Source organism: Phyllobates terribilis, unplaced genomic scaffold (genome assembly GCF_046119375.1).
Source record: "Phyllobates terribilis strain yellow unplaced genomic scaffold, ASM4611937v1 Scaffold_4__5_contigs__length_816908805, whole genome shotgun sequence".
NCBI classification, from domain to species: Eukaryota; Metazoa; Chordata; class Amphibia; order Anura; family Dendrobatidae; genus Phyllobates; species Phyllobates terribilis.
In genome coordinates this window covers 558,781,954-558,914,819 of record NW_027362764.1, presented here as the reverse complement: position 1 = coordinate 558,914,819, position 132,866 = coordinate 558,781,954, and the positions used below count along the sequence as shown (strand labels likewise).

The 132,866-nt window shown below is 43.7% G+C and overlaps 3 protein-coding genes across 4 annotated transcripts; 1 reads left to right on the top strand and 2 right to left on the bottom strand.

The window, feature by feature from the left end:
• Window positions 1-518: 518 nt before the first annotated feature.
• On the bottom strand, window positions 519-24,518 carry CEP76 (centrosomal protein 76). Of its 2 annotated transcripts, none has more exons than XM_073678992.1 (12): window positions 24,386-24,518; window positions 22,844-22,999; window positions 21,862-21,943; window positions 19,733-19,957; window positions 17,941-18,126; window positions 15,241-15,338; window positions 14,045-14,173; window positions 13,058-13,246; window positions 8,961-9,127; window positions 8,461-8,794; window positions 5,886-6,103; window positions 519-818 (listed from the first exon to the last, which is right to left on the bottom strand). In XM_073678992.1, exons 2-12 carry the CDS (start codon window positions 22,997-22,999, stop codon window positions 680-682), a joined length of 1,923 nt encoding a protein of 640 aa, XP_073535093.1. In that variant the 5' UTR covers window positions 24,386-24,518; the 3' UTR covers window positions 519-679. The 2 variants fall into 2 exon arrangements, with proteins under 2 accessions (XP_073535093.1, XP_073535092.1); XM_073678991.1 differs by lacking the exon at window positions 24,386-24,518 and adding an exon at window positions 24,083-24,368.
• Window positions 24,012-34,612, top strand: PSMG2 (proteasome assembly chaperone 2). Its single transcript, XM_073678995.1, has 7 exons — window positions 24,012-24,617; window positions 26,434-26,605; window positions 32,197-32,255; window positions 32,335-32,453; window positions 32,521-32,694; window positions 33,621-33,741; window positions 34,400-34,612. The coding sequence occupies exons 1-7, from the start codon at window positions 24,558-24,560 to the stop codon at window positions 34,481-34,483; spliced, it is 789 nt and encodes a 262-aa protein (XP_073535096.1). The 5' UTR covers window positions 24,012-24,557; the 3' UTR covers window positions 34,484-34,612.
• Window positions 34,613-45,820: 11,208 nt separating this feature from the next.
• On the bottom strand, window positions 45,821-107,811 carry PTPN2 (protein tyrosine phosphatase non-receptor type 2). Its single transcript, XM_073678990.1, has 10 exons — window positions 107,535-107,811; window positions 79,828-79,918; window positions 67,826-67,926; window positions 65,157-65,255; window positions 63,064-63,201; window positions 62,737-62,946; window positions 61,619-61,762; window positions 60,508-60,674; window positions 59,678-59,779; window positions 45,821-46,189 (listed from the first exon to the last, which is right to left on the bottom strand). The coding sequence occupies exons 1-10, from the start codon at window positions 107,589-107,591 to the stop codon at window positions 46,168-46,170; spliced, it is 1,131 nt and encodes a 376-aa protein (XP_073535091.1). The 5' UTR covers window positions 107,592-107,811; the 3' UTR covers window positions 45,821-46,167.
• Between the last annotated feature and the right edge of the window lie 25,055 nt (window positions 107,812-132,866).

The window sequence follows — 132,866 nt, the reverse complement described above, 5'->3', positions numbered from 1 at the left end:
CACCCTGCTCAGAGAACGGCCGAATCCCGGTCCGGGGGGCGGCAAAACGCAGCCGCCAGGGGAGATGTGCAGCATCTGAAACAACGGATACTGGAAGCCTGTGCTAGCATTTCTTCTGCGGTGTTGCTATCAGTGTGTCAAGAGTGGGAGAAGAGGGTTGCATTGACAATCCAACACAATGGGCAGCACTTTGAACACATTTTATAAGTGGTCATAAACTTGTAAAAACTCATGAAAGAATAAAATTATGTTAAAACCAAGCACACCATTGCTTTTCTTATGAAATTCTCAATAAGTTTTATGTGTCACATGACCCTCTTCCCATTGAAAAAAATAAAGTTGGATCCAAAATGTCCGACTTCAAAATGGCCACCATGGTCACCACCCATCTGGAAAAATTTCCCCCCTCCCATATACTAACGTGCCACAAACAGGAAGTTGATATCACCAACCATTCCCATTTAATTTAGGTGTATCCATATAAATGGCCCACCCTGTAGTGATAAATATTAAGAGACTTGTAGTGGCAAAATAGTTTATTATATAAAAGATTTTTTTCCATAAGAAAATATACATAATTCAAATTACATATATATTAAAAACATACAGGTTACAATTTTTGGACACACAGTTTGTGCAAGGAATTTAGCAGTACATCAGACAGGTGAAAAGGTATGTGTCACAAAACGGAGCGGTATTTACAGGCAAACATTATCCACACAGCACATGCCGATTCAGGGTATGTAAAGACACGCACTCTGACTGCAAGACGCATCTGATCGCCACGACAGCCAACAATCTCATCACAGAAAGGGGATCTGTGCAAAAAAAATAGGAGGAAATCAATAAATAAGGTAAAGCTGGTATGGAGTTTAAATAAAGTTTTGTGAACAATGCTCATGTGAAGTTTATGTGAGATTTTATATTTGGTTAACCCCTGATGAAGCAGTGTGTGAAACGTGCGTAGGATTGGGAGGGTGAGACTTTACCTGAAAATCCTTTGATTTTCTTTTTGACTTATGGATTAATACGTTGGGGTTACTTCACCTCTCTCTCATACAATTACTATTGTCTACTAGTACTTAACCATGTTATATATTAAAGAAGTCTTCCAGTTTTGGAAAATCCCTGTCCCTCAGCAGCAGTTTGTGTTAAAAAAAAACAAACAATCTTTACTTTACACACCCCTTGGGTTTTGAAAGCATTTTCTATATTGCTGACGTCACAAAGAGAGCTAATAATTGAGCCCAAGTACAAAATGGGAACAGGGCTTTTCCAGGAATGGTAAACCACCTTAAAGGGGTTATCCCACAACAAAAGTATATCAATAGATCTTGGAATAATAATAATTTCCACAATTGGATGTGAAAAAAATGTTCCTGTGCTGAGATAATCTTATACATGTGCCCCTGCTGTGTACTGTGTAATGGCTGTGTCTGACCGTGCAGGGACATGGTCTGAATGAACCACAGCTTCTGGGCAGGGGAGGAAATAAAAGAGTATACAGACATTACAGCAGGGGATCACAGCTGATTCATTCTGTGGGGTAAAATATTTCCCTGCCTGCTTTTAACCGCTTCCTGACCGCCCACTGTATATAAACGTCGACGCTGCCTGGGCTCTGTGCAGCGCCAACGTTTAGAAAAGATCGGTGGTCCCGTAGTGTTCAGGACCCCCCGGGTCCTGCAAGCGCTGCGGGTGCGGTGCAGAGCGACAGCTCTGACAGGGGACATCATCAGGACCTGATTGGATCAGGGCCCAATGATGTTAACCCTTTGCTATCTTCTAGATTCCGAGATCCATAGCGATCGCGGCATTTAGAAGATCGAGAGAGGAGGTCATCCACTTACCTTTCCGACGGCCCCCGTGATGCCTGAGAGGACCTGGCGTTGTCATGACAGCCGGAGGTCACATGACCACCTCCGGGTCTGCCATGCACGGTGTCCCTGCTAGGCTCAGCCAGCAGCTCAAGTCTAGAAGGAGATAGTGACAGTATAAAACGGTCAGCTCTCATGCAATGCAATACATGTCTATTGCATTGCATGAGAACAGTGATTAGAAAAATAAAAATTGAAGTCCCATGCAGGGACTAAATAAAAATGTAAAAAAAAAATTCTAAAAATGTTTTCAAACTGTTAAAAAATAAATAAATAAATAAAATCACAAAATAAAAAAAATATTAAACCAATAAATTTGTATATTTATGCAAAAACAAAAAAAGTACACATTTGGTATCGCCGCGTCTGGAACAACCCGATCTATAAAATGACACACTAATTAACCCCTTCTGTGCTCACCGTAAAAAAAAACGGAGCAAAAAACTATGCTTTTTCATCATATCGCCAAAAAAAAGTGGAATAAAATGCGATCAAAAAGCCAAATGGAAATAAAAATGGCAGCGCTGAAAACGTCATCTTGTCCTGCAAAAAAAAAGCCGTCATACAGCTCCATCAGCCGAAAAAAAAAAAAAAAAAAAAAAAAAAGTTATAGCACTCAGAATAAAGCGATGCAAAAAAAACCATTTTTTCTATAAAAGTTGTGTAAAAGCGCCAAAACATAAAAAAACTATATAAGTGTAGTATCGGCTGTAAACATGCTGACCCGAAAAATAAAGCTACCTTATCACTTTTACCAAACCCAGAACGGAATAAAAAAAAAAAAAAAACCTCAAAACAAATCCTGAATTTCTGTTTTTTGTTCATTTTACCTCCCAAAAAACAGCATAGAAGGTGATCAAAAAATGTTACGCACCCAAAAATGGTACCAATAAAAACGTCAATTCGTCCCACAAAAAACAAGCCCTTACATGACTCTGTTGGCCGAAATATGGAAAAATTATAGCTCTCAAAATATGGCGATGCAAAAACTAGATTTTGCAAAAAAAAATGTCTTTTAGTGTGTGACAGCAGCCAAACATAAAAACCCGATATGAATCTGGTATCGCTGTAATTGCACTGACCCGAAGAATAAAGTCGTCTAATCACTTATACCGCACGAGGATAGGCGTAAAAAATAAATAAAACCAATTCTTCAACTGCTGCTGATTTGTTTATTCTGCCTCCCAAAGATCGCAGTAAGGCTCGGCTCACATTTTTCCTGCCCTCTGAGCAGAGCGCTTACACCGGGGTTTCCGTGTAAATCTCTGAAATACGTGATTCAGACAGAACCCCTGGCGGAAGATTCCCTGTAATGAGGCAGATGGAGACACTGTGGGCGCCGTCTGGCCTGTGATCCCACGGTGTCCTTTTTTTTAGGCGGACATAAAAGTGCGGTTGGCCACAGTTTTGTGCACTTCTGAAAAAAAGAACACCGCTAAACAGAGGCCAGATGGAGTCCAGAGTAACTCTGCTGCCTCATTATAGTGAATGGATCCCGCGGGGTGTCATTTGAATTACATCATTTGGAGATTTAGATGGAAGCCCCGATGTAAGTGCTCAGCCTAGAGCGCTGGATAAACGTTATGGAAAATGTTCTCAATAAAAGCTTCAACTCAGTCCTCAAAAAAAGCAAATCCCCACTCAGGTCCGTCATCTGTTAAAAATAGAAGGGACTTCCAAGTTACTGGTAGCACAAAGGCTCTGGAAAAGCGAAATGGCCCTTGCCCCCAAAAGAAATTCAGAAAATTTTGTGCTCCCAAATCCAAATGTCTCCCTCCCTTCTGAGCCCCATAATGTGCCTAAACTGCATTTAGGGTCCACATGTTTGGCATTCCTGTAGCGATGAGAGCTTGCCTAATTTACAGATGCATGTCTCCTGAAGCATGAGCTGGGCACAGCGTACTGGTCACTACAGCGTACTGGTCACTTCAACAGCAGTTTGAAATTTTCACTCAGCAACATCCACTGCTGCTTGTTTCTGGAAAAGACCCATGGAGTCAAAATAGTCACTACACCTGTAGGTAAATTCCCAAAGGGGTATAATTTCCAAAATGGGGTCACTTGAGGAGGGATTCTGCTCTTCTAGCACTTAGGCGCTGTGTATATGGAGTCCGCAAACTATTCTACAATAATTTGTTCTCCTAGAGTCAAACAGCGCTCCGTCCCTCCCAGGTCTCGCCATATGGCTAAACGGTACTGTACAGCCACATATAGGGTATTGCCAAGTTTAGAAGAAATTGTGTGACACATTTCGGCACCATTTTTACCCATAGCCCTGTGTGAAAATGTAAAATCTGAGGCTAAAACAATTTTTTTGTGGTAAAAATTATGTTTTCTTCACTGCCCAATGGTATAAATTTAAAAATTAAAAAATGCTCACTACTTCCCTAGATGAATTCCTTGAGATGTGTAGTTTACAAAATGGGGTCACTTGTGAGGGTTTCTGCTGTCAGCGACTCTTCAAATGTGACATGGTGTCAGCAACCTATTCCAGCCAACATAGCGCTCCTTTTCTTCCAAGCCCTGCCGTGTGCCAAAGCCGTGGTTTTCCACCACATATGGGGTATCGGCGTACTCAGGAGGAATTGCACAACAAATTTCATGGTGCAATTTCTCCTGTTAACCTTATGATAATGCAAAATTAGGGGATGAAAAACATTTTTTGTGGGAAAAATGTGAAAATTTTAATTTTTACGGCTCAATATTATAAACTTCTGTGAAGCACGTGTGGGTTCAAGGTGCTCACCACACATCTAGATAAGTTCCCTAAGGGGTCTAGTTTCTAAAATGGTGTCACTTGTGGGGGGTTTCCACTGTTTAGGCACATCAGGGGCTCCCCAAATGCGACATAGCGTCCGCTAATTATTCAAACAAATTTTACATTCAAAAAGTCTAATGGCGCTCCTTCCCTTCCGAACCCTGGCGTGTGCCCAAACCGTTCTTTTCCCTTACATATGGGGTATCAGCGTGCTCAAGAGAAATTGCACTACAAATTGTGTAGTCCATTTTTTCCTGTTACCCTTGTGAAAATAAAAAAATTGGGGTCTAAAGTAACATTTTTGTGAAAAATAGTATGTTGTTTTCTTCCACATTCCAAAAATTTCCGTGAAGCACCTAAAGGGTTAATAAACTTCTTGAATGTGGTTTTGAGCACCTTGAGGGGTGAAGTTTTTAGAATGGTGTCATTTTGGGGTATTTTCTGTCATAAAGACCCCTCAAAGTGACTTCAAATGTGATGTGGTCTCTAAAAAAAATGGTTTTGTAAATTTTGTTGGAAAAATGAGAAATCAATGGTCAACTTTTAACCCCTATAACTTCCTAACAAAAAAAAAAATTTGGTTCCAAAATTGTGCTGTTGTAAAGTAGACATGTGGGAAATGTTATTTATTAACTATTTTGTGTGAAATATCTCTCTGATTTAAGGGCATGAAAATTCAAAGTTTGAAAATTGCAAAATTTCCAACATTTTAGCCGAATTTCCATTTTTTTCACAAATAAACACAAGAGGAAGTTTTACCACTATCATGAAGTACAATATGTCAGGAAAAAACAAATCTCAGAATCAGGGGGATCCGTTGAAGCGTTCCAGAGTAATTACTTCATAAAGTGACAGTGGTCAGAATTGAAAAAATTGGCCCGGTCATGAAGGCAAAAACAGGCTCTGGCACGAAAGGGTTAAACAATGTTTAACCTCAAAGAAAGAATCATCTGTGATCCCCTGCTGTAATGTCTGTATACTCTTTTACTTCCTCCTCTGCCCAGGAGCTGTGGTATGATCAGACCATGTTCCTGCACGGTCAGACACAGCCATTACACAGTACACAGCAGGGGCACATGTATAAGATTATCTCAGCACAGGAACATTTTTAAACACATCCAATTGTGGAACTTAATTTTATTCCAAGATCTGCTGATTAAAATATATTTTTGTTTGTGGGCAAACCCCTTTAAGTACCTTCAAATAACATTTTAATTACTTATGAGTAACACTAAAACTATCATTATTACCGCAGACATGTGGCAAATGCCCTTCTTGCATTTCGATGAACAAAGTGAATGGGAAATCCTTTGAAAGTATGACCATCTGGCACTGCCCTCCTGATGGCATCCTGAAACTCCTCATTTCCTGCCGAGATTCCTGTGGTTCTCTCTATTTCATATGCAGCCAAGGCAGGAGACAGTAAGTAAGACAGCTGATCATCCCAAACAGTGGTGAGACCTAGATCCTGCAGGGTAGAAATGAGACCAGAACACTTAAGGGGCAAGTTTAGACCTGCGAGAAGAACAGGACATGCACAGAATTCAGCATTTTAGAGCATCGCTAATAAGGTCTGATACATAATATCTGAGTAATCGACTGCATTTATGGATTTCTTCCATAGCCAGTGGAAATGATCCAGTTATTGAGAAAAAGAAAGAGGTACAATTTAAGGGTAAGACAACCTATTCTCCTCACATACATTTTAATAGAAACTTGAGCATTTTTTTTGAGAGCTTTGTTGTTAATTTCTCTGGAAATATATGGACTTGTAGACAAGTTGTCGATAAGGATTCCCTACATTGTGAGAAACTGTTTTTTCTACACCGACCGTGTCCGTATGTAAGAATATGCCCCAATGACAGGAAGAATGGTAACAGTCAGTTGTCAATTCATACATTTCCAGAAGAGAGGAAATGCATAATAGGAAGTGCAAGAATAAATGATCTGGAATTGTATAATTAGACGATGGGGGATGAGGAGCGGTGGGCCACTTATAGATGGGCTTCTTGCAAAGAGGATAAATTCAAGAGAACAGAGGGTTGGTGGCAATATAATAAGGGGTTGTCTTCCTGAGACTACTTTAAAGGGAATCTGTCAGGATGATTAATGGCCATTAAACTCTTTACAGCACGGCAGTAGGTTATCTATGATGCCTATATGTTAGATAGCTGATGTGGCATAGTGTAGAGAAATACATCTGAAAATAGTAAGCGCTAGGTTACCATATTTTTCAGACTGTAAGACGCACTTTTTTCCTCCAAAATTTTGGAGGAAAGTGGGAGGTGTGTCTTATAGTCCGAATACTATACACATGGCTGTGCGTGGTGGTGGGTGTAGGGGAGCGGCAGCGGGGGATCAGCGGGGCACAGGAGGTAGAAGCCTCCTGCTGTAGCCTAGGCTGTGCCCGCTACTAAAGAAAATGAATATTCCCTGCTCCCCACGCCCACGGGCATGGAGAGCAATGAATATTCATTTTTCTTAACAGCCGGCACATTGGAGCCGCAGCGCAGCTCCTGCTGCCGCTCTGCGGTCTGTGTGCCCGCTATTAAGGCTCATGAATATTCCCTACAACCCACTCCCATGGGTTGTAGTGAATATCCATGGTCTTTAATAGCAGGCACACTGACCGCAGAGCGGCAGGCAGCAGGAGCCATGCTACGGTACAGTGCGCGTGCTATTGAACAGACTGAATGGTCACTGCTCCCCACACACAGAGTCCCAGCGTGGGGAGCAGTGACTATTCCAGCACAGCGTCTCACACTGTGTGAGGGCGCGTGGCAGGGACGCCATGCGCGACCTGCAATGCGCGGCTCACACAGTGAGAGTGTCGGCAGCAGAGCGGGACAGCACTGGAGGAGAGAGGAGGTGAGTATGATTGTTTATTTTTTATTTTTTGTAGGCAGCGTGATGGGGGCTCAAGGGGTGCAATGCATACCAGGATGGGGGCTCAAGGGGAGCCATGCATACCAGGATGGGGGATATTAACAGAATTGGGGGACATTATCCCAATACCAGTGTCAGCAGCAGACCCCTCCCCCATAACAGGGCATCATGACCACATTTTTTTCCTTAATTTTTTTTCCCCTATTCTCCTCCTTTAAAACCTAGGTGCGTCTTATGGTCCGGTGCGTTTTAAAGTCCAAAAAATACGGTAATTACCCTGATAGAGTATTTTGGGCATTGCTGTTAGTCTAAAAAGAGTCAGGCACCATGGGGTACAAATACTCATCTCCAAGCTCGACAGACATCGGAGACAACGTTCCTGTACCTCCATCCTAGACGTCTGGACTCCTGCGCTGCTCTTTTCAAATTCCCAGCCACTCGCAGAGACATGAGGTGTACCCCACAACTTTACTTGTGCACTTTGCATGGGCAGATTTAATGGGGGGGGGGGTCTGTCAGCAGTCTATGCTGTAAAAACCAGCACCTAACGTTGCATACCCAGAAAGGAGTAAAGAGCAGTACAGGATTTCAGAGGGTTAGGAACAATGTAGAGTCTTCTGAATTGTCAGTCAAGTTTGGAAAGACAAATTTAGGTCGAAGTGCCTGAGTCTTCAGAATAACAGAAGGCTCTTATAAGGTAAATTTACATAGATTATGCAACATTTGAAAGATTACAGATGGGCATCATTATAATATTAACCAATTACCATTCCCGAAAGACTGTTGGGACAATTATTTTTGTTCTGGTTTGTGCCAGTATGACTGACAGATGTAGAGAGCTACATTCCCATCTTACAGTAATCCACCCAATAAGCTTAAACAAGCGACTTGAGGAGATAAGGCAAAGAAATATATGTGGCCTTCTGCAGTGAACCTTACCTTTCTGTGCTCGGTGACAAGAACTCGCAGTTGCAATTCAATCTCATTACTTTCTTTAGCGCCGTCAAGCAGTGAGCTGCAGAGTGGAGGGAATGGAAGAAGGGACGTACTAGATCCAGGGGAACATATGGATTTAATGGCTTCTTCACTCATTGGTTTCCATCTGGATTCATCATTCAGATCAAACACACAGAAGTCTACTGAATCTGATGGCTGGCAGTTGGCCAGGAACCGCTGGTGGTTAAAAATGCATCCAATGGATTTATATGGGTAGAGGGGCTTTGGCTGTTCCACCATAGGAGGGTCATCCGGGTTGATAGGCTTATGGACATATCTGCAGATTGAGGAACAACACAAGAACTGCATACTATAACATAATGTAGAAGAATCATATAAATGACCTGTCAGCACATATCTTATCTGCCCAAGTAGCAAAATCACAACACAACACCCACAATTCACCCACATACTTAGAACTACTTCAGGACAAAACCACCAACCTTTGCCCAGTCAAACTCTCCCAGAAGGTGACTGCTCCATCGGTGCCATACGTCATCACCCATGTGTGGGCTATTCCTTTTCCTTTTGTACCAACACATACATAAGCATCTAATCCAAAACCAAGAAGAAGGCTGCAAAGGAGGGTGCAATGATCTTCACAGTCACCCTAAAATAGATATTACAGGTTAAAATATTAGGAATTGTGGTCATATCGTAGAAGAGTAACATATGACCAATGTAAGTAAAGACACTATTTGATTGATTTCCAGAGAGGTGCGAAGTGACGGACAGGAAGCTGGGAGCTATGACACACCAATCTCTCCATTTATGCGACAGAGGTAACTTAAAGTACATTACAACATTCCCATAAAAAGTTCAACTGAAGGGTATTATGCGCCACGCACCCAGATGAAAAACACTGGTTTTAATTTTTTTTATTTATTTGTTTTAAATAATTTTGGCCAGAATTAAAGGCTAAGAAACACTTGCAAATCACTTTATCATAGGATGTTTCTCTACTAATGTAAAAAATAACAAGAAAGTGTCTTCCAAACCTCTGCTTTTTCAACAGTCTATTTTCCTGCCATTGGCTGCACTGATATCACCACATGCACATATGGAGTACAGATGATGGTAGTGATGGGCCAGCACCTATCTCTTCCTCTTAGTGTTGTGTCTATCAGAACAATCTCCTGCAGAAAGTTATCCCCAGTGTTAGTCACACAGGCACTGACCCCTCACTGCCGTGGGGGAGCAGGATGGGGGCACACAACAGGATGGGGGTGCAGGATGAGAGCGCACAAAACAGGATGGGGGAGCAGAAAACAGGATGCGGGCGCAGGATGGGGGAGCATGGATCAAGATAGGGGACCACATACCAATAAAAATGCTCGCCACCCAAGCGTAGAGCAGGTTCAATAGCTAGTATATGTATATAAAAGTTCAGTTGCTCCAAGTTTCATAAACTGTAGAGTAACTGACGGACGAGCCCCCTCCTCCAAAATGTCTTTTATAGCTGGATGGCCCCAAACTCTGGCCATCAAATCTTTTTGGGCTTTTTAAGGTGTCTCTGCCTCATGACAATAGCACCTCAAAGACCAAGAACTAAATATGAATAATGGAATAAAATATGATCATGACAATTTAACAGGTTAGTTTTTGTCTTGGATTTATTTGTATGTGATATAATAATACAACATGTCCCCATCTGCTGTCGGGGGGCGACCATATACATTACTAAAAAAAAAATAAAAAAACAAAGTTCATCTCACCCTTTTCCCCCTCATTAAAAAAAAAAAAAAAAAAGATATATATATATATATATATATATATATATATATATATATATATATATATATATATATACATACATACATACACACACACACAGTACAGACCAAAAGTTTGGACACACCTTCTCATTTAAAGATTTTTCTATATTTTCAGGACTATGAAAATTGTACATTCACACATTCAAGAGGTAGTCACCGGAAATGATCTTCCAACAATCTTGAAGGAGTTCCCAGAGATGCTTAGCACTTGTTGGCCCTTTTGCCTTCACTCTGCGGTCCAGCTCACCCCAAACCATCTCGATTGGGTTCAGGTCTGGTGACTGTGGAGGCCAGGTCATCTGGCGTAGAACCCCATCACTCTCCTTCTAGGTCAAATAGCCCTTACACAGCCTGGAGGTGTGTTTGGGGTCATTGTCCTGTTGAAAAATAAATGATGGTCCAACTAAAAGCAAACCGGATGGAATAGCATGCCGCTGCAAGATGCTGTGGTAGCCATGTTGGTTCAGTATGCCTTCAATTTTGAATAAATCCCCAACAGTGTCACCAGCAAAGCACCCCCACACCATCACACCTCCTCCTCCATGCTTCACGGTGGGAACCAGGCATGTAGAGTCCATCCGTTCACCTTTTCTGCGTCGCACAATGACACGGTGGTTGGAACCAAAGATCTCAAATTTGGACTCATCAGACCAAAGCACATATTTCCACTGGTCTAATGTCCATTCCTTGTGTTCTTTAGCCCAAACAAGTCTCTTCTGCTTGTTGCCTGTCCTTAGCAGTGGTTTCCTAGCAGCTATTTTACCATGAAGACCTGCTGCACAAAGTCTCATCTTAAACAGTTGTTGAAGAGATGTGTCTGCTGCTAGAACTCTGTGTGGCATTGACCTGGTCTCTAATCTGAGCTGCTGTTAACCTGCGATTTCTGAGGCTGGTGACTCTGATAAACTTATCCTCAGAAGCAGAGGTGACTCTTGGTCTTCCTTTCCTGGGGCTGTCATCACGTGAGCCAGTTTCTTTGTAGCGCTTGATGGTTTTTGCAACTGCACTTGGGGACACTTTCAAAGTTTGCCCAATTTTTCGCACTGACTGACCTTCATTTCTTTAAGTACTGATGGCTACTCGTTTTTCTTTACTTAGCTGCTTTTTTCTTTCCATAATACAAATTCTAACAGTCTATTCAGTAGGACCATCAGCTGTGTATCCACCAGACTTCTGCACAACACAACTGATGGTCCCAACCCCATTTATAAGACAAGAAATCCCACTTATTAAACCTGACAGGGCACACCTGTGAAGTGAAAACCATTTCCGGTGACTACCTCTTGAAGCTCATCAAGAGAATGCCAAGAGTGTGCAAAGCAGTCATCAAAGCAAAAGGTGGCTACTTTGAAGAACCTAGAATATAAGACATATTTTCAGTTGTTTCACACTTTTTTGTTAAGTATATAATTCCACATGTGTTAATTCATAGTTTTGATGCCTTCAGTGTGAATGTACAATTTTCATAGTCATGAAAATACAGAAAAATCTTTAAATGAGAAGGTGTGTCCAAACTTTTGGTCTGTACTGTATATATATACACATACACACACACATGTGGTATCGCCGCGTTCAGAAAAGTTCGATCAAAATATAAAAATTATTAACCCGATCGATAAACATTGTAAATGGAAAAAAATCAAGAATGACAAAATTATTATTTTTTTTATTCCTGCAATTCCACAAAAAATGCTCTAACAAGTGATCAACAAGTCACATCTATCCCAAAATTGTATCAATAAGTCTTTTCACCCCAGAAAAAATAAGGCGTCACACATCTTCATCGGCATAAAATAAAAACGGTATGGGTCTTAGAATATGGCGACACAACCCAAAAATGTTTTTTTTTTTCACCATTAAAATAACAAAACAACGTGACATGTTGGGCATCAATGAGCAAAATCAAATTGCAAGGTCATTTTTACCTCAAAATGTATACCGTAAAAAGAATTCCCAAAAAACAATGTCAGAATTGTGTTGTTTTTTTTCACAATTTTTCCCCACTTTCAAGGACACAATGTGGTGAAATGAATGGTCTCATTAAAAATTACAACTCGTCCTGCAAAAAACAAGCCCTCATATGTCTATGTGGACAGAAAAATAAAAGAGTTATTTCTCTGGGAAGAAGGGGAGGAAAAAAAACAAAAAAAGGCCTCATTGTGAAGGAGTTTATGGGGTGGGGAGATTCGAACTTTTATATTTTTTCCATTTTTTTTTATTTTTTTTTTACTTTATTATTGTATTTGTTAGCTCACTTAATGGACTTGGACCTGGGACTGTCTGATCGCTTGTACTATATATTGCAGTACCACAGTAATGCTGTACATAGCAAAAATCACGGTCTCCTATGAACTCCAGCCACGGGCTGGCTCACAGGAGTACCGTCAAGACAGGTACATGAGCCTTCAGCAGACCCCCTGCCTTTCATGGCAACCCATCAGCGTCCCATGATGACAGAATGGTTATAATAATAATAATTCTTACTGCATTTACAGCTTGCTGTTATTATATTATGTGCGGCTGTTAGAGGCAGAGGATGGCTGAATATTACAGCCATCATCTGCCGGCTCAGTCCCTGAGCCGGCGTCAAAGTCAGGAAGCTGGCACATGATGTAATTGTACGTAATTTGTCAGTTAGGGTTTAAAAGAGAGGATAACCCTTTTACATAGACATGTGATCCTGCTGAAATAGTCAGGTTCAGATGATTTTTATTTATGAATACAATTCAATATTATAAAAATGTGAAGACAGAAATAAAGAATACCTTATTTCTACAGAGAAATGCCAGCATAGTGCACCACTGTTCTTGTTTACCACCTCCACCAACAACTGGGACCTTTTCGTAGCCAAGGACATTTACAAAACGTGCCGCTTGTCGGGGTGTGTCCAGCAGACGCCCTGCTCTCAGAGGGCATACATAACAGCACACGGGACGGTTCAGTCCATTTTCATCCTGAGAGATAAAAATAATAAAAGCAATAGTCATATTTAACAAACAACCTAAAAGGGGTTTTCCACTTTCAGGAAAGTGACACCCAACGCTGTGAAATACCTAAACAACAAAACCTAGCATGTACTCACCCTCATCGGGTCCAGGGCCAACCCTCTACCAGTGTTTGGGTCACATCGACCGTGCGCATCACCACGGAGCTCAGCGGAGGCGCTGCGGTAGATGGCACGAGCTGCTGAATGCAGTGATTGACTACATCATTGAGGCGCACTGTCAATGTGACATCATCGCCAAAAAACACTGACTCCAAAGCAGCGGCTGGGAGCCATTGCTGGACCCAAGGAGGGCGAGTTTGTTATTTTTGGCATTTTACAGCGTTTGGAGCCCACTTTCCTTAAGGTGGATAACCCCATTTATGCTCACATTTTGCACAAGAATAGTCTTGATTATCTGGAATACTTTAACTGTGAATTTGAGTTGTATAAAGAGCTATAAATCCCAGATCTAGAGAATTGGGAACACTTCTGTACCGAGATTTCACAATGACCGTGCATCTTTGGAGCTGCTACACCCAAAGGGTAAATCCCTACAGAAAAGAACATTTCAATGAAGAGCACAATTAAGAGCTGCGATATGTAAAAAGTCAGCCAAAGGGTAATATTACTGTGTGATAGGACAAGACGGCAGATAATTTAAGTGTATGGCTACCTAATGAATGCTCCCTGATTTCAGCAATTGATAACCGAAAAAGGAGATTCACAAAACGCCAATTACAACTGAAATAATAAGCGGCTGCTAAACCTGGGCAAAGATCTTCACAAGTCTGGAATTGTGGGATGGACGAATTTGCAGATATTCTCTCCACCACTGTTTTGCATAAACCAAAAACAATCGTTCCTTCTCTGCTGTCTTCTGTCGCTCCAGTGTCAGCTGAAATAAATATAACTAGATAAGGAGCAGATTCCTCCATATTTACAGAAGTTCTGCAAGAACCAACAAGAATTTTAAGAAGGAACCGGCTATTAGAAGCCAATGAATGCAGTCATTATTTAGGAACATAAATGATGACCTGTATTACTGCATGAGGGCAAAGCCAAATGTAGTGATCACGTTGTGGCCGAGATCCACGTCGCCCAGGTGCAGCTGAGGTGTCCGAATCACCGATTAATCAATTATTTGATTCTCCAGGGTAAACAGCCATTTCACTTGCTCCTGCAAAACCGTGCAGCTAAAACAAATCGGTCGTGTGATTATGCGGATGAAAAAGCTGCTCCCCTGCAAAATCAAATCATTGTTTATTGGCAAATTGAAAACTGAAGTGGCACCTGCCCAATAGATTTCTCGCCTATGTCGCACCATGATGGAAATGCCATGTCTGAATTTACTCTTATGTGCCCAAGTAGGTAGACTACCTACCAGGATCACGAGGGGCGCTACGTGCCCCTGTAGCTAGGTCACTGCAGTGGCGCTACGTGCCCCTGTAGCTAGGTCACCGCAGTGGCGCTCCGTGCCCCTGTAGCTAGGTCACCGCAGTGGCGCTACATGCCCCTGTAGCTAGGTCACCGCAGTGGCGCTACGTGCCCCTGTAGCTAGGTCACCGCAGTGGCGCTCCGTGCCCCTGTAGCTAGGTCACCGCAGTGGCGCTACATGCCCCTGTAGCTAGGTCACCGCAGTGGCGCTACGTGCCCCTGTAGCTAGGTCACCGCAGTGGCGCTAAATGCCCCTGGAGGTAAGTCACCACAGTGGCGCTACGTGCCCCTGGAGGTAAGTCACCACAGTGGCGCTACGTGCCACTGTAGGTAGGTCACTGCAGTGGCGCTACGTGTCCCTGTAGGTAGGTCACCGCAGTGGCGCTACGTGCCCCTGTAGGTAGGTCACCGCAGAGGCGCTACGTGCCCCTGTAGGTAGGTCACCGCAGTGGCGCTACGTGCCCCTGTAGGTAGGTCACCGCAGTGGCGCTATGTGCCCCAACAAGTAACCTTAGCAGCGCTATATACCTGAGTGTTGACAATCTCTGGAGATAATGTTCGAGACAGAGGTGGATAAAGTTCAAGTTTAACATTTAAAACTCCAACAGGAATTTTACACTCCGCCCCTGAAAAATATATAGCACAATAAGTCACAGATGGAAAACTTCACAATGCAGTTTAAACAATTAAGATTAAAAATAAAATTACTCTAAGTTCAATGCACTGTATTAAAGGGGTTGTCCACTAGTGAACAACACCACCTTAATCAATACAGAATCCCATATAAAATAAAAAGTGTGTACTCCCCTCCAGCAGTGGCATGGTTCCAGCGATGTCGGAGCCGCTGTTCCCGGTGGTGACATGACTGTTGTGTCAGGTGTTGGCTGCAGCTCAGCAATATTCTGGCAGATTGGTTGCTCACTGGCAGCAGCCCTGGCATTACTGAAACAGCGCGGCTGCAGGAGGTGAGTATACACAATTCTTTATTAAGTTTAGGCGCAGACGACCATTTAATATGCTGGTCTCTCAGTTACACTTGTAAGTGCACTTTGTTTTTTCTTGGGTTTGGTCAGTGAAATGGCCACGTGCTCCTGCACACTGCACCTACACCAACTTATGCTCCAGCTCATATCTTTGATTTTGCTGTAGCTTCTTGTACTTTGTACAAACAGGGGCACAGCTCCCTCTTTCTGAGCTGGGCATTTCATCTATATAGCGTCCCATGGGCAGGTGTCTTAACAGTCGGGTCTGGGTCCTGCTCTGCCCTCATCTATATTGTGGTAGGCTGGCACATGGTAAGGTTTTAGTATTAGAGATAGGATCGTCCCGATTGGGTACACCTTTGGTGGGATGGCTTTTATACTTTTTTGATCAAAATAGTGTTAACCAAGTACCCTATGTTATTTACATGTACTATTAACTTATTTAATTACTACAGGGTATATGCTCATTTTGTTTTTTTCCTGGGTTTTGACTGTGAAATAGCCAGAGATTGAAAGTGCTCCTACACACTGCATGTATACCAACTTATGCTCTGACTCATTTCTTTGGATTTACTTGAAAGTGCATGTATTATTTTAAGCTAAAAAGGGAAAATAAAGGGTTCAAAAACATTACCTGATGGGAAACATGGGGCTTTGGGAACAGACAAGAACTGAAAAAGTTGAATTGAAAGTAAATACAACTAGGGGCAAAGCTGCGTCTACCCTCCTCCCTGCAGACCCAAAACGTTGCGCACTATGTAGAGGTGTCAATAACACGCTTTTGGATTTACACGTGAAGACCCTGGTGCTGCTGTCCTTCTGGTTTTGCCTCTTGCCTGGATATATCCCCTCAAATGCACAACTGATAATATGACCTAACAGGATTGTTACTTGTTTTAATCCTTGTATCTTTTATCAATTTTCTTTTGAACCTCATTAATAATAATAATAATCTTTTTATTTTTATAGCGCCAACATATTCCACAGCGCTTTACAATTCAGACAATTTACAGACATTATGAGCACCGTCCCCATTGGGGCTCACAATCTACATTCCCTATCAGTATGTCTTTGGAGTCTGGGAGGAAACCGGAGAAAACCCATGCAAACACAGGGAGAACATACAAACTCCTATCAGATGTTGTCCTTGGTGGGATTTGAACCCAGGACCCCAGCGCTGCAAAGCAACAGTGCTAACCACTGAGTCACCGTGCTGCCCTGAACTTGTATGGTCTTTGGCCCATTAGCTGTGATGGTATTTCTTTGTGCGCACCATTAATAGATGGTTTGCTCTGTTTATTAGTTTCCATTCTGCTACTGCACGCAATATTATACTGGCTGGCGGCTCTCCTGACAAAAGCGTGACACCGTGATGTATCTCTATGCAGCTGTCACACTTGGGTCTGGAGAGCTGCCAGCAAGTCCGAGCATTGCAATACGATTCTCATCCGTGTTATACGGCCATCTAACTACACCCTTATATTTGTAGGTTTTTAGCCCATGAGAAGCATAATTGATAACTATTAGATTTAGCGTTTCGTCAGAGAAAGTTACACCTTGTTGTGACTGATGGGCACACAGGAATTGAACAATTTATGCGCTAAGAGGTTTCATTCTTATAAGTATATTCTATATAACAGTAATGCAAATCAAATTTCATATACTCAATATTTGCATACATCCTGGCACTTCCAGAGAGCAGCTATATTTCTTTTTGTTTGTCTTATGCAGTCATAGAAGCTTGCACCTGTTCATACTAGCTTTATTCTGTTCGGAGGTGCTGGTCTGCTTTTTGTAGAGTATGATCGGAATCTCATGGACCAGAAACACAAATCCATTTTTAAAACTGATGTGTTTATGACTCTATGGGTCAGAGTGCTGTCCGAGAAAATAACGGGCAACACTAGGATGGGTCGCACGAATGTGTGACTGTAGCAGAGAGCCAGGAGCAGCTCCGACAGGTTTGTAAGGTTTCTGCAAGGTACTCCGCTAGATAAAAGATTTACAGAAAATCGGCAAAACACTTTTTCAATGAAGACTATTTAGAAAGTTATTTAGCTTTGCATTTAAGAATGAAATAAAGCTTTTCACCTCTGAATGCTCTTTTCAGATTTCTGGAGTTTTAATCACTACAGTAGTCCAACATATAAAACCATTCACAACGTCCTCCAATGTCACATACGGACATGCAAGGCTAATTAGCATGGTTGGTTAAGAGATTTACAGAAAACAACAATGGCCTCACCTACACCTTGGAGCTCCACGGCAAGACTTGTCACTCCTCTATCCACCCCCAACACAGAGCGCCACTCAAGAAAGTGGGATGCCACCAACGTGGTCTCTCCAGACGTGTCTGTCTTGATCAGCACCAGCTGTATAGGATCACAGACTGACAGAAGGGTGGTGGCATCTGCCATTCTGCTGCCATCACCTAGATAAAGGCATGTGCTTAGTAGAGCTACATATAACGAGGAGCATGTTCCATAATACAGCTGATTAAAATATACTAATGAATTAACACAGCAAATATGTGACTGATAATAATGCTACCTTACAAATAATGGTAGATAATGGTAGACCTGACACCTCTCCTGGTAGATCAGCAAATGAAGGACATCCCTTCGGCTTCAACTGATTTTATTTCTGGATACAAAATTGTAGGAACACGCTGAATGAGTCAAAAAGGCTTAAAGTTGGAGGTGGTCTACCCAAGAAGATGAAAACCTCGGACCAGAAGTCTTCTAGACTCAATCAGCGTGTCTTATCACCTATAGTCACCTGTCTGATGAAGGTTATATCAACCAAAACATTGATGGAACCTATTACCATTTACTGTGTGCTGGGTCATTTTGCATCTGGAAATCCAGAGATTAATCACTAGAAGGCTCAGGTGACACCACCGTATGTTCTCCATCTGAGTAAAAAGGTCCAATTATGCTAATCAGACTCTGATCAAAGTGGGATCCATTTTTCTTGGATGTAGAAAATAAAAAAAAAATCTTCATCTTCTCCATTCTGTCAGTTCGTGAAAATCAAACCACACTCAGATGTTATCAGAGTGCGGTCTGATTTTTTTCATGGACCCATAGACTTAAATTTTTCCTTGGAGAAACTCAGTCCAAGAAAAAAAAATCGGATATGTACACGGCCCCATAAAATAACATAGGTCCGAGTGCGATCTGATGTTTTGACAGATCGCACTTGGACCAAAACTACAGTCATGTGCACGAGCCCGAAGCAAATTTAATGTCCTCTGGGATGCAGTCGTTCATTTGTTCATGTGTCTTCTGACTGGAGGCGTCAGATGGTCGGTGGCGCAGCGCTGTGAGAGTTGTGCTGCCTAAACCTTGTCTTCTGTCGTGCACCTCGTCTGACAGATCTGCTTTTCTTTTACTAGTATTCCCTTTGAAATAACAATTCAGCAGTGTCCATCTTATAACTCTACATTATATTCTTCCTCTGTTACTCCTAACAGAAATGTATGAATGAACTGAAGAGTGAATGTCACCAATTGAGAGTCCCTGCCACTTATAATGTCCCATCAGTGATGACCGTATCAGATCGTGCAGGGACATACAGTACCACTCGAATAAGAGACAGAGGAATGGTAACACTAAGAGGTCAATTTATGTTTATTCCTCCTGGAAATAAAAGAGAAACAGCACAATGAAAAGTTTTATAAGAAAAGATAATTTAGGATATAGTCACATGAGTTTATCAAGCAGAACCCACTGCAGGAAGCGCTGCTTTTTAGGAGTTATTTGAAAAGCATTTAGAACTCCTCAATAAATGAACATAGCCTTAGAATTCAATCAAATGGTTCATCTAATTAATGGGAAATGAAGAATTTGCCACAACAGACCTGCCAGGAGAGGTGACAGCTCCTCACATACAGTGCTCTGTTATTGGGGGACAAGTGAGGAGCAACAGACAGAACTTTAAACTGAAGTTCCAAGAATCCATGAAACTGTATGTATTATACACGTATATGTAGTACTGCGTGATTAGATACATGTAACACTGAACTAACAACTAACCTAAGCTGTCCTTATGGAGCTCCAGCAAGAAGCCATCCTGGAAGTCTGGTTCACAGGCACAAGGGACAGGGTGGGAACGAAAACGTTGCTTCCTAAAGTGCAGACTGAGGGTAAATGTTGAGCACACCTGGCCTGGGAGGGGGTCCGACTCCTGAAGATGCTCCAGAAACGCTTTTCCGCCCAAGATATGAAGATGAAGATATCTCCGTGATGGGTCTATACTGACTATGGACAAATACAATTTATTAGGGGAGAGATCCACTGGGATAAAAGTCGGCAACAAAACATCTTATTAATGTAACAAAAACAACATACCATGTAAGACGAGGGCACTAGATTTCCTATGCCATGCCAACTACTGATAGAGTTTGTGAGTTAACTGTACAATGCCTGAAAAATCTTGTGTATCGGACGTCATTCACTGAAAAACTCCCCCATGATTGCTACTCTTTGGGCATTGCACATATTACACTGTTCTGTCTGGAGGTCACCAGCATGACTTTTTGCTTTATGCTAGATCAGGAGGGAGAATAGAATTGGAAAGCCTCTATAATCCTGCCTGTATTTTACAAGTAACCCCTTAATAACCGGAGCATTTTCCGTTTTTGTTTCTTTGCTCCCCTTCTTTCCAGAGCCAGAACTTTTTTATTTTTTGTTCAATATGGCCATGTGAGGGCTAATTTTCAAAAAAAAATTCAAAAAAATTCTAAAGTTTGCTAAAAAATAATAATAATAAAAAAAAAATGGCGCCATTTTCCGAGACCCGTAGCGTCTTCATTTTTCAGGATCTGGGGCCGGGTGAGGGCTTATTTTTTGCGCGCTGGGCTGACGTTTTTATTGATACCATTTTGGGGTAGATCCGATGTTTTGATCGCCCGTTATTGCAATGTTGCTGCGACCTAAAAAAACGTAATCCTGGCGTTTGGAATTTTTTCTCGTTACGCCGTTCACCGTTTGGATTAATTCTTTTTTTATATTGATAGATCAGGTGATTCTGAACGTGGCGATACCAAATATGTGTATGTGGGGTTTATTTTTAACCCATTCAAAATAAAAGGGGGGTGATTTACACTTTTATTTTTTTTAAATTTTGTTAATATTTTTAAAATCATTTTTTTTTTTTTTTTACACTTTTTGCTTGCTTCAATAGTCTTCATAGGAGACTAGAAGCAGCAGCTGTCCGATCGCCTCTGTGTAGCAGAAATGCTCACTTGCTATGAGCGCCGACCACTGGGTGGCACTCATAGCAAGCGAGACATGACAACCACAGGGGTCTGCTGCAGACCCCGGGTTGTCATGCCCACGCATCGGTGACCCGCGATCACGTGATGGGGTCACCGATGGGCGGGGCTAATGCAGCACTCCCGGTTCTGTTAAATGCCGCTGTCAGAGATTGACAGCGGCATTTAACTGGTTAACAGCCGCAGGTGGATCGCGATTCCACCGGCAACTGTTGCGGGCACATGTCAGCTGTAAGAATCAGCTGACATGTGCCCGGTTCAGTGCGGGCGCACTGCCGGAGCCCCCGCTGAACTGGCCTTTCCAACGTGGTGCGTACTATTACTGACAACGTCGGAAAGGGGTTTTCTGGTTTCGGCCAAGTCTTCATCATCGCTTTCGGTGTTTGTTATCGTATGCAGTGCTGATGTCATGTTGAGAGCACGACACAGCAATAAGTGAGCTCAGCAGCTCGGAGTGACTTGTGCTGTCTGCTCAGGCATAGCCAGCGAGCTCAGTTATTGGAAGCCTCCTGACATGATGTCAATGCTGCAGACAATAACAGCAGCGCTTGAGACCCAGCTCTGGACCCGAGTAAGTGAGTAAAGTACAGTTGTTGTTTTTTTCAAACAAACAGCAGCCGGTAACAGAGATTGACAGCGGCATTTAACAACAGGTTGTGTGAGCCCGCTCCATACACCCGCTTCCGACTTGCATCGTACATGTACGGTGGATGTCGTGAAGGGGTTAAGTTACATTATTCCCAGTCTCATTTTGTCAGGGCTCATATAAATACAAAAACTAGAGTGCAAGGAGCAAAACTTTTAACGCTGTAGCCATAAACTATAAAACAGCATTAATACTATTAATATTAATAGTAGTATAATCCGTAGTCAAAAATGTACACCTACCCTTCTTTAGTGTTCTCGATTCTTTGTCAACAAAACGAGTCGGTGGTTTGGGTGTAGAGGTAAGCTCTCGTGAGAAGCCATCCTACAATAATAATTACATTTTTTTTTTTTTATAAAAAAGTTCCTAAAAATATCTCCATAAAAGTGACTGCTATGATGTGGCACGTACTGGGCATGTTAACCGTTATCGCCCATTACACACCAATTCTAATCACTCGGTCCCTCTCCCCGTGGGGCTCATCATGCAGCCGGTGCCATGGATCTTGCCCTCATTACATTACAATGCTGATCACAGGTTGTTGGACAAGTCCAAGTCCCAGTGTTATTTCCATCGATGGATGTATTCAGCACAGAGTATCAGACTGTAATGCCCTGGGGTCCGCACCTTCACACGTGCCGTTAGAGAACTTATGTAAGCAATAGCATCAGATTATGGCATAGTGCCGGTTATACAGCACTCACTATAGTGCCCATTATGTGTCCCGCTCTGAAGCTGCTGGCCATTATATACATAGGGCTGCCCCCTACACAATGATATTTGGCCAACCAGGTTTTCAAAACATAATTAAAGAGGAGAAAGTATTAATTTTGATAACAGGAGCTTGTTGTTCTAATGATCAGAACAAAGCAAACCTGATATATGAATATTCTATTCAGAGGCTCGAAGTTTACTGTCTGAATGGAGTGGTAATGCCCATGCACTTAACTCTCTTACATGGGACTGACGGAGTGGCTACTACAGACTTTGGGACACCCATCCTTTTCATTGATCAGACACCAGTAAACGAATATATTTTATTTAGTGAGAAAACCCCTTTAAATGCTTCTACTCTAGACATAAATATTGCCGGCACATCATAAAGATGATCAAATACTAATGCCAACCCCAAGCCTGGGCCAATAATACTAATGCCCTAGAAAACCCCATTTACTAATGGGAGCAAAAGTTGTATGTATATAAAGAAGCAGGACACCGCTTTACCTCTGGTAATTGCATGTCATTCATTACATCATCGATAACTCCTCTCCTCCGTAAGGCTTTCATCAGATCTTCTTCTGACAAGTGATGGCTTTCGTCCCTTAAGTCGTCCTTTAACGTCTCTGTAAGCACCTCACGGATTTTGCTATTAACGTTCATCTAAAACATGGTGGATGCAAACAGTAAATGTTCTGTGCCGTGCCTGACATAGGAGCTGTACACATTACTGCAGCTATAACAAGAGCAGAACGGTGGATATGAGCGCTGATTTGCCCCCAGTGTTTCCAGTAGCTGTCCGGCACAGCGGGGACCCTCAGGAGCAGACAGCAGCGGTTTATTACCACTTCTGTCTTATGCTGCCGTCAGCTTAATGCTCAATAAGCTTCATGCAGGGTACAGAAGCACTGACAACTGCCGGCGATTCTTTAGGACCGGGTGATTACATGGTGGTCAGATTCATACTAGGATAGCAGAGCAGCTAAATCCTAGAAGACACAGATTACCACTGACAGTGACGCCTGGCCCAGCAGGGAGCCATTTTCATCTGTAACTGGGGCCCCTATGGATGCCTTCATTACAATGAGAGAAAAAAAGAATAAAATTAAAAACAAATATTCCTTAGAGATCTTTACTGATATATTGGGGAATAAATTCTGTAAAAAAAATGTACACATAAAACACTGGAAAAAAATTAAAATACAAAAAATTAATAAAAAAAATAAAAAGTCCCCACCACAAAAAATATATATATTTTATTTAAATCACATTTATTGAACCCTGTAGCAAATAACCTGTACACGTCAGGTATCCGAACGACCATAAAGATGTGGAGAATTCATTAAGCCGGTTATTTAATGGGAAACGTAAACAGTAACAAATAGAAACCCAAAAAAGAACAAAAACAAATTGCTTTTTGCTGTTTACTTTACAAAATACATTAGATAAGTTATACATTAATATGTTCCTGAAACATCACTAATAGTAACACATGGCGTCCTGTATAAAACAAAACCAGTGATGAAAAGAGGGGAACCAATACTGAGCCATCCTCACAGCCCCGTGTTGTGTCCGCACCGTGTGTGATATGATCCGGATATAACGGCAGGAGGCGATGAGGAGAGGCACCGTATATAGGCTGTAACCATGGAAACACATGGGCCGGAGAGGAGCTGCGGACACACGTGACATTCCAGAGCCAGAGATCGCTGCCCCCGGTGAGGGCCGTGTCCTGACAGCACTTACCCCGCTCAGCTGCTCCCGGATGATCTGCCTCAGCTCCGCGGCGCCCTCCGGCGGCAGAGACATCAGTGCAGACACCGAGTCCCGTCTATACACAGGAACGGGAGTCAAATGTGACAGCAGAGCCCACCCTGTGCCCACATACAGAGCCCCCGCACTGACTTGACTTCTCTTAGCACCGGACACCCCCGGCTCTGCGAGTCCGAGCAGCACAGCCCGGGAGAAGCGGGCAGCAGGGCGGGAGGCTGCCCCGCGCATTGCCTGACTGCATCTTTCTGCAGGACTCTGTTCAAACAGCTGTGTTACCTGGTTACCAGACAGCTGCTTCTATACAGGCATCAAGGTAACATCTATAACGACCAGAACGGGGCCTCGGTATACAAGCATGTAGGTGGACAGCTGTAAACCATGACAGCGGGGTCCTAGTAGACGCCGCTCGGGTGACGTGTATCGTGTGCGCCGTGTGCAGAGCGCAGTCATGTTCGTGCCGGCAGCTGGAGAATGGCGTCCCCCGGCGGCGGCCTGCACCCTCATACTGGTGAGTGCCGGCTGCTGAGAACCTTCTGCCCCTGTTCCCACAGATTAGGGCTGTGGAGTCTGTATAAAATGGACCGACTCCAACTCCTAAAATATATAATAAATTGGGTACAGTAGTTCAAAGCAGTTTGTGGGGAATATTTTTTCATAAGAATTTGGGAAAGTTATGAAATGTTCTATAAATGTGTGTCCTATTCCTGATCTAAGGGTCTAGACTTTTATCTGAGATGAATCTGTGCTACAGTAAATTTATCCCTTAAACATGAGCCATGGATGAGGGAGCCGGAGGTTTGGCTTACCGACTCCACAACCCTGTATACACACACTCGTTGGTGACCGGTTCATGCAGCATTATGTGAACACAAGCAATTGTCACCATCCCCCTTTCGTGTCTCCCCTATTTCCTCATAGATTATAAGCTTGCCAGCAGGACCCTCTCTCCTCCTGGTATCTGTTGATTTATTTGACTATTGTTATTCTGTAATGTCTTTTATTGTCTGAACAATTCCCCTTTGTAATGTAAAGTGCTGCGGAATATGTTGGCTCTATAGAAATAAAATTATTGTTATTATTAACTACATCATTGACTTGCGTTGGTCAGTGCACTGTCTGCCATGATTTTTACATACAGACATATAATGTGTTCAACTTTTTTTTTTTAAATCCATCATGATCTGAATGATGTTTTTATGGTGGCGTGTACCATGTACAATGATAAAGTGTAAACGGGTATCAGCATATTTTATTATATTGTGCCTAATGTGAATATACTTGTTAGGGCTCGCTCACGCTGGTATGTATATTCTCATGCGAGAGAATCGGGCCGATTATGCTAACGATACTCGGCTCAAGCTCTGTCACTAGGCCATGTTAGACGCTAGTGTAAGCGAGCCCTAAATGTGTGTGTGTTTGTGGGTTGGGATTGTCACCGGCCTCCCGAAGCAGCGGTACTGCCTCCTGTGACACCAAATGAACATCCATCCCAGTCAGCCTTACAGTGTTGGTGCATCTGTCTCATGCTTCACACGGCCCGTCCTACTGTGTGTCTTTTGAAATCTACCATGGGTGCACACTGATTTATGGCAGTTGCCATCTATGAAATTCTGACAGTGCACTAAATAAATCTATTTAGAAAAATGTTCAATATTTAAATGTGCAATATTTTTATTTTATTATATTTCTCGGAGAACCCCTTTAAGGACAAAGGTTACAATGTGTTACCAAACAGAAGTTGAAAATATACGTGTAAAACAATTATCCCTTTAATGTGATAAAGTCTGCAAAAGGTGATTTAATATAAAATAACATTTGTTACGTAAACACAAGAAACCTATTCAGTACTTGTCCATATGACCATAATGTACTAAAAATTAATATAACATTATTCCGTTTGAAATGTGAAGAGCATAAAAAAAAAATGAAGTTTTTTTTTTCCCCCCATATTTGTGGCATAATAAACTCATTTTTGGATCAGTCAGTAATTTTATATATGCCTAATCGTGTTGGGGGAAAAAAATACAATTTCTCTGAAGTACAACAAGGCCTCATCAATGGGAAAAAAAAAAGTTTTATATCTGTTGAAATGCAGAGAACCAACCCTCCCCCAAAAATTAGCTTGTCGTTAAACCCCAACATGCTGTGGATATGTGGGGTATTGATGGGTTAATAAAGTGTCTGTTTAGTTTGATAATGATGGGAATGATTTCATTCATGCTGGTTGTCACCGTGCACATCCGTACAGTGAACTGTTTATTCATGGAAACCTTTCCAGTAAATGATTATTGATGATCTCATCTGATCTCTCGCTTTTCTTTCAGCCTGCAGTGTCTGTAGGAAATGTTGGACAACTTGCTGTGGACCTGATAATTTCCTCTCTGGATCTGCTAAAGGTTGGGTATTTTTATACGGACTGTCTTGTACCTATGGTTGGTAGTAATCCATACGCTACCAATGAAGAACATGCAAAGGAGCTGTGTACAAATGCAGAAGGTGAGAGCACTTTATAGAAAAATACCGAAATGGCTGCACAACTGTGCTCGTGTATAATATTTCTGTGCAGGAGTTGGTGCTTTAATCCTGCTTCCCCTAAGGGTATGTGCACGCGGCACCATTCAGACACCGGCGCACCCGCCAAGTTTTCCCAGGAAAACTCAGCCTTCGGTCATTTTCCTGAGGCTGCTTTGCCATCATTCTTGCGATGGTCTTCACTTTATTCTGTTAAGAATAGCAAGAGGGCAACTTCCAAAGAGAAGCAGCCTGAAGATTGAGCATATCTCTTCTTTTAACCGCTACAGGATTTCTGAATCCTGGAGCAGTTAAAAGAAGTGACAAAAGATGGAACACGTGATCAAGAATATCATTTTGTTCATTTTATGAAGGCACTTTTTCAGGTGGATTCCATGTACACATACCTCTAAGGTTGTTACTTGTGTTTTTTTTTTTTCTTCTTTTCAGTTTTTATATATCATATATAAGTGTTTAGTTTTCCCACAGTGATCTGAAGAAATGTGGGTAAACTGTAAATTATGTGAAATAATAAAGATATGTGGCTAAAAAAAATTAATTTCTCCTACAAAATGCCTGGCCTCACACAGCTAAGTCAATGAAAAAATTAATAAGTTGTATATTCTGAAGTGTGGAGAATCAAAAAAAGCTGCATTATTGAAGGGTTAAACAGGTCCCCACTATCCTATGGTGTTGTCAGTCAGTGGGCACAGGGGACCTGATGGATATTCGTTAGGACTGTTTTTGTTGTTCATGTTTTGCAGTCAAAACTATACATGATCATGACATTTTTCCACAATCTACTACTACAGTGGGGGAAATCATTATTTGATCCCTTGCTGTTTTTGTAAGTTTGCCCACTGACAAAGACATGAACAGTCTATAATTTTAAGGGTAGGTTAATTTTAACATTGAGAGATAGAATATCCCCCCAAAAATCAAGAAAATCACATTGTATAAATTAGATACATCTTTTTTCATTTTGCAGTGAGAAATAAGTATTTCATTCCTCTGGCAAACAACACTTAATACTTGGTGGCAAAACCCTTGTTGACAAGCACAGCAGTCAGACTTTTTTTGTAGTTGATGATGAGGGTTGTGCGCATCTCAGGAGGAATTTTGGTCCACTCCTCTTTGCAAATAATCTCTAAATCATTAAGATTTTGAGGCTGTCGCTTGGCAACTTGGAGCTTCAACTCCCTCCATAAGTTTTCTATGAGATTAAGGTCTAGAGACTGGCTAGGCCACTCCATGACCTTACTGTGCTTCTGTTTGAGCCACTCCTTTGTTGCCTTGGCTATATGTTTTGAGTCATTGTCTTGCTGGAAGACCCAGCCATGACACATCTTCAATGCTTTTACTGAGGGAAGGAGATTGTTGGCTAAAATCTTGCGATACATGACCCCATCCATCTTCCCTTCAGTATGGTACAGTCATCATGTCCCCTTTGCAGAAAAGCACCCCCAAAGTATAATGTTTCCCCCACCATGCTTCACGGTTGGGACGATGTTCTTAGGGTTGTACTAGTCCTTCTTCCTCCAAACACGAGTTGAGTTAATGAGAGCTCAATTTTTGTCTCATCTGACCACAGCACCTTCTCCCAATAACTCACAGAATCATCCAGGTGTTCATTGCCAAACTTCAGACAGGCTTGCACATGTGCCTTCTTGAGCAGGGGGACCTTGCGGGCATTACAGGATTTTAAGGCGTAATGTGTTCCTGATGGCTTTCTTGGTGACTGTGGTCCCAGCTGCCTTGAGATCATTAACAAGTTCCCCCTGTGTAGTTTTAGGCTGATCTCACCTTCCTCATGATCAAGGATACCCCACGAGGTGAGATTTGCATGGTGCCCCAGATCGATGTTGATTGGCAGTCATTTTGTATTTCTTCCATTTTCTTACTATTGCTCCAACAGTTGTCCCCTTCTCACCCAGCGTCTTACTTATGGTTTTGTAGCCCATTCCAGCTTTGTGCAGGTCTATGATCTTGTCCCTGACATCCTTAGAAAGCTCTTTGGTCTTGCCCATGTTGTAGAGGTTAGAGTCTGACTGATTAATTGACTCTGTGGACAAGAGTCTTTAATACAGGTGACTATGTAAGACAGCTGTCTTTAATGCAGGTAACGAGTTGACTAGGAGCGTCTAACTGGTCTGTAGGAGCCAGAACTCATAATGGTTTGTAGGGGATCAAATACTTATTTCTCACTGCAAAATGCAAAACAATTTATCTAATTTATGCAATGTGATTTTCTTGATTTTTTTGGATATTCTATCTCTCAATGTTAAAATTAACCTACCCTTAAAATTATAGACTGTTCATGTCTTTGTCAGTGGGCAAACTTACAAAAACAGCAATGGATCAAATAATGATTTCCCCCTCTGTATATGGTGCGCATCTTATTCCCCACAATATAATTTCCATTCTGGAAAAAAAATTATATATAACTTTATATACTACAGGTCTAGGTTGTCTGTTTTTTAAATATTTCCAGTAGAAAGAAGATATATGTTGGTGACAGGTTCTGCTAAGTCTACTGAGGTTTGTTGCGGACAGTGGCTTTCGAAAGTATTCACCCCCATTGGCTTTTTACCTATTTTGTTACATTATAACCTGTGTTTAAATATTTTTGTAATCCGATTTGTGTGTGATGCATCAGCAGTAAATAGTCTAAGTTGGTGAAGTTAAGTGAGAAAAATATAGACAGAAATTAACTTTATGGGATCAAATAACTAAAAATTGGCATGTGATTATGTATTCATCCTTTTTGCTATGAAGCCCCAAAAAATTTCTGGTGCAAGCAATTACCTTCAGAAGTCACATGCTTGGTGAAAGGAAGTCCACCTGTGTGCAATCTAAGTGTCACATGGTGTGTCAGTATATACACTTTACCTTTTTTGAAAGGCCACAGAGACTGCGACACGATAAAGCAAGAGGCACTACCAACCAAACAATATCAAAAGAAAAATGGGGTAAGAGGGAGGGAAAAGTTAGTGGTATTCCCATCTCAGAGATTGTATCCCAATATGTAGTAGGTGTAGTAAAAATATTAGCAAATACCTCCAATTAGAAATGTAGTATAGTTTATCTGATTCGCTATGTCTTTCCTCATGTGCATGCAATGCAGGACCTTTGGTATCCATGGTTACGACCACTGATATAGTGACAGTTAACTAGTTGCTAGATGTTGTAACCATGGATACCTAAGGTCCTGCAATGCCTGCACATGAGGAAAGAGACCTAGCGAATCAGAAAAACTATACTACATTTCTAATTGGAGATATTTGCTAATATTATTTTTACTACACCTACTACATATTGGGATAGGATTTTCGAGATGGGAATACCCCTTTAGGCTCACAAAGTGTGGAAGGAATGCCTCCATCAAAAACTACAGACTCCAGATCGGCTTCTGTGCAGAGAGCAATGTAGAGAAGAAGAATTCCAGCGTCCTCCGTTGAATAAATTGTTAAAATATGACTTTTAATTGCATTATTTAAAATATGTAAGAACAAAAAATTTCAATACAATCGGTGAGACAAAAGGAGGGAGAGGGGTGGGGGGAAAAAGTGAGTGGACACAGGTCAAAGGAGGGAGAGGGGTGGGGGAAAAAGTGAGTGGACACAGGTCAAAGGAGGGAGAGGGGTGGGGGAAAAAGTGAGTGGACACAGGTCAAAGGAGGGAGAGGGGTGGGGGGAAAAAGTGAGTGGACACAGGTCAAAGGAGGGAGAGGGGTGGGGGAAAAAGTGAGTGGACACAGGTCAAAGGAGGGAGAGGGGTGGGGGAAAAAGTGAGTGGACACAGGTCAAAGGAGGGAGAGGGGTGGGGGAAAAAGTGAGTGGACACAGGTCAAAGCGTTTCAAGCTGAACGCTCTTAATCCTGGATTAAGAGTGTTCAGCTCGAAACGCTTACACCTGTGTCCACCACCCCACCCACCCCCGTTTTTTCCCCCCGACCCCTCTCCCTCCTTTTGTCTCTCTGATTTTGTTGAAATTTTTTGTTCTTACATATTTTAAATAATGCAATTAAAAGTCCTATTTTAACAATTTTATACCATGGCGGATGCTGGAGTTCTTCTCTACACCACTAACGCAACACCATGAAGGTCAAGGAGATCTCCAAACAAGTCAGGGACAAAATTGTTAAGAAGTCCAAGTCAGGGTTGGTTGATTAAAAAAAAAAAAAATATCCCAATCTCTGATGATTTCCCGGAGCACCATCAAATCCATTATCATCAAATGAAAAGAACGTGGTACCTCAACAAACTGCCAAGAGTGGGCCGCCCACCAAAACTCTCAGCCCGGGCAAGGAGGGCATTAATCAGAGAGGCAGCACAGAGATCATAGGTAACCCTGAAGGAGCTGCAGAGTTCCCAAGCAGGGACTGGAGTATCTCTCCATATGAAAACAATAAGCCATACACTGCATAGAGGTGGCATTTATGGAAGAGTGGGCATAAAAAAAGCCTTTACTTACACACACAAAAATTGTAAAGCTCGTTTTGAATTTGCCAAAAGACATGTTGGAGACTCTCCAAATGTATGGAGGAAGTTGCTGTGGTCAGATGAAACCAAAATGAACTTTTTGACAACCAAGGTAAACGCTATGTCTGGCGCGCCAAACCAACACAGCTCATCACCCCAAGAACGCCATCCACAGTGAAACATGGTGGCAGCATCATGCTGTGGGGATGTTTTTTGTCGACAGGGAAAATGGGTGCGAGTTGAGGGGGAGATGGATAATGCGAAATACAGGGATGTTCTTGAGCAAAACCTGTTTCAGTCTGTCAGTGATTTGAGACTGGGACAAAGGTTCACCTTCCAACAAGACAATGACCCAAATCATACTTCTAAAGCAACACTTGAGTGATGTAAGGGGAAATGTCTTGATGTTTTGGAGTGGTGTAGTCAAAGCCCAGACCTTAATCCAATTGAGAATCTGTGGTCAGACTTGAAGATTGCTCTTCACCAGAGGAAACCATCTAACTTGAAGAAGCTGGAGCAGTTTTGTCTTGAGGAATGGGCAAAATTCCCAGTGGCAAGATGTGGAAAGCTCATAGATACTTATCCAAAGCGACTTGCCGCTGTAATTGCTGCAAAAGGAGGCTCTACAAAGTACTGACTTTAGGGGGGTGAATAGTTATACACACTGAAGTTTTCAGCTATTTTGTCCTGTTTGTTGTTTGCTTCACAATTCAAAGAAAACCAAATGTTCACAGCTGTAGGCATGTTCTTTACATGAACTGATGCAAACCCTCAAAAATAAACCGTGAAATTCCAGGTTGTGAGGTAGGAAAACACAAAAAATGCCAAGAGGGGTGAATAGTTTCACAAGCCACTGTACATTTAGATGCTACATTTCTGATATAGTAGTGAAAATAATATTGTAATTCTTCCCAAATAATTTTTACAGACGCCCTGAAATCAAGTAATTACTTTCTAAGGTCTGTGAAACCCGGTGTAAAAATTCCTTATTTAGTACGGGTACATAATCCAAAAAGTGTATTAACTAGATATTGTATCTTATAATATGTTCTCTCACCGTCTGTTTACATTCGACATATCTACCATTCTCTACAGTATATGCGTCATCTGACGAGAAGCTCGCTGTCCTGCAGATCAGATCTCCATTAATAAAGGTAGAGGTGATGTTATCGCATGTTGATGTGAGATGGATCACTACTCCTTCATGTCACTCACTTCTTTCTCTCTCTGAAGAATAAATCTAGAGCCTTCTGCCAAGCTTTAACCTGCTGGATTAAGACATGTGCATTTTCCAGAGTCGTTCTTCTTTCCAGCAGCCATGCGTACCAACGAGACGACAGCCAACTTTTTGGGTATGTTTCAAGTTTACTTTATTCACCCTCAGTAATCTGGATGATAATCTAATATTGTTTTATGCAGGTCTCCCTTCCGTTTCTTAGTCACGCCAACTTTGCAGACACTGGTGGCTGATACGATGAAGGCATTAGAGTGGAAAGAAATGGAAAAGCTGTCTTTATATCCAGGCATAAACGACGAAGAGAAAAAGATCTCCATCCCTGGAGGAGGCTTTACAAAACTATTGTTCGAAGACTGGTACATGTCCTTTTGTGTTCTGCGTCCCTCTGCCATTTATGACTTTTATTATGAATTCAGTTTTCTAAACACACAATCCCTAATATATGAAACCTCTATAAGAGATAATGTTCCCAAAAATATGATAATCCAAATGTGCCAAACAAATGAGAAATAAAAGATGCACACAAATATATTCACATCTGATCATAAATATCTCAGTTCATTACAAAATCTGTGAGCACACAGGACACATTATGTTGTGTCATGCATTACTGAGCCGCTGGGTTAAGTCACTTTATGTAATATCAACCTGGTTGTGTCATTGCCTTCAAAAACTCAAATGTCTGTTCCCACCATCTCAACCCCCAATGTGCATTTTGCTGTGAGCTTTTTCAAGGGTGGGGAGTTTGTGAAGACTTGTGAACACTATCTAGTAACATCTCTGGTAGGGAAACCTTTACGGTTCATTAACGCCTGAGCATTATTTGGCGCATGTTGAGTCGCAAGCCATGCACAATGAGTAGGAGTCATTAACATTTGGATTTTTGATGCCCATTACATCCCCTAAACCATAGTTTTCTCCTGGATAGATTCCCAGCTGATGTCCAGGAACTCTAGATTGATCAAGGATAACTTTGGGGGAGCAATAGGCACTTTCTTGGGAAGAAGCAGAACTTTCTTTTTTTTTTTTTTTTATAAGGAGGGTTACTTTGAAGGTGTTTTCCAATCTGGAGACCCCTTCTGTTTGTCCCATAAGGACTAATCACTTTATCTAAATTGAATAGCTTCTGCAAAGAGCTGGTCTCACTCTGACTCCAAGCCAGCCATATAGTACATGGTCATCCATTAATTTGTATACTCACCATGTAATATTTAATTTCTACTACAAACTGAATGGATGTGAATTTGGACATGCCACTAGCATTATGCTTCTTTACCCACAGCTGTTCTGAGGGCATAGACATGGCTGCTGTTCTCAAGTTCTGCTCTGAAGGTGACAACATGCCTGATGCTTTTGCTCTCCTGGATCATGTTAACAGATGGCTTCATTTGCTTGATCTTCCGGTAAGTAACCGTCATAAACAATGTAAGTTGTTCAGCAGGGCTACTGGTCATCACAGGATAACTGCTGGAATATCTGTATCAAAGACTATAAATACATTATTACTGCCCAAAGTTGTCAGCAACTAAATGGCGAAGCCTTCAGTGAAAAGAATAAATACACCTTTACTCCCTGGCAGTTTAGCCTTCTGAAAAAAGGCTATGATTCTCTGTCCCTAGTAGCAAAGGTGAGCTACCCTCATGGGGCTGCCAAGCGCTGTGCTCAGCCTTTCTTGTCCGCCCCGCTGAGAATGAATGAAGCTGCGCCTGGGTCGTTTGACCTGCTGCTCAATTTTGCAATGGGGAAAAAAATTGTGTAAATCCAGCAGTGTGGATAGGTGATAAAGAAGTTTTCCAGTTAAAAGAGGTTAAGTATGTTTTTAGCAAATTAATTATTAAAGTCTTAAAGGGGTTGTCCAACACGGCCCACTTCTGCTCAGGGAGGTGCATGGTGTTAGTGATGTCTAGTCTGATGCATGCACCATTGGCAGATATCGTGTACCTTTCCTGTTCATTCATACCTGATGGTAGTTCACACTTCCCAGCAGGTATGTGCAGATGAGAAGTCCTAAAGCGACATTTATACTGTCTGTATGTGACCGTAGCTCGTTGCCTGTTTCAGGATGACGTTGGCACAACTCGCTGGAAGATGCCCAGCTCCTGGAGATTACTGTTTGGCAGCGGACTTCCATCCGCACTTTTCTAACCACAGTGGTGATTACAGGGGAATGAAGAAGCACTTTGACGTTGATCCCAGATTATTAGAAGACCATCCATTGATGAATCATTGTTTTATATCCTGTACCCTATAAAGAATGAATGTTTCCTAACCTTTTGTTGGCTTGGTTAGTTTTACTTTGTATTTTTACCCTTCTTACCTCAGTTGAGCACTTGCTCTGTTTTGTACATGAACAGCAGAAAATGCACGACTGATAAACCAGAAGAAAACAGAACTTATTACTGTCTGTCTGATAAGTCCACCCGGCTTTAACCCCTTACCGCTACAGTTAAGTCATTTTTGCGATTTTATTTTTTTTCCACTCCTCTTCTAAAAGCAATAACCACTTTTTTTTTTTCTTTAATTCCTCAGTCGTTATAGCCATATGACGCTTTGGTTTTTGCAGGACAAGTTGTAGTTTTGAATAACACCCTTTTTTTCCCCCTTACATTGGAAGACGTTTAAATAATTCCAAATGATTGCAAAGAAACGGCAATTTCCGCCATTGTTTTTACGGTGTTCCATGTGTGGTTCCAGATTGACCGCGGCATTTAAGGGGCTACGATCGCTGCTGTTCCATACTCCTGCACCTGACAGCGCTTGTATGTTGGATATTGGGAAGTGGTTAACCAGCCTAGAATTGCACACTATTCATAGTCATTTTTACTGTAGCAATACACAGGAATGAATACAAAATAGACTTTCTTTTACACTTTATTTTAATTCACTCCTGTGTTTTTGGCTAACACCAGAACAGTTGTCAATCTTTCAAGTTACTGTATATTCCACTCCTTGTTTTGGCATACAAAGACTGATGAAAAATCAGTGACATCTGAATGAGCCCTAAGGGTTTCTATACACATGCTTTAAATAAAACGTCTCTGGGGTGATGTTTATTTTGTCACAATTTGTTCATGTGTTTTTGCAGTCCTACAGAGAAACCTATGGGGAAAAAACACCAGAAAAATTGTTATACCTTCAGCATGTTGTATATTGTAAAAAAAATAAATAAAAGCAACACACTGGAAAATGCCCATGAATTCACCATGGCGATGCTTTAATCCCTTAATGACCACCAATACGCCTTTTAACGGCGACAGTTAAGGGGCCTTATTCCTCAGCGCTTTTTAACAGCACTGAGAAATAACATAATAGTGCCCCCCAGTGTCAGAAAATCTCCTTGGTTTCAGCTACTGGGGGAAGCTGAGACCCTTGAGAACGCGATCAAGGCCGGTTTTTAAAGTGTAGTTCCACAGTATCACAATGATCAAAACCCAAAATGTTTATCAAACATCTGGGATAAAAGAGAGCTACACTATACCCAAAGTGCTGTCCTGTCAGAATAACATTTTAAGATCAGATTCAATAAATTCTTCCCCAAATCTCCTTTATTACCACCTTGAACCCCCCCCCCCCTTCCTGTTTCATCTCCTAGTCAGATTAAATTTTTTTGCTTTTATAATTTTTCTTTCTTTGCGGTTAGCTATGGTTAGGGTTTCTTTAAACGATATATATATAATATATATATAATTTGGTTTACTAGTGTTATATTAGGTTAGTTTTTTTGTGTTAGGCATTTATATAAAATAATGGGCTGCAGAATGTTCACCGTATAGGAAGCGTACACCCTGCTTTGCTCCGGCAGTGAAACCGAATTTGCTTCTAAAGCAGAACTGGTTTTGCCGCTGAACGTCAGAGACAGGGCCAAGTTCCACAGTCTCCCTATTATGGTATCCCAACAATGCATTTACCGCCCCTAGCAACCCCTGGAATAAAAGTATTTATCACCAGTTTTTATCCCCTTTTGAATTTTTCAAAATTTTTGTCACCCCAGAAGTCCTACAATTAATTGCCAACAAAACAAATTTATATGCCCGACAATATATTTCTCAAATTCCCACATCCTTTCATTCCCATTCATGGAGCCCCACAAATGTCCCTGAAATAAAAAAATGTGGGCATTACCCTCAATAAAGGTTTACAAAAAAAAAACAATCTCTGTTCCTACTGGGCAACAAAATCTGTCCACAGCACCCCTGTATTTGCTGCTGTCATGATCCAAGCCTGTTATGCAACCCAAATGAGATTCCTTCATTTTAGACATGACCCCAACTATAATCGCCTTAACAAATTGAGACCCCTAATTTCCCTCCTAAAGAATTTATTTTTAAATTCCTCTACCCTGAACAAAATGTTGTAGTTGATAAATCCCTTAGGAGTTTTAAAGACTGTCTATTATTCCGCCAATTGATCCCCTCCAAGCGAGTCAAATACGGTATGAAATTATATAAAATGTGCGAGGGTACATGTGCACCTTTCTAATATATGAAGGTAGGGACCGCCAAATAAACCCACCAAACTGCCCCCAAACAATTGGCATCATAGGTAAAATTGGGAGCTAACGACGCCATTTTTAAATCAAGGGTACCACATGTACACCGATAATTATTACACGTGTATCCCCCTATATAAATCCCTCCACACTGCAAATACAGGGGCCTATGAGGACCATCAGAAAAAACAGAGTAGGTTTTCAGTCACAGTTGGTGTCCAGACGTGTGAAGAAGGGGGCGTCTTTCTTAGTGGAGAGTGACCAACTTTTTGCAGTGAAGTGGAATTACCGAAAAGACATCAACATGCTGACCACGCTGCATGCAGACACCATGGTGTCATCAGAGACAGGACGACCACCAAGGATAAACAAAAACCACTCTGCATAACAGACCATAATAAATTTATGGGTGGCGTTGACTTGTCAGACCAGGTGCTTCAACCATACCTGGTGAAGCGAAAGAGCAGAGCCTGGAATTAAAAGGTAGCAATCTACCTCATTCAGATTGCAATCTCCAACAGTTTTGAGGTTTGTTCTGTACAAAATGTCTCAAGAAGCACTCACTTTTGTCCAGCTCCAAGAGAAAATTGTCGAATGTGTCCTATTTGACTCAATGGCACAGGAGGCTGCCTTGGAGTCTGAAGATATCCGGAAATTTTCAGAGCGCCATTTTATTTGCCCCATTTCTGCTACTCCTACCTCAAAGTATCCCTAAAAAAGATGCAGTGTTTGTAAGAACCTTAGAAGGAGTGATTCCCGGTGTTATTGCCCCATCACAACCAGGCCTTTGTATCTCCCCCTGTTTTGAAACCTAGCACACATCTAACAATTATTAAATTGCCATGAATTACACCAAGTTGTGCAGTAGGGTCTTTTTTAAAGAAAAAAAAAAAAATAATTTATATTTTCTGTTGAGTTGACCGCAGTAGAGTATTTTTTATGGGACAAGTAATGAAGAGAATATTTTCATCAGTAAATCACATTTTGCCCCATTAAACAATTCCAGGACATGATCATCACATACCAAACTACTATTCAGGCAAATTCTCGTCCACATGTCCACGTCTGTATACTCCAGAATGTAGACCCCACAAATATTCTTGAAAAGTCAGGTCATTTGACAATTCCAGGACTTGATCACTCACAAACATATTTGACGATTTATCTTTAACTGTTTTTATGACTATATCTTGCTTCACAGAATTTTTGTTTTAATTTATATTGCTTATATATTATTTATATTGGTGATACGGGTATGATCATTTTATTGGAGGATCTTTAATAATGAGGCTGTTTCGTACTTATACACTATGGGCTTCACTGCATGGTTCTTGCCAAACCTCCTGTACCAGAAAGTACTTTCAGAATTCTTTAGGTGATTTGGTTGTTTTACAAATATACCGGTTCCTACTTTGGCGAGCGGGAGCCTGTTATGGTGTACCACGTCTATTAGCACATTCGTCCCTTAAATAGGGATTGATGGGGCTAAACAGACGTCATACGACCATTCTCTGAAAGATAAACCTGTCATTCCAGCCCTGCTGGTGTTCTTTCATCTTTGGAACAAACTCAGATTTGCCACATAGTTGGCTGCATTTTCCTCCACATTTTGCCCTTCACTCCAGAACAGTTTATTTTTCCTTCTACAATATATGCAACTGCGAGACAACTGTTTTGTTAGCAAGACCAAGTTTTATAATCTGCACATGTGCTATAGGGGCAAGCGTCCCTGTGTGAGTAGTGATGATCGAGCATGCTCGTTGCTCGAGATTTACGAGCACCTATTATCTTCAGCGTGCTCGGGGGGGGGGGGGGGTTACGTTTTTGTCGCTCTGTGAACATGATTGGCGACTGTTTGACAGCTTTAATACATGTGAGGAATGCCTGTTTTTCCAGCATTCCTCACATGTATTAAAGCTGTCAAACAGTCACAAATCATGTTCATGGAGCGACGAAAACTTAACCCCCGAGCACGCTGAAGATAATAGGTGCTCGCCCGAGCATGCTCTATCATCACTATCTGTGAGTAATAATTCCTGAAAGGATTTTCTTGTTTGGTAGCTCAATGTCTCTAAGCTTTGTAGGGGTCTTGGAATTCCATCAATTTTACACTGAAGACCAAATGGTGCGCCATCTATTATAGGCACAGCCGTGTGTCTAGTAATCACATTGGTGCCATATTGGATTTATATCTGAACACTGAAAAACTAGAGGAATAAAATTTGACGCGTGTTCCTCAGAACGTACAAAAAAGATTTATAAAAGACAGTGAAAAAAAAAATGCAAATTTGTAATTTTCCAAACTTGTGTTGCATCAATTGCAAAAAAAAAATGGTGGTATCACACTACTGCCTCCCTAGATAAATACATTACAGGGTATAATTTACAAAAAAAAATGACATCTATGGGGGTTTTCTGTTGTTCTTGAACCACACGGGCTCTGCAAATATGAGAATCTATTCCAAATAGAGCCAGATTTGTGTTTCAAGGTTCAAATATTGTTACTTCTGTTCCGAGCGCTGAGGTTTGTTAAAACAGAACTTTTTGACTACATGTGGGGTATCGACGCTCTCATCAGAAAGTGGGCAGCAAACGGTGCCATCTGCTTTTTGGTGTTACATCTTGAAAAAGTGAAAAATTTGGGGCTAAAGCAACATTTTTGTGGAAAAAATTAAGCTTTTCAATATGACGACTTAATGTTCTCAAATTCTGTGTGGTACCTGTGGGTTCAAAATGCTCACTATACCCTTGGATAAAATCCTTGAGGGATGTAGTTTCCAAAATAGTCACTTTTGGTAGATTTCTGCTGTTTAGGCATATTAGGGGCCCTGCAATGTGACATGGCTCCCGCAATCTATTTCAGCCAAATTTATGTTCCAAAATTCAAATGGTCCCTCCCAAGCCCGGCCGTTTGTACAAACAGAAGTTTCTGACCACATATGGAGTATCAGCGCACTCTTCACTTCTAGAAGTGAAAAAAATTAGGGCTAAAGGAACATTTTAGATGAAATTTTTTTTCCCACTTTGGATTAATTCCTGTGTAGCACCTGAAGGGTTACATTTCCTGACAGCCGTGTTGAAGTATTTGTGGGGTGCGGTTTTTAAAATGGTATCACGTTTGGTGAGTTTCCAATATACAGGGAATTCATTTAAATATCAGTAGGTCCCTAAAGAAACAAACTGGTTTAAGGATATAAAAACTTAAAGTTTGAAAAATGAGAAAAGTTCAAAAGTTTCACCAAAATTCTGATATTTTCACAAAAAATATTGACTTAAATTTACCACTAACAAAGTACAGCATGTCATGAAAAAACAGTCTTCGAATCACTGGGATACATTGGTAGCAACAACTCTCGAACACTTCAGTCAGATTTTAAAAAAATTTGGCCTGGTCATTAAAGGTCAAAATTGGCTCCATCACTAAGGCGTGAAAATGCTAAACTATGCGCTTGTGAACTACTTTTCTGGATGTGGCTGCTCACGACCATTTCAAATGTGTCCAGACGTAAAACCTCCCAATATGACTTGGCAGGCGTCCCGTCCCTGGGCCGCAGCATGTGCACCCTTACACTGTATATTACCATTACTTATGATGGTCCGCTGTCATCTTGATTTTGTCTGATAGACTAATGTATCCAGAGCTGGGGAGAAGAAGCGGTTTCTAGGTCGCTGATTCTTAATGCCTGACAATAGCTGGAGCATGTATAAAAGGATACAGGTAGTGGAATTGACTTAGAGCTCATTCACACAGCAGTTTTACTTGAAAAAGTGCTGCCTGTGTTTTTTCATGGATTGCACCCGTACCCATTATAGTCTACAGAATAGTTCACATGTCCGATTTATTTATTCCTCGAACTGAGTTTTCCTGCACAAAAGCACAGAGACGTGTCAGACATTGATCCGAGTGTCCGAGAAAACTCGATAATGCAAGTTTATGAATCCGTGAAGATATGGGACATCAAATACAATGCCATCCATATGCTGTATATTTTTCACAGACTGATAAACCTCCATCAAATTTTTATTTTTTTTAATCTGAGAAAAACTGATGAATATTGGACCGTTTTTTGCATACGAGAAAACTCTCTGATGTGTGAAAGAGCTCTTAGTGAACATTAGGTGGATATTCTGACGCTGTACAAGTGACTATGTAATAAGTAATAACTGCAATATCTAGACACAGGAGCTCTTTATCCACCGCTCGAGGACACATACCGGTGGGTGAATGATGATGTACCTGGGCGCAGAGTTCTACAGCTGCTTGTGGGTTATGGGGCAAGCAGTTCTTACTGAAACAGCAGAATTTGCATTCAGCAGAATGTTGCTTGCGGTGTCTGGTCAGCAGACTTCCTTTCTGGTAAGAGCTCAGGGTTTTGTTTTTTTAAAACTTCTGTATAATTTCTTTTGTCAAAACAATTGCACAAAAAGATTATGCAAATCAGTAATCAGACTACTTCTCCAAATAGATAGTGACTGAAAAGAACAGAAACCAGTATGATATTGTAACTGTCACACAAATTCTCCGTCAGCAAATAGATTTGGTGGTCATGACCACAGGAGGAAGTGGTAGTGGTATACACTTTAGGTGACATCTGAATTAAAAAAATAAATTTACTTGTCAGAGAAAATATATGAAATATCTCTATAAAGTTGAAGTCATAACCAAAAAAGGTCCAAATACAGGTTTGTATGTCCAGTGTTAATATCAATGGCCTTCAAAAGTCTTAAGCCCCCGTCTCACATAGCGAGATCGCTGCTGAGTCACGGTTTCGGTGACGCAACAGCGACCTCACCAGCGATGTCGCTATGTGTGACACTTTGCAGCGATCAGGCCCCTGCTGTGAGGTCGCTGATCGCTGCAAAGTGTCCTGGACCATTTTTTGGTTGTTACCCTCCCGCTGGTCAGCACACATCGCTGTGTGTGACCAGCGGGACCAACGATCTGGCTGGTAACCATGATAAACATCGGGTTACTAGGGGCACACGCGCACCTAGTAACCCGCTGTTTATCATGGTTACGAGCCTGCTAAAGTGAGCGGTAACCTCCCGCTCACCGTAGCAGAGTGGTAACCATGATAAACAACGGGTTACTAGGTGCGCGTGTGCCCCTAGTAACCCAATGTTTATCATGGTTACCAGCCTGCTCCTGCTTCAGCAGGCTGGTAACCAGGAGCAGGACATCGTGGAAAGATTCTTTCCACGATGTCGCTGCTCCCCTGATCGTTGGTGAGCCTGCCTGTTTGACAGCTCACCAGCGATCACATAGCGACGCAGCAACGATCCCTGACAGGTCGCATCGTTGTCGGGATCGTTGCAGCATTGCCAAGTGTGACGAGGCCATTAGGAATAAGGTTTATGGCAGCTAATTGCAGTGCAAATATTAGAGTTGATATCATTTGGCCAGCGTGTTTCTGTTGTGCATAATTTGAATGCAATTTTGGGTACTCTATATGGAATATTGTATGTAGTGATTGTCTAATACAATATTTAAATCGGAGGTATAGGTGTTGAGGCTCTCGGGGCGGCATGGACTCACTAAGCTATAGGGCTTTGGTTAAGCGGTTTACAGCGGAGGTGGAAATGCTAAAGAAGAATGGAACAGTGGGAATGGATGAACTGGATAGCACCTATAGTAACACAGAAAAGTAGAGCTGGATGGCACTCAATTGTTTATGTAGCAGAGACCAGCAGTAAAGCATAGCTGGGTTTGTCAGGAGCATCAGCAACCGACATTGTACTAGAATTCTCATGTATGTCACAGCCTGAGCCAGCCTAAAAGGTCCTAGGGACGTGACATTAGAGGTGAATGTTGGGTTATCCTAGTAACTTGATGCATACAGTATAAGGAGACAACTGCTAGGGAAGGAGGATGCAGAGTGTGGCGCTGCAGCCAGAATAGGGGAGTGACCGTATCGGTTTCCCATCCCTACCAGAATCAGGGTCTCAGCCTCTATATCAAGCTGCTCTCAAATGGGATTGCAAAAACCTGGTGGCAGATTACTTATAAATAAAAAAGATTTTTTTTTTTTATTTAAAAAAAAAGTAACTAGATACGTCATTGATCACCTCTAGTATTCTAGGCATACACAGTGCTAAAAGTGGATCCATCGTTGACCATCCATTCAAATCTGCTTCCCATAGACTTCAGTGGTAAAAAAAAAATATATATATAATTGCCATTTGTTTGTTTGGCCACACTAAAAAATTGTGCAGACTATATTCTTTGTTCCAACTGAAAATGGATGGCAACTTGAAAGGAGGTAAATAGAAGACATTTTATGACACTTCTGTTTAATGGAATGCGTCCTGAACAGGAACATTTTATTTCAGATTTTCTAATCCAAAAAAATAAAAATAGAAAAAAAAAATTCTAGACATGTAAACAGCCCATTAAGAAGTAAAAATGGCCTCTTTAAAAATCAAAGCCATCATTCATAGCCCAGTTCTGTGAGCAGTGATAACGTAGGGATCGGTGAGTCTAATCTCTATTGACAGGTTAATTTAAATTAAACCAGACAAGAGGTGCTATTAATCACATCTTGGCATTGGTTTCAATATATTATTTTTTCCTAAAAAGTTTTTTACTTGTGTCGTCCCTTTTTCTGTACCGAACATTTGAGTTTATATACATCCAAGCAGTTTCTCTAAACGCTACTTCAGGAGGTATTTTACATGGTGTGCTGAATATGCAGAGGTGCTGATAACCATGCTATATGTCTACAGTTGTGGTTATGTCTCTAATCTGTGCTATAAATTTCATCACTGAATGACATAGGACTGGATTTTAGAACCTTTGTGACCAGAAAAAGAAAAATTTGCAATCATTCAATGCAAATTTTTTTTGTGTGCAAAAATGTGAAGTTTTTTTATTGTATCATGTCAAAGATAACACTGGAGAGAGCTCACAGATCCCACCGCTGCCATCAATCTGTCAAGGATAACACGGGGGAGATCATACAGATCCAACTGCTATGACTAGTTTGTTAAGGAGAACAACTCCGCTGCCTCCAATCGTCAGAACAATTACGCAATTGATTGATGAGTGATGGATGAGGCCTCAGCTATTTCCACTACTAGGCCAGTAATTGGGTAACTAACAGTGAGCGTATGGTATACACCTTTGATTTCGGCACCTGGACTATTATATAAATACATATACTCACACACCCCTGTATGGTCACTGCCAAGTCCACAATAACAATAGGAATTACTAGCTGCCACCACTAATCGTTTCTACAGGTCAATTGGACACCCGTTGCAGGTAGGGTATGGCTTCCAGGGTGCAGTTCATAGAGCAAGACGAACAGAGCTATTCAATTTTATATATTGAATCCAGAAAGGTAGGCAGTGTTAATAATAATATACAAAGATGATACAAAATGTGAGCAAAACAATACGGTATATACAATTACATATAACAAAAAAGAATTACTAAACCTGATGTTACTGTAACGGCTCCTATCTTTATGGAGGGAAGCGCTCAGATTAAGAAAATGGACCATTCACAGTGAACTATGTCTTCCAGAAAGTGAACAATGACAGAAACCCAAATTCTGATTTTTATTAGATCAAGGTTACACTCACATACCTCCCCTTGGTGAGCTCATATGGGCGATGTGCTAGTCCTTTACAGAATTATGAGATCTACAACTTTCAGTATACCCCTGAGGCTCCCAGGCGGGAGATACGGTCATGTTTTGTATCACAATTTTACCTTTCTAAAAAGAGGAAACATGGCATGGTTAGCATCATTCATCTGGAGGTGTTCTGCCGGCCTTACGGTGAGGTGAGTGAATGCGTTATGTTTGTCCCTTCGCTACAAAGCAGAAAATATATATCCCCTAAATATCGGATCGATACAAACTCCAATATTCATCACTGACCACTGGTGCCAGAAAGTCTGAAATCAGTGCTTTGAACAGAGGAAGCTCTTGCCTCGGAAGTGTACTTCTCCGCCTCTGAATATACGTGTCCTAGCCTTGGTGTCTGGTTCCCGGAGCAGATCTCCGGTTGTAATTACTTGGTCACTGCAGGAGGTCCTACTTCAATAGAGGTTCATGTGTCAGTTCTTTCTCACTTCCCCGGTTATAATTAATCCCATATGTTCAATGTCAGGGTGTCCCCCTCTCTGGAGAGGTCTATGGGTTTTTTTTTTCTATGACATATCATTATGAAATTTACTGGCATGCTGGATCTGTGCATGTAAAGTAATATCCTCACAGATCAAGATTTTTTTGTGTGTTCAAATGTTATAAAATTGTTGCAAAGGAGAGGTGGCATGATTGCAGGCAGGGTCCTCTCTGCCACTTAGCCATGTTTAGTACCAAGTTATATATTGGTAACTGATAACCTATTGGGGTACTACAAAGTAAATATTACTGGAAGGACATAGGCTTAGTTTTAAACTTTTTCATATGGGTTTGGCAGCGTATTTTGCTGCAGATTTTTATGCAAATTTTCAGCTGCGTTTTGCACTACCAGCAAAGTCTGAGAAACCAGAATTCTCTGTTCACACGTTTTTTGGTTTTGTTTTGCTGTGTATTTTGTGACTTGATTGTGTTTTTGGAAAATAGAGCGTGTCACTTCTTTCAGTGTTTTTGCAGCAGAAAACGCACCTGTGTTTTTGCAGCGTTTTTTCACCCATAGGAAGTAATGGGTGGTCAAAAAAACACAATAAAACCTGCGTTTTTTTTAACGCAGCCATTTTCCTGCCAGAGAAAATTTAGCAGCAGAAAAAAACAAAAACGTGAGTGAACATAGCCTAAGACCAGGTTATAAACTGAAAAACAATACAAAAATAAATAAATTGGAGATTACAGCCAGAAGCAGGGTGTATCAATTACCATTATTGAATTTTCTTTTCTCAATCTTCTATGCAATATAAAAATGGAAAAAAAGTCTGCACCATGCTATGAAGCTATGACAGATTACCATTAGTAGGCTCATTAATGCACAGTCAGTATTTTAAAATCCACCAATAAAAAAAAAAAACATTGTAAATTTAAAAAAATATTTAATGCTGCCAAAAAAGTATAAAAATACAATGTGAATGGCAGAATGATACAAAGTACATTTCTGATGTATCTTACATAGTTTTGTAAAGTACATGCAATAGAAAACACCCGACAGCTAATGAAGTGGACTCGGTTCTGTAAAGTTTCATGCTGGTGATGTTCTTGACCCTCCAGATGGAGTCGTTTACGCGGTAAACAGATAACGCAGTGAGGTCAGCTCATTATAGAAACCTCACATTTGCTCCTGAAGAGGGTTTCATGTCTTGCTTTGCATGTCAATGGTTTCGCAGAATAATTGCTGTAGAATAGTCACAAGCCATGGATATTTAGGTGTCGAGGAGCCTCGGCCTATGACAATGTAAAACAAAAATGACCAGTTCAGTAACATATGAAAAATAAAATTAAAAAAGCTGAAAAAAAAACACAAAACAATCCATGTTCTTCCTGGGAAAAAACGTAAAAGTAGTTATTAAATAAGATTAGTGCACAAAAGCATATAATGCACTACTGTATATCAACGTTATATTTTCCACAGTAAATACCAAACTGGCTCTGACCAATCATTTTACAGCAGGTTTTTCTGTTTTACAATTTATTGTACATTGTAACTACTTGTTTTTATGGATTTTATGCCAAATATTTTATTCTCCATCCACTGTATAGTCTGGTCCTGCGGTAATACTGATTTTCACTAGTCCTGTACTGCTTAACATACACTCAGTAAGTTTCCAAAAAGTGGGGAGTGTTACAGCAGGATCAGACTACATTGTTTGTAGTCTGTTACCATAGAGACGCATAGATCAGGATAGGAGCTGGGGTCAAAAAAATACCTGTAACATTTTTGAATCAAGACTTTTTACAAATTTGCTTTATATTTCATTTTCTATACACTGAAAAAAAATTTTTGGTAACCTATGTAGATTCCTTAAACTTTTTTTTTTTTTTACTATTTTTAAGCTTTTGCCTATAGATCTACCCACTGAAGGATCTACAACATTTTAACAAGGATAAATGTCACTTTGTTGTTCCCCTTTTTAAAATGCTATAAAATATTGAACATGTTTTTCCCAGATCTATAGGTAGCCATACACATTAGATAAATGATCACAGGATGTGACACTTGCTGAGTAGCCCAATCTGATGTTTTGGGTATATTTGATTTCAACATGCGACGATCTGTTACCATAGAGGAAAAACACCAACAAAAAGAAGCTGTCAGCTTTTTCCCTGCTCTCCTTACTAAAAATAAACATGGATGCCCTCTTAAACTGAGCATACATTGTTATGGTGCAATTGGAAGAAATAGCGATTTGGTCAACACCAAATGAAAGACAAGAACAAAATAAAAAAGAAATAAAAAAATAGTTTATGCCAGGTCACTCGCGTTTAGGCTCAAGACTGAACTAACACAAAACTGAAGCAAAAGAGGGGACTTTCAGAAATTCATGTGACAGTATAGGTCTGCTCACCTGTGGCATGACTTGGGGTTGAATAGTACAAAAATAATTAACCTACACGTCTGATTTCTAGTTTAAAAAAAAAAAAAGTGTACACCTTGTTCTGACATGCTGCTGAAATGTATTCACGACATGGTGTTATCTTAGTACATGCAGTGTTACGTACAGCCAGGAACCAATATAACCGAGGACAAACAACACAGACAGCTCATGTGCTTGTAAGTCATTTATTATTTCTGAATACAAAATAAAGTGGAAAAATATAACATGGTCCAAACATTCATAGAGGAAGACGTACAGGAGTATTGGCTGGGAGTAGTTTGTACATCTCAATGACGAGTATATGCTAAAAACTCTGCTCGGGAGCGTCCTGCTTTCGACAATCTCTACTTGGGAGTCCTTGACCATAAGCAGATGCTAAAGTGTGCCTTTCTGGGGCCCCTAACAATCAACGGGAAACTGTAGAGGACTTGAATAGTAATGGTAGGCCTACACATGCCGGATTTGATGCTAAACATTTCCATAGTAAATCCAGGGAAAGCTGCAGGAAATAGCCCAGCATCTACAATACACTACACTCCGTAGCACTCATCTGACAACGCTTCCCAGGTACCTCGGCCTCCTGTGATCAAGTGTTGTCACATGTGGTTTCTACAGTAAATTGTGCCAAGACTGGTGAGCGGTGAGCCAATATAGCACCAACGAGACTATAGTCCTTTTAAATTTAAAGGAGTTTTCCCACCAACGAAAGTTCATTTTAATCAATAGATCTTGGAATAATAATTTCCACAATTGAATGTATTTTTAAATAAAATGTTCCTGTGCTGAGATAATCTTATAAATGTGCCCCTGCTGTGTCTTGTGTAATGGCTGTGTCTGACCGTACAGGAACATGGTCTGATCATACCACAGCTCCTGGGCAGGGGAGGAGGCAAAAAGAGTACACAGACAGGACAGCAGGGGATCACAGCGGATTCATTCTGTGGGGTAAAATATTTCCTTACCTGTTTTCAAACAATGTTTTACTTCAAAAGAATGAATCAGCTGCAATCCCATGCTGAAATGTCTGTATACTCTTTCTCCCCTCCCCCCCCGTCCAGGAGATGTGGTATGATCAGACCATGTTCCTGCGTGGTCAGACGCAGCCATTACACAGTACACAGCAGGGGCACATTTATAAGATTATCTCAGCACAGGAACATTTTAAATACATTCAGTTGGGGAACTTATTATCATTCCAAGATCTATTGATTAAAATAATTTTTATTTGTGGGAAAGCCCCTTTAAATTTATCTGATTAAGGATTCTTTTTGCCCCCAATGACCACACCATCCTTGCTCATACAGTCATGCTACAGTGTAAAATCCATAACATCGGTCAGTATCTATGAGAAAAAGTTCCACAGTGTACAATTAAAATATATTCAAAATATAAACTCTGCTACCACTGTGGATTTTTCATTAGAACAGCAGAAAGGAAAATTGCAACATTTCCATCCCATGTGGAAATACCCAATGTTTTTAGTTTCCCAGCTGTACCAACACTAGGAAAATTAAATATTACATAGTTCCCAAAAATATCAAAAGGTTTGTCGGTGCAATAGAGGGGGCTGCTCTGCACTCTGGCCAAACAATCCCCCTCCTAAAACTCGCAGTATCCCAATAAAATAAACTAAAATGGGATTTCTAAATTGAACGCTCTCATTAATGCTTTATGTGACATGATTCAGAGTAGTCCATCTAAGGCTAGGGCTACACGGAAAATTTGGCTGCATCATATGTTGCACGGCCAAAGTTTACTAGTTTACACTGCTACATCACAGCACATAAGAAGTGAATGGTGTTGCGATGCAACCGCAAGGGTACTACTACCCTTACAAGGTCTCAAATCATCCAACTAGGTCAATATTTTGCGACTTGCTTGTTGCAATCCTCTTGGGGTTACAATGCGTACCCATTCACGTGTGCTGTGATACAGCTGCGACAAACATTGGCCAAACTTGCTGTGTAGACGCAGCTTTAACGCACTGCTGTGTTGCTACATCCAGTGCAAAAAACATTTTTTCTTCTTCCCTTTTGTCAGGGATCACATTATAGATATATTAAGATTCAAATCAGTTCACTGTTCAATACCAAACAGTATGAGAAACACAAAAGCAAGTATAGTGGTGCATGAAAGTTGGTAAACCCGTCAGAATTCTAAATTTCTGCATAAATTTGACTTCAAACTGTATCAGATTTTAAACACAAATCCTATAGATAAAAAGGATAAAGTCAAAATAATAAGCCGATTTTTTGGGGGAGGATAATGATCCAATACAAGATGTCAGTGTGGAAAAAATATGTGAACCTATAGGAATTGCAAATAAACTTAAAAGGTGAAATTAGAGTCTAGTGTTTTCAATCAATGAAATAAGTGCGAGTAGATGATCAGTTTTATTTAAGGAATAGATATCTATCGGTCTGATCTTCACAACATGTTTGTGGAAGTGTATTATGGCATTGACAAAGGAAATTTGAGGACCCCAGAAGAAGAGTATGCATTGTTGGCGTTCGTTAGGCTGGATAAGATTGCGAAACCATTTTTAAGCCCCCGTCTCACATAGAAAGATCGCTGCCGAGTCACGGTTTTGGTGACAGCGACCTCACCAGCGATGTCGCTATGTGTGACACTTTGCAGCGATCAGGCCCCTGCTGTGAGGTCGCTGATCGCTGCAAAATGTCCTGGACCATTTTTTGGTCTTTGCCCTCCCGCTGGTCAGCACACATCGCTGTGTGTGACCAGCGGGACCAGCGATCAGGCTGGTAACCATGATAAACAGCGGGTTACTAGGTGCACGTGTGCCCCTAGTAACCCGATGTTTACCATAGTTACCAGCCTGCTCCTGCTTCAGCAGGCTGGTAACCAGGAGCAGGACATCGTGGAAAGATTCTTTCCACGATGTCGCTGCTCCCCTGATTGTTGGTGAGCCTGCCTGTTTGACAGCTCACCAGCGACCACATAGCGACGCAGCAACGATCCCTGACAGGTCGTATCGTTGTCGGGATCGCTGTAGCGTCGCTAAGTGTGACGGGGCCTTAAGAGTTTGGACTCCACCAATCCAGTCAGATTATGTACAGATGGAGGAAATTCAAGACCATTATTAACCTCCCTAGGAGTGGTCAACCAACAAAGATCACTCTAAGAGCTTATAATAATCTGTGAGGACACAAAGGAACTAAAGGTAACCTTTCAGCAACTAAAGGCCTGTTTCACATTAGCTAATGAGTCCACCATTAGGAGAACACTGAACAATAATGCTGTGCATAGGAGGATCGCAAGAAGAAAGCCACATAGATATTGGAACAATGTTTCGTGAACAGAGGAGACCAAAATACAGCTTTTTGGGTTAAAATTGGTTCTGTTTGGAAAAAGAACAACACTGCATTAAAGTATAAAAACCTCATGCCATCTGTGATGCAGTGGTGGTAGTACCATGGTTTAAAGGGAATGTGTCACCCCCTGGGTGATATCAGACCTCTACTATGGGTATACAGGTGATAGAAAAGAACATCTATACTTACCTGTATGGCCCGTAGCAGATGTCTGATTGCAGAGAAATCTGGTTTTATAAAGTTTGTTTTCCAGAGGCTTGCAAACCCCTCCTATCTGCTTACTATTCTCCTAAATTACCATATTCCCCCCTCCCCTGCACAGGGCCCTGTGACAGACCCTGTGACGTGCTCTGCTCCACCTCCCGTGCCGCTCCCATGGAGCGCACTTTCTTTCCCTCTGGCCCAGTTTGGCTGTGTACTGCGCCGCAGCCTTGTATTGCGCAAGCAACAGTGAGTCACTGAGACTTCCGCTCCGCTGGCAGCACGAGGCCAAACGGGGCTGTATCAACTGTAAGGGGGAGCCGATTCTACACAACATCTGAATGGTAAGTAGAGTCCTGTGCTCAGATCTGCCAGGATTTGATCTGTTTCGCCATTTTGTTGACTTGCTGGCACATAGAACATAATGGGAGAATTAATTGTGCTAATTCTCTCATAAATTTACTAAAAGTAAAAGTAGCAAAAATCTGACAAAATGTTTACCTCACCTCCAACCAGGAAAGTAAACTTTACTTCACACTGAATATTATTTAAAAACAGCCATGTAACAAGATGTCCCTGTGTATATAGGGTTAATCTGCAGGTTAATAGCTTTCTGAACCTGCCCAGCTCCCGCAATTAGCACCGTGCTGCCGGGAGGAAATTAACTTTATTCATCCCAGCAGCATTCGGTGTCAGTCATGGGGGCGGCACCACTCAGTTTATAGAGAGCGGTGGTATAACCGCGCCCTTGGCACTTACTAACAGCTCGCTCATCATTAGTGTTTCCTAAAGTACGATTTATTTTTTTATTTTTTATTTTTTTATAGGGACCAAGGCCAATATATTAATTTGTAGCTAGTTTAAAATGCATTTTAGGGGTCAACCGGCTTCCTTTAAAAAAAAAAAAAATTGCAATTTTCACAATAACCACTGGGGCTTTTTTAGACTCATACTTCCTGCTGTTTCAAGAAGACTTTACAGCAAGGCTCCTACATAAGGCAGGATTACAATAACAGGTAACATCTCTATACCCAGCTGATAACAATGGATCCACCAATCACAATAGATGAGGTCACATCTGATCCTGCGGCCCCTCCTTTCATAAAGACCTTTGTGCACACACAGGCTTATTAGATATTTCCGATACAGAAGAAAGGGCCATGATCTGTGAACAATGGCCAATTAGTCCATGCATTTCCTGAAATAACAGGAAGTTAGAGTGTGGAAGAATAATGCCCCTGTGGCCACGGTGAAAATTGCAAGATTGCTATTTTTTTCCCCTTTCACAGCTATAAATGTAAAACAAAATTCTGATTTAAGCATTAGGTCATTTTGTGACAATAACTTCCCTTTAATGTGTGAAATCACCTTAGACAACTGTCGGCCAAACACTCCTTTGCCTGATATTTCTCTCTCCTGACTTACAGATACACAGGAACACTTAGAAGACTGCATTTAAAAAAAAAAAAAAAAAAAAAAAAAAGGTGAAAATGGATTAAGTGTCCATTTATATGGACTGACTGAGGGCACTAAACGATTGCTGGCTGGTAAACCCCACCGATTGGCAGATGTTTAATAGCCAATTTCCTTGGGCAGACCAGCAGTCTGCAAGATCGCTCATTGCACATCGGCTGCCATAGTTTTCAGCAGGGCGAGTCCTGATTACACAGGACGATGCATTGGCGAGCACGATTTTATTTTTTTTATGCTGCACAAAAGATCATTTTTACCTGATAAACAAAACACTCGTATTGTTGATAGACAGCCTGTTTACACTGAAAGATAGTCGAGAAATTACTGCTATTATGAACGCTCTTTCATGATCATCTCTCAGTGTAAATGCAGTTTAAAGGCCCCGTCACACTTAGCGACGCTGCAACGATCCCGACAACGATATGACCTGTCAGGGATCGTTGCTGCGTCGCTATGTGGTCGCTGGTGAGTTGTCAAACAGGCAGGCTCACCAACAATCAGGGGAGCAGCGACATCGTGGAAAGAATCTTTCCATGATGTCCTGCTCCTGGTTACCAGCCTGCTGAAGCAGGAGCAGGCTGGTAACCATGGTAAACATCGGGTTACTAGGGGCACACGCGCACCTAGTAACCCGCTGTTTACCATGGTTATCACTCTGCTACAGTGAGCGGGAGGTTACCGCTCACTTTAGCAGGCTCGTAAGCATGGTAAACAATGGGTTACTAGGTGCGCGAGTGCCCCTAGTAACCCGATGTTTATCATGGTTACCAGCCTGATCGCAGCTCCCACTGGTCACACACAGCGATGTGTGCTGACCAGAGGGAGGGCAACGACCAAAAAATGGTCCAGGACACTTTCAAGCGATCAGCGACCTCACAGCAGTGGCCTGATCGCTGCAAAGTGTCACACATAGCGACATCGCTGGTGAGGTCGCTGTTGTGTCACCAAAACTGTGACACAGCAGTGATCTCGCTAGCGATCTCGCTATGCGAGACGGAGGGGGGGGGGGGGGGGCTTAAGTCAATATTGGACACCTCTAGAGGCAACATATCTCCTGGGAGAACAAAAGGATTAGCCATTTAAATTCAATGTGCTGGATCCATCTAGGGAGGCCTCCATAGGCATCAGGGGGTCAGCCAATACTGCTCAATTCTGCAACTTCAGCCAACTTTATTGAATTTTCTAATTCTGTGACATTTCTTTGACCTGGATTTGTTTCAGCAAACGCAAATAAGGTTTTTCTAGAATGTAATGGATCTGGTTATCATTTCAGCTCTCACATACAGAAAACCTAAAGCACTGCTTGTAGCAGAATTTACAATAGCGGTATCAGAAATACTGCCATCAAGCACCCATTCACCCTCTTCGAAAGTACATTTCATGAAAAACTGAGTAATGCCAATGCTTAAAGGGAATCTGTCACCACAGTTGCCCTATGTAAACTATTAATATGGGCCTACAGGTTATAGACTGATGATAAAAGTCATCCCTGTATGCCTCATATCAGACGCCTTGCTGTTGAGAAATCCACTTTTATATAAATGACCCCTTCGAGGCTCTGGGGACGACGCTGCCTGGAAGATAACTCTGCCTCCAGAGATTATATTACATGAAGGGGAGTTACCAGTGTGATGTGTCATGGCCGCTCTCTGCTCTCCTGATCTCACTGCGGAGCTGTGTGTGATTATACCTGACACATCTGCAGGCTCCTCTCAGCTTCCAGCTCACAGGCAGACAGGGTTGTAATATTGTTACAATACAGCAGAGCTCAGAGAGAAGAAACAATGTGTTTGCAAGAAGAGTTCAGTTCTCCTGTTCGGTGTTCGTTACTTGTCTTATGTATAACAAGCTGGAAGAGGTCATTTATATACACTGCTCAAAAAAATAAAGGGAACACTTAAACAATAGAATATAACTCCAAGTAAATCAAACTTCTGTGAAATCAAACTGTCCACTTAGGAAGCAACACTGATTGACAATCAATTTCACATGCTGTTGTGCAAATGGAATAGACAATAGATGGAAATTATTGGCAATTATCAAGACGCCCTCAATAAAGGAGTGGTTCTGCAGGTGGGGACCACAGACCACATCTCAGTACCAATGCTTTCTGGCTGATGTTTTGGTCACTTTTGAATGTTGGTTGTGCTTTCACACTCGTGGTAGCATGAGATGAACTCTACAACCCACAGAAGTTGCTCAGGTAGTACAGCTCATCCAGGATGGCACATCAATGTGAGCTGTGGCAAGAAGGTTTGCTGTGTCTGTCAGCGCAGTGTCCAGAGGCTGGAGGCGCTAACAGGAGACAGGTCAGTACACCAGGAGACGTGGAGGGGGCCGTAGGAGGGCAACAACCCAGCAGCAGGACCACTACCTCCGCCTTTGTGCAAGGAGGAACAGGAGGAGCACTGCCAGAGCCCTGCAAAATGACCTCCAGCAGGCCACAAATGTGCATGTGTCTGCACAAATGGTTAGAAACAGACTTCATGAGGGTGGTATGAGGGCCCGACGTCCAACGATGGGGGTTGTGCTCACAGCCCAACACCGTGCAGGAAGCTTTGCATTTGTGACAGAACATCAGGATTGGCAAAGTCGCCATTGGCGCCCTGTGCTCTTCACAGATGAAAGCAGGTTCACACTGAGCACATGTGACAGTCTGGAGACGCCGTGGAGAGCGATCTGCTACCTGCAACATCCTTCAGCATGACCGGTTTGGCAGTGGGTCAGTAATGGTGTGGGGTGGCATTTCTTTGGAGGGCAGCACAGCCCTCCATGTGCTCGCCAGAGGTAGCCTGACTGCCATTCGGTACCGAGACGAGATCCTCAGACCCCTTGTGAGACCATATGCTGGTGCAGTTGGCCCTGGGTTCCTCCTAATGCAGGACAATGCCAGACCTCATGTGGCTGGAGTGTGTCAGCAGTTCCTGCAAGATGAAGGCATTGAAGCTATGGACTGGCCCGCCTGTTCCCCAGACCAGAATCCAATTGAGCACATCTGGGACATCATGTCTCGCTCCATCCACCAACGTCATGTTGCACCACAGACTGTCCAGGAGTTGGCGGATGCTTTAGTCCAGGTCTGGGAGAAGATCCCACAGGAGACCATCCGCAACCTCATCAGGAGCATGCCCAGGCGTTGTAGGGAGGTCATACAGGCACATGGAGGTCACACAGAATACTGAGCCTCATTTTGACGTGTTTTAAGGACATTAAATCAAAGTTGGATCAGCCTGTAGTGTGTTTTTCCACTTTAATTTTGGGGGTGACTCCAAATCCAGGCCTCCATTGTTTAATAAATTTGATATCCATTGATTATTTTTGTGTGATTTTTCTGTCAGCACATTCAACTTTGTGCAGAACAAAGTATTCAATGAGAACATTTCATTCATTCAGATCTAGGATGTGTTATTTGAGTGTTCCCTTTATTTTTTTGAGCAGTGTATAAGAAAACATGGAGTTCTCTGGAATAAGACATCAGATCACAGATATCAAGATATCATTTTATTCATCTTCCTGGGTATGGGTAGGACCTTCATACCCATATAGACGGCTTAGAAGGGACAATCCTACTGACAGGTTCCCTTTAATGGGTATTGTGGGAATTGGAAACTGAAAGAGCAACAGCATAACAGTGTCCTGCAGCGCCCTTCTCCACACCCCGGTTTGTAATAGCAGCTGGATTTACTGCTATTTTTTCAGCAAACTAGGCAATATGGGTGCTCCAATATATTTAAAATATGGCACTTGTTCTTCCTCGGCACATATTTATAGAAATGCATGGTCTCATTGCATGAAATATATAATTAATATATTGTCTACTGACTTCCAAAAAGAAAAACAGTCTGCAAAAATAGTATTAACTTACAAAACTGAGTGCACCTAGCCATAGGTAGCATGGTTTTGTTTAGGGTCCTTCTATAGCCGACAGGAGCAGCATAAAATATAGGAAAGGATCAATATTCATTTTTTTTGCTCCTTTTTAAAAGTCATATTAAACTGCAAAAACATACCGTGTGGTATACTACTTTTTTTGCAATGGGCGTCTATGGCTGTGGCAACCGTCAGGAACATACTGCTTGAACCTATAGGCCTGACAGGGAGACCCAGACACTGTTATTGTAACCATTTTTTGTAAAATATGGGCGTTCATGTGGATAGAATTAACTAAAGCCTCAAAAACTCCATTTTTCCACAGTGATTTCATACTTTGCTGCTCTAAGGTTATGTGCACACGGTCAGGAGCCGCTGCGGGTTTGAAGCTGCGTGTTTATGCAGCGTCAGTGTTACAGCATAGTGGATGGGGTTTCTAGAAATCCCATGTCGACTATGCTTATGTGGGCATCTGCGGTTCACCCGCGGAAACTGACAGGCGGCGCAGCATGTCAATTTCTCTTGCGGGTCCACATGTGAACTTTCCCCATAAACCTAACCTCTATAAGGAAAGTCCGCATGTGAAAAAAAATAAAAATGGCACCATCCATTTGCATAAATGAGGGCGGAAGCCGCTGACGGCTATTCCGCAGCGTCAGGACTGCAGGCGGTTCCTGACCGTGTGCACATACCCTTAATCAGCTTCCTGCAAGTTTTTTCACATCTAACATTTTCAGCAAATCTTTTTGATCCCTGTGGTTGGACTGCCTCCAATCCGAAAAATAGGAGTGAATGGTCACTTGGCTATAATGTAGAGTGACCATACACATGTGTCAACTTCTGATAGGAATGTAAGAAAAACAATTCTTGTGATTAGTGCAGATCCTATTAGTCAGACTCAACCAAAAGTTTTAAGAGAAATAAAAAAAAAAAAAAAAAAAAAAAAAGTGAACTGACCTATCTGGCCACAACTTAAAGAGGTTGTCCACTACTATATAAAATGCCCCAATGTATTTCAACGGTGGAGAGAAGTGTTTTTGTAAATACCTTCTGCTGTACGTCTTGCCTGTGAGTGGCGCTATCACTGGCTGCTCACAGGCATCACGTGACCCCGGCTGCAGCCGGCTCTGACATCCGCTGATGTCACGTCAAGTTCCGGCTGCAGCCGGGGGTGACCCAGTGACGCGCTCCCCGCTGATTGATGGGCTGTGGGCGGGGTTACCCTGCGCGTCACACCCAGCATCCACTGCGGGCTTTCACTCTCCTGCATTCAATGGGAAAGCTCGCGGGGTGTATGCTGAGCTGTGACACGTGGGGAAACCCCGCCCACAGCCCATCAATCAGATCAGCAATAGCGCCGCTCACAGGCAATGAAGACCACGCAAGTTATTTACAAAAACACTTGTTTCCACCGTTTAAGTACATTTGGGCATTTTATATTAGTAGTGGACAACCTCTTTAAAGGGAATCTGCCAGGAGGATCAACCCTCCTAAGCCATATATAAGGGCATGAAGGTACATTGAATAAAACAATATCTTGATATTTGCCATCCGATGTCTTATTCTGGAGAAATAAACAATTTTTTTAATATGTAAATTAGCTGTTAATATAGGCTGGGCACAGATCTCACTGATAATCTGCCTCCACAGCTTATTTTAAATGAAAAGGTGGCTTTACCAGTGTGAGACAAGTAATGGATGACAGTCTACTCCTGCTCTCACTGCACATCCGTGTTATTATAACAAAGTACAGCAGTACTGAACTTTGAGAGAAGAGCTCCAGATGTGTTTGGAAAGAGACACAGCTCTGCTTTACTGCCCTTCCCTCCCAAACTGGCTGCCTGTGAGGTGGAAGTTGAAGAAGTGTTCGTTGTATTCAGGCACAGCTCTGCAGTCAGATCAGAAGATTAGACTCCCCTTTGTGAGACATGTAATAACAGTGTGTGCTCTTCACTACAAACACCGCTAGAAGCTCTCCTGACAGTGCTGTTAGCTCTGCTGTACTGCCTCTTCCCCACACTGGTTGCCTGTGAAATGAAAGCTAAAAGAAGGGTTTGTATTAACACTTATGACTGCTCTACCCCGGGCACTATGTAGTCACACACAGCTCTGCAGTGAGATCAGGAGTGCAGACTGTCAGCCATTACATGCCTCACACTGGTAACGTCCCCCTTCCATTTAAATAATTCCTGGAGGTTAATTCTTATGCAGATCAGTGTCCATGCCATAGATCTTAACAGCTTATTTACATATTAAGAAAAATGTGGATTTCTCTGGTATAAGACATCGGATTGCCAATATCAAGGAAACAGTTTATTCAACTTCCTATGACCTACATGCCCAGATAGACGGCTTAGGAGGGACGATCCTACTGGCAGATTCCTTTTAATACGCATTAGTTACACTTTCATGTAGACAGACTACAGCAATATCTTGTAGGGAAAAAGCATTTGTCCTAGTTTATTCTCAGCCAGTTTTCTTCATAACCCTATTCTCTATGGATGGATAAATGATTCTCGGTACCAGACATCAAAATGTATGGACGGGTTAAAACAAAAAAAATAAATAAAAAAGATGTCATTTAGCAAGAGTTTTGCCAACTGTGTATGGACCCATATAGAAGACCAGCTCGGCGTTTCTTGGAACATAACGAATACCTAGGGGTTTCATAATATGGCTCAAGTATATTCCTTGGCAGGTAATGATATGCCGTAATATGCCAACTTGAGGAATACAAGAAGAGCCCCACGAGCAAAAATTACGAAAAGCAACTTCTATATTCCAAATCGTATCCATGACTGACGACACATAATGGAAGGTGAGTGGTCTGGACACATTGTAGATGTGGACAGGATTATTAATAAAAAGACATAGAAAGTTCCCGGCTGCAAACATGAGACCGACCAATCAGACGGACATTATGAATGAGGTCTTGCTTCGTGTGCGCTACTGTCACAAGGGAGATCATTGTCAGTAAGCGTCGACAGAGCGCCCCTCAGTTGTAGAGAGGACCGTACCACCTTACCAGACCACAATCTGAGAGATCGGATATCCTGAGTAGTCCACATAAAAGTAACAATGTAACATCTGGTCAAACATTTGTTGAAATGAAACCTAAGCAATAGAACAGAAATACAAGCAAATGTACCATTTCTCATCCTTACAGAAAAATAATAATAGCAGCCTCAATTGGGAACAAGATGACCCCAAATGTTCCAAAATGGCATTAGGAGCAGACACAGATTGTATCCAGTTTTAAGCACTAGCCATAGCCCAGGATTAACGTCTGTCCCAGCGACAGCACTCAGGGTTTATTTTAGGGTGTCCAGAGCCTACACCCTTCACAAGCACCTTAATGTGTCAAAAGTCAAAGAGCATAACATTTCCAACAGACATAAGCTCCCGTTAATAGGATTGAAGCCAACCCAACCGGAATGAGATAAGGTTTCCAGAATAACCACCTTTTTCTTTTCCGTTCCGCTTCGTGCATCTTTTGCTTCATCTTCTGCACTGTATTTGCAGTATTCGCTTTTCTGACATCCCGGGCTCGTCTCTTCAGTGAACTGTAATGTAAAGGAAGACATTCAGGAGAAAGGGAGATCCCGCAGTACAAATCATCGGTTTCTGCAGTTTACAGTCACGGTTTAAAAAAGTTCTACTTTCATAACATAATATATTGAGATAGTGACAGACTATTATTAATAGAGATGACAAACCCATTATAGCATTGAAGGCCGTCTGTCCTCCTGACAAGTTATAATTGGATTGCCCCTAGTAGGACGATCCTGGTGCATCTCTTCTGGTAACTATCTTGTGCCATTGTCCAGTTTCAGTTTTGTAGGGAAACATTGCTTTAATAAGGGCGAATGATGACAACGTTCAATTTATTCACACATTTCCAAAACAAATACCAGCCCAATGCACAGTTCTAGGAAGAATGCTCCAGGATCGTTATTTTTGGGGGATGCAAGTATTTATTAAAAACACAAGTCATGAAAGGTAACAGATCAATAAAAATAAAATTTAAAAGGACCGCTAAACAAGAAAAAAAGAAAAAACAGCAAATCCTTACTTATTATACAGACTTTTCTTTGAAAATGTTCAGTCTCAGTGATTAAAGTAAGTAGGGCATGAACTTCTTCTTGGTTTACTAATTTCTTGGCCATTGTTTACTAAGGAGTTTCTGACAATACATGTTATGACCGGTCAATCACATTGCTGAACAGGGACACCCACATTACCACTAACAAATAACTTTTATAATAATGCACATATGATAAAGAATACCTACCTTTGTGTATCACCATCTGCCACTTGTGGGAGATTATACAACGCCGAATTCATCTCACTTTGCTCCTGTCCTCCCGTTGAGAGCCTGTTACCATTGTAAATATCATCTGTCTGATTGTTGTCTGTTTTTGGAGACTTGTCTTCTCTGGAAGGTCCTTTACATGAAATCTGAAGTAAGAGACACCAAGGTTACTACTTCTCATATAGATTATATTAGTTATTTCACAGCATCGTTATTTCATAGAACATGTGCTTCCTTTAAAACTTTGACACTACCCATTAATCTGAGACATTCGACCAAGCATGCACCCTGATTCAAAGTCTTCATCGTCAACAAACACAGAACTTGGATATTTTAGTCGGCGACATCGACTGATTGGAATGGTACTGAGCATGCTCATATGGGATACCCTTCACACTCCTCAGAGCTGTGGTATGCAGTCTGGGGGGGTACAGGGCTCCCTATTTAGGTGAATTGCGCCTCACGAATTGGAACCCGACTGATCTAGCATTTACCAGCCATCCAGCTAAACGTGCACACAGTGAAATTATCACACTGGCAATTTCTCCACTTCTCTTCCTCTCTATCAGTGGGCTTTAGCCCTTTCTATGGGTAGAATAATCTAGTCCGTTATGCTATCCCATCTAGAAAAATGAAAATTAGATTATACCTTGCTTAAGGTTTTATTTCCGCTCTATTTTCAAGAGACTTAAAGCCCATTGTGATCTGTCTGACACGTGCAAGACTCATTCACCTACATTCACAAAAGAATGATCTTCAAATACGAGGAAACATTCGATTGTTATGTAGACTTTGCACTGGCATCAGATCTCACTCTAATTGCATGTATTTTACTGCAAAAAATATCATTTAATGTCCCATTTAAATTGAAAATGGCCTGGGCCATGAGCTGAGTGCTGTACATCTTCAGCCAAGACTTGCAGAGCAATGGCGTGGTTGTGATAGAGGAAAATGGTAATGACATCAGTTACTCCCACCCGAGTAGTGTGACGTGGGGGATGTTACATTGCCCCTCCTGGATCTGTCTACACAATTATAAATACATCGAAAACATATGGAAATACCAACAATATACAAGTAACAAACTTACCATTATAGACTTTGTCCCCTCTATTACAGCCATGTAGGAGAATCTTAGTTGACCTGGTGTCTGTATTAGGCCCATTCTGTAGCGCCTCATGTCCAGTAACACCTTTTTAATATCCACAGTAGAAGGATCCTTTCGTTTCTCCATCTAACAAGAACGAAACAAGTGAAAAAACATCCAACAGATGTAAACATATCGGCAGGGCAGTACAAAGTTACTTAACGACTTGCATTCATCATCATCTTTTATCAGTAGAAGCCTCAATATGACATGAACTAGTCTCATTCTATCACAACACACTTAAAGGGAATGTGTCGCCAGGATTTAGCTACCCAATGAGAGCAGCATGACATAGGTCCAGAGACCCAGATTCCAATAGTGTATCATTTACTGGGCTGCTTGCTGCTGTTTTATTTGCAAACTGTTTTCCCTGCTGCAGATCCACAGTTCTCTGAATGCCGAGCTCTGTATAACCCCACCCATACCACTGATTGGCAGCATAAGGTACACAGAAAGCTGAGGTAGGGCTCAAGAATATGGAGTACTACATGGCAACAGGTTTACTAATCCTCTAATGATAGTCTCCTGCTGATAAAACAGTAATTTTATCAAAACTACACTAAGCAGCTAAGTGACACATCACTGGAATCAGGGCATCTGTCTCTACATCATGCTGCTCTCAGCTTAGATAGGAAAAACTGGTGACAGACCCTGCCTTTTAAATCTGTTAACATACCATGCCACCTTTATACATGGCAGCAGTGTATGTGCCAGTATTAAGTATGGCTTAGTGACGGCTAAATATATAACAAACCTATACCTATATTAGGTCAGACTAAAAAATAAAAAGCAGTCACAGATTCACCTAAATACAAACCCATAAACAAGCTAATGTATTAGCCATTTTATCACATGACTCATTACTAATAGGAAGATTAAAAGTATGCTGAAAAAAAGATGGCAAGACTGGTTGTCAAAGCTTAGAGCTGCACCCCATCTGCTAATGGCTTCTACATCACAGCCAGTTTACAATGTGCGCCAGTAACGCCAGCCTGGAAATGAGCTACACTAAGAAAACCATATGCATTAAAAACTTAAAATGGAGCAAAAAAGAAGCATACCAAAATAAGACAGGTGTCCACCAAGGAGAAGGTCCCCGAGCGTCCTATGCCTGCACTGCAATGTACAACAGAAGGCCCATATTCAGCGCCAAGAGAACCAGAGTTACGGACTTCAAATAAGAAGTCAAGGAATGAGCCAGGGGATTCCGGTACTCCAAAATCTGGCCACGTGGTATAATGGAAATGGTAAATCTCTCTGGTCTCTGAAGTCTGAAGGAAAACAAAGTAACATGACAGTATGAGGACAAGATACTTGAGCTAGTCTGACACAGCATTAAGTGTTCTAGCGAGTATTACATACATCATGTAGAGCCCGATCTTACTTACATTGATATTTTGTAGCTGCAACACCCGAATTGTATAATTTGGCTTAACATCCTCAGATATTAGTTTGACACATAGCCCTGTTTCCTTAAAAAGAAGTACTTCTGCTTCTGGCGTAGGCCAATACTGCGCACATTTTACCTGTTCCAACAGAAACAGAATATAAAATTGTCACATTAAACATTTAATGATCATCACTGTGCCTTTTTAAAGTGTTATTGGACTGTATTTCAGCACCAATCTGCAGCCACAAGTAGTGACCTAGAAACAGCCTGATAGCAAAGAGTTCATGCCGTTACTATACCAGGTTTTTGCAACCTAACCTGAGGCTTACCCAAAATAAATGAACTAGAGTATAAGATGGTATGCATGCGAAATATTGGAGCATGTTCACACTGGCGATAAAACACACAAACTCTAAGACTGAGACAAAATGAACACATTTACTTACAGTAGGGCAAGTAAAAGCAATAGCACATATAAATAACATGGGGTACTTGGTAAACACAGTTTGTTTGTTTGTTTTAAATAATAAAAAAGTGTAAAAGCCATTCCATCAGCATCACTGTGCACCCAAATCAGATGGTCCTAACCTCTAGTATTACAACCTTACCATGTGTCAAAGTAGCGTCAATGTGAATAAGGGCTGAGCAGGATAGAGTCCCGAATATGGACCCTCAGCAATGAGAAGCTGTATAAATGTAATGTCCAGTTCAAAGAAAGGGCGGCCACGCAGTTACCTGAACAAAGTTTCAGCTGTCTGCACTCAGTACAGGTAATGGCGTGGCCTCCGTTTCTTTGAGCTGGGCATTACGTTTATATAGCTTCCCATTGCTGGGTGTCCATATTTGGGCCCTGGTTCTGTTCGACCCTTATTCACATTGAGGTAGTTTGACAACTGGTGAGGTTTTAATACCAGAAGTTAGGTTCGTCCCGATTTGGGCACACCTTGGCGCTGGGGGGGGGGGGGGGGGGGGGCCTTTTACACTTTCTTTTTTATCAAAAACAGTGTTTACTAAGTGCCCCGTGTTATTTATATGCACTATTGCTCTTATTTACTTACAGTACGGTATATGTTCATTTTGTCTCTTCGTTTTTGTCTCTTTAATGGCCAGTGTGAACATGCTCCTATATTTTGCATGCAGACCAACTTACTATAATCTGAGAGCAGCACAATGTAGAGGCAGATACCCTGATTCCAGCCATGTCACTGACTGGGCTACTTGCTGTAGTTTTGATAAAAGTAATTCTATTATCAGAAGGTCATCATTAGAAAACCTGCTGCCATGAAGTCCTCCATATTCATGAGCTCTGCATAACCCCATCCCCACCATTAATTGGCAGCTTTCTGCCTATGCACAGTGGTATGGACAGGGTTATACAGAGCTCAACATTCAGAAAATGGATAGCTCTGCAGCACAGAAAACAGTGATTGTATTAAAATGACAGCAAGCAGCACAGTAAGTGATAGATCACTGTAATTAGAGTCTGTACCGCTACATCATGCTGTTCTTATAAAGGGTAGCAAAATCCAGGAGACAGAAACATATTGCAACTTTGGATGTAGTATTTCCTATGATGTCACATTGTGACCTGTGACATACTGCAATGCAGTCGCAAATGTTTCCAAACATGTAGGATTTTCTTTTGCTGGTTATGAGTCGTATGTGACATTTGCCATAGACCTTAATGCAAGTTGCACACGGCTTATCTGCAACTTAGAGCCCCGATATTGCTATAAATGAAACAGCTAAAATAGTTGCTCAACACAAGTCGCCATGAAGCCCCAGCCTAGAAGATCAATACATAAGGTGTCCCAAGTGATGCTGAGAAGCATATTGCCCAGAGTCTGGTCATACTTCGTGATACCCTACAGCTCCGCAGCGTGAGATACATGCATGATACCAAGCAGAAAGAATCAATTACACAAATTACTAGCAATGCAAAGCAGATCAAAATGAAAAATATCAGGGCAGTAACAATCTAAAGCCAGGAAATACTGCTACACAGACAGCAGATGGAGATGTGAAACCGATTGCATCTGGTAGAACACATGACTTCATTTCTGAGAAAAACACATTGAGCTGCACACTTACCGCATCCTTTTCAATGATTCGGTTCAGCATGACAATCGCTTTGCTTTTCTGCTGCCAGACCATTAACCAGAAATGACAGCAGGTATTGGGAAGAGGGCCCTATGAAAGGAAAAGAACAAAGACTTATAAAGCAGGGTCAACTGATTCTACAGCTTCATAGGGGAAGTCGTCAAACAAAAGAAGGTTTATCAACAATGACACTGAAGAAGCCTTCTCCTCGGGGATCAGAGGAATGTAGGTAATTATGAAGGTTCTAACTGTTCCACATTAGATGTGAAAAGCTTCCTAGATTACATGCTTTCACTGCTCGTCTGAAATTGTGATCATCAGAATCTAATGAGATGCCACAAAAAAAAAAAAAGAGCACTACAGAATAAGGGTGCAGCATGGGAGAAGTCCTGGACACAGTAGGAGGATGACAGCCATAGAAGACACTGATTGACAGTATGGGCCACTAGCATCCTTCAGCATGACCGGTTTGGCAGTGGGACAGTAATTGTGTGGGGTGGCATTTCTTTCGAGGGCCGCACAGCCCTCTGTGCTCGCCAGAGGTAGCCTGACTGCCATTAGGTACAGAGATGAGATCCTCAGACCCCTTGTGAGACCATATGCTGGTGCAGTTGGCCCTGGGTTCCTCCTAATGCAGGACAATGCCAGACCTCATGTGGCTGGAGTGTGTCAGCAGTTCCTGCAAGATGAAGGCATTGAAGCTATGGACTGGCCTGCCCGTTCCCCAGACCTGAATCCGATTGAGTACATCTGGGACATCATGTCTCGCTCCATCCACCAACGTCACATTGCACCACAGACTGTCCAGGAGTTGGCGGATGCTTTAGTCCAGGTCTGGGAGGAGATCCTACAGGAGACCATCCGCAACCTCATCAGGAGCATGCCCAGGCGTTGTAGGGAGGTCATACAGGCCCGTGGAGGCCACACACAATACTGAGCCTCATTTTGACTTGTTTTAAGGACATTACATCAAAGTTGGATCAGCCTGTAGTGTGTTTTTCCACTTTCATTTTGGTGGTGACTCCAAATCCAGGCCTCATTGGTTAATACATTTGATTTCCATTGATGATTTTTGTGTGACTTTGTTGTCAGCATATTCAATTTTGTACAGAACAAAGTATGCAATGAGAATATTTCATTCATTCAGATCTAGGATGTGTTATTTGAGTGTTCCCTTTATTTTTTTGAGCAGTGTATATTCACTTGACAACTAGATATAAAGATGGTGCTGGAAAAAAAACAAAAACAATTGGATTGCCAGCTGAATTGGTATATTGAAAGCAGAAGTGAATCCGGCACTGAAATTTGCGGAACCCTGACACAGAGGCATTAGGCAAAAAAGCAGAACTACCAGATGGAATATTTAAAAGGCCCCGAGCCTAAAAAAAAGAAAAGAAGATTAAAAGGTTTGTTGAAGGGGATATCTGTCACCCTCTGGGAGTTATCAGACCTCCACTATGGCCATACAGGGTATAGAAAAGTAAATCTATACATACCTGTATGGCACATGGTAGAAGTTTGATTACAGAGCAAAGCGCTTTAATCAATTCTATTTTGTACAGGCTTGGCGTCCGGGGAACGACAAGAAATCCCCGCTTATGTGCTTATTATTTCCCCAAATCTCCGCCTATATGCTTAATCTCATATCCCCCCCCCCCCTTCCCTGCACGTCACAGGCCCTATGATGTGCACTGTGCACCCTGACTCCTCTCCCGAGCATGCATAAAGCACCGCTCACATAGTGCGCTTTGCTTCATCCCGGCCCCGTCTGCCTGTGCTCTGCGCCGCAAGGTTCTATTGTGCAGGCACCGGGGAATCACTGTCACTCCCCGGCGCCTGCGTAATAGAAACCTGCGGCGCAGTGCACGGAAAGACGGGGCCGGGATGAAGCAAAGCGCACTCTATGTGAGCGGTGCTTTGCGCATGCACGGGAGGGGAGTCAGGGTGCACAGTGCATGCCACAGAGCCTGTCACAGGACCCTGTGATGTGCAGGGAAGGGTGGGGGGAAATATGATAAGCAAGCGTATAGGCGGGGATTTAGGGGAATAATGAACAGATGGGCAGGAATTTCTTGGCGTCCCCCGGACGCCAAGCCTGTACTAAATAGAATTGATTAAAGCGCTTTTCTCTGCAATCAAGCCTCTACTATGGGCCATAGAGGTATGTATAGATTAACTTTTCTATACCCTGTATGGCCATAGTAGAGGTCTGATAACTCCCAGAGGGTGACAGATTCCCTTTAAAAGGAATCATAAATCGGACAAACCTTTTGATACAAGATGTGTGGGTCCAACTGCTGAAACCACAACATAAACAAGCCACCTCTTAGCCTCCACTACGATCCAACAAAGGCATACAGGTCGTCCCCCATTGGTCTGTTTGACAGCTGTCAGTGTTAAAAAGACACAACAATGGCGTTGGTAGCAGAATCTATAGCACGTGACCACTGAGGCCACTTATTGGCTGCAGCACCAGGGCAGCATGTCATTGCTGACAGGGGGTAATCAGACCAAAAGAGACCTGCCGAAGAGCAGACAAGTACTGATTTTTTCACATTCAAAGACAGCGGCACGTGTGCCATGTTAATAATGCATTTTGTGTTGGGCTCCTCAGTTCTACGTACATTTGAGCTTAATTGATATAATTTTTCTATAGTTACCTGTGTTAGAATATAATTTCTCTGGGCTTCCTCCACAACTACAAGACTGGCATTGATATAATCATTTTCAACATTTTGTAGCTTGACACGACTATGATCATCTGCAAGAGAATGGCAAATGTAGTCAATTTATCACGTTTTATTGAGTATTTTGACCATATCATAATTTTTATTCAGATTTTCCCATCTTCAAGCTGTATAAACTAGAATGCTTATAGGATGAAATAAATCAGGTGAGGTATATTTGTGTAATGAGGGAGGGTGAGGCCTAAGGATACAACACCCTTTATCAGAGTATGCAGAATTATTAGGCAGCTTGTTTTCCTTTAACTGACTGAAAAGTCAAAAACTGTTAGAAGATTTCCAGAAGGATGCAGCACTGTCAATGTTTTGAGAAACTGTAAAAAAAAATTGATAAGAATCAAATGTGAAGCAACCAGGAAGCCATTTTCCTCCACAGCTGCATATTCCAGAACTGTAACCTCTCTGGAGTGCCCAGAAGTACAAGGTGCTCAGATACATGGCCAGGGTAATGAAGGCAGACACCCGACCACCAGTGAATAAGACACACAAGTTAAAACATCAACACTCAGCCAAGAAATATCTGAAGACTGATTTTTCAAGATTTTATGGACTGATCAGATGAGAACGACTCTTGACCATCCAGTGTGATGGCCTGAGCCCATGACTTGATCAGTTGTAGACCTCAACTTCAACTCAGCCCCCAGCAAGCTGGAGGTGGGGTACTGCTATGGGCTGGTATGAAAGATGAGGTAGTTGGAACTTTTCGGGTTGAAGTTGGATTCCAAATAAACTCCCAAACCTACTGCCAGTTTTTACAAGACACTTTCTTCAAGCAGTGGTACAGGAAAAAAGACTGCATTTTTCAAAGAAACCGTGAATTTTATGCAGGACAATGATCCATCGCATACATCAAAGTCTCCAGTGCTTGGCTAGCCAGTAAAGGACTTTGAGATGAAAGAATAATGACAGGGCTCCTTTCTCATCTGACCTAAACTCGAGAACATGGAGGCCTTTCTTAAAGAGGAGATTTACAGTGAAGGAAAAAAAAACTGTCCATCTCTCAGAACAGTGTCTGGGAGGTTGTGGTTGTGCTGCCCAAGAAGTTGATCGTCAACAGATGAAGAAACTGACTGACTCTGTGGTGTATGACTTTTTTCAAATTAATAAACTTATTTCAATAACTGTCAAAAATACATAAATTGGTAAAATCTAAAGCAATATACAATGCATACATAAGGATTGTCAACAATCATACATGTTTTACCCATCAAAATATTTTTGAACCATAAGCAAAACCCCTTTCTTCCTACTTCTGGTGTGCAATGAACCAACTATTTTTAGCCAATTTTTATAAGTTGAAAACCACATCTTTTGCCAGCTCCTCGGACACCATTGAGCATCTAATCCAATTGTGCCATTGTTTACCAAACTTAGCCGTTGCTCCCCTTATGATATATACCTTTTTTCCCCCCATTAGCATTGGGTGATTCAGACACTGGACTACCTCATCTATTGAAGGAGGGCCATTAGCTATAGATTTCCTGGTTTGATAGATTATTTTGGATATGGCCAACAGAACTGGAGCTTCCAACCTCCCCCACCAGGCCCAGAACACAGGACTTAGAAGTCAGTGGAACCTGAATGTTGGAAACTTCCATAACCAATTTTCCCACATGTTCCCACAGCTCAGCCAGTCGAGAACAAGACCAAAACATATGTAAATAGAAGGCTTATGTCTTATTGAAAGAAAGGGGACTTGTATTTTTGTCCATTTTGAGTTGTTTGGTTATTCTTCTCACAATAATAGATGATAAACAATTGAGATAGGAAAATTTAACATTTTTCATTTAGCTGAAGATATTCTCCCAAGGACAAAACCTCACTTTTACTTTTGTAAATATTTAACCTTTTAGACTGACCGATAGCACTATAGCCATTAATTAATAAAATTAATCAAAAGTACAATGTCACTAATTTTGCATACAGTGTACAAGAACAGAAATACACTAAATGATCTTGTATACTGTGATCTAAATAACCTAGTCATAGAAAGTACATACAATGGCAACCCTCCCAAATGGCCCACACCAAAAGTGGGGAATTTTGCATTTTGTCAGACTGTGATGCAATGAAATGGTCACTTTTTTCAGCTCAGAATAATAGGAAAATGTAGGTTTGGTAAGCAAGAAATTCCAAAACCTATTCTTCTGAATGTTGCATGATAAAACACAGCTGGATTGAAGCCTATCAATTTAGTTTTAGACCACTTAATCCAGTGCCTACAGAACATTATCTGTACTTAAGAATAAAGAAATTATTCGCCCTTTTCTTAGCCACATTTATCACCACAAAGACCATTATTGTATATAGAATACAGCACCATCCCATGTCCTCCCACCCCAATAGCAGCAGCACTGTGTAACTGTTTTATATTACTCTCGTGCTGGATTAGCATCTACAATGCTCAGTATTTGCTTGTAATGTCCCCCATGCTGGGGCTGCCCCTGTGAGTGTGCTACAGCAAGAAAGAAGGGGTATATTTGATTTGCTACATTGTCTAAATAGATGGTATGTGTCAAGTAAAATCTACATTAAAAATTCAGACCACCATGGGCTGGTTTTGTGCTCCACAGCTACGTTCCTCCTCCAGTTTAACCAGCTTGTTCAGAGTAGGCAATGTGCAGGGGCAGAGCTAGTCAGCGAAACAGTGGGAGGAAGGACGATAAAGACCTTGCATGCCATCCACAGTACACCGTGTATGTTATTTGCATATTTTTTTTCCAGAACATTTCAGCAGGTAGCAGCAGGAGAGGCACTAGTCTTCAGCACCCAGGCACGTTGCATGAAAGTGTGGGTCCTGGCTGGGTGTGTGGACTTGTGCTGTAAAGGCTTTACCCCTTGCAGGCCACATGCAGCTGGTGTTGTGGGCTTGCCAGGACCAAATGTTTCACAGTTCAATGAGGGAGACCACCATTCCAAAGAAGTTGATCGTCAACAGATGAAGAAACTGACTGACTCCGTGGCATATTACTTTTTTCAAATGAATAAACTTATTTCAATAACTGTCAAAAATAAATAAATTGGTAAAATCGAAAGCAATATACAATGCATACATAAGGATTGTCAACAATCATACATGTTTTACCTTTTGATCCATAAACAAAACCCCTTTCTTCCTACTTCTGGTGTGCAATGAACCAACTATTTTTAGCCAATTTTTATAAGTTGAAAACCACATCTTTTGCCAGCTCCTCGGACACCATTGAAAATAAACTCTTTACTGAATGCTAACTTGATAAGAGTTATATACAAGGGATAGTGGTTACAAAGACCTATGAATATTTCTTTTACATTATGAAGTTTTTTTCCCCACTGGGTATCCTTCCTGTCATATACTCCAGGGCTTTCAGGGTGCACTTTTTCTCCCTACTTTGCCACAACCCAGCTTTAATGCTACAGTCCTGATTAATAAGTCTCCTTTACTTGCTCACAGTTCCACGTCCAATTTCTTCCACTACTGGCGTCCTGGATCTCCCTTTCGGGACCGTTCACTAGTCCGAGTCTCTCAGTCCTGCTAAGACCTGTTACCTTCTTTGTTACAAGTTCAAGGTCTCGTGGCTAGGCATCCTCTCCTAGGACCCGAATCCGGAAGGCTGTCTGTCACTTTTTTTCAGGATCACGCTATCCCTCCTTCAGTCTCCTCTCACACAGAATCACCCTTCGATGCAGCACTGCTCACTCTGCACTCCAAAACCTCTCCCCCTTACCAGGAGGAAACCATAACTCTCCCCTCCCACTATGGGCTAGTCCCAAATATTAAACTCTTACCCTGTAGTCAACTATCTACATATCTATCACATCCTACATTACCTAACACTGCTACACACTTTGCATTTTATACTTCACATTGCTATATGACTATACATTACACAGGAACAGATTACATTTCACACGGCACATTACATCACAATAGTCACAAAGACGCAGGACACTGTTCACAAGACAAAACGTTGAGATGATTGGGGTCTTCAGGGGTAGGAAGGCAACAGTTCTTGTCCACCACCGTTACACAAGGATCTGCATGTAAATTGATCCCTTTAAATGTCAGGGCCCAAAGTTTGCCAGAAAATCATTGCCCAGAACACATTGCATCTGCGGGTCTGAATGTTCCCATAGTCTATCCTGGTGCTCGCTCTTCCACATGATCCAAAACAAAATTTCGGTATCATGCCACCTTTCTTTGCATCATGGTCCATGGCCCTGAAAGCTATGAACATAGTTTGTTTTGCCGAAGTGATGGAGAGCAATACAGTCATGAGTATCTACAGACAACAATGAAGCATGGTGGAGGATCCTTGCAAGCTTGGGGCTGCATTTCAGCAAAATTGGAGTTGTGGATTTGGTCACGAATAATGGTGTCCTCAATACTGAGCTATACAGGTAGATTCTGATCCATCATGAAATATCAGTGAGGCATCTGATTGGCTCAAAGTTTAATCTGCAACAGAACGACCCCAAACATACAGCCAATGTCATTAAATGGGCAATTCAAGCTTGGGACAAAAAGCCTCCAATCACTGTGACTGCAAATTGCTGAGGTTTGACAGCGTAAGGTCACATGACTGCCCGCTTGCACCAGGAATATGAAGGAACCGTGATAGTATGCACACTGCAATCACAGAGAGACTGCAGATTTTTGTCCCAGGAATTGATGTTCTTGTGAAGGCAATTTGTGGTCACACCAAATATTGATTTAATCTACTGTAGATTTCGCTTTTGTTCACTTATTTTTTTAATGCATTCTTACATTGCAGCATTTTATATTAACATCTGCCTAAAACAATTGCAAAGTAGCAAAACAAAAATAGTTTAAAAGAATTCGCTAAAAATATATATAAAAAAAAAAATAAACAGCAGGAGATGGAGTAGTTTAATATTATATAATGGACAAGACTCGACACGCTGGATAAATGTCGATCTCAGAGTCAAACCGAATTCCTTCAAACGGACAAGACTCAACAAGTACACAAAATGATATGTCATTATGATCACTTACCAGTAAGAAATCAACCTTATGAAAAATGACCTTTACTAGGCAACTGGTCTTTTATATACAAAAAAAAAAGTAAAAAACTTCCACGGACCGTAATTTCACAAAAGGCAGCCAAAAGAACAACTGTCACTGTGCAGCATAGCATTGTGGTAAGGCTCCATGGTTTCTGCGTGACTTGATTTGGCTAGGCCTTTTATCGACTTAGGGAACAAACACAGATTCATTTCTTACTGGAATATCCAAGAGACACTTATGATTCATTCATCAGCTGTTTTCCGAGGGTTTACAGTAAGCGCTGTATAAGCAGTTACTTGATAAATAAAATTGACTCGCTAAACAAATAACTCAAGGATGCAGCTTAAAGCATTTCCCATAGTAATTTCCATATATTTAGGCATTTGTGCACACTAGCATTTTTCTCCTATGCCACCAACAGACCTCAACTACAAAAGTGAGAAGGGTAAAAGGAGCTAGTAGGGCCCTCCTTTCATTAAATGAATGATGCAAAAATGCGGTAACACCGATTGCCCATGGCAGAAAATATTTCTCAAAATTACTGTATTGTGTACTTGTATGTCAAAATCAAAGAATGAGTAATTACAATTTTATTCATTCCTAAAGAAAAAAAGCATGTGGACACGTACAAAGTCAGAGTCATTATGGCCACATATTTAGAAACAAGGACAGGATATGATGGATGCAGTCCCGTAAAATTTCCAAATTAAATTGCATCCTTGACCTTTAATATGTAGCCGTACACCGAGTCAGTCGTCAATTAGTTTGGGTCACATCCATTCTTCCTGGCCCCTCTACAACACATGTATACTGGACTGAACAGGCTTGTGTTGTGAATGGAGCCCAGAGTAAGCCCACTACAGGCACCTTTGGTTTGTTTCCAAAAGAGAAGGCTGACATCAAAGACTCAATAGATCAGTCAGCAGGTCCAACCAAAATTGTCAGGTTGTGACAACCTAATGTCTATGTGCATAGTCACCATCATATGCATCATTGCACCCTGCAGCATTTTCCTCCTTTAAAAGCGTCCATCTGATGGCAAACCCATCGATTAGATGGATTAGGAGGGGGAATCTGGCTCTAAGTGATCAATTTCCCAGCAGTGCCAGCAAAAAAAATATACAAATCAATTCTGTACAGGAAACAAAAGGTCTTCCGCAGTGAGACACTTTTTGGGACCTCTCAGAGCCTAGAAGATTAGGCCGCCCTCTTAGCTCAGAAAATGTAGAATTAGATGTTACTAATGCCAAAATAATGGGAGTATGTGGGGCTTAAAATTTCCCTTTAAGAGTGCCCCGCCACACTTTAAGTTAAAGGGGTTGTCTTGATCGAAAAAAAAACAAAACACGTTCTCACCTAGAATAGAGGATAACTTGCTGATAGGTGGATGTCCCACCCCCAGGACCCTCATCGATCAGTATATCGGGGAACTTTTATCCCAGTTACAAAATGACGCAGCAGAGTGGACAACTGAACGCTCCACACATTCCCTACAGGGCTGCCGAAAAAAGCAGAGCAACACTGGACACTCCCATAGGGAATGAAGTGAGGGAGGGAGTCCAAGAGGTCAGCCCTCACTAATTCACAGGATAGCCGATAAAAGGGTTTTCCGGTGAAAACAAGTTGAATGGAACCTGTCACCAGAAATAACACTATTAACCTGCAGATATGTGGATAATCTGCAGGTTAATAGAGTTATTATGCTGCCCGGCGCCTGCACACAGTTGAATGCAGTCTGGAGAAAATGAACTTTATTCTCCCCGCCAGCAATCAGTTTCAGCTATGGAGGCGGGGGTGTCCTGGCTGACACTCCCTCTGCATTGGGGCCGGATGTCAGTCAGGGCTGGGAGAGCCGTTACAGCGGACGCTCTGTATTCTCAGAGTGACGACTGAATATGTGGCACCCCCCCCCCCCCCCCCCGACTCCATGACTGAAACCAAATGCTGACGAGAAGAACAAAGTCCATTTTCTCCCCACTGCATTCGGCTGCATGCAGGAGCCGGGCAGCATAATAACGCTGTTAACCAGCAGATTAACTGCATATCTGCAGGTTAATAACGTTATTTCTGCTGACAGGTTCCCTTTAAGTAGACAGACTAGAGAAAGCGCAGGAAGACGTCATGTCCCAGGGAGAACAACTGAAGTCTCACCATGCTAAACACCATTTATCAACTTTATGCATATTTACTGTTTGGGTAGTATTAGATGTAGTGTTTTTAAGAGTATTTTGTATTTCTTGAAAGTTTGTTTTACACCATTAACAGAATAATTGAAAACATCAGGGGATACATGAAAGTACTGCTATACAATGCTCGCACTGCCGCTTCTGTTGGTTTGCTGCAGGGAGACGGTGGAGATCTTGCACAGTGTTATGGAAGACACCAGTTTGTCTTTTCACCTGAGCCATTTGCAGACCAGCTGATTATTATAAGAGACTGAGCTTGCAGAGGGAAACTGAAAAAAAAAAGTGGATACAAAATATATACTAGCCAGAAAGAGCCTTCTTCAGGTAGCCACACGGTAGCCTATTCTGAAGAGTCACCTGAAATGACACCACATTATTTTTACAGCACTAGTTAAAAAAAACAAAAAAAACCACAAACCTGCAAAACAAGAGGCGATGACTTCTGTGTTGTGCAGAAGAAATGCTGAAAGGACCTGTCTGGATCAGAGAGGGTTTCAGAATTTGGACTCCCATCATTCATAATGCTATAGATTGGTGATTTGCCATAACACTGTAGTATAGGTCCAACTTTTAATCCCTTAAAAGGGTTTGTCTGGTCTAAAAAAAACAAAACTGAAGTGGTTATGTGACTGCAGACTTGTGAATACTCTCAGTGCACGCACTGTGCGCTGTGAGTATCCGCCGGTGTCAGCGCTAGGAATGGCAGTCACATCACTGCAAGTATGTGATATACTCCTGGCCAGAATCCGACTAGACTGTTTCTGATGCATTCAATTGTATTGCAGTATATAGTGATATTCATGGTCTCCTATAAAGCTCTGACTATGGCTGAGCTTCATAGGATTAGCAAGAGGCCAGCAGTGCATGCCTTCAGTAGGCCCCGGGCTGACCTGATAATACATCGGTTCCCGTGATTGCTTCCCAGCAATTCGATGCACACGGGCACCAGCAACTGTTCTGCTTAATAGTAGTTGCCGGAGATTGATAATCAGAATCTAAATGGCTAACAGCAGTGATAAGTGCTCAGCTCTGACCACTGCTGGTAGCCAGATCTGCCAAATGTGGAGCGGGCTCAGCTCATGGGCCTGTTCCACACACCCTGACCAGCTTCGAGGAGTTAACCATATTTATATAAAAAACTCAGAATAGACAATATTTGTGGGCTTTGAAACCATAATTCAGTACATTAATGGTATTTCTGAAGAGGATTATGTGTAATATTTTTGCTAATATAAGCCCAAACATGAGAATAGGTCCAGGCTTGTTTGGAACTATCAGGCCACGTTCACACGTTCAGTATTTGGTCAGTATTTTACCTCAGTATTTGTAAGCCAAAACCAGGAGTGGAACAATCAGAGGAAAAAGTATAATAGAAACACCTCACCACTTCTGGATTTATCACCCACTCCTGGTTTTGGCTTACAGATACTGGTGTCAAATATTGAGGGTGTGAACGTGGTCTTATACTGATGACCAATGTGTGTGATTGGTCACCAATATGAGTCCAACACCCTGACCAATAAGCTGATAGCTCTGGGCAGATATAAGCAATGTATGAGGCGGAACACCATAGTGGCCACTGTGAGAACTGCACCGTATCGCCCATTCTCTCCCTGCTCTTCTCACAGGGAACGATGGACTACTTTGCAGAGCCCCCCCAGCCAGCTATCAAGCCCAAAAGGTTACACATACATATTACTTGGGTGAAGTTCAGCGGGGACACATGGTCGTCTCATAACAAACTGATTTACAAGCAAGACAATTGAAATGGAGAACTACAGACGTCCACAGACAGGACCATACCAGTTTACTCTGACCGCTGCATTTAGAGATCGGAAAAACTGGGCAGAACACATAAGATGTGTGTTACAGAATTACCTTCTTCTTCCCCTTCATAAGACATTAAGGGAAAGCTGTTGGTGCCTCTGAAGAAATGTCACCACCTTTATCTGCTCTGTAGCTGCATTCACAAACGTCTAATCTCCTGACTTCTCCTGTAAACCCCCAAAAACATCTTTATAATTGCTCCCATGCTGTATGTAAATGAAGATGGTCTGGTCCGATAGGCGCCCTTGCTGTGGTGTCTGTGCCTCCTCTCTGCTCCTAATCACCGACCTCTGGCTTAGATGGACATGTAGGACACATCCTGCATCATCCACATATAGAAACAAGATACTGAAGGCAGAGAATAAAACATTCCTGCTTAAGCGCCGACATTCCGGACATTTCCGCCAGAATGACCATCCTCGGTATTTTAGGGGTGTACAGGGGGAGTCAGCAGATGATAGACACTTTAGTGGAATGAAGCACAGGAGCAGATAAAGGTGGTGGCATTTGTTCAGAGACTTAAGAACTGGTGACAGGTTCCCTTTAACAGTCTTGATCAGTGTCTGGCTAGGTATCGGATCTGGTTCTTATGACAGATCCGCTGTCATGCAGGTTTCCCCAGACTCCTGAATGGTAAATCCACTTATCTGGATAATACATACACCTGTTCTAAAAAAAAATAAAGAAAGAAAAAAAAAAAAAAAAAACAGTACACCATTTTTAAGAAGGAGAAAATATTCTTTAAAGGGAGCGTCGGCACTAAATGTCACTCAAACCAAGCACAAGCGATTGGCCAAACTATTGTGTGCACCTTCCCACCTGCTTGATTTCTATCTCTGGTCTCATGTGGCTCTTTAAAAATGGGCTGACCCTTTCAGAAGACTTGTGGCTATAAGCTTTGGTTGTTATAAAATCAGCATCAGCTCTCCACCGCTGTCCTGGACTTTGTCTGTCCGCGATTGACACGGTTTGCAAAAGCAACATCAACCACTTGCAAATCTCATCCATACAACTGAGGTTCTGCCTCCCTGGGCAGGCGCAGGGTGCCGATGAGGCTGGAAGTACACAGATGGCCTCACTGCACATGGCAAGTGTGACAGACCACCGTGCACATGCCTGTCATTTACAAGGAGCCGATGGTTAACTTGCTCTTGCAAATCATGTCAAACGCACACAGAGGGGCATGCTTCCAAGATGCAGGAGACAGGACTAGTCTGGGGAAATCACCACCCCACCAGACTAGTCCTGAGATATCTGCATAACACGATTGCTGAATAAAACGTGATTTAAAAAGTACATAGATAGATATCAGAAAGACAAGAAGGTGGTGGTTAAAAATGCAAAAAATAGCATGGAGTACAGACATGGTGGTGGTTTAGGACCACCAACAGGTTCCCTTTAACTCTGTGTTCATTTAATTTCAGAATAAGTACACTTTTAACATGACAAGTCATGAAGCAGCTTTCATTTTGTAGACAGGGAATTCATGGAAATATATCTCCTGTAATGCACCTAATCCGTACAATGGCTTTATTTTTGCAGGATGAGTGGTAATTTTCATTGGCACCATTTGGGATACATATAACTTAAAAGGGAACTTAACAGCTTCCCCAAGTCACACAAACCAGTCCATGTCCCACTCTTTCTATTGCTTCCAACAAGCCACTTACTTTGGTTTTCTGGTTTATTAATTACCATATAATCGATATGGCCAGGAATATGTAAATCAGCGGGGGCTTTTTCCTCCCCTAATTACCGTATGTCATCACTCCCCTGTGGGCATGAGCAACATGATTTGCAAGAGCGATGTCACGCTGGCACTTTACCAACCTCAGCCTTCCTTACAATGCGCACAGAGGCGGGTGTACGCACTCGGCCTTCATCATGGCACTGCGGATGCCCAGGAAGACAGATTTGTAAAGAACTGTTGGTGACAGTGCTCTACCAAATCATGTTATTCTCGCATGATGTTATGATCAGGGGACGATTAATCCGGGGGGGGGGGGGCGTCCCTTAGACTAATCACCCACTGATCTGCATCAGAGAAATAGGAGAGTTGAACATATATTTTTTGTGTGACAGTTTGAGGGAGGCTTATGAGCTGTAGTTTTTACTGGTGCCATTTTTTCAGGAACAAACATTTTTCAGCACTTTATTCGTAGAGGATATTAAAAATTTTTTAAAAAGCCACAATGTTGACATTCTTTCTAATAGTTATTTTAACAGTGTTCTGTGTGTGGGATTAATAGAATACAGTTTTATCATTTGTTTCGCTACTTTTGCGCAAGAAATTCTAAAACAAAATAGTTATAGTTTTGGAATACATAATACTTTTTGATCATTTTTTATTGTTTGCAATTCTGACACCATGCATTGTAGACACTGCGATGCAAAATGTGTGTTTTGTTGCAATTTCCTTTTTTAGATTAAACCACTTTATTGGGAAAGCTGGGATTTTGCTATTAAAAATAAATCACCTCTTACATTTATTTTTGCAATGTTTATTTGACCCACGAGGTGATTTCAATAGATCATTTGATTTCTTAGATAATATATCGCAATAACAGCAGGATCCAATAGGCCTTTCAACATGGTAGAGCCGAGGGTCATTGTGAGTCCTCTATATGCCGTAACTAACTAGCAACCCATCGACATCGATAAAGTTAAGGGCACAAACGGGCTGACAGCGGGAGATTTTTCCCCTCTATCAACCTCCTCAGATGCTGTGATTGCCATTGACCGCAGCATCCAAGGGGTTGAACTCCTGGGAAAGAAGTTCTTGGTGTAACAAATGCGGTGGGGGCTGAGCTGTAATCACAACTCTCTTTTATTTGATACAAAAAATCAAAAAAACAAGGAACAAAAACCGAGGCAGCAAATAGCAGCACTGTACTTACATGGATTAACATCTCTGTATCTGTTCCGATTCTTATTTTCTGGATTCTTCGCTATCTTATTGGACAACACAGGTGAATTAAACCTTATTTCCTAGAAAGAAAATAAAAACATTTTTTCTGTAAAACAGATCTTTGTGTTAGACCATAGCAGAGATACTCATCACAAAAGAAAAAAATAAACACAAGTATTTTAGGATGGATCTCTTTATTGGCTAAGCACTTTCCAAGATTTTATACATTTGTCTGAATGGTCCTCTGAGCCATGAACATGAAAATATTTTTATGGTTAGCCAGGGTTCACACACATCATACTAGCTGCTGTTTTTGACATAAGTATTTTCCATCATGAACATAAGTCAGAAATAAAACAACAAAAAAAACACTTTACATCATGAATTATTTTACCCATCTGAATGGTACATGGCATCTGCATCACAGACCCGTTATTTACTGTGCCAATTTTAATGGAGTCAAGCAATCTTTGACATTTTAATCTGCAAACATACAACGTGAACCACCAAAAGGCTTCATATTGCACACAATATTATGGAGCAAAATAGGCAAAAATAGTAGAAAAAACTATACACCAAAACAATTGCACTGTGAGAAGGGAAGCCAGAATAGCAGCAGAGCGTTCAGAGCCATGATACTGGTAGGACATCTTAAAATACTAATTCCATTGTATTTTGCAGCTGAATGACAAAGTACATGGCACTGTACCTGGCTGCTTGAGGACATTGTCCACTGTTTGGACAACCATTCTTACAACACTTTCCCAGTGGAAAAGAAAGAAAAATCTCCTTATACTCCCCTTCTGCATTGCATTTAAGAAGAGATTGCCCAATGCTAGATGATAAAGTACAAAATAGTGCGCTAGTCTGCCCATTGTGGCTAGTGTACATGCACAATTGGCCCAATTCTCTCGGATGAGAGAATCTATAGCTGTCAGACCCTTGATTATCTGATTACATAGTAAAAACCTGCTGACAGATTCCCTTTAAAGCGCCACTCCAGTGTTTTTTTTTTATTGTACTGCAGGAGTGGTGTCACTAATCCAAGTTCCCTGCCCCTAATATTATACACAGCAGTTATCTTCTGTTACTGGCGTCAGTCTTCTGTGACCTGCCAGTTCCCTACAGTGTTTGCTGGTTGAGCCGAAGGTCCCTGATCTCTTCTTAAATGCAATGCAGAAGGGGAGTAGAAGAATTTTTCTTTTTACACTGGGAAAGTGTTGTAAGAATGGTTGTCCAAACAGTGGACAATGTCCTCAAGCAACCAGGTACATGTACTTTGTCATTAAGCTGCAAAATACAATGGAATTCGTAATCTGAGCACCATGATGTAGGGACCCTGACCCCTCCTAGTCCAATTACACCCCCAACCCTGAGAAGCAGATTTCTGTGAATATACATGGCACACAAAGCTGCCAATCAGTGGTGTGGGCGGGGTTATACAGGGCTCAGCATTCAGAGCTCTGCAGCAGAGATTTAAACTGTGATTCTACCATAACGGCTGCACCCTGGAAACTAAAGTGATACATCGCCGGAATCAGGGTCTTGGGCTCTACATCTTGCTGCTATCAGATTACATAACAAGGTTTTGCTAACAAATTCCCTTTAACGCTCAGTAAATTTCCACAAAAATAGAGGAATCTGGAAACCAAACATGACCTTTTACATAGCAATGTATTGATTTAAGAGCTAGAGACAGAACCATCCTATAAGTTTATAAACTAGCAGTATCAAGTAATCTGCATAACCAGTCCAGTTAGAATTCCTTTCTCATACACGACGTATTAAGTCAAATCGCTTTACAATATAGAAGGTTAATCTGACACCTTTTCCCAAATAAGACCTGATGTACAAAGACAACCCAACTGTGGTGCTACAAGTCTAGGTTTTTGGACAGGTTTTCGGCTCAATGTGAAACATCACAGCGGCGCTTTCCATTTCACTCCATTAACGTTTGCCCATTATACAACCGCTGGCAAAAATTATGGAATCACCGGACTCGGAGGATGTTCATTCAGTTGTTTAACGTTGTTGAAAAAAAAAAGCAGATCACAGACATGGCACAAAACTAAAGTCATTTCAAATGGCAACTTTAGGGCTTTTAGAAACACTAAAAGAAATCGAGAAAAAAAAATGTGGTACTCAGTAAGGGTAATTTTTTTCAGACCAAGCAGAGGGAAAAAATTATGGAATCACTTTGTAAATTTTCATAACTAACACCTGCATCAAATTAGATCTGCTCGTTAGTCTGCATCTAAAAAGGAGTGATCACACCTTGGAGAGCTGTTGCACCTAGTGGACTGACATGAATCTTGGCTTCAACACAAGAGATGTCAATTGAAACAAAGGAGAGGATTATCAAACTCTTAAAAGAAGGTAAATCATCACGCAATGTTGCAAAAGATGCTGGTTGTTCACAGTCAGCTGTGTCTAAAATCTGGACCAAATACAAACAACATGGAAAGGTTGTTAAAGGCAAACATACTGGTAGACCAAGGAAGACATCAAAGCGTCAAGACCGGAAACTTAAAGCAATATGTCTCCAAAACAGGAAATGCACAACAAAACAAATGGGGAAAAATGGGAGGAAACTGGAGTCAATGTCTGTGACTGAACTGTAAGAAACTGCCTAAAGGAAATGGGATTTACATACAGAAAAGCTAAACATAAGCCATCATTAACACCTAAACAGAAAAAAACAAGGTTACAATGGGCTAAGGAAAAGCAATCGTGGACTGTGGATGACTGGATGAAAGTCATATTCAGCGATGAATCGCGAATCTGCATTGGGCAAGGTGATGATGCTGGAACTTTTGCTTGGTGCCGCTCCAATGAGATTTATATAGATGAATGCATGAAGAGAACATGTAAATATTCCCACAGCCATTGATGATATGGGGCTGCATGTCAGGTAAAGGCACTGGGGAGATGGCTGTCATTACATCTTCAGTAAATGCCCAAATTTACATCTATATTTTGGACAGTTTTCTTATCCCATCAATTGAAAGGATGTTTGGGGATGATGACATCATTTTTCAAGATGATAATGCATCCTGCCATAGAGCAAAAACTGTGAAAACATTCCTTGAAAGAAGACACATAAGGTCAATGTCATGGCCTGCAAATAGTCCGGATCTCAATCCAATTGAAAATCTTTGGTGGAAGTTGAAGAAAATGGTCCATGACAAGGCTCCAACCTGCAAAGCTGATCTGGCAGCAGCAATCAGAGAAAGTTGGAGCTAGATTGACGAAGAGTACTGTTTGTCACTCATTAAGTCCATGCCTTAGAGACTGCAAGCAGTTATTAAAGCCAGAGGTGGTGCAACAAAATACTAGTGATGTATTGAAGTGTTCTTTTGTGTGTTTTGTTTTTCATGATTCCATCATTTTTTCCTCAGAATGGAGTGATTCCATAATTTTTTTCCCTCCGTTTGGTCTGAAAAAAAATTTCCCTTGCTGAGTACCACATTTTTAATCTTGATTTCTTTTAGTGTTTCTTAAAGCTCTAAAGTTGCCATTTGAAATGACTTTAGTTTTGTGCCATGTCTGTGATCTGCTTTTTTTTCAACAACATTAAACAACCGAATGAACATCCTCCGAGCCCGGTGATTCCATAATTTTTGCCAGGGGTTGTACTCACATTTGAAAACGAATTTAGATGAAATTCTAGCTCCATTTTTATTAGTTGCAATGAGCTAGCGGTCCACATTTCTCTAGGGCTCATCCAGACATCAGTTTTTCTCTTACATGTTCTTTCCGTGTTTTTTTTTTATGGATAAAACTTGTACTTCTTATAATCTATGGGGCTGCTCACATGTCCGTGTATTTTTGCAACCCGAGTGGAGACATGTCCGATTTTGATCCAAGCCAATGAAAGTGTATGGGTCCGTGAAAATAAATAAATAAAAAAAAAAAAAAAAAAAAAGCACAAGATAAAAAAAACCACCAAGCACTCGGATGCTTGAGAAACCTACCGGTACATCCGTTCATTTTTTCATCTGAGAAAAACTGATGAAACTGACGGTAAAAACAGACACACTGATCATAATCTGATCTTTTTTTGTGTGTGAAAAGTCACTGGGAAAAAAAAAAAAAAGTCACAGATGTCTGAACGAGTCCTTAGTTGATGTTTTGATTGATAGCACAGATGTATATAGACAAGTAATGCAAAGGAGTGGATACAATGTGTGATGAATGTCTACACACCATAATCAAAATATTTTAGGGACTAATCTGAATCCAAATGACTTTTTTTACACATGTAATGTACAAGAGTCTTGGAAGTTGTGGGTATTTTACTGGTTGACTGCTTCTGAGATAAAGATCAGCATTTTTCCCAGAACATAATCGTCCAGATGATCAAATTACTACAACTTTCCAGAAGTAACAAGGAACAGGAAGCCTTACGCAAGAGGATCATTACCAGCAAAGAAAACACAAGACAAAGACAGCAGCACCTTCAAAATAAAGATGCCCTGCCAACAGAAGACCCCCGAGTATACGGGCACCTTACAGAGCTGGCACATACACAAGTGTTGTTAATGCATGGTATAAACAGAGAATTTTACCTTCGAGATTACACATCATCCATTATAATAATCAGGCATAATACACACACAAAGTAGGATATTAAGGCCGGGGTCAGATGAGCGCTCATTTTCTCTTGAGAATCGGATGGATTATGCTAAAGACACTCAGAGTGTCAGCCTAGTGTGGTCCGATCTGATCTCAGATGAGAAAAATCGCAGCACAAGTGAGGAGCAGATATAGATCAACATTTCTCCATCTTTTCCATTGTCAGTCTGCGGATGTCGGACTGCACTCAGATGACATCAGAGTGCCGAGGGCAGTCTAATGTGTTACATACACCCATAGATTTGAATGTGTGCGTTACCAGATTTGGAGAGTCAATCGCAGCATGCTGCAATTTTTCCCACAGACAGATTCGATCTCTGGGAAAAAAAAGCAGATCAGCGCTGCCCCATTATATAACATGGGAGCGAGTGCGATCCGATAAAGCATCAGATAGCACTTGTCCGAGTAATACGCTCATGTGAATGAGCCCTAAAATGTAAAATTATTATTTATTAAACCTTAAACACCATAGAAAAAAATATGTATTCATAATATCCATACTCCCAGGCCAGCTAATTGGATTCAAAGCTGAAAGAACCAGGCCAGAAAGGAGTCAACCCAGATCCACACGCGGTGCTGAGATGCAGTACCACAACCAATTTATTTTTTATTCACACATTTTTGTCATTTTCTCAGCGTTTTTTTTTCCCTGCCAACACTTTCTTACTGATTTGTTTTGTAAAGTACTGAGCATGTTCCTAGCCGAAAACGTTAGAACGTCACTTCTTTTAAATTCTTGCCGGTTTTGCAATCCTGAAGCTTTTAAAAGTAGCTCAAAACCCAGAACATTAGGACAGTGAGTAGTTTACAAAAAGAAAAATGAATTGGAAAATTCTTTTGGAGACTTTTGTAGGAACTTATTTTCACAAAAAAAAAAAATTACCTGAAAAAGATGCAGTGTGAACATAACCTAAGAGTCAGAGAGCTACTGAAGGTTACAAACCACTTCCATCGTTGGAGAAACTTTTTCCGGTCCAATACACTAATGTATTAGGCTTGCCCTCACCTGTGGTCCAAATCCTGGCACACACAACGAGCAGTATAGCAATACTTGTAGCGGTGGCACAGTACTTCGGTACGGCAGGTTTTGCTTACCAGCAAACTGCCCATATTAGTTGCCTAGATCACTTGGTCTATCGCACTGCAGGTCTAGAAAGCTGAATGTAGTTTCACGTTTTAAAGGCTCAAAAAATACCATTTTATGGTCAGAATATTGTATCTGAGGCCCCTGTACTTAGGAGGAAGCCTCCACAGAAATGCCGAAGACAAGACACAAGCATTAAAGTGCACCTGTCAGCAGGATTGTGCTCTGTGAATCACATACACTGTCAGGTGGGTGCCGTTGACAGCGGCATTTAACTTGAGCACACCGGAAGCGCGTCACTTACCCCGCCCATCGGTGACTCCGTCACATGATAGCGGGTCACCAATGGGTTGGCATGACAATCCGGGGTCTGTATGAAACCCTTGTGGTTGTCACTGCCAGATTGCTATGAGCGCCGCCCAGTGGTCAACACTCATAGCAAGTCAGCAAATCTGCTACACACAGGCGATCTGCTCATCGCCTGTATGCAGCAGAGCCGATCAGGCAAGTGCTGCTTTTAATCTCCCATGGAGACTATTGAAGCATGCAAAAAGTGTAAAAAAAAAAAAAATATATAAAAAAGTTTAAAATCACCCCCCTTTAGCCCCATTCAAAATGAAACAATAAAACAAAAAAGAACACATACACATATTTGGTATTGCCGCTTTCAGAATCGCCCAATCAATATAAAAAAAAGAATTAATCCCATCGGTAAACGGCGTAAGGAGAAAAAAAAGTTCTAAAATGCCAGAATTGCGTTTTATTGGCCGCTGCAACATCGCAATAAAATGCAACAACGGGCAATCAAAAATCGGATCTACCTCAAAATGGCATCAGTAAAAACATCAGCTTGGCCTGCAAAAAATAAGTCCTCACCCGGCCCCAGATCCCGAAAAATTGAAACGCTACTGGACTCGGAAAATGGCACCATTTTTTTTTTTTTTTTTTTTCTTAATACCACTTTCACTGAATGCTAAAACTGACCTGCCATTATTATTCTACAGGTCATTACGAGTTCGTAGACACCAAACATGAAAAAAAAAAAAAAAAAAAACAACTGTGGAATTGCACATTTTTTGCAATTTCACCACACTTAGAATTTTTTTCCCGTTTTCCAGTACACGATATGGTAAAACCAGTGACGTCGTTCAAAAGTACAACTCGTCCCGCAAACAATAAGCCCTCATATGACCACCTTGACCGAAAAATAAAAAAGTTATGGCTCTGGGAAGAAGGGGAGCAAAAAACAAAGGCAAAAACGGAAAATTCTCCGGTCATGAAGGGGATAATCAGTGTAACGCCACCCACCTGAGTGTATGTGGTTTACTAAGCACAATCCTGCTGATAGGTGCGCTTTAAATAAGAATGGAACTTAATACGTTAGACTTTGACCCACAGAATATGCAATAAATCTAATAGATGTGGGTCCCTCCTCTATATTAGGTAGGACCCCCTTATATTAGGCCATAGGCAATGGGAAAGAGGCCACACAAGAGCATCTCTCTCTGACCTCCATGGTATTTTATAAGGTACAGCAGCCATGAATCAGGGGATTTGTAATTTGAAAGTTCTTCATCTGAAAGACAATCCAGAGACATTTATGGAGATGAGAACACTAAAACACTAGAAAGACCAAATTGCTTTCTCCGGCTTTGTTTTGTCTTAGGTTTTGCACATCACGGCTCACGTCCTACTACATGAATTCTTTATGATAACACACACAATGTATATTTGATGATTTTAAAGGGTTTTCCTGTTATTCTTTTGGCTTCCTGTACTCCTATAATAAAGACAGCTCCAGCTCCTGGCCGCAGCCTCCGGTCTTTGTAGATATGGCTGCTGAGGTGAGGTCACAGTGACATCATGAGACTGCTGCAACCAATCTGTGGGATCAGTGATGATACAGATGTAGAAGGGGCGAGATCGCCAAGTCCAGTGATTGGCAGCAGTGGTCACATGATGTTCACTTGACATCACTGCAGTTGCCACAGCAACAAGACAGCAGGCTTTTTCAGGCAGTTGAAAAGGGAGTAACATGGCAAGTACAGTTGTCCATGCTGTTTTTAAGTATGGGAACCAAACAGTTAAAATAAAGAAAAACAATTAAACCGGACAACCTCTTTAAGGTAATGTTCTAACGCTTGCCATAACCATTCAGCCTGCCGCTGTCACACGTGTATTTGACCAAATGACTATGTCCTCCAGCTGCCCATAAACATTCGGCATGGCCGAGCATTCCTGCGCTTTCAATGGAGGCCAGCGGAGAAGCTGTCACAGGATCATCTGCCGGCATTACAAGTCAAGCGGCCTGACCCTAAACTCCTAATAGCTGTCAGGGTGTATCTGTGTGCCCCCATACACATTAGACGATAGGTTGGCCAATCTGGCATTATGTAGTTTTAAAACACCCACATCCCCCCCTCAAAAAAAAAAAAATAAATAAACAAGATCCAGCCATTAGGGGTCTCCCTTCTGTCCACTGCATTTGGTCAACAGAGGTGCCAAAACAGAGGAGGTGCAGGCGAGTATTTGACAGAGAGGAGAATCTGAGAGACAAACTGGCATAACAGAAGTGGGCTTTCAAGTCAGAGCAGGCAAGCAATTGGTCAATGACAGGTTGTACTGCATGTTCTAAAGTGAGGGGACGGAAGCTCCAGCTCTTGTAGTGCTGGTAGAATTCTGATGAAACCAACCACATAGAAAGAGTAGAAGGCAAAGGCAAATAAGTTAGAATGATAACCAGGACAGATTCTCAAAATTGTGTGTACCAAAAGCAGTATTATTTGGTAGTTGGGTGAGGGGGGAGAAGACCACACCGTACAAAAGATGCTGTATGATTAAAGACTGGAGAAGCAAACCCTCTATAAAAAAACAAAGACACACACACACGAACCTGAACAGACCCCTATAACAAGTCAATAAGATCCATTAGGAGGAATAGCTCTGTATTTGGCAAAGAAGTTATAGCCCCATTAAAATCCAAAGCTATGAACTCAGGAAAATAATGGCTTTGCTCTGTTCACATTGAGGGGAGGGGAGTCTAAAGGTTCATAGCAAAAAAGTCCCTATTAAACAAGACATTGACATTCTTTATGTTTAATATTGGCATGTTCACAGAAATACCAGACATTCATATCTGATAATACAGAAATCAATTTGTTTTTCTTAGAAACACAAAAATATGAATCATAAGAAAAACAAGAATCAATTGAACGGAAGTAAAGTACCATAAAGTATAAATCACTTTTCTCTACTATAAAACATTCATTTTTCCTTAAGAGATTGCATTTTCCAAATATATCTCTCTCTACTAAAATATAGATAGGGCAGCCATCTAGTCTGAGCTCTGGCTCGGAGCGGCAGCCAGCAGATTGTATTCTGTGGGGTATAGTCACATGAAGCAGTTGTGATGCAGATTACACATGTGAAACAAAGGTCTACATTCCACAAAACCATAGGAGATGGCAGTAAAACAACCTCAACTGCTATGCACAAGCCAGAAAACAGCCCAATGACTGCTAACAATGTGTGTCCTGTACTCCTGTGCAGAGGTCACTGTACAGAGGGGAGGAGGAGGTGAGTGGTGTGTGTTGCTTGCCACCAGCTATAGGGTGCTCCGACTCCACAGCCCTGCTTACCACCTGTGTTTCCTTCCATCCCCTCCCCTTTTCTTTCATTGACAGCTCTTGCTTCATAGAGCCAGAGAAGAGAGGAGAGGAATAGAGGGAAAACCAGCAGGAAGGTGTATATAAATGATTGGCCCCGCCGTGAAGCCCAGAGCGCCTGTGCTTTGTTTGAACAGTTATTCTGTGCTGACAGAGTCCCTTTAAAATAGTTACTTTCAATGAAATTTGGACTGTGATGCAAGGTTGCCAATTTCTGTATGGTGTATAAAAAAACCAAACAAACAATGCTTCCAGTGTCCATAGAAAAATTGATGGCATGATTAAAGATACTCAGTCACTTAGGCATCATTGGTCTCACGCAGAAAAAAAGCCAGGCAAACCTGTGATTTCAGTGTGCAAGGCCCCAAGCTATGGGTTCAGCCCAGGGAAAGAGGGCATAACATTGAGTGGGACCCCTACCTGGGTAATAGTTGTTCGCAATTGCAGAGGTTCACTTTAATTATAGTGAACTTTAAAAACACTGCAGTAACACTGCAGTGGGCATCAAAGTGGGTAACTATACATTACCATATGAGCAACATTATATGCTGCAGCATCACTACATTACTAAAAGGAGTTGTCTCATCTTTGACAAGAGCGTTATGTTCTTTTGCTTCCCGGTGAGGCAGTGGGCTCTTGCTTAAGAGTTTGTTTACAAGGACTGACTGGCGGCACAATATGACCGCCGATCGGCAAACCTTTAGCAATCTGTGGTCGTTTAAATGCCGGTTTACACAGGCAGACCAAAGCAAATGATGAGAATTGAGCGATCACCCAGTGCGCATAGTCTGCCATTGTTTTTTGGTGCTGCGCAGATTTACCCCAATGAACGAGCATTTTACTCCTTGGGTAAATCGGCTGCCTATTTACACTGCAAGATAAAAAAAAAAATTCTAATTTCACATTTAAATGCTAGATCACGATCATCTTTCAATGTAAATGTAGCTTAACAGTCTGGACAGCAGCCATGTTGTGCCGCCGGCTCAAACTCTGTGCTCCCTGATGCTACAAGTAAAAGCAGCTTTACTTCTACAGCATGAGAGGAGGGCAGCGGCACTGAAGCTGGTTGGACCCTGCGTCCCAGCGAGCTTCAGAGAAGCGCTTACAAGATCTATAGAAAAGTACATTGCTATGGTTCAGGTTTTAGAAGCGCTTAGTAATTTTAACCATTTATGATTATGAGACTAAACTTTTTAACAATAATAAGCCCTGCCCTGTTCTTTTCCTAAATTACGCACCTTTCACTTAGTTTTAAAAATAAAATTAAAATATCCTTGTTATCCCATTCATGTGCAGAATGCAGCAGTTATCCTGACTGTCACTACTGCTCAGATCATATTTTCGTGTTGCTTTTTTTGCCAAAATGTAAATTTAAAAAAAGCCTCTGTAGAGGAGATGCAGAAATCTCATTCATTTACTTTTAGGGAATGTGCATACAACGTCCCGAGTTTATCTGAAGGTGAAGCCTCTTCAGGAAAATACCGGCGGTCCCATTCCTTAAATGGCATCGCTAGCGGCTGTGTGGTGCTTTTTTCTCTACGAGTTCCACTATAGTGGTTACCCAAAGAATGAAAATGTTACTTTTAATCTCATCACGGTTTCCGAGCACCTAAAGTAGTTAAAAGAGGCAACAACAGACTGTACATATGTCCTTTTTATAATAGGTTTGCACTATGTTCATTTTTTGCAATGATTTTTCAGGCGGAGACCTCCTGAAAAAGACATTGGGTGCTTATACACTTAGACTAAGTTCACACAGATTTTTTAAAAGGGAATCTGTCACCTCCCTGGGCAATATCAGACCTCTACTATGGCCATACAGGGTATAGAAAAGTAAATCTATACTTACCTGTATGGCCCATAGTAGATGTCTGAATGCAGAGAAAAGCACTTTAATCAATTCTATTTTGTACAGGCTTGGGATCCGGGGGACACCAAGAAATCCCTGCCTATGTGCTTATTATTCCCCTAAATACCCACCTCTCTGCTTAATTATCATAGTCCCCCTTGCCTGCACGTCACAGGGCCCTGTGACGTGCATGGTGCTCCCTGACTTCGGGGCATGCGCAAAGCGCCGCTCACATAGAACGCGCTTTGCTTCATCCCGGCCCCGTCTGCCTGTGCAGCAGGTTTCTATTGCGCAGGCGCCGGGGAGTCACTGTCACTTCACGGCGCCTGCGCAATAGAAACCTGCGGCGAGAGCACAGACAGACGGGGCTGGGAAGAAGCAAAGTGCGCTCTATGTGAGTGGCGCTTTGCGCATGCCCGGGAGGTCAGGGAGCACAGTGCACGTCACAGGGCCTGTCAAGGAATAATAAGCACATAGGCGGGGATTTCTTCCCATCCCACGGACGCCAAACCTGTACAAAGTAGAATTGATTAATGCACTTTTCTCTGCAATCAAACCTCTACTATGGGCCATACAGGTATGTATAGATTTACTTTTCTATACCCTGTATGCCCATAGTAGAGGTCTGTTAACTCCAAAGTGGTGACAGATTCCCTTTAAGTGGATTTTTAAAGCAGATCAGCTTCAAAATCCACATTGAAACTAACTTCAAATTGTACATATTTACTGCGGCGTGTAATTACTTTGGACCTCCTGCAAAATATCATCATAAATGGAGATGCTGCAGATCATGTCAATATACAATGTGGATATTTTTTCAGTATGTTCATGAGATTTCTTTTGCTGGCACTGTCAAATGCAGTTTTCCCTTAATTGTGACAAACACAACATGTGTACAGCGTGTGATCACAACCTCACTGATAACACGCTCCTATGTTATTGTAAAGCACAGAATCTGCAGAGCACAGCAGTCAAATCATCTCCCCCTCTATATGAGTGGCCACCCTCTTTGCCCCCCACTAGCTATACTTCTATGCTGGCATAATATTTAAAGGGTTATCCCAACTTTAAACCAATGGCAGATGCTAGGTTGTCAAGAGAAATAATTAGCTACTTGTTTCTTTCATCGAAAACACAAGTACATATGTCCCAGCTGGCATTTTGGGCAGCAAGGAGCTGGCAGTCATGCCCCTTTAACAGAGCAGAGCAAAAGAGAAGAAGCTGCTCCGTTGACATTACATCAGCAGGAGTGGTCCTTGACCGCTCAGCCAGCAGATATTGGCGCCAGGCAGGTAGTTAGCAACTACCTGCCTGTAAGTTCTTATGCCCATAAGAAAAAAAAAAGTCCTGGATAACCCCTTTAAGATTTATCTTCAAGAGCACATTTGTCCCCAGCCCTCAGACACACTTTTTGGACCAGTGATATATTCATTCCTTTTCCTATGGAACATGGGTAAAGTGCAGGAGCACCGAAACTGGTTGTATCCAGCAATCCGGCTAGCTTCAGAGTGGTCCGGGAAGGCTGCTCACACCGAGTCCTCCTTGAATAAGTAACTGGCCGCTCTACGACTGCAGGGTGCAATGAGCTAGGTAACTCTGGAAAGCTTCAACGGATCAAACTGAATCTGAGATTGTGTTTTCGTGACATATTGTACTTCATGATAGTGGTGAAAGTTTTTCGATATGGCTTGCGTTTATCTGTGAAAACTTTGGAAATTTGGCAAAAATTGTGAAAATTTCAAAATTTTAATTTTTATGCCCTTAAACGAGGGAGTTATGTCACACCAAATATATACGAAATAACATTTCCCACATGTCTACTTTACATCAGCACAATTTTTGAAACATAATTCTTTTTTGTTAGGAAGTTATAGGGGTTAGAAGTTGACCAGCAATTTGTCATTTTTCCAACAAAATTTTCAAAACTTTTTTTTTTTTCCTTTTTTTTTTTAGGACCACATCTGAGGGGCTTTTATGACAGAAAATACCCAAAAGTGACACCATTCTAAAAACTGCACCCCTCAAGGTGCTCAAAACCACATTCAATTCAGGAGGCAGGTAGAGGGAGCCCTGAATGCTGAGATGGCAGCATTTAGGGGGTTAACAGCCAGGGGCGGCGTTGACATTGCTCCTGGCTGTTTTGTGCAGGAGCTCGGCCACTGGCAGCGCTGAGCTCCGGCACTGATCGGGCAGGAGACGCTGATATTTCAGCTTCTCCTGCGCGATCATGATTGATCGGTCAGTCAGACTGACTGATCACAGCGATCTGGGTGCAGGGACCCCCGGCATGGGTCCCTGCACCTCTTCCCCTGCCGCTCAGCTGTCGGCACTGAATTGTCACTGTGTGTTTACACGCCGCGACAGTTCAAAGTCATAACGGGGATAACCCGTCATGGTGCGCAAAATAGCAACTGACCATGACGGGTTATCCCCGTCAAAAGTGTTATCGGGTTAAATAAGAAGTACATAGAAAAGTTGCTGGTTTTTACAAGCACTTTGCCATTTTACCAGTGACTGACATAAAGACAACCCTGATGCAATATATTGTCAATTTCTAAAACAGTAATTTTTGGTTGTCAAAAAACATGTGACAAATTGTGGTCTATTTCATCTATTTTTTTTCCCAGCCAAATTTCTACTATGAATGAGCCCAATCACATACATCTGTGAAAAATGGAGCGTTCTTGCATTGGAAGACCTGGCCGGAGCTACCGGCCTCATAGGTCGGGCTCGGTTTTGCGAGGCGTGCAGCTGGGCTTAGTCACACATCAGCAAGTCCTGGACAAACGGTGCAAACATTTCGGTCACTTGTCTCAGACTTTATTCTACATTAAACCGCACAATAACCCAGGTTGTAAAAACAAGAGATTAGAGAAAAAGAAAATGTTGGCTCTTCAGCAAGCAACTTCACACTCAACAGAAAACAAGCCAAAAGGTTAGGCGCCTGCTGCAGATTTCTAGGAGCAATAAATACCTGGCTCTGGGGATTTGCCCATCCTGGCCTAGAGAGACATTTATATTACTGACTTTTTTACTGTGTTCAAGAAGGAAGCTCAAAACGATCAGCAATTAAATATTAAGTTACGTTTTACAAGCACCCAGTTCCCTTTAGTGCCCTATTTTCTGAGAAGAACAAATAATGCTTTTAAAGACATCTTAAAGTGTGATAACCAGAAATATGGGAGATATTTCCAAAGGCTGGAAACTTACAGGAATATTTTTTTATTTTATATATCTTTTAACCAGGACTGGAAAAATCTCCCCCCAGGTTCATGAATCAGATCTCATGATTGTGATCACACAGACTATTAGATGTAATTCATGATTGGTCAGGATGTGTGAATTAGGACCTATTATAAAGGTATATCCATCTACAGGTAGAGAATACATGCACAGGTAGGCCAGATCGGAAGATAATACTATCTATTATGAATGACCATACTTAAAGAGGACCTTTCACCAAATCTTTCATGTTGAACTGTACATAGGATGTAATACTGGCTGAAGAGTAGAATGAAAATCTTTTTTTTTTTTTTTTATTTCACTTTATCTGTGTTGTTCTTTCCCCTACACCAAGTCCTCTTCCTCTCTGAAAAGGCAATTTGCATATTTAATGACTGGTGATAGATAGCCATGTATTATACATACACAAACGTATATATACGTAGCCTGCTACACACAGGCGATCTGCTCATTGCCTGTGTGTAGCCTAGGGGATCAGACAACTGCAGAGACTATTGGAACATGCAAAAAGTGTAAAAAAAATAAATAAATAAAATATATTATATTATATTTAAATCACCCTCCTTTCACCCCATTCAAAATAAAACAGTAAAAAAAAAAAAAAACCACACATACACATATTTGGTATCACCGTGTTCAGAATCGCCCGAATTATCAACATAAAAAAAAGAATTAATCCGATCAGTAACAAAAAAAAAAAATTCTAAATGCTAGAATTATGTTTTTTGGTCAGCACAACATTGCAATAAAATGCAATAACGGGCGATCAAAACATAGGATCTACCCAAAAGGCATCAATAAAAACGTCAGCTTGGCGCGCAATAAATAAGCCCTCATCCGGCCCCAGATCACGAAAAGTAGAGAAGCTACAGGTCTTGGAAAATGGCATTTTTTTTTTTACCACTTAAATAACAAAGAACCCATACACGTTTGGCATCTACAAACTTGTAATGACCTGGAGAATAATAATGGCAGGTCAGTTTTAAAATTCAGTAAACGTGTAAAAAAAAAAAAAACGCAAACTGTGGTATTTCACTGTTTTTGCAATTTCACCGCACTTGGATTTTTTTTCCCGTTTTCCAGTATACAATATGGTATAACCAGTGATGTCATTCAAAAGTACAACTTGTCCTGCAAAAAATAAGCCCTCACATGGCCATATTGACCTTAAAATAAATAAAAAAAAAAAAGTTATGGCTCTGGGAAGAAGGGGAGCAAAAAACAAAAACTGAAAATGCTGTGGTCATGAAGGGGTTACCATCGATCATCAGGAGATGCTTTTATCATCACCTCCAGATCCTCTCACTGTGTATACTCAGGTTTGAATGAAAAGACAATAGAAAATGGCATTAGATTACAATTTTGTGCCAAGGACCATTGCTTTTCCACTGTGTGTGTCAGACATATTAATGTCCATATAATCTATAACCAGGCTACAAAATTTTGATTTAACCCCTTAGTGATCACCTAGACAACTTAAAATTGACTTGAGATATAAGTGAATAGCATCCCCCCCGACAGGGTAACAATGAAGCAGCCTAAAGCCCCCGTCTCACATAGCGAGATCGCTAGCGAGATCGCTGCTGAGTCACGGTTTTGGTGACGCAACAGCGACCTCACCAGCGATGTCGCTATGTGTGACACTTTGCAACGATCAGGCCCCTGCTGTGAGGTCGCTGATCGCTGCAGAATGTCCTGGACCTTTTTTTGGTCGTTGCCCTCCCGCTGGTCAGCACACATCACTGTGTGACCAGCGGGAGCAGCGATCAGGCTGGTAACCATGATAAACATCGGGTTACTAGGGGCACACGCGCACCTAGTAACTCGCTGTTTATCATGGTTACGAGCCTGCTAAAGTGAGCGGTAACCTCCCACTCACTGTAGCAGAGTGGTAAACATGATAAACAACGGGTTACTAGGGCGCGTGTGCCCCTAGTAACCCGATGTTTACCTTGGTTACCAGCCTGCTCCTGCTTCAGCAGGCTGGTAACCAAGAGCAGGACATCGTGGAAAGATTCTTTCCACGATGTCGCTGCTTCCCTGATAGTTGGTGAGCCTGCCTGTTTGACAGCTCACCAGCAATCACATAGCGACACAGCAACGATCCCTGACAGGTCGTATCGTTGTCGGGATCGCTGCAGCGTCGCTAAGTGTGACGGGGCCTTTACACTAGAGCGGACAATCAGTGTTGGTGGAGACAATAGCTCTTCATCCTCATTTGCAGATTATTTCAGTGATTTCTCAGTAATGGAGGAACCAGCTGACCATGTAAATGTATGCTGGACTTGTCTTTGAAAGGGCTACATTTTTGGGGGCGAAATCCAGCTGACAGATTCCCTTGAAAGCAATAATTCCATTACTATGTTGTTGGAACGTGGGAGGAAACCACAGTTCCCAGGAGCCCAGCAATAATGCTAAACACAGTTACATGTAACATGGATGACTGCTCATTTCAATAGCAAAGCCAGCTCACTTTCCAGAATAGAGCTTATCCATGACACAGTAGGAGTTAGCCATCCTCCTTCACACATAGCATGGAGGACCTGCCCAAATGGGAAGCTCTCTTCTGTGTAAAACACAGGCACAAATGTCATGTTACCTATCCTCAGCTATCTGGAGACCATGGCCTCTGATCTCCGTATAACCACCAATAACATATAGCAATGTGTTACTTTGGCCCCATACAGACTAGTGCGGTTCATATCTCCTAACACTAAGGCACCTTACCTTATCATTCATACGCTGTTTCACAATATTCAACCTTAAATAGTTTCACACATCCATTTTAAGCCCTTCTGGCTTTTCATGCACCTGTATTTTCTTTAGGCATAGTAATTATTACTATATTACTAGTGATGAGCGAGCACTAAAATGCTCAGGTGCTCGAAGCTCGGGTCGAGCACATTGGGATACTCGGGTGCTCGACCCGAGCAACGAGCCCAATGTAAGTCTATGGGAAACGCGAGCATTTTTCTGCCACCTCCCACCGGTGGTCTGCAGAAGGTCAAAAATTGCCCAAATCGATGGGAACGGTGCTCAATTAAACGTCAGGCAGGCAGAATATATAGGCAGACAGGCAGGGTATATATAGGAGGGTGCATCAAAAACATAGCAGGGCAATAGGAGCACACTAGTGCCCTCCGATTTTCATGCACCCGTCTCTTTAAAAAAGCCGGCAATTCATCAGCGGCATACATCGGTACCCAACAATTTAGAACAGAAAGAACAGAGCATCACACACAGATTAGATAGATATTATATATGTTACTGACACGTTTCTAAGTACAGTGATAGTGATGATTACTGTACTTGTCATTTAGTGTTAAAATAAAGTATTTATTAAAAAAAAAAAAAAAAAATTGGCGTGGGGTCCCCCGTAATTTTAGTCTCTAGTGGAGGTTAAGCAGACGGCTGGGGCAGATGTTTGAAGCCTGGGAAGGGCGTAATACCCACGGAGCTTCCCAGGCTACTAATATCAGCCCCCAGCTGAATACCTAGCCTTTACTAGCTATTAAAATGGGGGACCCAAAAAAAAAAAAATTATGTGGGGTCCCCCCTATTTTAATAGCTTGCAAAGGCTAGGCAGACAGCTGGGGGCTGATATTAATAGCCCAGGAAGGGTGCCATGAATATTGGCCCCCTACCAGGCTAGAAACACCAGCCGTCAGCCGCCCAAGAAAAGGCGCATCCATAGGATGTGCCAATTCTGGCACTTAGCCTTGCTCTTCCCACTGCCCTGTAGCGGTGGCAGTGGGGTAATAGGGCTGGGGTTGATGTCAGCTTATAATGCCAGCTGACATCAAGCCCAGGTTAGTAATGGAGAGACGTCTATAAGACACCACCATTACTAACCCAATAGTCAAAGTAAAAAAAAAACAAAAAACACCCAGAATAAAGTCCTTTAATGGAAATAAACACACAATTCTTTATTGTTCTAAATTAAACCATACTTACCATCACGCCCATTCCAGCTGAAGCCAACGATCTCCTGCAATATAAGAAAAATAATAAAGCAACCTCATCCTTACCTTTCCATGGATCCCAGGATGGCTCCAGCTCTGCTACATTCACATGACAGGCTGGATCGCAGCCGAAAGCTGCCATCCAGCTTGCCATGCCGCAGACACTGAGAAGCTCCTCAGTGAAGCTCCTCAGTGTCTGGCTGTGACGGCATCCAGATGAGCCAAGTTCACGTCCAATGAACTCAGCTCACCTCATGCACATCACTGACAGCGTGAGAGAATTCTCCTGCGCATGCAGTGAGCGCAGGAGAATTCTCCCACGCTGTCAGTGACGTGCATGAGGTGAGCTGAGCTCACCGCATGCGCAGGAGAATTCTCCCACGCTCACCGCATGCGCAGGAGAATTCTCCCACGCTCACCGCATGCGCAGGAGAATTCTCCCACGCTCACCGCATGCGCAGGAGAATTCTCCCACGCTCACCGCATGCGCAGGAGAATTCTCCCACGCTCACCGCATGCGCAGGAGAATTCTCCCACGCTCACCGCATGCGCAGGAGAATTCTCCCATGCTGTCAGAAACGTTTACTTTTATTGCAGAAGACATAGGCTTCAGCTGGAATGGGCGTGATGGTAAGTATGGTTTAATTTAGAACATTAAAAAATTGTGTGTTTATTTCAATTAAAAAGGACTTTATTCTGGGTGTTTGTGTTTTTTTTTAACTTTGACTATGGGGTTAGTAATGGGAGTGTCTTATAGACGCCTCTCCATTACTAACCTGGGCTTGATGTCAGCTGGCATTATAAGCTGACATCAACCCCAGCCCTATTACCTCACTGCCACCACTACAGGGCAGTGGGAAGAGCGAGGCTAAGTGCCAGAATTGCCGCATCCTATGGATGCGCCATTTCTGGGGCGCCTGACGGCTGGTGTTTCTAGCCTGGGAGGGGGCCAATATTCATGACACCCTTCCTGGGCTATTAATATCAGCCCCCAGCTGTCTGCCTAGCCTTTGCTACCTATTAAAATAGGGGGGGGGGCCCCCCCCCCCCCCAAGTAATTTTTTGAGGGGGTCCCCCATTTTAATAGCTGGTAAAGGCTAGGTATTTAGCTGGGGGCTGATATTAGTAGCCTGGGAAGCTCCGTGGGTATTACCCCCTTCCCAGGCTTCAAACATCTGCCCCAGCCGTCTGCTTAACCTCCGCTAGAGACTAAAATTACGGGGAACCCTACGCCAATTTTTTTTTAATAAATCCTTTATTTTAACACTAAATGACAAGTACAGTAACAAACACTGTCACTGCACTTATTATATATGTGACTGACATGTTTCTATCTATCTAATCTATATGTGATGCTCTATTCTTTCTGTTCTAAATTGTCTGGTACCGGTGTATGCCGCTGATGAATGGCCGGCTTTTCATGTTTCACTGTGAGCACTGTTCCCATCGATTTGGGCAATCACTGTAATGCCACAACCACCATGGCTGTGACATTACAGTGAGTGGCAGACAATCCCTGCATGATTGGTGCTCTAAATAGCACCAAACATGCAGGACGGGGACCCTAGCTCCCGCCCGAGCAATGGCGAGCAATCTCGCTCATCACTATATATTACCTATTAACATATAGTAAAGTGGTAGCATTATATCACACAATGAATTAGTATGCATTGTATTAGCACTTTTTCTATATCAATCAGCACCAGCGCTTTATCACTCATTGCTATACGGTACTATTTATTATGTTAATATTGTTTTGCTCGTGTTTATATTTTTGCAATTGTCCGAAGCCCCATTAGAGATTAAGGATATTAAATTCCTTAAATTGGTTGCTCCAGGAACACATAGCCCCTCCAATATATGGCTGGCAGCTACTTTGATGATTCACTCTTGTAACATACATCAATCTGACCAGAGCTGTGGTTGTGCGCATGCGCTAACCGCGCCGCACATCTGACTCATATGCATGGCAAGTGGTGACGATGTCGTCTCCGTCCATTTGGGTGTGACGAAACCTATGCTTTCCTCCACAGCCACGGACCGGAAGCTATTTATATGTGATGGCATATGGACCGGATGCGACCTAGTAACCGCACGCACTCGTCATTATAACGTGCCATCTTCAGATTGGTACACAATGGTTAAGGTGTACGAATTTTGCTATGGCTAGCGACCTCCTAATTGGCTGATTCAGCCTTATATAGCAAAGATGCTACCTCACCTTGACACGCCCCCGGAAGAAACAAGGCGAAACGCGAGTCGGAGAGGAGGGACGCAGTACTATCTACTATACTACATGGATGCCACCAGCAATCCTGTTTTAGGTAAAACAAACCAGTATACCATATCTATTGTTTCTGTTGAATCTACTTTAGGCACCTGTATTCAGAACTCTGCACCACTATATATTATACGATATAATAAGGGTATAGATTTGTACCTGGATTATCAATGCAGCCAGTGTGCAGTGGTTATCTTATATATTGCCTATAAAGGATTTTTGTTACTCAGTCTCATCTTGGCATGAGGCACCTTATCCTATTTTACTGTGTATTATGACTATTAATGACGATATTTTGTGTATAAAATATTTTTTCTCGCACACCTATTGATCCAAGGAGAAAAAAAAAAAATCTTGCGGTCATTATGTTGTAATTTATTATGAATATTTATTATGTTCACTCGTACCATTATTTGTTGGAGGTGTCGAGTCCCAGGTCATATCAGCAGTTTGTCCCTTGACCTCGGATCCGATGGACTGCAGAGTGGGCCAGTTCTACTCCTACATTGCCTAACCTGCCTGCAATGATGTTCCTTATCTTGACGAGGGGCCTCAGGAATGGCAGGTGATTGATTGGTGTCCAAGTGACTGGCCTTATGGACTCAGGAAGTTTGGTGAACCAGACAAGGACCACAGTTCCGGATGTACTAGTCCCTGGGGAGGGGGTGGGGGTAAGGTTTATCCACCCAGATGCCAAGAACTATCCCTTGGCCCCGGTCGACATATGCAGACTGTGGTTTCGTGTCCCACCAAGTGGGAGTGGTCTCGGACTTGTTACATGCTATTGGGTGAGATTTTCCTTTGTTCTGGGAATCGTGGGCTAAAGCTGTAGCATCCAGTAGTCCAGTATATCGCAAGGAGTCAGCTGTGGTAACAAAGTCACATGATGTAAACTGCAAATTTCCATTCACTGTACTGGCTAGAAAGGAGCATGAGAAAGCAGCCCCTGAAGCCAATATCCCTGACCTTAAGGAGTCCCAGGACAACTTTGGGACTGCCCAGCTCAGAGACTTAACAGTAAAAAGTACTCTAGAAAATGTAAATGGGGTTCCTCAGGAGCAGATAGTAGGTTTCCGCAAGGAGCCAGGCATAATTATTTGTTGTGTCATGGGAACAAAGTGAAGGGACAGGTAAAAGAGCGCCTTCTCAAGGCCCAACAGGAAAAATTCAGAGGGGTATAATCTGTTTACTCAAGTTAGACAATTTAAGCCTGGGGCTTGTGTACTTGTGTTCGTGTCCACAAGGGAGAACAGGTTCCTCAAACAGTGGCAGGGGCCCTATAAAGTGGTAGAGGTAAAATATAAAGTATACCGACCAGAGAAAAAGAAGGCCTTTTCCATATATTATGGCAACCTGCTAAAACCCTGGAAGGATAGGGACCCCCAGAAACCTTTTGCTTATAGGAAACCAACATTCTGGATGTCTAAGTAGCAGGAAATTTGTCACCTTCCCAAAGAAAATATGGCAGGAAATTATTACCCAAAAATAGGGACAGGGTTTTGGAGTTTCCAGGTCACACTCGTGACATCAAATATAGACCTCCCACTCTGGTCAATTTAAAGCCCTGTAGAATTCCTGAGGCCCACTCAGAGGAGGCAATACAAAACTGTCCACGCCCCTCACAAAATCAGCTTGGCTAAAGGGGCCCCCTGTAGGCCCTGGGGGGTTGGCAGATTGTGCCCAGCCCTCGGCATTGAACAGAGGAGGAGGGTATGTAGCAATGCCAGGTAGCCTAGTGTTAAATCCTAGCTCTGCAGGCTTTGATAACTACACCTGGCTAGCTCTGCATATAAACAGGCTAGGTGTTCATCTAAGTCGTCTGCTGGGGAGACTGACCAGACTGGATGTGTCTTGAAACCAAAAAGAGAGGCAGGCCAGAATCCTTTGAGAAAAATCTGCACAGGCCATGTACAGAGAACCGCAGGTATCACTGGTTACTATGGACCATAACTGTTTTGTTTGACCGAGCTGAGGCTTGCTTAGCCGTGCATGAGTAGCCAGATTCTGTTCTATTTAGTTATCACCTGGACAAGGCTAAGGGATTTAGGTTTATGAGTTAGTTTTGGTGCTGTACAACCTATGGAAAGCAATACAAACTGCATGTGTTTGGACCAAAACTGCACTGCCTGTGTGAGCGGTACCTAAAGCCTAACAAACTGAATCTCTACATGTCCACTACAGTACTATGCAAAGATTTAGCTAAGTAGGTGTGTAAAAAATGCTGTAAAGTAAGAATGTTTTCAAAGATAGAAGTGGTAGTTTATTTTTATCAATTACCAAAATGCAAAGTTAGGCCGGTTTCACACATCCGCATCTATCCGGTACCGGAAAAAAATATACCGGAGATATCTGTGTCCCGTGTGTCACATCAGGATCACACGGATGGCGCCTGGAAATCAGCGCTACAGTTAGCGCTGTTCCCAAGTGCCGGTGCTGAACACTACCCTCATCATGGTTCCTGCCGGAGCTGCGATCAGTGCCAGCTTGGACAGTGATGAGGGTAGTAGTAGTAGTCTGCTCCCGCAGTGTCCCCACCTGTAAAAATAAGAATAAAATAATAAAATCCATATACTCACCTCTCCTAGGTGTTCCCCGCTGTAATCCATGGGACCGCTGACACAGAGGAGCCGGGGAGGAGGAGCCGATCCCGAGTTGCAGCTCAGGAGCGGTGTCCTGTCACTCACTGAACGCAGCTCATTCTCCCCGGCAGCAGCGGTCGCATGAATTACAGAAGGGGACACCTAGGAGAGGCGAGTACATGGATTTTATTCATTTTATTCTCATTGTTACAGGTGGGGACACTGCGGGAGCAGACACCACTACCCTCACAAATGTCCCTGCTGGTGCTGATTGCAGCGCCGGCAGGAACCATGATGAGGGCAGCATTCAGCACCCCGTGCTTGGGAACAACGCTAACTGTAGCGCTGATTTCCAGGCGCCGGTACGTGTCACAGAGATGTCATCCGTGTGGTACGTTTGGCGGACCGTGTATCCGCAAAAAAACAGACTCGTCTCCGTGTGGAGCACACGGACACACAGTCCGTGAAAACACAATGAGATGTGCACAGACCCATTCATTTGAATTGGTCTGCGTGTATCAGTGTCTTCGGTACGTGTGGAAACTGTCACCACTGTGAAAGAGCCCTTAGTGAATAAAATAAATCTTAATCAGATCAACATTTGGTGTGCCCGCCATTTCAAACCAGCATCAGTTCTTCTAGTTACACTTGCACACAGTTTTTGAAGAAACTCAGCGTGGAATTGTTCTAAACATCTCAGAGAACTAACCACAAATCTTCTGTGGATGTCGCTTGTGCAAATCCTTCTGTTCCTTCATGTAATCCCACACAGACTCGACGTTAAGATTAGAGCTCTATGGGGCCATATCATCACTTCCAGGGGTCCTTGTTCTTCTTTACAATGAAGACAGTTCTTAATGACATTGGCTGTATGTTGGGCATTGTTGTCCTGCTAAAGAATAAAATTTGGAGCTAATCAGAAGTCTCCCTGATGGTATTGCATAATGGATAAGTCGCTGCCTAAATATCTCAGCATTGAGGACACCATTAATCCTGACCAAATCCCCAACTGCAATGTTGAAATGCAGCCCCAAACTTGCAAGGAACCTCCACCATGCTTCAGTTGCCAGCAGACACTCATTGAGCCGCTATCCAGCTCTTTCGTGACAAACCATATTCTGTTACAGCCAAATAATTTATATTTTGACTTAAATGGGTTTTCCCATGAACAAAAGTTCATTTTAATCAATAGATCTTAGAATAATAATATAGTTTCCACAATTGGATGGGTTTAAAGAAAATGTTCGTGCGCTGAGAATCTTATAAATGTGCCCATGCTGTGTAATGGCCGTGTCTTGACTGTACAGGAACATGATCTGATCATACTACAGCTCCTGGGCACCTCACAAAAATAACACCGCATGGGATCACAGCTTAATGTCTGTATGCTCTTTTGCCCCCCCCCCCCCACCCCCACCCCCCACCCTGCCCAGGAGATGTGGTATGATCAGACTATGTTCCTGCATGGTCAGACACGGCCATTACACAGTACACAGCAGGGGCACATTTATAAGATTATCTCAGCACGGGAACATTTTATTTAAACACATCCAATTGTGGATCATATTATTATTCCAAGATCTATTGATGAAAATGAACCTTTGTTTGTGGAAAAACCCCTTTAACAGTCCAGAGCATCTGCTGCCATTTTTGTGCACCACAGTTCCTATGTTTTCGTGCATACACAAGTCACTTGGTCTTGTTTCCAGGTAGAAAGTATGGTTTTTGGCCACAATTTGTCCATAAAGGCCACTTCTGGCTACAGTAGGCAGGTGTACCTGGGTCCAAGGTGGTTACTGCTACTGAGGGGGTTGCACTGAGGGACAGCTACACATTTTGAAAGGTGATGTGTTTTTCATTGGCTGCACAAAGTTTCCTTGGAAGACTGCTGCATCTATAGTCCTCCACGTTGCCCATTTCTTGGTATCCTGTCCTCAATGCTGAGAAACACTGGTATAGTCAGAAACTTAACCATCATGCAGTCCCATCAGGCAGGCATCGGACTCCAAATTTATTCTGCACCTGGACAACGACCCCAAACAAAGATACAGGCAATGTTATTAAAAACTATCTTTGTAGAATAGAATGTTAGAGTTGGAGGGGACCTCCAGGGTCATCCGGTCCAACCCCCTGCTCAATGCAGGATTCACTAAACAATCTCAGACAGATGTCTGTCCAGCCTCTGTTAGAAGACGTCCATTGAAGGAGAACTCACCACCTCTCATGGTCGCCTCTTCCACTCATTGATCACCTTCACTGTCTAAGTTTTTTCTAATATCTAATCTGTATCTTCTCCCATTCAGTTTCATCCCATTGCTTGTAGTCTTTCTTTGTGCAAATGAGAATAAAGCTGATCCCTCTACAGTGTGACAGCCCTTGAGATCTTTGTAGACAGCTATTGAGTCTCCTCTCAGTCTTCTCTTTTGCAAGCTAAACATTCCCAGATCCTTCAACCGTTCCTCGTAAGACATTGTTTGCAGACCGGTCACCATTCTGATCTCTTCTCTGATGTGGTGCCCAGAATTGGACACAGTATTCCAGATGAGGTCTGACCAAAGAGGAGTAAAGTCCGATAATGGCTTCAAGTGATCTAGACTGTATGCTTCTGTTAATACATCCCAGAATTGTGTTTGCCTTTTTTGCTGCTGCATCACACTGTTGACTCATGTTCAGTCTGTGATCTATTAGTATACCTAAGTCTTTTTCACATGTGCTGTTGCTTAGCCCTATTTCTCCCATTCTGTATATGCTTTTTTTCATTTTTCTTGCACAGATGTAGGACTTTACATTTCTCCCGGTTAAAAACCATTCTGTTAGTTGCCGCCCACAGTTCTAGTTTGTTTAGATCCTTCTGGATCCTCTCTCTTCTCTAGTGTTAGCTACCCCTCCTAGCTTTGTGTCATCAATAAATTTAATCAGTTTACCCTCAATTCTTTCATCTAAATCATTGATAAAGATGTTGAACAACACAGGGCCCAGGACAGAGCCTTGTGGCACCCCACTTGAGACATTCTTCCAACTGGATGTGCAACCATTTATGACCATTCTTAGGTGGATTCATAACTGGCTTAGTGATCGGACCCTAACAGTTGCCTTGTATATCCATAGTTAGGGTATGTTCACACGATGCAGAAATGAAGCAGAAAATTTCTGCATCATTTCTGCATCTACCTGGCAGAAAAAACGCATGCAGATTGTGCATGCGTTTTTCCTGCAGAATACATGTGGATCCACATGCGTTTCCGCATGCAGATTGACAAGCGCTTTCCAGGCGATTTTAGCATCACCTGGAAAGTGCTTGACAACTAGGTCACACTATATAAATCCATGCAAACAGCATGGATTTATATAGTGTGACCCGAGAGAGTGTATATACTTACCTCCGATGGCCCGCGCTGTCCTGCTTTACACTCCGTTCTCCCGGCAACTTTGAATTGAAAGACCTACCGACGTCAGTGTCACGTGACCCGTCACATGACTCTGACGTCAGCGCAGGTCCTTCAACTGACTGCAAGTGCCGGGAACCAAGCAGGAGCGCTGCGCGGGCCGACAGATGGTATATATATATATATATTTTATTTTATTCTTGTTTTACAGCTTTTTAATAGTACCTGGGTGTGGATGAGGCTCTCCTCTCCTCCACACCCGGGTACCATCCGCACATTAGAATGCGCCAATAACACAAGTACAGATGCAGTCTTGCGGAATTGGCAAGTTCTAATGCAAGTCAATGGCGGCAAAAACGCCGCGTTTACGCAAAATTAATTGACATGCTGCGGATTTTTGAGCGCAGCGTTTACGCTGCGGAAAAATCCGCATCATGGGCACAGCACATGCGGATTATCATTAGGGAACATTGCTGCCCTTCTACCATGCGTTTTTCATGCGTTTCCGCGGCATTTACGCAACTGCAAAAACGCCACGGAAACGCATTAAATCCGCATCGTGTGAACTCAGCCTTAGTCATTTTTCCACTGGTATGAGATACTTTGTCAAATGCTTTGCTAAGGTCAATATAAAGCAGCCCTGGAAGTAATGATATGGAGCGCACAGAGCCCTGGCTTTATCCAATCTGTCTGGGATTACATGAAGAGACAGAAGGATTTGTGCAAGTTTAAATACACAGATCTGTGGTTAGTTCCCTAAGATGTTTGGAACAACCTCCCTGCAGAGTTCCTTTAAAAGCTATAAGCATGTGTACCTAAAAGAATTGATGAAGGCAAAATATTGATGCTATTTACATTTCTCTTTTGTTCATTAATCTCTTATTTTGCTCATTGATAAAAAATACACTATTAACTGTATGTACGGCGGCGCACACTGTATGCGAGCACCGTGTACGGAGACATATGAAGGGAATTCCGGTACCGGCCCGCTGCCGCACAGCACCCTGCTCACCCCATACAGCAGGCTCCAGCGGTTCTCCTCGTCAATGCTCTTGAACTCGTTCTCCATGTCTCCCGCAGTCGGAGGAGCCGCTGTCCGGTGCCGCTCACAGCTCCCCGCCCTGCCGCATTGCTCTCCGCACGGCCCCGGGACACAGCGGTGATGTTTACGGGAAGAGAAGAGGAAACAAGCAGCAACCCGACCTGCTGCGACACCAAACGCGGCACCGGCCTCCAAAACCACGCCTTCTTCCGGTTACTTCCACGCCCCCTTCCCAGCATCATTCGCTCACCCCTAACTTGGCAACCGGCTACTCTGCACTGTACCCAATCGGCAGCGCTCTGTGACATTAGGGGCGGCTCCTACTGATGCCCCGCCCAGTTAGAGATCCCTTGAAGTACGGGGTGAAGTATGAGGGAAATCTGGCTGCAGGTAGTGAGCGGCCATCATTGCTGCTGTTTTCCTGCGCGCTCCTGGCTTATAGACGGGCCGTTAGGGGGCGCAGTATTGTGGGACTATCGCTGAGAAATGTCCCTGATAAGCGATGACGTTTGATGTTTCCACCTGTGTAGAATGACAGGCCGCACTGAGCATGGTGACTGTGTGTGTGTGTGTGTGTGTATATGTATATATATATATATATGTGTGTGTGCGAGGGGGGAGCTCTGTGTGTGTGTGTGTGCGAGGGGGGAGCTCTGTGTGTGTGTGTGTGTGTGTGTGCGAGGGGGGGAGCTCTGTGTGTGTGTGCGAGGCGGGAGCTCTGTGTGTGTGTGCGAGGGGGGAGCTCTGTGTGTGTGTGTGTGCGAGGGGGGGAGCTCTGTGTGTGTGCGAGAGGGGGAGCTCTGTGTGTGTGCGAGGCGGGAGCTCTGTGTGTGTGTGTGCGAGGGGGGAGCTCTGTGTGTGTGCGAGGGGGGGAGCTCTGTGTGTGTGCGAGGGGGGGAGCTCTGTGTGTGTGCGAGGGGGGGAGCTCTGTGTGTGTGCGAGGCGGGAGCTCTGTGTGTGTGCGAGGGAGGGAGCTCTGTGTGTGTGCGAGGCGGGAGCTCTGTGTGTGTGTGCGAGGGGGGAGCTCTGTGTGTGTGCGAGGGGGGGAGCTCTGTGTGTGTGTGTGCGAGGTGGGGAGCTCTGTGTGTGTGTGTGCGAGGGGGGAGCTCTGTGTGTGTGTGCGAGGGGGGAGCTCTGTGTGTGTGTGTGCGAGGCGGGAGCTCTGTGTGTGTGTGTGCGAGGCGGGAGCTCTGTGTGTGTGTGCGAGGCGGGAGCTCTGTGTGTGTGTGCGAGGGGGGGAGCTCTGTGTGTGTGCGAGGGGGGGAGCTCTGTGTGTGTGCGAGGGGGGAGCTCTGTGTGTGCGAGGGGGGGAGCTCTGTGTGTGTGCGAGGGGGGGAGCTCTGTGTGTGTGCGAGGGGGGGAGCTCTGTGTGTGTGTGTGCGAGGGGGGAGCTCTGTGTGTGTGCGAGGGGGGGAGCTCTGTGTGTGTGAGGGGGGGAGCTCTGTGTGTGTGTGAGGGGGGGAGCTCTGTGTGTGTGCGAGGGGGGAGCTCTGTGTGTGTGTGTGTGCGAGGGGGGGAGCTCTGTGTGTGTGCGAGGGGGGGAGCTCTGTGTGTGTGCGAGGCGGGAGCTCTGTGTGTGTGTGCGAGGGGGGAGCTCTGTGTGTGTGCGAGGGGGGGAGCTCTGTGTGTGTGTGTGTGCGAGGGGGGAGCTCTGTGTGTGTGTGCGAGGGGGGAGCTCTGTGTGTGTGTGTGCGAGGGGGGAGCTCTGTGTGTGTGTGTGCGAGGGGGGAGCTCTGTGTGTGTGTGTGTGCGAGGCGGGAGCTCTGTGTGTGTGTGCGAGGGGGGAGCTCTGTGTGTGTGTGTGCGAGGGGGGAGCTCTGTGTGTGTGTGTGTGCGAGGCGGGAGCTCTGTGTGTGTGTGCGAGGGGGGAGCTCTGTGTGTGTGTGTGTGCGAGGCGGGAGCTCTGTGTGTGTGCAAGGGGGGAGCTCTGTGTGTGTGTGTGCGAGGCGGGAGCTCTGTGTGTGTGTGCGAGGGGGGAGCTCTGTGTGTGTGTGTGTGTGTGCGAGGCGGGAGCTCTGTGTGCGAGGGGGGGGAGCTCTGTGTGTGTGTGTGTGTGTGTGCGAGGGGGGGAGCTCTGTGTGTGTGCGAGGGGGGAGCTCTGTGTGTGTGTGTGTGCGAGGCGGGAGCTCTGTGTGTGTGTGCGAGGGGGGGAGCTCTGTGTGTGTGTGAGGGGGGAGCTCTGTGTGTGTGTGCGAGGGGGGGAGCTCTGTGTGTGTGTGTGCGAGGGGGGAGCTCTGTGTGTGCGAGGGTGGGGGGCTCTGTGTGTGTGTGCGAGGGGGGGGAGCTCTGTGTGTGTGTGTGCGAGGGGGGGGAGCTGTGTGTGTGTGTGCGAGGGGGGGAGCTGTGTGTGTGTGTGCGAGGGGGGAGAGCTCTGTGTGTGTGCGAGGCGGGAGCTGTGTGTGTGCGAGGGGGGGAGCTCTGTGTGTGTGTGTGCGAGGGGGGGAGCTCTGTGTGTGTGTGCGAGGGGGGGAGCTCTGTGTGTGTGTGTGCGAGGGGGGGGAGCTGTGTGTGTGTGTGTGCGAGGGGGGAGAGCTCTGTGTGTGTGCGAGGCTGGAGCTCTGTGTGTGCGAGGGGGGGAGCTCTGTGTGTGTGTGCGAGGGGGGGAGCTCTGTGTGTGTGTGCGAGGGGGGGAGCTCTGTGTGTGTGTGCGAGGGGGGGAGCTCTGTGTGTGTGTGCGAGGGGGGGAGCTCTGTGTGTGTGCGAGGCGGGAGCTCTGTGTGTGTGCGAGGCGGGAGCTCTGTGTGTGTGCGAGGGGGGAGCTCTGTGTGTGTGTGCGAGGCGGGAGCTCTGTGTGTGTGTGCGAGGGGGGAGCTCTGTGTGTGTGTGTGTGTGTGCGAGGGGGGAGCTCTGTGTGTGCGAGGGGGGAGCTGTGTGTGTGTGTGTGCGAGGGGGGGAGCTCTGTGTGTGTGTGCGAGGGGGGAGCTCTGTGTGTGTGTGTGTGCGAGGGGGGAGCTCTGTGTGTGTGTGTGCGAGGGGGGAGCTCTGTGTGTGTGTGCGAGGGGGGGGAGCTCTGTGTGTGTGTGCGAGGCGGGAGCTCTGTGTGTGTGTGTGTGCGAGGCGGGAGCTCTGTGTGTGTGTGCGAGGGGGGGAGCTCTGTGTGTGTGTGCGAGGCGGGAGCTCTGTGTGTGTGTGCGAGGGGGGAGCTCTGTCTGTCTGTGTGCGAGGGGGGAGCTCTGTGTGTGTGTGCGAGGCGGGAGCTCTGTGTGTGTGTGCGAGGGGGGGAGCTCTGTGTGTGTGTGCGAGGGGGGAGCTCTGTGTGTGTGTGTGTGTGCGAGGGGGGGGAGCTCTGTGTGTGTGTGTGTGCGAGGGGGGAGCTCTGTGTGTGTGTGTGCGAGGGGGGAGCTCTGTGTGTGTGTGCGAGGGGGGAGCTCTGTGTGTGTGTGCGAGGGGGGGAGCTCTGTGTGTGTGTGCGAGGGGGGGGAGCTCTGTGTGTGTGCGAGGGGGGGAGCTCTGTGTGTGTGTGCGAGGCGGGAGCTCTGTGTGTGTGTGCGAGGCGGGAGCTCTGTGTGTGTGTGTGTGCGAGGCGGGAGCTCTGTGTGTGTGTGCGAGGGGGGGAGCTCTGTGTGTGTGTGCGAGGCGGGAGCTCTGTGTGTGTGCGAGGGGGGAGCTCTGTCTGTCTGTGTGCGAGGGGGGAGCTCTGTGTGTGTGTGCGAGGCGGGAGCTCTGTGTGTGTGTGCGAGGGGGGGAGCTCTGTGTGTGTGCGAGGCGGGAGCTCTGTGTGTGTGTGCGAGGGGGGAGCTCTGTCTGTGTGCGAGGGGGAGCTCTGTGTGTGTGTGTGTGTGCGAGGCGGGGAGCTCTGTGTGTGTGTGCGAGGCGGGAGCTCTGTGTGTGTGTGCGAGGCGGGAGCTCTGTGTGTGTGTGCGAGGGGGGAGCTCTGTGTGCGAGGGGGGAGCTCTGTGTGTGTGTGCGAGGGGGGAGCTCTGTGTGTGTGTGTGCGAGGCGGGAGCTCTGTGTGTGTGTGCGAGGGGGGAGCTCTGTGTGTGTGTGCGAGGCGGGAGCTCTGTGTGTGTGTGCGAGGGGGGGGAGCTCTGTGTGTGTGTGCGAGGCGGGAGCTCTGTGTGTGTGCGAGGGGGGAGCTCTGTCTGTCTGTGTGCGAGGGGGGAGCTCTGTGTGTGTGTGTGTGCGAGGCGGGAGCTCTGTGTGTGTGCGAGGGGGGGGAGCTCTGTGTGTGTGTGCGAGGCGGGAGCTCTGTGTGCGAGGGGGGAGCTCTGTCTGTCTGTGTGCGAGGGGGGAGCTCTGTGTGTGTGTGCGAGGCGGGAGCTCTGTGTGTGTGTGCGAGGCGGGAGCTCTGTGTGTGTGCGAGGGGGGGGAGCTCTGTGTGTGTGTGCGAGGCGGGAGCTCTGTCTGTCTGTGTGCGAGGGGGGAGCTCTGTGTGTGTGTGCGAGGCGGGAGCTCTGTGTGTGTGTGCGAGGGGGGGGAGCTCTGTGTGTGTGTGCGAGGCGGGAGCTCTGTGTGTGTGTGCGAGGCGGGAGCTCTGTGTGTGTGTGCGAGGGGGGAGCTCTGTCTGTCTGTGTGCGAGGGGGGAGCTCTGTGTGTGTGTGCGAGGGGGGAGCTCTGTGTGTGTGTGTGCGAGGGGGAGCTCTGTGTGTGTGCGAGGGGGAGCTGTGTGTGTGTGTGCGAGGGGGGAGCTCTGTGTGTGTGCGGGGGGGAGAGCGCTGTGTGTGTGCGGGGGGGAGCTCTGTGCTCTGTGTGTGTGCGGGGGGGAGCTCTGCTCTGTGTGTGTGTGCGGGGGGGAGCTCTGTGTGTGTGCGGGGGGAGCTCTGTGTGTGTGCGGGGGGGGGAGCTCTGTGTGTGTGCGGGGGAGAGCTCTGTGTGCGCGGGGGGGAGCTGTGTGTGTGCGCGGGGGGGAGCTGTGTGTGTGCGCGGGGGGGAGCTGTGTGTGCGTGGGGGGGGGCTCTCTGTGTGTGCGGGGGGGAGCTGTGTGTGTGTGTGCGGGGGGGAGCTGTGTGTGTGTGCGAGGAGGAGCTCTGTGTGCGTGGGGGGGGCTCTGTGTGTGTGTGCGGGGGGGGCTCTGTGTGTGTGTGCGGGGGGAGCTCTGTGTGTGTGCGGGGGGGGAGCTGTGTGTGTGTGTGCGGGGGGGAGCTGTGTGTGTGTGTGCGGGGGGGAGCTGTGTGTGTGTGCGAGGAGGAGCTCTGTGTGCGTGGGGGGGCTCTGTGTGTGTGTGCGGGGGGAGCTCTGTGTGTGTGCGGGGGGGGAGCTCTGTGTGTGTGTGCGTGGGGGGGAGCTCTGTGTGTGTGTGCGGGGGGAGCTCTGTGTGTGTGTGTGCGGGGGGGAGCTCTGTGTGTGTGCGGGGGGGGCTGTGTGTGTGTGTGCGGGGAGGAGCTCTGTGTGCGTGAGGGGGGCTCTGTGTGTGTGTGCGGGGGGAGCTCTGTGTGTGTGTGTGTGTGTGTGCGGGGAGGAGCTCTGTGTGTGTGGGGGGGGGAGCTCTGTGTGTGTGTGTGCGCCGGGGGGAGCTCTGTGTGTGTGAGGGGGCAGCTCTGTGTGTGCGGGGGGGGGGGGAGCTCTGTGTGTGTGTGCGAGGGGGGAGCTGTGTGTGTGTGTGTGTGCGGGGGGGGAGCTCAGTGTGTGTGTGCGGGGGGGAGCTCTGTGTGTGTGAGGGGGCAGCTCTGTGTGTGCGGGGGGGGGGGGAGCTCTGTGTGTGTGTGCGAGGGGGGAGCTGTGTGTGTGTGTGTGTGCGGGGGGGGAGCTCAGTGTGTGTGTGCGGGGGGGAGCTCTGTGTGTGTGCGGGGGGGGAGCTCAGTGTGTGTGTGCGGGGGGGGAGCTCAGTGTGTGTGTGCGGGGGGGAGCTCTGTGTGTGTGCAGGGGGAGCTGTGTGTGGGAGCTGTGTGTGTGTGCGGGGGGGAGCTGTGTGTGTGTGCGGGGGGGGAGCTCAGTGTGTGTGTGCGGGGGGGAGCTCTGTGTGTGTGCAGGGGGAGCTGTGTGTGGGAGCTGTGTGTGTGTGCGGGGGGGAGCTGTGTGTGTGTGGGGGAGCTGTGTGTGCGGGGGGGAGCTCTGTGTGTGTGTGCGGGGGGGGAGCTCTGTGTGTGTGGGGGGGGGGCTCTGTGTGTGTGTGCGGGGGGGAGCTCTCTGTGTGTGTGTGTGTGCGCGCAGGGGGGGAAGCTCTGTGTTTGTGCGCGCAGGGGGGGAGCTTTGTGTGTGTGCTGGGGGGATGTGGGTGGGTAGCTCTGTGTGTGCGGGGGGGGGGAGGTGTGTGTGTGTGTGTGTGTGTGTGTGTGTGTGTGTGTGTGTGTGTGTGTGTGTGTGTGTGTTTCTGAGTTGGGGAGCTCTCTGTGTTGTATCCCGGGTGGAGCTTGATCTATGGGCACATTTTGATGACATGAGCCGGAGGTGACACAGGTCGTACGAGGTGGAGGACCACGCCATCGCCCGCCATCTTCCGCTGCTGCCGGACTCCTCTCCCGGACTCTTGGCACTTTGTACAAATCCTCCTACTGCTGGAACCTGAACCGTGCGGATTTCCCATACTTTTTCAATTTCAGGTTCATACCATCCATGCACTCAATAGCCTCGGTCAGGACTGTACACATACTGGCTGGCGACCAGTCCATGTATTATTATTTATCCTATTTAGTATATCAAGGCTGCATTATACAATATATGTACAGTTTACCTTTTGTGTCTCCCCCATTTCCTCATAGACTGTAAGCTTGCGAGCAGGGCCCTCACTCCTTTCGATATGAGATATGCTTATTCTGTATTGTCTTTATAAGTCCCCCCTAAAATTGTAAAGTGCTGTGGAATATGTTGGTGCTATAAAAATTATTATTATACTGGGATCTGCAGCAGTTTCTCCTAGGACATGCTCTTCTGGTATTGTTCACACTGGCCATACCTGCTGTGGGAAATGGACTCCAGCTCTTCCTAGGGCATCAGCAGAGACATAGTGTGAAAACTGGCCTATCTGCTGTGGATAGGTGTAAAATAATCATAAACCCAGAGAGAAGTGCGAGATTGGGGGGCATTAGGTGGGTGACGAAGGACGGGTGATCGACATTGGGCAGGGGTGACGCTTACCACGAGAGAGAATGTGCCGAATTTAGACCCGTGATGTTCATCAGATTGCACCATATGAGGGCAGAATAAGTTATTATTTATGCTATGCAGAGGGTTTGGGAATTTATGCCCAGCTTACTAGGGATCTGTGAAAACCTGTCCTCAGATTCCCAGTAAGACATTTCAATCAGCAGCAATGTCCCCATGAATAGGATTTGCTGCAGATTTTGACTTCCCCTTTGATTATAAAAATCCTCGACATAAAAAGTAACATGCTGCAGATTTAAAATCTGCACCACAGGCCAATTTCCAAGCTGATGCTGTTCAGTTTTTTCACAACATACAATGAATTTGGTACCACCGATATGATATAATGCAATCATCAGTGCATCCTGTAACTGCTGCAAATGTAAGGACCGTATTGATGTTGTATCCTGAGAAGCCACTGCTGCCATATCCTGGAGCCATTCACTGGCGGACCAGTCTGGAGAGGGCCAACACTCTGCACCTTGACCATATGCAGTGTGCCTCTGAGGCCAGCACACGTATACCTGGCTTCAAAGGATCAATGATGTCAAAGCCGCGCGCATGTGTGAGGTAAGTATAGTGCTAGTGATGACACTGGCTTTTGTGAGTCATGTTATCACTCCCACAGGGGCGTGATAACATGATAAGTGGGCCGACTAGTCTGGGGACACTAATGCCCCATCAACTAATCAAAACGTTCATTTACATATCATAAACAGACTTTAGAATATACTTTTTTCTAAAGATCTGTTTGTGTCCAATGTAATAAAGGAATTGTTAGGCAGGGAATTTAGATAGGTAAACACACCTCTGGTGGTTTTGGGATCATTGGGGGACCTGACAGGTTCCCTTTAAGTCAAGATCAAATTGAAAAACCCAAAGATTTGTCTCAGCCATGTAATACAAAAATGTCTCCTAGAGTAATTTAGTGGGTTTACTAGGACATTAATGATGATGACCTCTTAGAGTCAGTCATCAATATCAGATCTGTGGGGATCTGACTCTCTGCAATCGCAGTGATTAAAGGGGTTGTCCAGTGGGAACAAGTTATCACCTATCTGCAGGGTAAGTGATCACTTGGTAATCGGTGGGGCTGTCACGGGTGTGTCAGATGTGAATGGCAGTCGCCCTGCAGTTGGTTGAAGAAGATCTCTTCGTTTGGCATTACAGACACCTTCTTGGCTGTTTCACTCTAGGACCCAGCGGCTACCTCCTTCCTGCCAATTGACACCCCGGCCTTTGTGTTAAATAGTTTCACTTTGCAGCAGGAAGGTGCTGGTGATACATGTTTCCTTGTGAAGGCTTGGAGCTCTCAGATTGCTATCTTCCTCTGTGGTGCTAGGAGGACGCTTGGAGTTATCTCTCTGAAGTCGGCTACTTTTCCCCGTGTCTGTCTTCCTTGTTGTCATAAGGCGTTAGTGGGGATCGACTAGTGCTCATCCCCCCCTCCCTTCCCTATCCAGTGCCAAGCGCCAGGGAAATACAGGGTTTAGGTTTGTGTGCGGCGATTGGTGAAGAACCAATATAGAGATGTTAGTAGACACAGGGTGATATCAAATCTGCCTAGGAGGTCTCCACTCCCCCCTTTCCCTATAGTCTGGGCCCCCTTAACCCCTTACCTTTGTGTTGCACTTAATCTTTTTCTGTCACCCATGACGGCACAACGAGAGAGGGGATCCGCCCTTCAAGGACAGGAAACCTTCAAGATAAAAAGGGCGGCGCCTCTCCCCACTTCAGTGGTTTCCTGTCCTTGATGGGGGCCCTTCCTTCTCGTCGGGCGCAAGAATGACAGCAGGAATCAGGATCGTCTTACCTGGGCCGGGGTCGGTCGGGTTTGGCAGGGCACAGTCTCTGCTGCGGCCGGTCCCGTGAATCCTGGAAGCGCCGCGGGGGGAGCCAACATGCGGTCTCCCCGCGTGCGGGCGGTGGTTTTGCGGCACCTGCACAGCATGGTGGCCGGCAACCCCGCGTCCCGGATGTGACGCCACGGGGCGCGACGGGAGATGACGAAATCGGAAGTCGCGCCCCGATGACGCGCCGGGACCGCCTGACCCCCGTGCGGGGGCGGTACCGGAAGCTGCGGGCACGCCGGCGGTGATCTCCCTGGCACAATGGAGGTACTTAAGGGAAGAACACCGGCCAGGCAGCGGCGCAGTGTAAGTAATGGCCTCACAGCAGCCCTCCCCACCGCATCAGCCGCAAGAGCAGCAGTCCATGCTGCAGCCTCGGCGCCAGAGGCGTAGCCAGGAGCAGTGGACGTTCTGGGACACGCAGCGCCAAGGATTCCAGATCCAGCTGGCATAGCTCCAGCAGGGTTGATGATTCCGCGGTCTCCAGAGGAGAAGTATCGGATACCGTCCTGCCTCCCGTTCCGGTACCCTGTCTTTGTTTACTAGGTGGTGAGTGAGCTACGTGAAAGTCGACGTATTAATGTAGACTTTTTCTGTTTTGTCTCTCTCTCTCCCTCTCCTTCCTCCGGTAATGGTCAGGATGTCCCTAAGAAGTGTAAAGAGAAGTCCAAGCATAGAGTATGTGCCCTGTGTGAACGGGGCCTAACGAATGATTGGCCCAAAAGATTATGCCAGCCCTGTATTGAAGAGACAATTGCGGAGGAAGCCCCAACTTTTTCTTCAAATTTAAGGACTCTGGTTTGGTCTGAGGTAGAGAGATCATTAAAATCCCGTTCCCAACCATCCCAGACCCATAGAGCAAAAATAGCGGACCAGGTTAAAAACAATGAGTCACAGGACTCCATTCTGGCCTCTCTGCCGGTATTGAAGGGAGCGGCGGCCTTCTTATCAGACGCCTCGGCGGATTCGGCCAGACTAGCGGCAAGATCTGCGGCCCTGTCTAACGCCGGCCGTAGAGCGGTCTGGCTGAAGTGTTGCCCAGGAGACATACAGGCAAAAGGAAAACTATGCTCTCTTCCATGTGAGGGGGATTTTCTGTTTGGTACCTCTCTGGACTCAATTCTAGAGAATGCGGGGGACAGTAAGAAAGGGTTCCCTAAGCCTTCCATCCCATCCTTCAAGCAGTCCTTTCGGAGGAAGAAATTTGGCCGCAGGAGGGCATCCGGGGAACAATCTAGATGGGAGGATCGTTCCAGGAAAGGGAAAGGATTTTTGTTCGGCGGGCCCTCCCAGGATAGTCGCAAGCCGCCGAAGTGACACTCTATCCCAGGTGGGGGGGGGGGGCTCTCTCTCTTCCTTCCATCCTGGGAAAAGATCTCTTCCAGCAGGTGGATCCTCAATTTAGTAAAATCAGGGCTAAAGCTAGAGTTTCGGAGGAATCCACCAGACAAGTTTATTCTGACTGCCCTAAGATCCTCTCTACCAGAACAGCGGGCACTGGAGGAAGAAATATCAGTTCTCCTACAAAAGAATGTCCTGCTAGAGGTGTCACCACAAGAGGAAAGAGGGGGGGTTATTCCCCCTTATTCCTTATAAAAAAGCCGGACAATTCATACAGAGTCATCCTCAATCTGAGAAGGCTAAATGAGTTCCTGAACATTCCGTCATTCAAGATGGAGACAATAAAATCAGCTATAACCCTTCTATTTCCCGGCTGCTACATGGCAGTATTGGACCTAAAGGACGCATACTATCATGTGCCGATCCATCGCAATTTTCAGAAATACCTCAGGGTAGCCGTAAATATGCAGGGAATTGTCAAGCACTTCCAATACAGAGCGCTTCCCTTCGGACTGGCAGTGGCGCCCCGCATATTCACAAAACTGATAGCGGAGGTTACAGCCCATCTCAGGGAGGAAGACAGACTGGTCATTCCGTATCTGGACGACTTCCTGATAGTGGGCAAAACATACGATCACTGCCTGGGCCAGGTCGATCAGGTATGCACCATCTTAGAAGACTTAGGATGGTGTTTAAACCTAGAAAAATCCAGATTGATCCCTCTCACTACTCAGATCTTTTTAGGCCTTACGCTGGATTCGATTCGGCAAGAATTCCGCCTCCCCGACCAAAAGAGGGAGAAAATAAAGAATCTAGTTTCAGCAGCAATAGCGGACCCAGTCATGACTCTCAGGGGGGCAATGTCTCTGTTGGGATCCCTCACCTCCTGCATCCCCGCAGTACCCTGGGCCCAATATCATTCAAGAGAGTTCCAATGGGACGTACTAAGAAACGAAGTGATCCTGAGGGGACATCTAGAAAGCAGGCTAATTCTCCCCCAGAATGTGATTCAGTCTCTGTATTGGTGGTTGGAGACAAGCACGTTCCAGACAGGCGTTTCTTGGGTTCCCCAATTCACCAGGGTGATTACTACAGACGCCAGCCCCAGGGGGTGGCGGGCGCACTTGGACAACCACCCAATACAGGGGACTTGGTCACAGGAGGAGAGTCTGGAGTCCTCCAATTTGTGGGAGTTACGGGTGGTAGAGAAAGCACTGATCAGCTTCTTGCCCCTACTAGGAGGTCATCACGTGAAGATTCTGTCCGACAACCAGGTTGCGGTGGCTTATGTGAACCACCAGGGGGGAACCCGTTCAAGGTCACCAATGCAAGTTGTGGGGAGAATATTTTCGCTGGTGGAGGGAAAAGTTCTCTCGTTAAGGGCCCTTCATATCAGAGGAGAGGACAACATGAAGGCAGACTTTCTAAGTCGCAGGCCATTATTGCAGGGAGAATGGGCTTTAAATCTCTCAATCTTCCGCCAGCTAGTGGCCATGTGGGGGTCTCCAGAGGTCGACCTGTTTGCAACCCGTCAGAACAGCAAGGCAGAGAAGTTCTGCTCACTGAATCCCTTAGAGAACCCGCTAGTAGTAGACGCCTTCCAGTGCAGGTGGGATTTCAGTCTGGCCTATGCCTTTCCCCCAACGTGCCTAATTCCAGCGGTGTTGAGGAAAATTCGGGAGGATCAGGCTCGAGTGGTCCTCATAGCCCCCTTCTGGCCCAAGAGGCCGTGGTTTTTCTGGCTAAGAAGCATGTCCATCACAAACCCCTGGATTCTTCCAGAGATTCCCGACCTTCTTGCTCAAGGGCCTATATTCCATCCTCAGGTGAAAGGATTGCACTTAGCGGCCTGGATCTTGAGAGGTCGTTGCTAGAGGGTCGGGGTTTCTCATCAAATCTAGTCACTACTCTTCTAAAGAGTAGGAAGCCAATCACTACTAAGATCTACAGTAGAGTCTGGAAGAAGTTTTTGTCGTCATCCCAGGGAGTTTCCCTGGGGGGGGGGGGTTCCCATTACAGCCATTTTAGAATTTCTTCAAAAGGGGCTAGAAAAGGGTCTAGCAGTGAGCACCTTAAAGGTCCAAATCTCTGCCTTGGGAGCCTTATACAGTTATAATCTGGCCGGTAACAAGTGGATTTCCAGGTTCGTGAGGGCATGTAGTAGAGCCAATCCAGTCCCTACAGTAAGGGTCCCTTCTTGGGATTTAAACTTGGTGCTAAACGCATTAACAGGTTCTCCCTTTGAGCCCCTTAGCTCAGGGTCCATAAAACTACTTACCCTAAAAACAATACTTCTGGTGGCCTTAACATCAGCACGGAGGGTTAGTGAGTTACAGGCTTTGTCGGCAGATCCACCTTTTACCCTAGTACTAGACGATAGGGTAGTTTTGAGACCAGACCCTGCTTTCCTACCTAAAGTGGTTTCTAGGTTTCATATGTCTCAGGAGATAGCCCTACCATCCTTCTGTCCTGAACCCAAAAATAGCAAGGAGGAAAGGTTTCATACCTTGGATGTCAGGAGATGCCTTATACATTACTTAGCATCCACAAGCTCATGGAGGAAGGATAGGTCTCTCTTTATCTCCTTCCAGGGCTCCCGAAAGGGATTGAGGGTCTCAAAAGGCACTCTGTCAAGGTGGATCCGGGAAGCCATTGCGAGGGCCTACATGGGGTCAGGCAGAGATCCCCCTGACAATTTGAAAGCCCACTCTACTCGGGGCATGGCTGCTTCCTGGGCAGAAAGGGCGGACGTGCCCATTGAGCAAATATGTAAGGCGGCCACATGGTCATCTCTGTCCACTTTCTATAACCACTATAGACTTGACCTTTCTGCCTCGTCTGATCTCACGTTTGGGAGAAGGGTTCTGCAGGCTGTGGTCCCTCCCTCACATACTTAGTTCTCTGTAATTCTCTCGTTGTGCTGTCATGGGTGACAGAAAAACACGTATATTACTTACCGGTAATGTGTTTTTTTGGAACCCATGACGGCACCTTTATATTCCCTCCCTGTCAATGTGGTGTACACCTTCCGGTGGGTGGGTGTTGAGTGTTCACATGGGTGAAATTCATTATAGTTATTAAAATTATGTGCTCTAACCGGAGAGTCCTCTCATGCTCTGTAATCCACTGAAGCGGGGAGAGGCGCCGCCCTTTTTATCTTGAAGGTTTCCTGTCCTTGAAGGGCGGATCCCCTCTCTCGTTGTGCCGTCATGGGTTCCGAAAAAACACATTACCAGTAAGTAATATACATGTTTCACACACCTTGCGTGACAGGGGCCCCTATTAATGGAATCCACACTGATGGTCAGAATGGGCAACTTTTTTTCCCCGTAGAATGGGAGAGGCAGGACGCATGCTCAACCGCTGCTCAATTATTCCTTATGGGGCTGCCGAGCGCTGCACTCAATTTTTCCCGGCAGCCCCATAAAGAATGAATGGAGCCGTAGTCATGTGTCCGTCTGCTGCTCCATATTGTAATAATAAAATTGTCCTCTGGGGATAAAATTTCCCTTTCTTTTGATCGATGGAGGTTTCATTGATAGGACCCCCACCTATCAGTAAGTTGTGGGTAGCTGATAATATTTTTACACCTGACAACCCTTTTAACTAACTGAAGAGGCCACACAGCACTGATAAAGCAATGAACATTGATTCCTGGCCTTGAATGCAGGGCTGTGGAGTCGGTAAGCCGAACCTCCAACTCCTTAATTTCCCTCATACATGGCTCATGTTTCAGTGATATACTGTAGCACAGATTCAGATCAGCTAAAAGTCTAGACCCTTAGATCAGGAATAGGACAGACATTTATAGGACATTTCATAACTTCCCCAAATTCTTATGAAAAAATATTCCCCACAAACTACATTGAACTACTGTACCCAATTTATTATATATTTTAGGAGTCAGAGTTGGTCCATTTTATACTGACTCCACGACCCCTCCACAGCCCTTCTTGAATGGTAAAGTAGCTCTCTCCTTTTGAGAATCAGAACCCCCTACTGTTCTTAAATGCCTGACCTATACAAAGAACAGGTAATCAATATTAAAGGGGGTTTCCACTTTTAAAAAAGTGCATCCTAAATGTGTTTTTTAATGTAAAATACCAAAATCAGATGTCACTTTCTCTCCCTAGTTCCAGCTCTGGTTCTCTGCCGGTGCTTCAATGTAGAGGGCACTAGCTGCTGAGTGATGATGTGAGCGGCCGACATGACGTCACCGCTTCACAAGAACATTGAGGCCAGAGCAGTTGGGGGAGTATTATTGGAATTTGTTATATTACTTTACCGTAACTGTTTGGGGTAGACTTTTCTAAAAGTGGAAAACCCCCTTTAGTAATCTGTGATACTTATGAGTTGTTTCCTGACATAAATTTGCCATTAAATATTTCTTCGTTAAGAATTTGAACAAGGTGACAAAAGTCCCTTGCAGGTTATTACCTCACCCTAAAAATATTCTGCCTAAATTGCTTGATTGAAGTAGCAAGTTACGCCACCCATGCCAGTTTAGATGTCACATATGTACTACAGCATCTGCTGCTGACCAGAGGACTGAAAAAAACAAGCAAACATACAGTTGTGCTCAAAAGTTTACATACCCTGGCAGAGTTTCTGGTATTGGCTTTCATCCTAAGTCATGTGATAAGGCTCATTAAAGGGTCACTATTGACTTTTAGGATTGCTACTTCCTGTATCCTGTATGTGGCACTAGAGCCCTAGTCCTCTTCCTCTCTGAAGAGACAATTTGCATACCCCAGCCAAATTTTTCCTTTCTTGGCCTTGTTTCAGAGAATATGAATGATACCAAAAAAAACTTTTTCTCCACTCATGGTTATTGGTTAGGTGAAGCCATTTATTGTCAAACTACTGTGTTTTCTCTTTTAAAATCTCAATAACAACCAAAAACATCCAAATGATTCTGATCAAACGTTCACATACCCCAGTTCTTAATACCGTGTATTGCCCCCTCTAACATCAATGACAGCTTGAAGTCTTTTGTGGTAGTTGTGGATGAGGTTCTTTATTTTCTCAGATGGTAAAGCAGCCCATTCTTCTTGGCTAAAAGACTCCAGTTCCAGTAAATTCCTGGGCTGTCTAGCATGAACTGCGCGCTTGAGATCTCCCCAGAGTGGCTTAATGATATTGAGGTCAGGAGACTGAGATGGCACCCACCACGCACCCGACGCGCGTTTTGCACAGGAAATGCTTCGTCCATGTGTTCTTTAGCCCAAACAAGTCTCTTCAGCTTGTTGCCTGTCCTTAGCAGTGGTTTCCTAGCAGCTATTTTACCATGAAGGCCTGCGGCACAAAGTCTCGTCTTAACAGTTGTTGAAGAGATGTGTCTGCTGCAAGAACTCTCTGTGGCATTGACCTGGTCTCTAATCTGAGCTGCTGTTAACCTGCGATTTCTGAGGCTGGTGACTCGGATAAACTTATCCTCAGAAGCAGAGGTGACTCTTGGTCTTCCTTTCCTGGGGCAGTCCTCATGTGAGCCAGTTTCTTTATAGCGCTTGATGGTTTTTACAACTGCACTTGGGGACACTTTCAAAGTTTTCCCAATTTTTCGGACTGACTGACCTTCATTTCTTAGTAATGATGGCCACTCGTTTTTCTTTACTTAGAATTTGTATTATGGCAAGAAAAAAGCAGCTAACAGTCTATTCAGTAGGACTATCAGCTGTGTATCCACCAGACTTCTGCACAACACAACTGATGGTCCCAACCCCATTTATAAGGCAAGAAATCCCACTTATTAAACCTGACGGCACGCCTGTGAAGTGAAAACCATTTCCGGTGACTACCTCTTGAAGCTCATCAAGAGAATGCCAAGAGTGTGCAAAGCAGTCATCAAAGCAAAAGGTGGCTACTTTGAAGAACCTAGAATATAAGACATATTTTCAGTTGTTTCACACTTTTTTGTTAAGTATATAATTCCACATGTGTAAATTCATAGTTTTGATGCCTTCAGTGTGAATGTTCAATTTTCATAGTCATGAAAATACATTGGCATTTTCTTGATGAGCTTCAAGAGGTAGTCATCGGAAATGGTTTTCACTTCACGTGCTTCTCACTAAATTAGATTATCATCAAAAAGTTAATTTATTTCAGTTCTTCAATACAAAAAGTGAAACTTATATTAAATAGAGTCATTGCGAACAGAGTGATCTATTTCAAGTGTTTATTTCTGTTGATGTTGATGATTATGGTTTACAGCCAATGAACACACAAGTCATCATTTCAGTAAATTAGAATAATTAACAAAAACACCTGTAAAGGCTTCCAATGTGTTTAAAAAGGTCCCTTAGTCTGTTTCAGTAGGCTCCACAATCATGGGGAAGACTACTGACTTGACGCGTTGGCGCAAACTCAAAAAGGTGCAAAATAAAATTGGTCTCACGTTGTGTTTTCTTACATCAGAAATCTGCTGCTGTTACGGATCCGGGTGGTGGAACCTCTGTGCTGCGGTACAAGGAGGAACCAGAGGGGCGTGACTAAGTACCTACTCGGCCTGACCAAGGTCACACGGCGGCTCAATCGACTCCGTGAACCAGGGAGGGACCGAGCAGGGGGACCAGGTGCCACTCTGGGACCGACCTTGTGTGAGAGCAGGTGACTCCCTCAGGTCAAATGGCAGGAACTGAAGGGTACAGCGGATGAGCACGGCAGGCAGGCTGACGGGTGGTCTGGGTAGACAAGCAGGCAGGTACGGCTGAGAGATGGGTGCTCCGGGTAAGCAGGCTGGCGGGCACGGCAGGTAACAGACAGGTGCTTCCAGGTGAGCAGGCTGGAGGGCATGGCAGGTAACAGGCAGGTGCTTCCAGGTAAGCAGGCGGGCAGAGCCCATAGACAGACTGGCGAACTGGACTGTAGACAGACTGTCGGGCTGGATAGTGGTCAGACTGGTGGACAGGACTGACTTGCAGAGGGACCTGAGGGCTGAAGCAACAGTAAGAATCACAGAGCAACAACCTTGCACGGGCACCTCCATATTGGAGGAGGTGCTTTAAATAGGGAAAGTCCTCCAACCATTGGCCGGGGACTTTTTAGGATGGCACGCGCGGCCCCTTTAAGAGGGAGGGAGAGCGCGCCCTAAGCACGGTGCCCGGGAAGCTGCGTGCACCAGCAGCAGAAGAGAGGCAGGAAGACGCCGATGCCACAGCTGCAAACTTTTCTCTGGCAGAAAAACAGCTGCATCAAAAAGGCAGGTTTTAGTGCGCTTTTGCAGCATTTTTTTCACTGTCCTTCTGGCTCTATGTATGCATGTACATAAAGTTCTGTGAAAAAAAAAGAACCCCATTCTATTTAGCCATCAAAAATGCAGGTGCATTTTTTGCACCACCCATTACTTCCTATGGGTGAAAAAACGCTGAAAGACGTGACACGCTCTATTTTCCAAAAACCAAACCAAGGCACAAAATACGCAACAACAACAAAAACAACATGTGTGAACAGAGAATTCTGTTTTCTCATAGCCTTTGCTAGTACTGCAAAATGCAGCTGAAAATTTGCATAAATATGTGCAGCAAAATACGCTGAAAAACCAAGTGTTCCCTTAATCTTTGTGAGCAGTGTCTGTTCACATACATACACACGTGGTCAAAATTGTTGGTACCCCTTGTTTAATGAAAGAAAAACCCACAATGGTCACAGAAATAACTTGAATTTGACAAAAGTAATAATAAATTTAAAAATATATGAAAATGAACAAATGAAAGTCAGACATTGCTTTTCAACCCTGATTCCACAGAATTAAAAAAAAATTAAAATCATGAAATAGGCCTGGACACAAATGATGGTACCCCTGAAAATAATGTGACAAAAGGGACATGTTAAATCAAGTTGTGTCCACTAATTAGCATCACAGGTGTCTACAATCTTGTAATCAGTCAGTGGGCTTGTATATAGGGCTTCAGATACTCACTGTGCTGTTTGGTGACATGGTGTGTACCACACTCAACATGGACCAGAGGAAGCAAAGGAAAGAGTTGTCTCAGGAGATTAGAAAGAAAATTATAGACAAGCATGTTAAAAGTAAAGGTTATAAGACCATCTCCAAGCAGCTTGGTGTTCCTGTGCTGTGACTACAGTTGCACATATTATTCTGAAATTTAAGATCCATGGGACTGTAGTCAACCTCCCTGGACTTGGCCGCAGAAGGAAAATTGATGACAAATCAAAGAGATGGATAATACGAATGGTAACAAAAGAGCCCAGGATAACTTCTAAAGAGATTAAAGGGGAACTTCAAGCTCAAGGAACATCAGTGTCAGATTGCACCATCCGTCGTTGTTTGATCCAAAGTGGACTTCATGGGAGACGACCAAGGAGAGCACCATTGTTGAAAAAAATCATAAAAAGCCAGACTGGAATTTGACAAACTACATGTTGACAAGCCACAAAGCTCCTGGGAGAATGTCCTGTGGACAGATGAGACAAAAATGGAAGTGTTTGGCAAGGCATATCAGCTCTATGTTCACATACGGAAAAATTAAGCATATCAAGAAAAGAACACTGTCCCTACTGTGAAATATGGAGGAGGCTCTGTTATGTTCTGGACAGATTTTGCTGCATCTGTCACAGGGTGTCTTGAATCTGTGCAGGGTACAATGAAATCTCAATACTATCAAGGGATTCTAGAGAGAAATGTGCAGCCCAGTGTCAGAAAGCTTGGTCTCAGTCGCAGGTCATGGGTCATGCAACAGGATAATGACCCAAAACACACTGCTAAAAACACCCAAGAATGGCTAAGAGGAAAACATTTTACTATTCTGAAGGGGACTTCTATGAGCCCTCACCTAAATCCTATTGAGCATCTTTGGAAAGAGCTGAAACATGGTTTCTGGAAAAGGCAACCTTCAAACACGAGACAACTGGAGCAGTTTGCTCATGAGGAGTGGGCCAAAATACCTGTCGAGAGGTGAAAAGTCTCATTGACAGTTACAGGAATCGTTTGATTGCAGTGATTGCCTCAAAAGGTTGTTCAACAAAATATTAAGTTAAGAAGAACCATCATTTCTATCCAGGCCTATTTCATGAGTTTAATTTTTTTTTAAATTCTGTGGAAGCAGAAAAGCAATGGTTGACTTTCATTTGTTCATTTTCATATATTTTTAATGTATTATTACTTTTGTCAGATTCAAGTTATTTCTGTGACCATTGTGGGTTTTTCTTTCATTAAACGAGGGGCACCAGCAATTTTGACCATGTGTGTATATAAGGTGAGTGATGTGAATATGGCAGTACCCCGAAGAAGGCTGTGATAAGCTGAAACGTGCGTTGGGTCGTGTGGTGGTGCGCAACCCTCTGTCGGGTAATGCTTGTGGCTGTGTTTATTGTGGCATGATAGAGTACAGTTTCATTAAGGAGGTCTGTTGGCTGTCTGTGTTTTTCTTATGTTTCAGCCATTCCTTAGAGATAAATATCACTGATACTGTTTTACTGTCTTTTGTCTGATGCCATGTTGGTTATGACAGTAGGGTGGTAGTGCCATCTAGTGTTTGCACATTTTTTATGGATTATGTTTTGTATGATGAATTAAATAAAATATAACTAATGTTTAAGTACACTTGTCTCGAACTTTATTTTAGCAGTGTATATATTGTTGTGTTCTGATCTACACATCTGTCCTATCAGATATTTGTTATTTTGTGTACAGAACTATGGTTGGTATCCATGCGGTTCTCTGGGAATAAACTATATTTCAGCATCTAGTCTTGAATAGGGCGTGCATGTGGACATCTGTATTTATGCAGAAATAGAGACAGAAGAACAGTGAAAAAACGCACTGCGTTTTTGATGCAGCTGTTTTCCTGCCAGAGAAAAGTTTGCAGCAGATTCCTGACGTAAAAAAAAACACAACGTGTGTGAACATAGCCTTACACATCACAGTATTACACATCAGGGATATCAGTCAGTCCAGTTAGTTTGTGAATCAGTTTCACCTGCTTTGGTGCAAATTAAAGTGTCGGTCAATGTCCTGGAGAGGCTACAGACAATCCCCAAAAAGGAATGGTTTGCAGGTGGTGGACCCAGACAACGACTTTCTGTTAGAACCCTCCTGTTTGTTTTTTCCATCTTGTGTTTTGCGGTCATGTGACCATCTGCCTTTATATTCCAGTTCTGCCCTTTTGGCTGTGCTGGACTTCAGTGTTTGACTGTTTCTCTAGCCAGGTGCTTCTGTGCCTTTCTCTGTCAGTTTGTTTGGTCCTTCTGGGACCTCTCGTACTTTTCTGTCTGTTTGTCTTTTTGTGTTCTGCAACAACTTCTCTGTTTAGGAGGTGTCCCATTTTTGTCCCAGTTTTTAGTTCTTTTAGGGACCTCTCCCTTATCTCCCTTATGCTATAGGTCTTCGCTCAGACTAGCCGAGGACAAAGGCGGGTCTGTTCGCTAGGAACAGGCAGCCTTCTACATCGTAGGGATTCAGCTTAGTCTTACTGTAGGGACAGCTTTCCCCTATCTTTCCTTAGTACATGTTGCAGATCGTAACAGTAAGTCCAGCCCAAAAAAACTAAAAGAAAAGAAATTCGGGGATCAGTATGGTTTCCGTCCAGGATTTGGCTCAACGCTTGCAGGGATTGTCTCTGGAGGTGTCCAAGCTCCAACAACACGTGAGTAGCTGTTCTGAAGCGCATTTCGTGGAACCCAAGGTAGGAATGCCTCAGGCGTTTGAATCAGGGGTCAGGTGATGTTGAAAATTATTGCACACACTTCAGAAGATGGGCCTCAGAGGTTAAATGGAATGATCCAACTCTGAAATGTCTATTTCTTGCTGGTCTGAGTGAAAGGGTTAAAGATTTGCTAATTGCATTCGCGGCACCTGTGACTCTGCAGGATGCCATGCAATTAGCTGTTCGTGTGGATAGGAGACTGAGATTTAGACAGAATGCGGTAAAGACTCCTGTAATGCCAAGTCCTAGTCCCCAGAAAATCTGCTCTGACGGCGGAGAACCAATGGAGGTTGGGGCGAAGTCGCTCCCCTCTCAGGAAAGAGACCGGAGGTTCGCCGAGGGATTGTGTCTTTATTGTGGTAAAGTTGACCATTTGATTAAGTATTGTGAGCTTTGTTTAAGTAAAGTGGAAAAAAAAGGTCAGTTACACCCGTATAGCTTGTTTACGCTCTGCAGGAGTATTTCTTTCTGGGAGTACTGCTTTGCAGGGAGATTTGATTGAATTTCAGGTATTTGTGAATTGTGGTTCAACACTTAATGTGATTGATAAAGGGTTTTTGGAAAACCTTAAATTGAAATCCAAACCTTTGTCATCACCTATTTCTGAGATTGCAATTGATAACACTCCCTTGAAATGTATTACTCACAAGGTTGCTGCATTTCCCCTCACTATCAATGGAGTTCACCAAGAAATTTTGGACTTGGTTGTATTAGATAATTTACCCTCTCCGGTCGTCCTAGGATTGCCTTGGTTAAAACTGCACAATCCTTTGCTGGACTGGTCTACTAATGTGATTAAGTCTTGGAGTCCGAAGTGCTATGATAAATGTTGTAATGGTCGCATTGCGGCTGTGGACAAAGGGGAATTACCTGTACCTATTCAAGATTTTTGGAGGGTTTTTTCAGAGGAGGAGTCGCAAGTTTTACCTTCTCATAGGGATTATGATTGCGCCATTGAGTTTGTTCCTGGAGCTACTCTTCCCAAGAGTCGCTTGTTTAATCTGACTATCCCTGAAAGAAAGGCCTTGGAGGAGTACATACAGATTAGCCTGGCTGCTGGTCACATTAGACCTTCTAAGTCGCCTGTGGCAGTTGGATTTTTCTTTGTTAAAAAAAAGGACGGGTGTTTACGTCCATGTCTGGATTTTCGTAAAGATTACCGTATGCAATTTCTACCCATTGCCGTTAATTCCTGACTTGTTTAACCAGTTGGTGGGGGCCAAGTGGTTCTCTAAAATTGATCTCCGTGGGGCATACAATTTGTTACGATTGAAGGAGGGTGATGAATGGAAAACTGCCTTTAACACTCCGGTAGGTCATTTTGAGAATCTGGTGATGCCTTTTGGTCTTACCAATACACCTGCATTTTTTCAGAACCTTATTAATGACATCCTGAGACCTTTGATTGGTAAGAATGTGGTTGTGTATTTGGATGACATTTTGATTTATTCACCAGATCTAGAGTCCCATTGGCCGAGTGTACGTAAAGTCTTGCAGTTATTGAGTGATAATTCACTCTTTGCTAAGCTGGAGAAATGTGAGTTCGCTGTGCAGAAAATTAGTTTTTTGAGCTACATTGTCTCTAGCGAGGGCTTTGAGATGGACCCGATAAAGGTTCAGGCTGTGCAGGAATGGCCTAGGCCTATTGGTTTGAAATCTATTCAGAGATTTTTGGGTTTTGCCAATTATTACAGGAAATTCATTAAGAATTTTTCTGTAATTGTTAAGCCTCTGACCGATCTCACCAGGAAAGGTGCGAATACGGTCCATGGACTACTGAGGCCATTGAAGCGTTTTAGTATCTCAAAGAGAGGTTCAGTTCTGCCCCTATCCTTATGCAGCCTGATGAGACCAAGCCTTTTTGTTCGAGGTCGATGCTTCATCGGTGGGAGTCGGAGCAGTTTTGTCTCAGGAGAACAAGGGTGGAGTACATCCTTGTGCCTTCTTTTCGAAAAAAAATTTGGAAACCGAACTGAATTATGATGTTGGAAATCGGGAGTTGCTGGCTATCAAACTCGCCTTTGAACATTGGAGTAATTTTTTGGAAGGCGCTAGATTTCCTATTCAGGTTTTTACTGATCATAAGAATTTGATCTATCTGGATGCTGCCAAACGCTTGAATGCCCGTCAAGCTAGGTGGGCACTTTTTTTTTCTCGGTTTCATTTTTCTGTTACCTATATCCCTGGTACTAAGAATGTTAAAGCCGATGCTTTATCTCGCAGCTTATCTCCTACGGTCGGTGCCGAGGAGGAGGAGAGCATTTTACAGAAAGGAGTTGTGGTGGCGGCATTGGACTCCGTTTTGGAGAATGGGATTCTGAAAGCTCAAGATGATGCTCCATCTAACACTCCCCATGGGAGGTTGTTAGTGCCTAGAGCCTTTAGGAGAGATTTGTTTGTGGAGTGTCATGAGTCTAGGTTGGCAGGTCATCCAGGAATTTCGGAGACTAAGAGACTGATCAGTCGCAGTTTTTGGTGGCCTGGATGGCAGAAGGAAGTCATCAAGTGGGTGCGTCAATGTACTGTGTGTGCGCTAGGTCAAAGGCTTCACATACTCCTGCTGTGGGGTTGCTTTGCCCTCTGGAGGTTCCTAGTGCGCCTTGGACGCATCTCACAATGGATTTTATTACTGATCATCCTGTGTCCGAGGGTTTTACTGTCATCTGGGTGGTCATGAACCGTTTTAGTAAGATGTGTCATATTGTTCCATTCATTAAGTTGCCCTGCGCCAAGACACTCGCTAAGGCGTTTGTTAAGAAGATTGTCAAGCTCCATGGCGTTCCCACGGGTATTGTTTCTGATAGAGGACCTCAGTTTGTGGCTCGCTTTTGGCGTGCTTTTTGTGACAGGTTGGGAGTCCATTTGTCATTTTCAGCTGGGTATCATCCTGAGTCTAATGGACAGACTGAAAGAAAGAACCAGGATGTTGAACAGTTTTTGCGTTGTTTTGTGGTGGACAATCAAGAGGTGTGGTCTGAGTTTCTACCTCTCGCAGAATTTGCTCTTAACAATCATACATCCTCCTCTGCTGGGTGTTCTCCTTTTTTTTGTTGTACTGGGAGACATCCGTCATTTGGTTCGTTCTCCAAATTGGGGTCAGCGGTGCCAGAGGAGGAGAATTTTTCCGGTGATTTGGAGAGGGTTTGGACTAATGTACGTTGCAACCTTCAAGAAGCTAACAAGAAATCCAAGAAGTATTTTGACAGGAAACATAAGGAGGTTTTGTTTACTGTGGGTGACATGGTTTGGTTGTCCTCAAAGAACCTGCGGTTGAAGATTCCCTCTAAAAAACTGGGTCCTAAGTTTGTGGGTCCATTTAAGGTGCTTCAGGTTGTTAACCCGTCTGCTGTTAGGTTGGATGTCCCTACATCCTGGAAGATTAATCCTGTGTTTCATGTTTCCTTGTTGAAAAAGGCTGATAGGTCAGATACGGATGCCACTGTCACAGTTCCTCCTGTGGTGGAAGAAGGCGAATATGAAATTTCTCGTATCTTGAATTCTAGATGGCATAGAGGGAGATTACAGTATCTTGTCTCCTGGAAGTGTGACGCCTCTACTTCGGGAAAGCCCTTTAGTTTACCCTGGGTGTTGGGGGACTCGGTGTCGGGTCCAGTGATGGAGAGATGGGATGCAGCCGTGGCCCGGACCCGACCCGTGCTCAGGGCCGTCACATTAAAAGGAGATGGTGTGGGCTTACCCGGGTTGAGTGGCTTTATTAACGACTACGCCACCTGTGGTGCCTGGTGAAGGGCCACCAGCGCCGCTGCAGTCCGCTGAGGCATGGTGTTACGGCGGCCATAGTTCTTACTACTCCCCACAGGCGGAGCAAGGCCTCAGGGCAGAGGGACAGGATGGAGGGGGTAGTAGTAGAGGAGAAACGGATGCCGCGTCCCGCGGTGTGGCGCAGAAATGACAGTCCGGAGGCCATAGGGGTGAACTTCCAAGGCTTTACTCACTTAGATGGCAAAGGAAGGCGACTCCCTGCTCCCCGCGGAGTCCTGTGCTCACCAGAGACGGGGGTCCGACAACCTCCAAGTAAGTCCAGCATTCAGTCGCGACCCCACAGCAGAGTGTTCCTGAACTACAGACCAATAACTTTCCTGTCCGTGTGTGTGCAAATAGGCCTGGTCTTCCTCTGAGCTCCTCTCAGAACAAGGGCACGGGTGGCAGCTCTGCTCCGTCCGATACCAGGTGGAATCCTCTGGGCCTACCGGGCTTTCCCGACCAGGACATGGAGTAGCAAGGTCGGGTGTCGAGGGCCGGTACCCCATTTGCAGCGGGAGTCCCTCTGAATATATCAGGATGGCGAGGACAGGTGGCGTACTCCACTCCATCTGCATCCTGCCTGGGATCCATTTGCTGTGGAGCCACACTCTTGAGCTCCGGGCCTTCTTGCTCATGGTCCTCGACCGGGCTGAGATATTCCT

Bases quoted from the DNA above. Each gene is read 5' to 3' on its own strand.
- CEP76 (XM_073678991.1), bottom strand. From the start codon at position 24,337: ATGCGCGGGGCAGCCTCCCGCCCTGCTGCCCGCTTCTCCCGGGCTGTG. The intron at 15,339-17,940 runs GTGAGGCCATTG...TATATTTTTCAG, and splicing joins CGTGGAGCTCCAAGGTGTAG to GGGCGGAGTGTAAAATTCCT. The intron at 6,104-8,460 runs GTAAGGTTCACT...TCTACCCTGCAG, and splicing joins TTGTCACCGAGCACAGAAAG to GATCTAGGTCTCACCACTGT.
- PSMG2 (XM_073678995.1), top strand. From the start codon at position 24,558: ATGTTCGTGCCGGCAGCTGGAGAATGGCGTCCCCCGGCGGCGGCCTGC. The intron at 32,454-32,520 runs GTATGTTTCAAG...TGTTTTATGCAG, and splicing joins GACGACAGCCAACTTTTTGG to GTCTCCCTTCCGTTTCTTAG. The intron at 32,695-33,620 runs GTACATGTCCTT...CTTTACCCACAG, and splicing joins AAACTATTGTTCGAAGACTG to CTGTTCTGAGGGCATAGACA.
- PTPN2 (XM_073678990.1), bottom strand. From the start codon at position 107,591: ATGGAGAACGAGTTCAAGAGCATTGACGAGGAGAACCGCTGGAGCCTG. The intron at 67,927-79,827 runs GTAAGTACAGTG...ATTCTCTTGCAG, and splicing joins ATACAGAGATGTTAATCCAT to ATGATCATAGTCGTGTCAAG. The intron at 62,947-63,063 runs GTAAGTAAGATC...GTTTTCCTTCAG, and splicing joins TGCAGCTACAAAATATCAAT to ACTTCAGAGACCAGAGAGAT.